The following is a 144,179-nucleotide window of genomic DNA, read 5'->3' on the forward strand; positions in this document are numbered from 1 at the left end:
GTGGTGCAGATTCAAACATGTTTTAATAACCATAGATTTCACTCGGGATGTATCGGCACCAGAAGTCCATTAGTAGAAAATTGAAACTGTTTTATTATCATCCTGCGAGGGGGGATTTCTGGGTGACTTGATGGCTTGATGATGCAGAATGAGGGTTGGCCAGTGAGGAGCAGTGCGTTGTGTTCCTAGTTGTGTTACTGTTCATGTGTGTGTGTGTGTGCTTTACAGCCAGGAGACGCACACAATAAATTATTGTTTACACCCCTGCAAGACATCACAGCTCGGCATTGTGGGTCACAACCTCTGAGTAAACTCTGCCAGCCAGGCTAGAGCTGCTGCAATAGTCAGAAAAGATTCTCTTTTTCCAGCTTGAGAATATATGTGTATAAGCTTTTCTAAGACTCTATTATTATTTTATTAGTGACCCTAGGAGAAAAAAAAACACACAAATGCTGCAGAAGCTTCAAAAGTTTTTGTTGCTACAGCTGAAACATTGGTGCCTCTCATTCACGTTCTTGTGTGTTGATTCAGAATCGAGTGTCACTTGACAAGCGTTGAAAAGTAACTTGACACATGACTGTCTATTATTTAGAGGACACTATAAACTTATCAAGACTGTAATTTTACCAATATGTCTGAATCGGACTTAAACAGTTCACCTAACATTGAACCCTCAACAAATTCAACATCACGTAGAGTTAAAGAATTGGGAATGTGTTTGCTGTTCCCATACTTGGCTGAGGATGCCTCCCCATAAATGCTGGGATGTGTTTAGGTGCATAATCATGGCTAATTGAATGTGGTGCGCCTCTCCGGGCCTGTTGTCAGACCGGGGGCCGCATTTATTACGCCTCGGTGTCCGACTCACTCGCCGACACAGAACAAGCTTGTCCGCGCATTTGCATCCATGTAATCTGCTCATAAAACAATGTGCACACAAGTTCTCGATCAGAGATTATTGTGTGCATGTCTGAGATGCCGCTGAGATCAGTGTGGACTGACAGAGACCGAGGCCCCGGAAATAATCACACGTACGGGCCGTGAATTGTTCAGCAAGCAAGCCGTTCTGCCCCTCGACACCCTCTGTACTTGTACAGTGATGCATTTATTCGCTGCTGATGAGCAATAACTGGCCGCATTTTGAACAATCAATGGGCTTAAGATATATTGTAACATATTCATGTTATATATAATGGGGGAAAACAAACAAACATACTTTAAGGTAGGAATAAATGGTAATATATTGTTAAGCTTAAAAAAGGAAACAAAAATGCCAACAAATGAAAAACTATAGTTAGCATTTAAACCTGAACATTCCCTGTGAGGGATAAGCTGAGGTCGAGTAATTACCTTCAATATGCTGTAAGCAAGGATAAAACGAAGTATAATATTTGTATTTCTATGTCAGGGCTGGGCACGTATAATGCCTAATTAAATAGATAACCCAAATAAATCCACCGGGCCAGAGAGGATTTGAATCAGCTCCTGTTACATAAAACAAACGCTCCAAAGACACAAATCACGAACGTTTTAATCTACGGTTGGCAGCGGAAAAAGCATTTGTTCTGTTCAGAGATAAATCCACACGTTTCCTAATGTAACAACAAAGGGATCTATTGCTTTGGGTTTTTGCGTGGAGGAATCATGAAAACGTCCCCGTCCGCTTCTGTGGGCTGTTCAAATATTTAAACTACGCCTACCTGCAATCCTTCTACGCCTTTATTCTGCCATTAAGACTCACCCCACACAGGTGTTTGATCGCATTCAGTTAAAAGTTGATGAGTCACACAGAAAGAGCAGGCCTCTGCGTAGAAGAGAAAACAGAAAGGAGAGAAAGAAAAGAAAGGAGGGATTTTCTCGTACCCCCACAGAAACCCACCATAACAAGGAGGTGAGCAGATGAGAGAGAGCTGGGGAAGTCGTTCGGTACCAAATGGCAACAAAATCCCCGGAGCACTTGAAGTCCTTGCCCAATTATTACTGTTGCCAAATTACCATAAAATGTGAGTGTATCTGAAATTATGTATCAGGAAATTATTGATTACAACAAACAGACTAACTCTTTTTAGTTGTACAGAACTTCCCACAAACTGAAAACCATTAAATGTTTACAACTGACGTGCACAGGCACTTTAAATGCAAATTGTGCCTTGTTTCACCAGCTCTATGTATTGTTTCTTACTCTGTCTCTGGAGTTCTGCACAAAAAACTATTTATTTGTGGGCTGAATCCTAATTTGATGTTATTTATAATGAGCAGAAACTACCTGTGAAGGGTGTCTCTTTGTGGTAGGAGAAACTTAATTCCTCGCACCTTTTTTTCACAGTTATTATTCAGCCCAAACCTCACCAGACATCTCCCATATCTGGCATATTGTTATATAGTTTTTTTTTTTTTACCCAGGCTTTTGAAGTTTTAGCTAATGAATTCATAACACATTACTGCCATTTGCGTCTGGATTAAAATAAGTCTGTCTGGGTGATCGGTGTTGCTTATTTATAGATGTCAACCAGACAAGCCTGCAGAGATCATCAGAAACACCCAGAGATATTGCTAGACCAGGTCCTCGGTCTGTACATAAGAAGAACATAAGAAAGTGTCCTATCGAGAGGAGGACATTCGCCCCATCGTGCTCGTTTGGTGTCCATTAATAACTAAGTGATCCAAGGATCCTATACAGTCTGTTTTTGAATGTTCCCAAATTGTCTCTTCAGCCACATCGCTGGGGAGTTTGTTCAGATTGTGACGCCTCTCTGTGTGAAGAAGTGTCTCCTGTTTTCTGTCTTGAATGCCTTGAAGCCCAATTTCCATTTGTGTCCCCGGGTGTGTGTGTCCCTGCTGTAATCCGAGTTGAGTGTCCAATTAGCCAAGGATTGGAATTACCCCCCCATCCCCACAAAACAAACACAAAAGCAGATACAAACGGGAGACATCCTTTGTAGTGTCTGAGTACTTCAAATAATCCCTATCAACTCAGCAGGGCATGAACACAAAAACGGTTATTTGAGTCTCTTTTATGCAGGAGAAAGACAGACTATGAAACACTCACAGTGATTTAAATTAAATAATGATTTATTAAAAATAATAAAACACGCTTAACTTAACTCCAACTTGTTTATTCTGACAACTCTGATGCAGAAACTTCTCAAGCGTGACACAAGTTTGTATTGTCTTTTGAGAAATGTGTAAAGCAATCTAATAACCAAGGCAAGGAAATAGCACTTAACAGTGGGTGTACTGGTACTGCTATCAGGAATTATATTGGAAAACAATGATTTTCCATAGAGTATGTCCTTATATACCTATAATTGGTTTAATTATAGGAATATATTAAAGCAGAAGCAATCAGTAAAGACTTGGATGTTGGCAAGATTCCATTGTATTTTTTAAACATTATACAAATAAAATCTATATTGAATCTCTGTAATGTCAAATGATTCCATTAATCAAATTAATCAAGCGTATCATCATCAATCGTATTTTGGTATATGTCTTTTAAATAACACATTTTTGCACAAACACTAGATGTTTTTTAGTGATATATATCATCACCATTTAGTTTTTTTGTTGTTGTTTATGGCGATTCATTTTACACATCGATTCAGACAAAAACGTTCCGCTGTGAAGTTAGAAAACAAACAAACAATAACAAAATCAAAGAAACCAACCAGCCAAGCACAAAACAAAACAAAACAAGACACAGAACCGACAAAACAATCCCTGTCGGGCCAGTGAATTGCATTGAATTTGGCTCATGAACATCAGACGGACTGAATCATTGCCGTCAGCAGCTGTATTTGTGTACATTGAAAACAGAAAGCGATGTTATGAATCTTTTTTATTTAATCTAAACTGATTCAGCTCAAACAACACAGAGAGCTTTGCAGCGAATGCACCATATCGATGATGTTTCAGTTTATAGATTTAGATTTGTTTCTACTTATAGTTCCTCATACTCGTCTGTACTGTTCTGTTAGTATTCTGTTACAATTGTATCGACACTACGCTATACAGTATATAAATTAGTTACAAGCATTTATCCGAAACAACTGTCATTTGTAACCTTTCTAATGCTCTTTGAAAAGTACTGAGAGAAGCTTGCATGTGTCCTCGAGCTGTATTGTCCTCGAGGGGATGTCCCGTGCTTTGCGGAGGTTAGTTTTGGTGACTGCTAGTTTGCCTCCACGGAAAACATCACGGACATTATTATTATTATTTATTTCTTAGCAGACACCCTTATCCAGGGTGACTTACGAAATATAAGGGCAATACAAAGTGACATGCTTCGTAACGCGAATGCTAAATTCAAAGCGGTGAGAACTGATCTGGTGCCCCGCATTTGTGAAGTGCAACTCAAGGACTGATGCTAATGGGATGGTTTACCTGGCAGGTACAGTGAGGTGCTGAATTTGATCGGGAGTGACAGACAGCTGGAGACGTTGGCTGAGGCCATCCCAGTCAGGGCTGATGTCACTGGCTACAGCCTGGCTGTGGGGATTCAGACGGCACTGGTTGACCTTTTTCATGAAGAAAAAGAGGATGTAGGTTTAAAACGGCGATTAATACAAAAAACAAACCAAAGACACATTTTTTCAGTTTTTATTTTTGATACAAATGCAAAAGGCATTAAAAGAATTGCAGAACATGAAAAGTTGTCAATTGTTTTAAAGTCATCACAGGCTGTGGCTTTTAATGTAGGCCAGTAGAATCAAAACCACGTTAAATACAGATAAACTCACAGACATCTGTACCAGTGAAATATAAATACAGAATGAATAGGTAAATACATAAAAAATACATATATGTGACTGATGTAAACCTAATATGTCAGTGATTAGCACAAAAAGCCGGGTCCATGACAATTAGTCCCCATCACTGTGCCTCGAGACGATTGGTCCACGTGTTGTTCAGAAGGCCATGCGTGCAAAACCAGCACATGTAACACTACGACTAAAGCAGGGGTGAAAGTTCAGTACGGGAATTAAAACGGTACTCCTTCAACATGATTGATATGGAAATTATGATAAACAACGACATACCAAGTGAGAAAACCCAAACAACAACACCACATACAATGAATTCGTTTCCGTGGCCATGCACTCGAGACCAGGAATCCTCTCCCGTGTAACTGGGTGCTTCAGTTACGTGCGTGGAATAGATTTGTTCCTCTCACAACTGCCAGGTTCCCTGGAACAAAGTCAATCCCAGGCTGACAATTACAGTAAAAATATTTCAAACGCAAAACATGTTACTGAGCCAAAGCTGTCAGGAAATAGAAATATCTATATATACAGTATATATATATATATATATATATATATATATATATATATATATATATATATATATATATATATATACACTTTATTTATACTTTTTATATATATAAATATATGCTTGAAAGCCACCTTAACACTGTAAAATTGGACGCCTGAATTGGTAATGTGTTCACACTCAGCTTCAAGACAGAAAGTTTCTGATAAAAGAGAGAAATAATATTGAATTTGCAGCAGACAGAGGAGAATGACTTTCCCCAGTGTCCTTTCGAGATAGTTGTCACTTCTAAGCTGTTTATTCCCAGAGGAACAGTGAGCACAATCTGCCCCAAACCCCAGAGAAGTGGCAGGGGAATGATTTATGCACCACAGATCCATACTGTCTTTGCATTCAAAGACGTCTCACTGCAGACTACGAGGGCTGTAAGCTGAATCCAGCGCACGGTTTCCCCGCCTCCGGCAAATGACCATGTCTATGAAAGACGGGGAAAAATACTCCAACTCAAAATATGCGTATTAGGATTCAGATTCCCGTACCTTCACTTCCTGCTTTCAATTCAGTCCGGCTGGTTATCTGCGTCTCAATCTATCTGTTTTGATTTGCAATAGGGCAGAACAAAAGTAGAAATGCAGACAAAGGTACTTTTCCACTCAGTATTCGATGTTGTTTACCTGAGGGCAACGGCTTGCAAGCTAAATTAAAACCTTGCCTGCAAAACCATTAATTTCTTGCCTCAATAATCTTGTGCAAGGCTCCCTCCCCACTTTTCTTTCCTTTTCTTTCCTTTTCCTTTGTTTTCATTGGGCTCTGCTGGTGCCTGGCTTTTGAAACCAACAATAACAATAAAAACATCATCCAGCAACTTCCTGCTTTGGGGAGATTTCAAGGTTCATCTTTGGCTGAAGAAAAAGGAGGAAATAAAAGGACGAGTTTCAATCTGCAACACGAATCCTCTCAGATCTGTCTATTTAAACACCTCTGATGAAAAATATCTGGCATCTGCTGGAAGTCTTGCCTCTTCAGGGGTGAGACTTTACTCAGACAGGGAAGTGAGATCCTGGACCACAGCTGTTCTTGCACTGCTATTTTTAACCAATCCCATCAATGTCATCTCTGCTCCTGCCTTGAATAATAATCATACAAATAATAATTGTATTCTCAGGAACAATTGCAGTCATTCGTGTCTGTTGTCTTTTTATTTTCGCAGAACGTTGCATTCTAATATTGTTTTAAACATCTTTTGCTATCCGTTGTGCTCTCCATTTCATTATAAAGGTCCATCACGGGGTTAATTAGTATTGTCAGAAAGTCATCTTTCACAGTAATGTGAGATCTCTTGGTGTGACAACTCTATTAGCGGCGAACTCTCATTTAGAAAACTACACACAGAGGTGTACTGCACACACCGAGCCTGGGTAATTAATCTGGCCACTGATAGGTGGATTTAAATGAACTTTTCATTGACGGGTCCCTGCTATAAAGAATACAACACTTAATAAAAGAGTAAAGCACATGGAATTAGTGGGTATGGAATCCCTAAGTGATGTCATGTTAAATAGTGTGTGGATTATTTTTAGCACTTAGGGCAAATAACATCTGCTAGGTTGAAGTGTTAAAACATGCTATTCAAGACATTCATTATTATTTTTATTTTTTTGGAAGCACCCCACTGCTATGACATCTGAAAGCCCAAACCCAGCATTTTAAAATTAGGAGCTGATTTATCGCTGGCACTGTTTGTACTTAACTGAAGCATCAGTATCATTTTTTTGAAACTGGAAGAAGTTTTTCTTTATTCTGATAAGGCTCCATACATTATACAGACGTACATAGGCAGAACATTCATGCAAAATGTATTCTGGAAGGTGTCTTGGGATTGCAAATGCAGATATAGTTATAGTGCTGAGCCAGGCATGCACAGAAAGAGCACAGGCGCACGCTAAGATAAAAAGACAGCAGAAGTAGTGATCCAGCCATAAGGGCACCAGTTAAATACATCCCGCATGTTGGTGGATTATCTGTAAGCCACTTTGAAGAAACTCTGTTTGGAGTTTGGAATTCGGAGTTAGGAATTGGAACAGACACACGTGCATCTCTGCTGTCCAAAGTGTGTGCCCAAGAAATATCCCGGGGGCTCTTTTGGAAGCGAAACATTTTAGTAACTGTTTGGATCTATAATCCCAGAGTCCCGCTAATTTGGGGCAGGTCCAAATTGTACTGGAGTCGGCTGCTTGCATTCCTGTGCAGATCCTCCAAACAAGTCTCGAGTGCCATGTGACTCTTTAGTTACCATCTGTGAATGGAAATATGCTCCTAATTATTCACGGAGAGTCCCACCAATGACATTGGTCCCCTTAATTACATCCACTTGAAACACCTCCAGTATTTTCCTGTTGCAACACAACGCCTTGTTTTCTCTTATTGAGATGTGTACACTGCGGTGCCAATGATGTATTCAATCTGAAGTAGGTCCACTTGAGGCCTTAACAACCACCGCAATACCTTTGATACGAGGCATTCATTAAGTCGTGTGGGCTGACCGGGCCCATAAATTCTTCCAGTTACAGAACAGATCAAAATGGCTGACACATGAAGCAACACCCTGGAGAAATACTGTTCTGGGTTCACATTGCATTCAAATTTGTACTCAATTTAAAACAAACAACTAAAAACTGTTTTAATTGTCAATTGATTTGATTGATTTTGTCATGACCAGTTCATGAGAAGCCCCTGTGAACTGGGAAACTGATCGTGCTCCTCCCAGAGGTATTCTAAAGGACTGACCCTGAGTCTAATGTGTTTAAGCTTTCCCTGCTCTCCTTGGACATCTCTGTGACATCACAACTGCGTCAAATGAAGAGTTATTGGGTTGAAATATATACAGTGGGGGAAAAAAGTATTTGATCCCCTGCTGATTTTGTACGTTTGCCCACTGACAAAGAAATGATCAGTCTATAATTTTAATGGTAGGTGTATTCTAACAGTGAGAGACAGAATAACAACAACAAAATCCAGAAAAATGCATTTCAAAAAAGTTATAAATTGATTTTCATGTTATTGAGGGAAATAAGTATTTGTCCCCTTCGACTTAGTACTTGGTGGCAAAACCCTTGTTGGCAATCACAGAGGTCAGACGTTTCTTGTAGTTGGCCACCAGGTTTGCACACATCTCAGGAGGGATTTTGTCCCACTCCTCTTTGCAGATCCTCTCCAAGTAATTAAGATTTCGAGGCTGACGTTTGGCAACTCGAACCTTCAGCTCCCTCCACAGATTTTCTATGGGATTAAGGTCTGGAGACTGGCTAGGCCACTCCAGGACCTTAATGTGCTTCTTCTTGAGCCACTCCTTTGTTGCCTTGGCTGTGTGTTTTGGGTCATTGTCATGCTGGAATACCCATCCATGACCCATTTTCAATGCCCTGGCTGAGGGAAGGAGGTTCTCACCCAAGATTTGACGGTACATGGCCCCGTCCATCGTCCCTTTGATGCGGTGCAGTTGTCCTGTCCCCTTAGCAGAAAAACACCCCCAAAGCATAATGTTTCCACCTCCATGTTTGACGGTGGGGATGGTGTTCTTGGGGTCATTCCTCCTCCTCCAAACACGGTGAGTTGAGTTGATGCCAAAGAGCTCGATTTTGGTCTCATCTGACCACAACACTTTCACCCAGTTCTCCTCTGAATCATTCAGATGTTCATTGGCAAACTTCAGACGGGCCTGTACATGTGCTTTCTTGAGCAGGGGGACCTTGCGGGCGCTGCAGTATTTCAGTCCTTCACGGCGTAGTGTGTTACCAATAGTTTTCTTGGTGACTATGGTCCCAGCTGCCTTGAGATCATTAACAAGATCCTCCCGTGTAGTTCTGGGCTGATTCCTCACCGTTCTCATGATCATTGAAACTCCACGAGGTGAGATCTTGCATGGAGCCCCAGACCGAGGGAGACTGACAGTTATTTTGTGTTTTTTCCATTTGCGAATAATCCTACCAACTGTTGTCACCTTCTCACCAAGCTGCTTGGCGATGGTCTTGTAGCCCATTCCAGCCTTGTGTAGGTCTACAATCTTGTCCCTGACATCCTTGGACAGCTCTTTGGTCTTGGCCATGGTGGAGAGTTTGGAATCTGATTGATTGATTGCTTCTGTGGACAGGTGTCTTTTATACAGGTAACGATCTGAGATTAGGAGCACTCCTAATCTCAACTCGTTACCTGTATAAAAGACACCTGGGATCCAGAAATCTTGCTGATTGATAGGGGATCAAATACTTATTTCCCTCATTAACATGCAAATCAATTTATAACTTGAAATTTACCCTTGAAATGCATTTTTCTGGATTTTGTTGTTGTTATTCTGTCTCTCACTGTTAAAATACACCTACCATTAAAATTATAGACTGATCATTTCTTTGTCAGTGGGCAAATGTACAAAATCAGCAGGGGATCAAATACTTTTTTCCCTCTCTGTATATATATATATATGAACCAGCATTGGCCCACCACATATCAATGGTTATTTCAGGATTGTGTTCCCATCCTGGGTGACTGACTGAATACACAGGAATCCACAGACACTGATCACCCTCCGAATAACGTCTAATAATAAATCTTCTCTGCTTGGTCTGCCTCATCTCCCATACACCATCTACCTAAGCAGCTGTTAATATCTTCAGATTAGTATGAAAGAGAGAGAGAGAGAGAGAGAGGGCAATACATCCACAGCAGCAGGGCTTGTTAAATTGCAGTAACGCTTCTCTCCCTAGGGATCAACAGAAAGTCTCCCAACAACGCAAACACCGGCGCAGCCCCTCGAGAAAGAGCGGTTTCTGCTGTGAAGAATGAAAGGCTTCGTGGAGACGTCTTTTTTGGCGGGGGGAAACTTTCACTTTGTCAGCTGTACGCTTCTGCAGCTGCCGAGGATGCCGTGTTTTGTTTCTTATTACTTGAAAAGCTATTAGTCGACTCGCCCTGCAACCATGTTCATTAAACATTGCTTTAAAACACAGATTTTCTCTCTATCTTCTGTGTTAGCAAACATGTGTCAGGGGATTTACGGTCTTCACAAAAAATTGATAATATTTCTGCGGATTGTTTCCTTTTTGCGTTGTTCCACTGTATTATATATATTTTTTCAAATTAAATCCGTAGTTTCTCTCTCTCAGCTTTGTTTTTCTGATGTATATGCAATTATACACCCCCTCAAGACGGTGTGTCTGCCTCACAATAGTGTAACAGCAGAATGAATGCTAATAAGTGCATCGGGTTCTATTTTTATGGTAATAGATGCTCGAAATTATAATTTGACACGGAGAAATAATACACGTGTTATGAATACATTAGAGAGTGTTTGTTTGCCATGATTTTAAATTAGACTTTTAATTGAAGGGACATTTGTTTGCCCTCGCGCTACAATGTGCATCCAACTCTCCTTGGATACTGTAGTGTGAATTCATGCTTATTTGATTTGAGGCCTGAATTGAAACTGCCAAATTAATTACGGAGAAGGACGCTGAAGAGAATGAAGCCCTGGCTTTTGCGCTCTTTATTCAGTGAATGTTCCTTCTGAAAACCTTTAATCCCTCAGTCCCTGTAGTCCTCTACTATTTTAAGAATACTGTACAACAAGGAGTCCACCTACTGTGAGTAATTGCCTTTTCCAAGATCTCTTTCTTCCAACCTGCAATCTCTGAGGCAATGAAAACATCTCTCCTGAAGTCCAAGTGTCTGAGGTTGAACCAGAGCTGCAGATATACCCGATTCAATTAGCCGCTACTGTTACAGTTTTGTTTTCTATATCCGAGGGCAGGAAAAACAGAAACCACTTCCAGTCCTGTGTATGGATACTGTTTATCTTTAGATGACAGATTGGTCATAGCTCTGCATCGGTAACATCCAAACCCTAGTTGGGTCTTCATAAACGTCCCAAGTTAAAATGCTTTCTCTTTCCTTATTCTTCACATATTAATTCACTGTGCAATATAATGATATCTCTAATCCCGACTCGCCGAAATTTTTCATTTATCATCCTAAGTTGCAGTTTAATTATTCCTTATTCATAATGCACTTATATAAAGTTTTTACAGCCTCACGGTAATTACTTTTTGGGCGCAAGAAAGTTCCTCAAAGTTCCCAGAAGGTCTATTAAAAATGAAACACGGTGGAATGAGCTAATTTTGTCATTTCAATCTGGCAGTGCTTGGTCATCTGCAATGTGAGGATCCGGATCTAACCCATGTTGGTGGTTTACCGCCTGTCTGTGACGGCGTACGAGAAATAAAAAACACACCTGGTTCAAAATCTTTCAAATTCATGGATCGCCGAATTCAGACCCACCTGCTCAGCCAAGCCGACTCTCCTGGGCTGTGGATGTCTGCTCTGCACCATTTGTGCTGTAAGTCAATGAAAAAGGAAGAAAATACAGATATCCACAGAAGCTTGTAGATATAGCTCTCCCTCGCTGGTGGTGTAAGCTGTAAACGTGTATGTAGCTGTATGTTTGAGAGAATGACTAAGCTTTTTTAAACCAGACCTCTAAACACAGGAGGGGGTTCAAAGAAGATTGACTGAAGGATAATGCTGTACACCGTTATTCCAAACAGCTTTTTCCTTAGAAAATGCAATTTCAATGCAATATACAAGTCCTGTGGTGTTGCCTACCTCTCTTCTTGCATGCTCAGTTCAGCCCACATCTTAATTAGAAAGGCCTACAAATAACAACAATTAAGTAAGTAGAAATATAGGGGGTTTAGTTGATCCTCCTGCAGCTTGATTGTGCCCCAATTAATTCTGTTGCCGTACCAGTGTGTATCTATGTGTCCAGTGTTTTGCTGCACAGCTGTGGGACACGTGTCCAGCGTGTCCACAGGGTATTGCTAATGTCTTTGACCTGAACATATAATTTAGGTGGGATTGTGAATCAATAGGTCCAACAAGCTGTGCAATGAATGGGATCTACTGGCTTTTAAAACAGGATACTTCTGGAAATTGTTCTATGGAGTAACAGGTGGAAAAACAACAAGAACAACAAGCCTGAAGCGATTGATGCCATTTCAATCTCTCAGAAATGGCCCCTGGGGTGTTGTGTTGTTATGGTTTTACATCTCTGGTTCTATTTTATGTTATAGTCACGAGAAATAATTTTAGCCTGCATTCCTTTTTCCTTGTTTGAAGCCCTGTCTAGGAATGGCAAACTAGAGGAATGATCAACATCTGTGGAATATGTTTAATCTTACAATATGACTATTACAACACAACTTGTTGCTTATTGTTAATAATCAATTAGAAAGACGTTCATGTGCAAATGTATTTTATTGTTAATGCCTAGTAAACATATAGTTAGTTATACAGTGTTTGGATCCAGCTGTATGGTTTGTGCTGGTTATATTGATCAGCTGGGCAATGCATATGTTTACAAAACAGATTACATTTGCTGTTAGGTAACACAATTGTTATATACCTGTAATAAACATGTAATACATAGTTTAATCTCTTTCAATGTAGCTCTTAGTAGATACCATTAGATAAATAAGCAATAGTACATTGTTTACTATCTTCTAATGAGGAATTGATAAAACAGAAAATAAATGTTTGTACTATTGTATTGTAAAACGGTTATTAAAATTAATTAAAGCAAATAATGGTCCCTAAACATAAAAGGTGACTGTGACTTTAACACATTCTGAAGGGACAGCTTTGTAGTTGAGTCTGAACCCCAAACAATACAGAACCAGGCTTGTTAACCGTGACTATAAAAAATAAAAACAATAAAACACATCACAAAGTGTTCTGTAATGTCAAAGTGTCACTTGCTTTTGTATTTACAGATTCATAATTTATGGCTGTCTTTGAATTAGCTGTAATCTGTTGCTATTACAGCAGCGAATGACATTTGTATTGTCGGCAACTCGCCGCCGCCTGCAGAATGAGAATGAGACGGTGCTGCCTCCACGGATACCTTGGCCTTTCCTTTATGTGAAATCAATCAATCAGTCAATCGGTCCCCCAGACCATTAGCTCGCCTGCCAGCCGGCTTGTCTTGCTGTCTACTTGTCTGCCTCCCCGCCTGTAATTCCTCATGTGCTAAATCAGAGCCGAGCAGTAACTAATATTGTCTTTCTACTCCTCTCTGCCTCCACAGATACCTCAAATTAGCTATGCATCTACAGCCCCCGAGCTGAGCGACAACACCAGGTACGACTTTTTCTCCCGGGTCGTGCCTCCCGATTCGTATCAAGCACAAGCCATGGTGGACATCGTCACGGCCATGGGGTGGAATTACGTGTCGACGCTGGCCTCGGAGGGGAACTACGGGGAGAGCGGAGTGGAGGCGTTCATCCAGATCTCCAGGGAGTCTGGTAAGTAAGCGTTTGTCAGGTTTTGTATGCAGGATGCCTTCCCCAGCTCCGGCCTCAAAGAATACCATATTGTCTCCACGGAATAATTAGCACTTGCTCATCCTAGACGTGCCACCTGCATACAGATCGTGCTTCACGGAGTCTCACTGCCTGACAGAGCCTCATAAAGATGCCACTGCCATTGCCTATTTTACACCGGCTAATATCGCTAAAAGCAGATCTTTCCCCAGCCAATTAAAGGGCATGGTGGGGGGTAACAGAGAGAGCAAGGACACGACAAGCGGGCTGTTCTGTGCCTCAGACAACAACTGTTATTCCTCCGTACAGCTGAGCACCGCGACTTCCTGGATAGAATGAGTGAATGTAAATGCAATTAAATTGTTACTTAAACAATTAAGCATAGTGCATTATGGTTTGTGTAATAAATAAATACATAAATAAACTAATTTCCCAATCCTGAGATGAGATTGCTAAGGCAATAGTAGAGATATTGTTTCACACAAAAGCGTACATCCACATTTCATCATATATGATGCATTGAAAAAATGATTGATTTCTTATTTCTTATATTTATGTAAGGTACTGTAATTGATCACTACTACTACTACTGTAACTAATTCATTTTAAAATAATACCTTCTCTTATAACCCCTGACATTTCACTCCAAAATGATTTGCTGCCTTCAAAAGTAGAGGATTGGTGTTTGACTGGGGGTTGACACTGCTGTAAGATTTGGATGCAAGTAAGTGCTGAGAGATGCTGGATTGATTGTGCTTTAATTTCGCTAAAAATACATGTGTGTTTTGCTATTTAAAATTATTTAAATAATTCAATCACATTTAAATACGATTATATTCTATGCTTGGTTGCAGTTTATCCAATTCCCTCTTTCTAGACTCGTGTTTTTGAATGTCTGACATGAATACATTCTGCAGCAACTCAAAGCAAATGCAGGTTTCCCGACTCTGTTTCCCAGAAGGTTTTGCTTTTTATATTTGCCCCAGCACCCTGACCTAGAAACTACACATAGATACAGAATTGTCCATATGTTCAGACAACCACTTAACCTTACAAGAACATTAATAAGTAATTGTGCTTGTCACTAGCAGCATAAAGATAAGAACTTTCTCAAATGTCATGTTTGAAAGTGTGGTTATGTAACGGCTAATATATGTGTTTCCCCTTAGAATTATTTTTTCTGAACATTTGGAATTGCTTTTAGGATGTTGCTGAAGGCTACACGCACCTATACACCTAGTCTAACCTCCTTTTTATTATTTTAAATCCTTTTAAAACACTTCTATATGCAGTCTTATTCTGCAGATACATTTCCAGGCTGATGACACAGAAAGTGTTATTAAACACCGCTGAGTACGAATCCACAGGGTGCAAATGTCACCCAGAGGTTAGAGCTGAAAAGCATAGAGAAAATTTAAACTAATCCTAATCGGAATATGTTACACTACAGAGGTGAGAAAAAAGAATAATGCAATATATTGTATAGAAAATAATTTGTATACAAACTAAATGTCAGTCTGCATTCCCTGTGATGTACACAGCGAAATAAGTTTGTATACTTCCCCCCCTAGTTTCTCTTAAGTGCCTCGTGATAATTTGTTTACATGCAATTCAAATGAGAGAGGGATGTTAGAGTTAGACTGGAATTATTTTTAATTAAGCCTTTCTAGCACAAGATGAAGAACAGCGTTCGAATACAGAATTAAGTGCAAGCTTGCAATGGCTTCTTTACTGATAGATATAATAATAATAATGCTGCCGTCTGTTCTGCGTAGTTATGTCTTTATCGTGCAGACAGCGCTTTTTCAAAGGAGGCTTGGTAATCACCCCTTACACATCCTGTCTTGTATGGTGCACATTTAGTCATTAAAAAACAAGATTGACACACGGGTTAGTCATATAATTTCGACACAGCGTTCTCCTAGACTCCGTGAAAGTCTGCACTGCTGTCCGTTTACCTGCAACGGTGCCCGTGCATAGCTTTTCTCTTCAAAATAGTTTTGAATGAATGCAGCAATGAATGAATACTTGCCCAGTTGGTATATTGCAAGAACAATCTTTTTTTTGTACCACCTATACTTAAATATCACAGCATAGTTGTTTTTATTCATGCCAAATGAAATTAGCATTCCTTTTAGTCACAATCAATCCAAAACCAAACAAAACGGTTGAGATGTCTCCATTAGAAAGCATGGTAAGATAAAAAGTTTACAGTGCAATGTAAGACACCATGAAAGACTTTACATGCAGTAAAACACGAGCATCACGCCCACAAGTCAGCTGGGCTGTGACCTGCCACTGTGCTTCCCTTTGTTGCTTGTCAACACTGCAAGTCATATGAGATAGTATTCTACATTTGTATTCCCAGGAGACAGCAGATTCTTACAGCTTGTAGCATTTGAGCTGGATGAAAGAACAACAACAGAAGACTTAACAGACGTTAAATTAGCTTAGGAATCGACGCTATACAACACATAGATGAAAAGTCAATAGATACGCTGTTCTACTAAATGGAATTAATAAAAACCTCTGTAGTCAGACTCATTTCTCTTTCCATCTGGTCTTCATTGCCTTCAGAAATAATTTATTAGATACCAGTCATGTCTACCAATTAACTTTTGATTCACATATAATTGCGTATCAGTTTATGAATCAGCTGCCTTAAAAAAAATGCCCGTGAACATAAATTAATTATTAAGGACTCGCCGAGGGAAGCGTTGTACAGTAAACGCTTTTTTTTAATCTCATTGGTCAGTTAAATCTCAAAATACATCATTACCACATATAATTTCAACAGCAGCCCTCCATAATCAGTTACATGGTGTTGGTTTATTCATAAGCGTGTCTGATTTCCACTGCATGTGTTATATAGATGATTGCAAACTAGGAAAATGAGTTCCTCAGTAGGGAAGTGACCAAAGCACGAAGAGGCATATTTCTCATCCTGTTTATTCCTTCATATCCTGTTTTCTTATTTTTTATTTCGGATACAAGGCAGTGCCCTAGTCCTTCAACTAAAAAACATTCATTAATATCTGACGTCACGCTTTATTCCTGAGCTGGCTGAGGGAATGTCTCAGATCTCCGTATTGTGTCGGCTTCCCACCGGCTCCCTCATTCTGCTGGCTCCTCTCAGTACTGCGCACTTAAATGGAGCCCCAGACGATGGGGACAACCGGGCCTGCGCTGTGAGGGAAGAATAACACCCCACCAGCCCCCTTTCAGAGCAGGGAAAAAAGGCAGGAAAAATAAAAAGGCATATGCCCTTTTCAAGAAGATATACAGCCTGAGCTGTGAGGGGAAGGTCGCTCTAAACGTGCTCGAATCACAGGTGGGTTACCGTGCTGCGGAACAGGCCAATCGCGGCACAGATGACTGCCGAAAAAGCACCGACGGGCACGGCCTCCCCGATCCGTGTGCCTGTGAAGTCGGCCGAATCCCAACACACTCATTACATCCACAGTGCCAGCCTCGGGGTAGATTTACTGCAGTGTCTGAGCCTGGGAGAAGCAGTGGCACTTTTCTGCTGACTGTTCTGTAGTGACCTGACAGACGTCTGTTCTTTTTGACCGGGCCACGCATTACTCAGTGGGCATATAATTCTCCCCGAGTCACCCGAGCTTATGCAGAACCAGGGTGACACGATGTCTCTTGCTTCCGGAGGCCCCTTCGTCTCTCCCTCCGTCATGCACTTCCCCGCTCAGCCCAGCCGTGCTTCAGTGAGCTACCTTTTAAAAATCATAATGCTTAATCAAGTTAACGACACCTGAAAGACCGCCAAGGGCTCTGTCAACAGTACTCTGTTTGTCCCTGGAAACCTGTGAGAGAAAAAGAAAATCCTCTACATATTAGAATTCATAAACAAACACTGATTAAAAATGCAGTGCGGACAAAACACCCAGACTGTAGCAATGCCACACATTTAATAATTATATCTGATATTCCTCTCCACCCAAATTATGGGCAAGTTCTCTCTATTGAGTATGAATCACACCCAATGTGTATTACAGGATTTTGCAAGTCACTGACTTTGCATTGCTGAGGATAAGCTGTTATGGATTAAGGACGCGTTTTACATAATAATGCAGAGAATATGGAATTTAATCTTGTTCCAGAACTGCCTGTTTCATTTCTTAAATACTGGTAATTTCTGAATCACTGCTGCGCACAAAATATGGGTTTACACAATTAAAATAACTGCAAATCCGATGATATTAAAGAGCAGATTAAATATCTTGAAGTGTTTATTTTATGGTATCAATATATATTTTTTTCAGAGTTACCTTTTGTTGTACCTTGTGCACTTTATAATAAGCTGTAAAAGAAAAGAAAAATTAATAAAAAACAGTATTATTTGAAGGTTGTGGGAATTCAGCTATGGAGTTCTCTTCTCTGCTCAAAACTCAGCCATTCGTTGACCCTTCTGATAACATTGATCCCCACCCGAGTCATTGATCACGTCTCTGGATTGTGAATGAATGAACCTCAGTCTGACACCCAGCCTGCTATTCTTAGGATGTGTATCAATGTGTGTAACATTTATTGCCTACAATTTTAGGGGAAATGTGACTTATATTTAAAGCTGATGTCTTAAATTTGGCCTTGCTTTACGAAAGTGGTCCAAAAGGTTTGGGATTCAAGATCTGAAGGGAAGAGCTAGTTCTTGAGGAAAATTAAGATCTTGGTTACTAGGATATATTATATCACAAAACCAAAGCAATGTTGTGTACTTATTGATTGTTCTTGTGTAGCTTTGCTCCATCGTTCAGCCCTTTGCAGGTAGGACTGGGTGCCTTCGGGGGCAACATCAGGTGCACAGCTGTTTCATTTGTATAATTATTCCCACCTAACAAGCCCAGCGAGGGAATGTCTATTCAGTCAAAGTGTGGACCATTAAAACACGGTGCTCTTCGTGACAAGTACATGCAATTGCATTTAAGCTACATTATTGATATAGAGCATTTATCTAAGTCTAGCCTCTCAGCCATATTGGTATCAGGGAAACCTGTTAGTCATTCAGAAATACTCATGAAAAATGACACTATACATACGCCATCATTTTAAAGTCAAATGCCCCATTTATGTTTTTTCCACTTAACTGAAAAATAGCACCAGATTTTACTGTGGTAACCATTGTAAAGGAGAGTGTGTTTTAGTCAGGATCCTTTAGCAGGATTTGTGAAGTAACCTGAAAGTTTCCCATGCAAGAGCGTGGGATGAGCCAGTTACATAGCTGGGTAATCAGAAGCTGTTGTTTTTTGTCTTTTTAATGGAATTTGAAAGTTTAGAGAAACTGAGTTATTGTGGCTCGGAGGAGGCAATATATGATATAATCCATAATTATCTCCGTAAGGAAGGGGATCTCAGGAGGTTCAACGAATGACAAGTACATGTCTCCCATAATGCAACACAAGCTACCATCAGCAGAAGCAGAACAACTAGCTAGGCATGGAACAGTGTGCGGAAATGAGGAGAAAAACGCGGAAAGAGACGATAATCCAGCGGTTTGAAAGGCCAAGACTTTGTTAGACATATCTCACCCCCATCCTGACTTCAGTTCAACATTTAATCTCCCCGTAGCCGAGGCGAAAGTAAACATAAATCTCTGAGAAGCTGGCATAATGGGGGAGGAAACAGGATGAGTGTTGTGTAAATAAACAAGCCAAAAAAAATGAAGTAAAGACTAATTATTTGTGGCAACCGCATAGCAGGTGTTCTCTGAGATGGTCTCTTCTGCTGGAATGCAGTCAATTAAAACCATGGAAAGTGAGAAATGCAAAATGTTACTGAACCCAAAGTAGATGCGATTAGATCTCATTTGCAGTAGGTTTTTCCAGTCCGGGTATAACTTAACTATTTACAACCTAAGGTTTTACAAGTAACTATCGCAAACAAGTCATAATTTGTTATTTGTTATGTTTTAGCACATCCCCAAGTGTTGAGGATGGGCCTCTCATTTCTAACCGTTCTTTAAAGCCTTTTCTTTATGGTCAGCAGACTACAGATCACACCTTTAATGCTGTGCTGTATAAAGTTGGGAAGCATTGTGTGAAAAGGGTAAAGGATTTAATGTGAGTGCTGGGGATTATTATTTCTGTGCATCCCACAACAAATACTGTAAGAAAACTGCTGTCTTGGTGAGAAAGTGCTTCTCCTCTTCTCTGACCACAGTCCTACAGTCTGAATCAAAAGAACCTACTGTTAAAAGATCTCAAGGGTCCTTCAATTACGCTATTGTGTCTTTGTGATTCTCACCTTGTTCAGGTAACATGCTATTATTGTGGTTTTGTGTGGTTGGTGGAGCCTTTCTTCTCATGCCTGTAAATGCGACGGCTCTGCCTGATTGTGATATTTAGCCAAGGTCCTGATGCATTTTCCCTGCTAGGATTCCAGTCGAGGCGTTGTTTACGGAGATAAAGGAGAGCGAGCTGCCCTACCTGACAGCGCTGTGAGTGAGTCGCTGAAATCTGCATTAACGTGGAAGAAGGGACCTCTTAAAGCTGGGCGATCAACCAAAACCTGGCAGTCCATTCAGGCAAATAAGACCTTTATCGTGAATAGATGTTTGGAGCTATGCTTTCTTGGTGAGAGGACACCTGCCAAGTCTCACCGTACCAATCCCCCCCCGACTGGATAATCGTGCAGTTTGGGAAAATGGCCACTTGACATCTGTGCCTTTGTATATCGCTTTCATTATCAATTTTGCCTCAGAGTTTCACGGGGGGCAGAAATTTGGCAGCCTCCCTCACACCAATAAACTCTGCCAATACAGAGGTTTGTTGCTTGGCTTCGTGGATATGCTGAAACAAAAGAAAACAAAAGTACCGTAAGGTGTTCCCTATGGTTTCAGTGGTCGAAAGTGAGAGAGATGGTTTTTTTTGCACATTTTATTTACCTCCTTTGCATGAAAGATTGTTTCGGACTAAATTTTTCTCCATGTCAGCTTCCCAAGGCAGGGATATGGATGAAACTGTGGTGACCCGATATCTCATCAATACAAGTCTTGAGCTTGTGCAGCACATTCTCCAACTAGAGAGAGAATTAAAGAGTGAAAAATTACACTAATTACTGAAAGGCATTAAAAACAAACAAAAACAAAATTAAGTCACCAAGAAAGGTTTTGACAGAACTTAAATACCATTTAACACCATTGAAACACCATGTGAGATGTTATTTAGCACCGGTACGGAGTTTGACAGTGTGTTTTATCGCGATTATTATGCACTCTCCCAGTCGAGCCCAGTGGCAAAAGCTCAACAGTGGCAGAAGTGCTGACTTCACAGCTTCTGACATTAAAGAAAAAACAATTAACGTAATCAATGTGTGCAGACTGCAGTGTTAAAATCCAATTTACAATGTTAAATGATCAGACCTCCCCTTTCCATTCATTTCAAGACGAATGCCCAGCTGTTAGTCGCAGACGGTGACGTATGATTGGCATAAATCGTCAATAATAACCAGTAACCATTTCCCCGCGCCTGTAAATCAACCTCCGGTCCTTATCATGTGTTCCCCCGGTGAGACACGCACAATCCCAGCCTCTGCTCTGTCCTGGGTCTGTGACTGTTGATGATATTTGAACCTCGGGCTATTACAGCCAGGGAATGAGCAGGTAATGCGGGTTAAGAGCAATGATTTAATATAAATGCTCCATACCTCATTTATAACCTATGAGAAACCCCATTATTCTAGTTTTCCTGCTATGGCACTAGCTCTAAGGGCATTGGACTTCCTCTGCTACACCTCCTGCAATGTTGCTCAGAGCGTGAATTAACAAAGGGAGAGTAGGTCTCATTTATTCCTTCTTGGAGTTCATCTAACGGCAACAAAAAAGAAAACCTTTTGTGAAGATTAGAGCATTACTTTTTCTCCATTTTCAAAATTAAGCCATTTCCTGCTTTGAAGCCTGGCGCGTAATTTAGTCACACATTTCCAAAGAATATAAACCGTGAATTTCAAAGTGTCATTTTCGCTCGCCTTTCATTTTCGCGGTCAAAACTTGTATTATTTAAAGGCAGGAGCTGAATTTTATTCCTTCGCGGAGACGGGACATTATATTCTTTGCCTTCTCCCGGAGCCGCGAAAATAATTTATTGTGTGTTTTATGGAGGAAAGTTTTAAGTAAAACACAATGAGACGACTTGATTTAAGTAAAAATTTTCGGCGAGAATTTTGATTAATTAACTGCCCGGCCTCTATTAAGATTCATGACAGAACATGTGCGTGGCTCTGTTGCTGAGCAGCATTATTTTTGATTTATACAGAAGGTTAAGATTAAAGAAACTGATCAAATCCCAACATCTCATTTAGGCCCTTATGTTTAAATGGATTGCGAAGCGCAGTAATTAGACATGAATCTTATAAGTGGACTGAATCAATAATTTCTGTTTTCGGCTGCACAATGTAATAGATGGTTCTACCGCTCCTTAAAATATATATACACTCACCTAAAGGATTATTAGGAACACCATACTAATACTGTGTTTGATCCCCTTTCGCCTTCAGAACTGCCTTAATTCTACGTGGCATTGATTCAACAAGGTGCTGAAAGCATTCTTTAGAAATGTTCGCCCATATTGATAGGATAGCATCTTGCAGTTGATGGAGATTTGTGGGATGCACATCCAGGGCACGAAGCTCCCATTCCACCACATCCCAAAGATGCTCTATTGGGTTGAGATCTGGTGACTGTGGGGGCCAGTTTAGTACAGTGAACTCATTGTCATGTTCAAGAAACCAATTTGAAATGATTCGACCTTTGTGACATGGTGCATTATCCTGCTGGAAGTAGCCATCAGAGGATGGGTACATGGTGGTCATAAAGGGATGGACATGGTCAGAAACAATGCTCAGGTAGGCCGTGGCATTTAAACGATGCCCAATTGGCACTAAGGGGCCTAAAGTGTGCCAAGAAAACATCCCCCACACCATTACACCACCACCACCAGCCTGCACAGTGGTAACAAGGCATGATGGATCCATGTTCTCATTCTGTTTACGCCAAATTCTGACTCTACCATCTGAATGTCTCAACAGAAATCGAGACTCATCAGACCAGGCAACATTTTTCCAGTCTTCAACTGTCCAATTTTGGTGAGCTTGTGCAAATTGTAGCCTCTTTTTCCTATTTGTAGTGGAGATGAGTGGTACCCGGTGGGGCCTTCTGCTGTTGTAGCCCATCCGCCTCAAGGTTGTACGTGTTGTGGCTTCACAAATGCTTTGCTGCATACCTCGGATGTAACGAGTGGTTATTTTAGTCAAAGTTGCTCTTCTATCAGCTTGAATCAGTCGGCCCATTCTCCTCTGACCTCTAGCATCAACAAGGCATTTTCGCCCACAGGACTGCTGCATACTGGATGTTTTTCCCTTTTCACACCATTCTTTGTAAACCCTGTGCGTGAAAATCCCAGTAACTGAGCAGATTGTGAAATACTCAGACCTGCCCGTCTGGCACCAACAACCATGCCACGCTCAAAATTGCTTAAATCACCTTTCTTTCCCATTCAGACATTCAGTTTGGAGTTCAGGAGATTGTCTTGACCAGGACCACACCCCTAAATGCATTGAAGCAACTGCCATGTGATTGGTTGATTAGATAATTGCATTAATGAGAAATTGAACAGGTGTTCCTAATAATCCTTTAGGTGAGTGTGTATATATATATATATATATATATATATATATATATATATATATATATATAATGAAAGGGTCTATAAGTCGCACTTGATCCGGATCAGAAATGGCAGTGTAAAGATGCCTATAGACAGACACTGAGACCACGCCACCAAGGGAATAGTTAATAACCATTTACTTCAGCCAACAACAACATCCCCCCATCACCACAGTTTAAGACTTCGCCGTCGCATCACGTAGCCTGCTATTTAAATCTCTGTCTAGACCTGCGAAGACGTGGGGACAATCCCACACACACAATTATATTTATCTATGTCTTCATTTATCTATTTACAACAAGACCTAAAACAAGCTAAGTGACAGTGAGAGGCCTGTGCATTGCCTAATGTGTTCCCCTGATTATTATTTTGACACACAGAGGTAATAAGACCACCTATCACGAGAGCATAAATAGCCCAGTAGGTAGATACATCTTAATGACTTCTCTCACAAAAACAAAGCCCAGAGTTGGTTTATTTGCTTGTTTGTTTTTTCCCCAATCGTGGCTTTTTCTCCTAGCTTTCATAAACAAATGGCCGTTTTAACGATTTTCGAATCAATCTGAAGTCAATGTACACACCTGGGAGAAAGCGTATGAAGACGCGGGGAGAGAGCAGTGGGAGACAGAACGATTAATTACTGGAGACAACGTGATGAATTGTGAGAGTTCCTGTATTAGCAAGTGCATTATAACATCAAATTTTTGATCAGTTTTTCGACTGTATAGACTTGCACTGTGTCCCTTTTATTGCTGTCCACACGGTACAATTTACGTCTTTGTAAATGGCTTTGCTGATTTCTTGATTTCTTTGCTGACGTCTAATGGTTTTGTGCCATATATTGCCTCCGTGCCAGTCCCAAGCTTGTAGACACAACAGTAAAACACACACACAACTAAGTGCTACGTACAGATTTATTCATATATTTTAACTGCTACCTATATTTGTATGTAAACCCTCATTATTTAAGGATGTTGTTTTTTATTCCGGCACTAACAACACCTAGCAGCACCACAGGAAAGATGCGAAGGAAAGTGATAAAGATGTCTGCTGCTAATGGGGACTGACTGAGCTCATGAGCTTAAAAGTAACAAAACACAGGCAGAGAGAATTAATATATTCACACATCTTTCTATCTATCTGGTTTATCTGTGTAATTAATATATATAAGTGCACACTTCCCAGAAAGTCTTTCAGCACATTATCACATCAGCACAGACTTCAGTGAGAAACATCTGGTTATATAGTAAACACCTTATTAATGATTAATTTATTAAATAATATGTGTTGCCAATTAAGCGTTTGACAGCAGCGTTCTTCACGGCAGGAACGTTGATCACACTTTTGACTTCACGGTACCAAACTCAATGACGCACAGTGAGGAGACGAAACGTTGGCCTTACGTTTCTAAGCTCTTGAGAAAATGGGTCAGAATTTATATTGCATCCACATAGACGTAATTTGATACTCGTCTTAATTAAATTTCCTCCGAGGCTCCAATCAGACTTTCGCTTGATAATCGAGTCCATTGTTGACTCGATTCACTCGCATTCCCTTGACTGCAGATACTCTACACAACTTATTTATCCTCACACATAGTCTGCCTCACAAAATATGTTTTTTTCCCCCTAGCAGTTGAACACTATTAATCTCTGAAGCCAAAAGATACCCTCAAAGATCCAAAACGCTGCCCTATTTTATTTATAAACCCTTTCAAGCCCAAGATAGACCATCTGTGGTTTCAGTGTAATTTTCCCCTAATGCATTCCTCTGCAGTACATAATTCATCCATAGTGCCATTTTTACATGGATTCTTAATGGAAGCCCTAAAGGATAAAAAGAGACATCTGAAGTTTGTTTATGTATTTTTATATATAAACATTACATTATGCCCTCGTATTTAGTTATTTATGTGTCTAGTTATTTGCGGTGTCTGTTTCAGCTGTGTTGAACTTCTTAAAGTTGGAAGCAGACCTATTCAATTCAATGAACTACAATGCATGTCCCACACCTCCTCAGTGAAGGAGATTGGAGGCCAGGACTATATCTTAATTACATTTCCTCCACCACGTCTTTAAACTGAGCTAATCGCTGAAACACTTTCTCACAAACTGGTCTAGTTTAGATGGATCTCCTTTAAATAATTCATCACAGGCAGCGCATTTCAAAATACTCCTAAACGGGTAATCTTTGAAGTTTAACAGTGCACCAACAGACTGTTTGTTCAGTCAGACTAATATCCAAATCTGTGTACTCAGTTCCCATTTGAAATAGACTCAAGTGTCCGGTTTGTATTGCCCCTCAGTCCTAGCCTACAATTATGAGGCAATAATTATTACTCATTGTATTGAATGTAGTTCTTTTGGGTTTCTTTGCTAAACAGTCTGAGGTGGAGTAGTAGGCACAAGGCACTTTACAAGAATATATATACATTTTTATGATTAAGCTCAAAGTGAATATAAATGCTTATTAAAACAAGTGTGCTGTCCCATGATTAAAGCAAAACAGTGCTAGCTCGAGTTCAAAGAAAAGAAAGCTAACTTTCACAATCTGTTTCTCCCAGATCTCTGCTTTTAACGGCCGGGCAGAGATTTAATTTCCAGGCAAACCTAGAATATACATTACAATAAACACAAATTAAAAATAACGCAAACTAAATATCCAGATAAACAACAAAAAAGAGAGACATGGGGGATGGGGAAGGCAGAGAATCAAAGATGATCTTTGTAACGGCGTTAGCAAGGAAGCTCATCTGCAACATGCGCTTGAATAAAATTTGTACATGGGCGCAGCTGCTTTCTTTGAAACCAGAAGATTTATATAGTTGCTTACCGAGGCATTTTATTTCATTTTAATAAGCTACAAATGTTACTGTTAGAGCCTAGCCAAGAAACAATACTAATAAAGTGATGATCAACACAGACAACGGTAATATAATAACTCAGACTAATTACATATGAGTATAGCAGAAGAAAACGAACAAGGTGAGACGGGGCTTTTGGGCAAGGATGATTCACCACATGACAAACCCATTGTGTATCTGTCCCGCTCACACGCAGGGCTGAAGGAATGTGTCGCAGCCACACAGCGCTTGTTTCAAGTGTCTGCGAAAACACTTCATTACGGATAGGAAATATCCTTACTGTACCCAAGGATTCTTGTAATTAGAAAATAAAATAACATTGCTTTCAACTTCTGTCTGAAAGTTGAGAACAAGTCCCTCGCTCTACTGTTGTGCACTCAGTAAATCCTGTGCTCTTTAAAATATATTTTTATTTATGAAGTGATAAATTACTCATGTTTTCTTCTAGAATGTGGTTTATTGAATTCATTTGGATGTTTACTGGGTTTGAAAATGCTCAAGCATACAGAGAGAAGATCCAGTCCTTTGTTTTATTTTCCGGTGCACAGAATTACAGACTATTAAAATGCATAATGGCTTTATAAGATTTTGTATTGAGGCATTGGCCGGCCATTACAAGTCTACTGAGTGACCTCAAGTTCGTGTAACATTGTTCCCTGGAGATCCATCTAACTTAATCTGTGGAAGAGTGCGATCATGGTGATAGAGACGGATGGTATTTGTGAATTTCTCTGACACAGAACGCTGCTAAAACTCAATCAAAAGGGTCAGCTGCTTATTCGGTACATTACGAACCCAATCTGACATAATTCCCCGATCCGGGCACTGGTACATTGCAGTGCTAGCTTGTCTCGCTCAGATGGACGTACAGAAGTCTGGATAGCGGTTCTGTTTTGGATTCTAGAACCTTAAGAACCTTTGTTATTGATGCTTGGTGTGCCTCGTGTTCCTGTATACATACATGCAATTCTCCTCCTGCCTTTGCGCCTCAAATTGCCAGACATCTTGAGAAGCAAAACGGTTTTAGTGTCACTCCTTCATTATCTTCTCCTTCACATGTGAAACAAAGACGCACGCAGAGCCCATTAGCATCAAGAGAGGCCAAAACATCGCCTGGCAGGGATCTCAAAGTGCACCATGCGTCATACCGCCGCAGTCCCTCGGAGCCCGGATCGAGAGGAGTTAGAAAGATCCCAGACTGCGATTGGCGGAGTCCGTTATATAACCTGCGAATGTTTGGTGCGAGTTACAAGAAGGCATTGCAAGCATTAGGATATTGCTGCACATGACTCCCAGAAAAAGAGACTGAATTTGCATGAAACTGCAGAAAATGTGATTGCGTGCAAACGTCACGAAAACCAACCCCGAGCGTTTTAAGTAAGACTTCTCCTGAGAACACATCGTGACCAGCAATTCTAATAGCGGGATATCATTCCATATCCATGAAGAATTCAATCTGTAATGGGATTGGCACTGCATCAGTCTAGTTTGCCTGTGGTTCTGTATGCAGAGGTAAACTTCTGACATAGTGCTGCTAAAAGTTAACATTTATATCAGTCCTCTGAAATCTGCAGCTTCATCTTTATAACCTCATTAATGCAGTCTAGAAAAGGAACTCACCTTGCCCCAAAATATTGATTTAATAATCAGATAGGATTACTTTTTATAGTTCGGTACACAGTGACATAAGAGTATCTTATCCTGGTTTGGAAATTTGCGTATTAAGTGGATTTGTACATCAGTTTAAAGCAATTTTCGTTTGAAGGTCTCAAAGGTAAACCACCTCTCAACTCCAAATGCTTCATTCTGTTTTTCACGCAAAAAATTAATTACCGCTCAAGTGAAAAAAGGAAAATGTTTGGACAGACTGTACAGATCTTCTAATGGCTGTAATTTAGAAACAGGTTGACAGGGTTGAATTAGAGTGTCTTTAGTTTCATGACTATATATATGTGTGTGTGACAGTATTTCACTTCTTCATATATGCGGTATATATTTTTGGTGTATTTAGTATTGCTGGCAACATGGGCAGGAGAAAAATGCAATCAGACTGGCTACACATTTTCTGTTATTTTCTGTGACGAACATAATCATTATCACGTGAACGTAAACATCCTAAAGGATAATACGTGTCTTAAACTGCAGAGTAGAAAGAGCTGAGCAGAGACATTGTCCCGCACACTTGATGAGATGTGTTGTTTTTAATCTGTGAGTCAAATATTGCCATTGCTGTTGTGCTGCTGGTTGTCTCTGCTCTTCTCTGCTGAGCAACAGGAAACGCCAGCCAGTCTCCTGATCCAAAAGTTTGCATATGTGTTACAATCTGATCCGCTGGCTGGAAACGCTCCCGTTCAGTCTGTTTGGCACCCAAATTAATGTCTGTTCAAATAAATATGTTTTCTTTTTTCTCCAAGGGAAAGACTAAACAAAACATTGCAGAATGATCGGTTTTTAGCGAGGACGTTTCAGGGAAATGGTGGGAAGCCTGCTTTAAAATGTAGATGGATGTATTTTCCAGTCAGTCCCTTGCTGGACAGATTCCAGCAGAGCCTTTAACCCGCATGTGAAACAGGCGTGACGTTTACCTGGCTCTTCTCTGAGGCACGACCTGTGTTGGCTCCTCTTACTGTGGGTTCCTTCCTGAGAATAATGTGTGTGTGTGTGTGTGTGTGTGTGTTGACGTCTTTTAAAATAGATGATGTTTGGGTGACATATAAAACCTGCTGGATTGTCACAATCACATGTGAGAAACCAGCCAATAACAGAGCAGCATTTGTAAACATTCCTCTACCTCTTATCTCGTGTGTAAATGTCATCCTGTGTCGAGAATGATCAGTATTTAAAAGTTAACAATGGGTTTTCAATATCAGTTCGAACACAATACATTGTTGAAATGGTTTTCTCCCTTAATGATAATCCTGTACTATATACTTTAAAATATATTTCCATATACGATAGAGTCTATATTAGAGCTACACACTGTGGGGTGGCTTACATGTTATCTCTGTGTCGAGGCAGCTGCATTTACTGTGGCAGGGCTCGGCATTAGTTGCATTTCAATGCACTTTTATTTAATGAGGTCTAAGAACCATGCAATATGTGACAATGTGGGCTTTGATTTTAGCATAACCATATGGGCCAGCTCTCTTATTATTAGAGGGGATTTCAAGCAAGTTTGTTATCAGTGACCTACTTACTTATTCAGCATGGGAAATAATTCTGTTCTGACTCACTGTAAAAAAGAAAAAAAAAATGATAACAAGCTGATGAAAGAAGTTGCCTTTCAGCTTTTGGTTGAGCGCTCTTGATTTAAAGACTTTCACGGAGAGGATGTGACTTTATCTTCCACGAGAAGTGTCCGTTCTCACAATCCGCAGTGGGCGATTGCAATAAGAAACAAACTAACAAATCAAGCAAAATCAAACTGCGCCAAATAAACAACAACAAGAAACAAAAGAGAGGGCTTCCTTCTGATGATGATTAAAAACATAAATCAAACATTCGTGTGCAGACGTTCTTGATACAAGATGTCAGCATTCCTCTGTGGCTCCCTGTGTGTTTCAGCATGACCTGTACCATGAAATATGATCTGTACCATGAAATTAAATCTTTCAAGTAGAGTTAGAATACAGCACATCAGAAGTCAACTGCATTTTACCTTTGCTACAGTTATAACAGTCAGGGAGGGGGGGATCCTCCTCAGTACAATAACAATTACTTGTTGCACGCACATGTATTTACACAGCTGGAAGAAGGAACAAAGCGGCAGATTTAACCCATTACAAAACTGTATCAAAATAGAGATCATTGCATATTAATACTCGACTCGATTATTGACTTTCATTGACTTTCAATATCATTGATAGGGAAAGCACTGTTGTTTAATGTTGTATTCATGTATTTAATTATTTGATTTGATTAAGTTTTTGATTCATACCAATGTATTTAGCTTACAGAATTAATTTGTCTTTTTGTCTTAAACAAGACCTTCTGTGAATGTCTCTTTTGAGGGGATTGGGTTTGGTTTACTGGCCGTATGAACATATCCAACACTTTCATTCTCACGTCGTATAATAACACTGTAATAACTGTCTTGCTGGTGCCAGTGGTTCATTATATATTCATTATATTTCCCTACAATCATTTCATTCGCATCTCTGCTGAACGTCGGAAGACTTTTACATGCAGACACTTCAGCTCCAAGGGGCCTCTCATCTTGTCCCGGAGTCTAATCTTCCTACTGACACAATTAAGACCTGCTTAAACTTCATGAAGTATTCATCACCGTCTAACTTCCTCTCCCTCCGTACGCCCACTGCAGCGTTTCCCATGGTGGCTTCACTGAGATTGATAAGAAGTGCTGCAGGATAGGGGATGGCTGTGGCACGTTGCAGGATGTCATAAGAAATGACTCACGCTTAAAGAAGTGAGTGAAACATAAACTCATGGTAATGCAGTGGAATCTCACATATATATTGTGATATGTACATATACAAAATACGCACATTTAGACCATGTTTGGATGCAAGACCTAAACATAAACTTTTTCTGTCTCTTTAAATGCTTTAGGTTCGATGCGATATGTAAATACTGAAAAAATACTGCATTTCACCTTCATTCGTATGTAAATAATATTCAGCTTAGTCAGGGGGGAAGAAATTAGTTTCAAAGTAATAATAACTCTCACTCTGAACAGACTAATGTGTTTGAAGCCCTTTGGGGCTATTTTAGATGCCTGAAAACATCTACAGCCCGACTGCATCTAGTTTTTTAATGATCCGATCTTGCAAAACCTCCCTTTCTGATGGGATGTATGATTGTGCAAGTCTTATTCCTTTACTGTGACAGACTTTTTGAGGTTTTGGGGCTAAGAGGTGGTTTAGAGCTGGGATGATCCTGTGTCTGGGTCCCAAAGCAGGAGCCCGGTGTGTCTCTTCAAACTGCGTCACTGTTAGAAGTTCTGCAGTGGCTAAATTGGTTGAAACCTATAGTCCAGATAAGTATGGGCTGTGCTGGTATAATCCCTGAGATGTTAACCCACTATTAATAGAGTCCAATTGAACAGATAGGACCTGTCCACCACTGATTATTAAGCATATTGGTGTTATTATATCACAATCCATTGTTCTCATATATAAGCCTGTTATAAGTTATTGATGTGTGTTAATATATTGGTTATTATACATTTATAAACTACCATGTGTGTAACCTTAAGCTACAGTGTTATCAATACTACTTTACTACTAGTACTACTAATAATAGAAGAGATGAGGCTCTGTTAGCTAGACTGTGGGACGAATGACGGATGAATTGTGTCTCATGAATTGTGAACGCAGTGTTTGGTAGGGAAAGCGTCCCAGAGGCCCAGAGCGTATCTCTGTGATTGGGGCTATTGTCCCTTCTAGCAAGAGATAATGACAGGAACCTCATGTCTAGCTGAGCTTTCAGAGAAATTGTGCATGTGTGCCAGTGCTGTACAGCAGAGTGAAAGAAAAAAAACATCCTTCAACATTGACTTTCCTCCGCTTAACTACATTGTGGTGTGTAACCAACCCCATTATATTTCTATTATTCCATTAACAACAGTACCTGACTGCACATCTGTTTTACATTAATGTTGCTTTCAATATAATCTCTCTGCCCCGAGGGTCCACTGGAGCAGGGAATCTCAGAGTCAGCAGGAAGATGGCATACAGAGCTAAAAATGGGTACCTGCTTCTTCTGTTTCTTTATTTTATTCCCGTTTCTTTATAGAGTCTTATAGAGCATTCTTCCCTGACAACACCGACAGGAGTGAGTCACGCGATTGCAGGACATCCCTGTGAATCGAATAGTGTGCGTTTCCCAGACTTTGATGGTTCTTATCACTGTCCCCCTCTGCTGTCTCACCTTGCCCAGCCAGGGAGAGAGACATGTAGCACGTGTGCCTTGTCTCAAACACCTCTCCAGCATGCTCAAAATGCAACACCAAACTTTGTGTTGCCAGGTTCAGTCCACCACAGAACAAATCAAGACAAAGTTTGTGCCAAGCCGCCATTTGTTGTTGGTTTGTTGCGTTTCATCTCGGGTAACCTCCCCTGTAAATGGATGACACATCAGCTGTCCTTGTGCAAGTTGCAGACCTAAAAGGGCAGCGATGCAGTAAAAGTAAGATTGAGATGCTTTCATTTATTTTATTATTATTTTTAGAAAGATAATTCAGTACACAGTTTTAGAGTGTCTTTCTCTTTTGGAAACCCATTTGCCACAGTTGCCATTGTTTCTCATTTCAGGACTTTTAACAGGTGATAAAAGTATTGAATTTCTGAATTTTACATTCGTCCTCCTCCTGTCAGGTCGTCTTCATCTCCTGTTTTTGAATTACACAACGATCCTGCATCATTTCCTCTCCACACATACCAATTCTTGCATCTTAGCCTTGAATACAAATGCAGTTGGATATATCTGGGCCTCTTCAAAAGCCGAAACGCTGGTGTATTTCCCTGAAAATGTCACAGATGGAATACAGTCGCACGGTAATTGTTGCCTGTCCAGGGGGTCAGAGCATTTTCCCTTCTGTCACGGTGTTAAAGTTAGTTAGTGAAGAAGAAAAAACCCAAACACAAAATGTAAATCTTTGTCTATTAGAGTGGCGTTGCGATTAACATGACTTCCACTTAGGGTGACCTAGAGGTACATGATTTAAATAGTTTATTCTGTGTGATTATGATTCGCCTTTTTGGCAGTGATGTGAAAATGAAGGTCATGTAATGGGATAGGTTGGGGGGTGTAACAGAAGACAGCTTTATTTGAATAGCTTTTCTGAAAAGACTTTGATGTGAAATTATCAAAGCAATTAAAGTCTGCATGGAGGAGAATATACTTTGTTACCCAGCGATGCTTTCTGCTTAAGAGGCAGGCAGTTAAAATTTTAAGTGCAGTGTAGATATATTCTTGCCAAAGCAACTGATTGTTTCTGGCTTGCATGTCTTAGGTTGGTCTACATGAATACATCCTTGTTGTATTCTAGAATATATTTTTATGATTCCTATTTCAACAATAAGGGAGTTTTCACTAGTTTTCTGGCCAGTCATGAGTAGATTTCAACATATATAAATGTTCAGACTGTACAATGCACTAGTTAGAGCTCATCTGGATACTGTGTGCAGTTCTGGGCTCCACACTTCAAGAAAGATATCGCTGCTCTAGAGGCAGTTCAGAGGAGAGCAACCAGACTTATTCCAGGTCTGAAGGGAATGTCTTTCCAGAGCAGCAGGGACACACGCACCCGGGGACACAAATGGAAATTGGGCTTCAAGGCATTCGAGACAGAAAACAGGGGACACTTGTTCACAAAGAGAGGCGTCACAATCTGAACAAACTCCCCAGCGATGTGGCTGAAGAGACAATTTGGGAACATTAAAAAACAGACTGGATAGGATCCTTGGATCACTTAGTTATTAATGGACACCAAACGAGCACGATGGGGCGAATGGGTTCCTCTCGTTTGGACACTTTCTTATGTTCTTATATCTTTCACAGTCTAGACTTTCCTTCTATGGAGAATCTACTTTAGTAAATGGTATGTACTTTCACGTTCGAGTGACACCTCAGTAATGCGGCCATTCAGTAAGTCTTTCTTTTAGGTTCCCACGACAATTGTACATATTTTATTATCTTTCGTGCCCCCAAGCCTGCTAGTTCTAAATCCAAAGGTTTGTTCCTCTGCATTGGACAATGACAGATCAATGAATGTTGGCGCTCCATAGTAATTTCTCCTTTTGGTCTCTATTTGAATCTATCCATTTTATTTTTGGTAGTTTAAACACCCTCTCTGCTAATTTCCCTTTGCCATTTTCTTCAACTGCAAATCATCCGTTTTAAATTAGGCTTTCTTAAGTAGTACACTGGCGTTTTTAATTTAATTGGCTTGCTTATCCTGGATGTCTTGGATTTATCAGCCTTTGATGCCAGTGGTTTAGTTATTTCTAATTTTAAATTTCTCCCCTACATGTTGGAGAGAGTTATACTCAGACAGGCATGATTGCACATAGGTGGCTAATTGAGTGGTTGTATTCAGATGCGATCACTTGTTTCTCCCGTCCCCTTTACCACTAATTAAGGCCTGCATGCTTTTCTCAAAGGTGAGGTTCAGGATACTGGGTTCTGACATCCCTCAAAACCACTGCATTCCCATGAAAAGACGACATGAACCCCCCCCCCCCCAACAGCGAGTGTACTTTAATTGTGTCTGTCAAATTAAAATATCTCAACTCCAGCAGCCTCCACACTGCTCTGTGGCTCATTGAAATGGAAAAATGTTCAGGCAACCATGTGGACACAGAAAGATTAATCATGAGAAACACCTCAGACCTGTTTACTTGTCTTGTCATATTTTATAATTATTGTTCATCATTTATTTTAACAAACTATACTATGAAGTGTATTCTTCTTTTACAGGAACACATAGTACTGTATGTGTGTTGGGGGGGTTGTTATATTTCTTACGTATGCTGATTATCTCTAGCGCACCTGTGATACCACCGATCAGGTGTGCAGACGTTTATAAATAACTCTTGACACGTGCAACAAATCAAAACTACGAAATCTCTGAGGTTGTGAGATAAAATCAGCTCAGTGCAGATGGATGGATGTTTCCGTTCTGCTTTCTTTGCTGAAACCAAATTAGTAACCTCAGAATACTGCTGTCCTGCATTGATATTATTCAATATCTCCGATGGATGCAGATGGGCTGCTTCAGTATAACACAAACAGAGATCAATGCCGGGTGATATCTCCAAACTTGGTTTTCATAATATTGCGAGTAATGCTGCGGAGTCGATACAGTATTGATATTTCCCTTAGTGTTGTTTCTGTGATCTCACTTAGTCCTGCAAAACTCAATTCATTTGTGTGCTCCTGTTAACAGGATACTGTATGTCACCCTCACTGTTTCAGTCTTCTAGTAAGATCTGCCTCTTCCTAAGACACCCTTCCTTTCGCAGAGAATATTCACAAATAATCACATTTTATTTTGTGAAGTGCCTTTTCGTGGTGAAATTGGCCATAATGTACTTTACAATGAGTAGTGTTACAAACAAAGTATACTTCACTGAAAACAGTACAGAACTTGAATAAAGACTCATTTAAAGGCAGTTTATATATTCATACAGGAAGTTTACAATCGAGAGGAGGCCATTCGACCCATCGTGCTCGTTTGGTGTCCATTAATAACTAAGTGATCCAAGGATCCTATCCAGTCTATTTTTAAATGTTCCCAAACTTTCAGCTTCAGCCACATCGCTGGGCAGTTTGTTCAGATTGTGACACCTCTCTGTGTGAAGAAGTGTCCCCTGTTTTCTGACTTGAATGCCTTGAAGCCCAATTTCCATTTGTGTCCCCGGGTGCGTGTGTCCCTGCAGATCTGGAAAAGCTCCTCTGGTTTGATGTGGTCGATACCTTTCATGATGTTGAAGACTTGAATCAAGTCCCCACGTAGTCTCCTCTGTTCCAGGGTGAAAAGGTTCAGTTCCTCAGTCTCTCAGTAGGACATTCCCTTCAGACCTGGAATAAGTCTGGTTGCTCTCCTCTGAACTGCCTCTAGAGCAGCGATATCTTTCTTGAAGTGTGGAGCCCAGAACTGTCCACAGTATCCAGATGAGCTCTAACTAGTGCATTGTACAGACTGAACATTACTGCCCTTGTTTTAAATTCTACACTTCTACTCTACTCTCTATATATGTAGAATATAAATATACCTAAGGTGCATAATATATAATAAATATAAGGTTTCAGACAAGATACACAAATGGAGATCCTTTGGAAGATTTTTGGAAGATTTGCAATCATAATTCAGAGAACAGAGTCAAAATCTACTAGCATGAAAACTGATCACTATAATACAAGGTTTGGGAAATTACATGAGTCGGGGAAATTATCTTCTGGGCAACAACAACAACAACCTATATATGAATTTCAAATTTGATTTGAATAATTACCATTTGGGCGATTTAATAACTGTCCTCTTTTGTGTGACACATAGTGGGTGATGATTACAGTGAGACACTTCATCACAACACAGCTGGTCGGGTCCGAGCAACGCGTGTGTCACTCATCTGTGTGGGGAGATTCGATTTCAGTGAATGTGCAGGTCGTTAGCAGCGCAGTCTGGCAGAGAGGGGGAGATGGCACTGCTTCAGACTGCCTGTTGCTGGGCCTGGATGGAGATGGTGTGGGAACGAGGAGAGACACCCTTCATTCACAATCGCTGTCGTTACATCCTGATTTCATTCTCTACAAATGGAGTCACCCTTCTATCACCAATTTATAAACACCTGGAAGTATTTAATTGGAAACAATTAAGCAGGTGGTTTGGTGAATTCAATCATTTAGATACCGCTGGAGGAATCCCCTAATAGCTTCAGATTTCAAGAATTCTCATTGGTTGAGTTGCTTAATTGCTTAATCACTCCCATGTGTTCCCAGTATTTAGAAATTGGTGATTTAGGGTGACCTATCAGATTAAGTGGATTGGGTCTCTCCAGGACCAGTGTTGGAGACCCCTGCTATATATGTTACACTATATGTGACATTTCTAAGTAAACACGACAGCAATTTGAGATGATTGTTATTGCAGCTTGTGCACCCCGTATTAGGATTGTCAATTTGCAAAGGGATAATCATTTGAAATCGGCTTCCCAGCACCGCGCCAGTGTGCTTCCACGTATGAAGCATTGAAGTCTCCCCGTTTTAGGACTCTTCTCCTTCTTTAATTACATTTTCTGTCACGTTAAAAAGTCTGCAAATCAAATTACGTTGTTTTGCGGCCAACGCGGCAATCAATTCCAGGGAAGAAGCTGTCTGCTTGTGACGAGAGGACTCGAGACGTTGGTAATTAAATCTTGCTCATGAGATATTCATTCATGCACACCAGACAATTAAATAATTTCCACAAAATACTTAATTGTTCTCACACAATGTTGAATAGTTTGCATTACATCATAAATCATTCCCACAAAATAAATAAATGAATACATAAATCACTTCTCAGGCTGTACAGAGTAAATCGGAATAGTTTTTTGAAGTTTAACAAAGGCTTAGTAATCGCTGAGCATTACAGGTGTTACAACCATGTTTCTATTAACCTACTAAATGCATTAATATCACATTATACAGCTCTGGGAAAAAAATAAGAGACCACTTAACATTGATTTCTGAACTTGGAGTGGTCTCTTAATTCTTTCCAGAGCAGTATATTATAGTATACATTATAAATTAAATAATCACCATGACCCCGTTCTAGAGGAAGCCGTTATTAAAGATGGATGGATGGGGGATATGATTTAATATACAATACATTCGCTATCGTGGAAGATTTGTGATGCTGTGTCTGTCTGTCGTTTGTCACAGTCGGAAGCTCGGTTTGGGATGGTTTCTAAATCTGTCTGATCCAGAGCGCTGCCTTGAGATGCCTGGAGTGACAGATGAATGACAGACACAGGGCTGCCGGCCTTCTGACTCGGACACATCCTTGCACTTTCTGTTAAAAAGCCCTCTCTTCTCTCGCTCGTCCTGATAACATTCATGTGTGGTGTTTTGGAAATGTCTGCACTGCAGCGGCCTGTCCGTGTGATCTTAGTTATGATACAGCTGTGGAGAAGGAGAAAGCTCTTTCGGGGTGTCAGAGGAGCCGAGAGGGCATTTCTCTGTGCTGTACGGGGCTGTGGAGTTGAGAGGGAGTATTTCTCTGAGCCGTTCCGTGCAGTGGAGTTGAGAGGGAGTATTTCTCTGTGCCGTACGGAGCAGTGGAGTTGAGAGGGAGTATTTCTCTGTGCTGTGTAGGGCAGCAGTGAACCGGTGGCTGTCCCAGTCCGCTCTGCTTCCGACTATCCCGTGGGATTTTCAGTCAGCATTCGAGGTGGAAACCCCAAGGACAGGCGCAGAGCAAAGCGTGCGTCCAGCTGTGGGCATCACTATTTCAGGACTGCAAAAGGCAGACCTACTTCAACAGATTCCCTGGGGCATTTCTCTTTTTAGGTGTTCTTGAAACCCAGATGCCTGCTGCGTGTCCATTTCAGGACATAATCGGTTTAAATTGAACGTAGTGCGACTGAGTAGCCCTTCTTAAGGGCATGGTTACAGGTACAGATATTATCTCGATGTCGAGTGTGGATGTTGGATATAAATAAGAGTAAGTATTTTATTTTTATTGGTAATAACATTCCGGAATCTGCATTTACAGGCTGAATATTTGCCATATATATAGACACTATCGCAAATAATGTTGAGTAACACTTTATGGCTGGCTCAGCTGAGAGTACATTAACCTGTGCTCCCCATGTACATTGGAAATTGTGGTTTGATTCTAAAATCAGCTGTTTGATATCACATTTTATATGTCCCACGGTAGATTAAAAAGACAATCATCTGTTGTGATTTAAAGCAGTTTATGGCATGCATATACATAACAGATAGCCCCTGTAACAATCCAGTCTTCTCCACTAAACTTCATGGAAACCGAAAGACCAATGACTAACAATTTGCCATGATTGCAATCTGTAACAATCATTATAGCAAGAACTTTACTGACTAAACCTGAGTTTCTCTCTCTCTCTCTCTCTCTCTCTCTGTCTCTCTGTCTCTCTCTTTCTCTCTCTCTCTCTCTCTCTCTCTCTCTCTCTCTCTGCAAACTTTGATAGAGGTCGCACTGAGGGCGCTAATTTTAAGAGTAAAATACAGTGTATAATTATCCACATTTGTCAGAGTTCTCCCATTAAAATCCTGTTCCAATGCCCCTTTTCATTACTGCAGGTAAGCCTGCACTTTGGTGCCGTGGCAATTATTTTAGCTCCAGTCCTGATAGCTGTTGAAATATTCTCTTCTTTGATAAATGCCTTTTTATTTTCAGTTTGCTATTCTATAGTGTGCTGTTACATTCCTTGGGCTAGGTATAGATACAGAGATCATGTAGTTAACCAGGTGTTTTTTTTTTAACTATGTCCAGAATGTTATATCTTTACACACATCCCTCGCACTGCTATATTCTCACCTCACTGCACACTTGTCCATGAATTACATGTCACAAGCATGTTGCTTCCCCACCATGTCATCTATCTTCCAAAATCACACGCAACACTCACTTTGTTCAAAATCAGGCAAACTGGTTGTCAACTTGATGGGGATACAAATATGATAGAATATACTGTGATACCGTCGGGGAGTTGAATTTGGTTACATGTCGGGTCCAGGAAATAGGTGCTCACACAGGCAGGGATTGGGGGAACATGATGGCCATTTCTCATGTAATAAAACAAAACCAATCAAGATCCGAACTCCTCCTGAGCAAAAGTATACCCACTTGAAACACAACTACTGTAAAAGACACACAACGCGTGTCCCACAATCCAAATCGCAGTTAAAGAAGCAACGTCCAAGTCCATCAATACAGTTCAATTCCCTGGTTTTTCCGCCTCCTTTCTATTGTCATTTTTCACACACCCTGGCACTGCACCTGCTCTGGAAAAAATAAAGAGACCACTCAACATTGATTTCTGAACTTCGAGTGGTCTCTTAATTTTTTCCAGAGCTGTATATATATATATATATATATATATATATATATATATATATATATATATATATATATATATATATATAATTTTCCATTGCATAAGAAAATAATAAGTGTGTTTTGCTGGCATTTACTCCAAGCCTTCCCTTTCCACCATGCCCTCCTTCAGAGCACTCACAAGAGCACATGCATTATAATGTGGTGTGGTAATGTATCCCCATCTTCTTTGCCCATTTCACAACGTAGCAGCATAAGAAAGGTTACAAATGAAAGGAGGCCCAATTTACCCCATCTCATTTAGATTGCTGGCGGCGTAATGATCACAGAGTCACATCCAGCCCTTTCTTAAAGATCCCCAGAGAGCTTCAGCCGCAGTGGCACAACGGGCACTGGATTCAAAACCTCCGGTGCTAGTGATTTTTCAATTGTGTGTGGGTGTCTGTGTGTGAGTGGGGGTAGTTCATTGTCCTGTTCAAACCCTCCACCCACAAGGCTTTTGTATAACACTGATGAATAGAACAATGCCATTCCTCTACAATTGTAGTCTTCTGTCTCTGTCGCCAGTTTGAGCGCTGGCAAATCAACCTGCATCCTTCACCTCCACTGTAGAAGCGACACAACACTCTGAACAAAAGCTTTCCTGGCTGCAACTTTCCCCCGTCATGCCGGTGTGTCGAGGACATCTCTTCACGCCGCGTATAGACACGGGCAACTGCGGAAATTAAACTTCAGAGACTTGAGGGCTGGCTGGGAACTGATTGATGACACTCATCGGGGCTTATTGATAAGGCGAACATCTGCTGCTCCTAACGAGGAAATAAAGAAAAACTGGAGGGGGGGGGGGGGTGGCACATTAAACTCCCCAAGACCTCGTTAGATTCGCAGAAGGACATTCGATATTTCACTTTTAGGAGTTTGGCCCATCGTGAGTAAGTTTGTCATATTTTAAATAAGGTGGTGGAAAAAATAGAGGAAAAAATTACAATCACGTTGAAATTTGGACCAATCAAGTGGCACAATCAAATCACTTTTGTCAGGTTATATTTTAAGAGTGATAACTTCAAATCTATGAGTTGTTATTTCTCCAAAAGTCTTATTTTTTTATTTGTTTTGGAGTTTAACTTTATTTAAATGCCCTCAGTGGTCATTCTACGCTTCTCTACCAGGTCAACAGGAGTTTAAACGGATCCTTTTATCTTTTACCTCCTTTCAGATCTTTGCTTCTCCTTGTTATATTCAAAGGATTCGAGCCACACACTCATAATCGACTGTCCAAATCACCCCTTTACCGCCGGAAAAACCTGCACTCTAACTTAAATCCACTTTGAATTATTTATAGTGTGAGTAAAACAATGTGACGTTGAGGGGAGAGGGAGAGGACATGATGGATTGTTCCCCTAAAACCGCATTTTCCCATTTTTATTAAAATAACTATACAGAAGAAATGAGACATCACAGCAGTACAGTATTCCCAGGACCATTGAGTCTTCTCCTAATGCAAATTAAGATCAGCTAAATTTCAGTTTGAAGTCTTTGTCTGCAGGCCCTTTGCTGATGTTTTTTTGAATCGTCATTTTTTGAGGAATGGGTGTATTTCAAGTTGAAAGTGGTTTCATAATTAACACTAATAAGGAAACTTGCAATCACTTAATAGCCACTAATTGGACTGTTGAAATAGAGGAAATACACAGCATCCCTAATTATCTAATACTAAGTTAATTTCTATGGAAGTTTTGAAAACAATCACAAAAGCATGCCACAATATTGTCAAGTGACTGATTTTGAATTGTGCCTTTTTACTTCTATTGTTGATTAACTTTTTTTTTTTCAGTCTGGAAACTGATATTAATAGCAGAGGCTTTTTTCTCTTCTTCATTAGTTTTAATCATCGTGGTAATGTTTCCTTTGTCTTTTTTTGGAAGGGATAAAAAAAATGATTCCAAGCTTTTTACTACGATGAGTATAGATTGCACTAATTGTTTTAATTAATCCCACATGTTGTAGTGCAGATTTTAAAGTCTCTATTTATCAGAAACAGACAACTATCCAGAAGAAAACTGCTGAAGTATATAAAAACAACTATGAAAAGCTAAAAGGCATCTACAAGAGATCATGTATGAGATCCTCAAATTCGCATCCCAGTAGAGATCGTTAAATCTGAAATGCTGAGCAAATATCTTATAATTAGCATTTTGCAAAATTATGGTATGTATGTCTGTATAGATGCATGTTTGTATTTATTTCTCTAATTATCTGTGTCATCATTTCAGAACAATTAGTTAACAAGAAAAGTATATATTGTTGAGCTTGGCGTACACACCGATGTGGTGTATAATGTATGTTTTAACGAGGTTAATTTCTTGTTTTGTTACTGTGATGAATGTGACGGGAAAGTGGCTGAATGAACAGACTGTATGAATGCTGTTGCTGGAAACAGATGGCAAACATTTCGCTTACGGTCAATATTATGTTAATAACAGCAACCAGTGGAGCAGTATCAATCTGCAGTCTGTTGAGATTTAAATAAAGCAAACAAAACAAAACAGAATCATGTGACACCTTTTCTTTTTTCTTCTTTTTTATTTTACTTAGACTTATTTTCTCACTGCCACTTTAAAGGAAAAAATAATTGAGTCAGGCAGGGTGTCAAACTGTATGTGAAGAGAAATGTACATTTACTATAAAACACAGTTTTGTTCAATCGAATCTTTTCCCATTTTCCTCAAAACACCACTTCCTCTGGACCTGTTAGGATCACACAGAGAAATCGCGGAGGTCTTAAAACCGAACTGTAATCTTAATTAAGCACATTTTAAATACTTGGCCAGGGGGGTCAACGTAATGAGCTGAAATACGTCCAGACACAATCCCAACATGCCAACTGCAGCTTGTTTTAACACGACATTTAAAGAAGATGGATGCAAAGAGTAATTGAAAACAAAAATCACAATAAGCAACTATACTCATTCATAAGCAATCTATATATCAACTGATGATGAATAACATCTTCAATCTAGTTATACACATTTATGAATCAGTTATCTTCCACGAAAGCACAAGTAAATTAATGTATTTAACACATTACAATCAGAGATGAAACATTACAGCCATTGGACAAGAAAACAGAGGCTGCAATGCTTCCTCAGAGCATGTATTCATTATTTATACACCAGTTCGGATGTTGCACATGTATGACAGTTAATGTTAGTGTTCGACATCAGGTTAGAGACTTGGAGCTGGCGTCGGGGCATATAAATGTTATTAGAGGCAGCAGGTGAGATTCACAGGGGTCATTCCTGTCGTATTCATCCATTCATTAGGACTTTGTGGCCCTTATTTTTGAGGATTGCCATTAAATCAATATATTCTAGAAAGCATCTAGGAAAAGGTGTGGAAAGAAGACCCAAAGATGCATGTACAGGAGGAGACTTGTGTCTGTCCATTTCATCAGCGTCTCCAAACGAACTCCGGGTGTGTGGATTACAGCATCAAGCCAATCACTGTCATGAACAGGAGTGGGCAGGAATGCATGCTAGTGATTAACACTGCAGGGGTTTCTATTTCACTTCAAATGCCTTTTCACTGCCGCCAGCTTCGCTGGAAAAGTATATTTTACCAACAACGTTTTCCAACCTAGCAATACTGCCAGCGTGTGTTATTCCAATAATTCCAGTGCGTTGTTCAGGGAGTTGTCTATGGTGTTTCGCAAATCCTCGATCTGGGGGCCATTGTGACTTCCTTATATGTGTCTTCAAGAAAAATGTGCCTCTTTCAAATAAAGAAAACTTGTAATTGAATCTGTGAATTCATTAGGTAGTTTGCCCAGCTCCTTTCTGCGGGAGAAGAAAAAAAAATCAAATTAAGATAAGAAATAATTAAGGAAAACACATCAGATCTCACATCTCGCCAAATTCCTCATGAAGTTATGCTTATATATCCTGGCCTGGCCTTTATTTTCCCCTTTCTCTTGCTGGTGATGTTACTGGTGTATTCCTGAAATGTAAGATGATCTCATGACAGTTCAGAAGAGAAAAAAGAGAGAGAACGATTTTTTCATTTCTCTTTTTACGTGACAAATTGCAGGTGATTATCATCCAGACAGACTCAGATTCACGGCAGATCGCTTGATTCCCAAAACGTACCCAGGGTGTAGAATAAAGGGTACACAATGATATTAAAATGAAAGGCAGATTAAATTTAAAAAGAAAAGAAAAGACAACACAAACAAACGGATAATGGGGTCGACCGTATTCTCGACACGCACTGCAGTGCTGAGGGTGTCAGGGATTCAGAGCTTCAGACAGAACAAGGAAGAGCGTTCACCTCCATGTACGTTCATTTGATCATTATTCCGCGCTTGTCTTTTTTTCTGCTGTGTAGTTCATTGAAATACAAAACAACAAACAAAGCCTTGTGTTACCAGATCCAAAAGAACGGCTTAGCGGGATGGCATTGTGCGTTGGCAATCTTCCTTCTTTGCCTGACGCTCACACAACTGCTTTTCAAACTGTGTCGGTGTTGTAGTTTTCCCTCAGTCGGACATCCACAGCTTGTGTAGAGAACAATCAAATGAACCAACACACACATTAACGAACACACAAGCAAATACGCAAATACATCCTTACAGGGTCACGGTGAGCCACAGCCGTACCCAGCATGCATTGGGGCGTAAGGCAGGGTAAGCCCAGGTCTAAATAAATAAACCATAAACTAAATATTGCAGATGGAAGCCATACCCTATTGATTTATATATTATTCATCGACTCCTCTACTCTGCTACGACGTCCGGTTTCTCATTTGTTCCTCGTGGAGCGGAATCCGCTGAAACGCTGAGAAACGAGGCCGTCGTTTAATAATGCCTGAGGAGGCCTGTGCAGATGTCTGTGTTGTTTAACTATGCTCATGTGCATTGTTTCTATAATCAGTAGCAGTTATAGTGTCGTTCTTTATTAATGTATTTATTTACGGAGACATATTCAACACAATCATGATATAAACTGTCAGGACAGTGTCACCGTCTCACCACAGGGGGCACTGGCCAGAAACCCGGGCAGGGTGGAGAATGAGGACAGAAGGATTGTGTGTGTGTGAAGCTGGTAGCTTAGTGGTAGTGCGTACTGCTGTAGAGGTTTCAGAAATCCAGTAACAAGTTTATTATAGAAAACATAAATCCAGGTGAACCCGGAGCTCTCCTCTCACGTGAAGAGCAGAAAAGAACTAAGTGTGTGATTTGGAGAAGTCTGTTTGTATCTTCAGATGGACAATGGGTTGTAGTCTTATGTATCGGAAGTGATTACATCTCGTTAAAATACAGTTTACCACGTACATAATAATCAACATAGACCTGAGTTTCATGAGTTGATTGGTGATGGTCAGCTGTCTTCAGGCTGCAGATGTTTTTCAAAGACGTTTTAAGTCCTCAACCATATACCTGTGTCCCAAAACACGCAACCTTTATACTGTTTTAGCTGATTGAATATCCTAAAGACAATAGATGTAACACAACTCCAGAAAACAAATAATTAAAGTGGCCCCCCGAAAGAAATACATATGGATGATTTGCTTTATAGAGAAAATTGAATGAACAACATGAAACCATAAACAATGTAAAGAATATAAAGAAAATAATACAAATACATTTTCCCACTACACTGTCAAGAGTAATACATGTTAGGAAATGAATAATAAATACAAAAACAAACCCCTGACATCTGAAGAGCATGCATAAGTGCCCATGTGTGCATGTGTGCATGTGTGTGTGTGTGTGTGTGTGTGTGTGTATGTGTGTTGATCCCGAGCCCGCAGCCAGGCCCTGCTTCAGCTGCTGTCAGACCAGACTGCCCGTTGCTCCCTGGCCGAGCGGGTGCCAGGAGCTCAGTGCTCACGTCTCCTGGCCCGGGCGGGACAGACGGGGCTCGGCCGGGGGCGGCGGTGCGGCTCCATCTGATCGGGTCAGAGTCCAGCGAATCGTGCCCGTCCTCCAGAGCCTGCGGGCCGCCGAGTGCGTCGCCCCTCTGAGCGGCCGGCGTGTGTTAACAGAGGTCGCCAGGCTAAAGGGGTTGTGTGGATCGCACTGAATCTTTGGGGCAGCACTTTTGATTTGTCTATTTAAATCTTCTGCTGGTAGTTGCAGTCTCTATATAAAAACACGTCTATCTCTCTGTCTATCTATCTATCTATCTATCTATCTATCTATCTATCTATCTATCTATCTATCTATCTATGTAGTAGTTTACTAGTTTCTCTCCAGGTTGCTAAGTATAGTAATATTCATGTGGCAGTAATTTATTTTGTCCCAGAGCTGCCTATAATATATCTGCATCCTCCTTTCACACCCAGACTAACACATTCACCTTATGTGTGTATTCATTGTAGAATAAAAATCCTGACAATGGAGAAATACTTATTTAGCTTTGTAACTAGTAATAATAATACAATAATAATAATAATAATAATAATAATAATAATAATAATAATAATAATAATAATAATAATAATAAACTATTCTCTTTCTTGCAGATAATGAACAAATTTAAAAAAACATAGGTACAATAAAGAAACTTTATGCATATGTGCATTAACAGTGTGCCAAGAGAAGCAAGTGTCTGTGATGTCATAGTGGGGGAGGATATCGTGGAGCGCAGGTCTCTGTTCTGAGACTGCAGCTTTAAAAAAGTGACAGGGCTTTGACAAACACAATAATAGGGGGATACTTTGTAGTACACGAGAGTGTTTAACATAGTCTGTGATCTAAATTTATATTTTAAGAGAAAACAATCCAAGAAGGATAGTTGCCCATTGCTTGAAGGAATCCTCTTTTGTGTGTGTGTCTGCGTGAGAGAGAGAGAGAGAGAGAGAGAGAGAGAGAGAGAGAGAGAGACTATGGAACTTGGTCTTGTAGAACGTATAAAGAAATGAAAAGAACATCTTCATATTTCCTTCTAAACAGGAATACCCACATTTATATTTTACATTTTACTATTTTGTTTGGTTGTGTGTTGGTTTTAAAACACAGATTAACAAATTAAATTCCTCTTGTAGAAACATGCCCCCCCGAAAGACAACTTTGTCCTCTTATTGCTCATAAACATCAGAGTAGTGAAGTCATTTTTATCCATCTCCTGAGAGAACATGTCAAATCTGAAGTGCATTCGACTGTGGCAATTAATATACAGCTTGTGTGCCTAAAGCTATGTGTATCTATTGTTTATATTCTTACAAAACGCTTACACTGTAACACTTTACAGGAAGTGGGCAGTTTTTGAGTGTAAGTTCTGAAGGATCGCTTGATGTGTTTACAGTGTACTTCACATTGTTGCAAAAGAGCTAGGTGTGTGCTGTTGTGTGTTTGGATTTTTTCTGGTCCTTGTGGAGTATGTTTAAAAATATAAAATTGATTCAACATGATTACATACATTCCTGTTAACGTACATACATGCATGTTTACTTCAGTGTTCTGGAATTTCTTGTTCTTCCGTTGGCAACATTTTGGAAGGTGTGGTTAAAATTTTACTAAAAGGCAGAGTCACAGATTGCCCTGTTAGAAAAGAGCAACAAGAGCAATAGTGTTTCCTGACACACACACACACACACACACACACACACACATATGTGTACAAGACAGGAATCTATGTTCCTTTTAGTTTAAAGCAAGCTCTTGTCTGTTTGGTTGTGTGGGTTTATTGTTTGGCAGTTTGTCTTTTTTGTGCTCGTTTTTTTTTTAGATAATTGGAAGTATCTCGGCAACTGAACAATTTTCTTCATTGCTGTTGCACTTTGGTAATTTCATCTACTCAAGGTAAACCTGGCAACGCATCTGTGTGAATTAGGCGAAATAGATCACTGAGTATGAAATGCAGTACAAATATGGATATTAAAAACTTCAAGAGCTTTTGTTATGGTAAGTGTTGTAAATATATGCAGAGGGGTGCAGAGGACTCTGTTTATCTTTTTTTAACACCGTTATAAATAACATTTTAGCTTTCAATATAATATTAAAGCAATAGCTAAAGACGTTTCTTTTGTACACATGTTGTGGGTAAGTTTGCGTAGCAGAAATGACAGGTTGTGGGACATATTTATGCATTTAATTGATCAAAATTATGTATTTAACTTTGTTTGTGCCTGTATCATAACGCATAGAACATGTATCTGATAAATCCTTCAATTTTATATTATTAATATATATATTTTCACTTGTGACTAGAGGCTTCTTTCAGGCATTAAATATTGAGAAGAGGGACCTCTTATTGACATATACAATTTCACTCAAACACTCCTCTTTAAATATTCAAAGGGAAAATCCAGGAGTTAAGCATAGCATTCATTTTAACTCATTTCAAGGGTTGTTCTCGAAAATTAGAACACATACAATTAGTGCAGTTCACTGTAATTCCAATGGTGTCAAATTTTTATCGGCAACTGGATAATCAGGTACGCCTGGGTGTAAAACCCTGTCTCACTGTGTGTGTGTGTGTGTGTGTCTCAATAGAAACTACAAACAACTGTTTTTCAATTAAATCCATCTGCAGAGAGGTCAGCTGATTACCAGAGAAAGAAAGAAAGAGAAAAGGTGGTCCAGTGTGACCTTCAAGACGAGTTGAACGCCTTCACCGCCCCGAACACGCACATGACTCCCCTATTCAGTTACTGTAACACTGAAAGAAGCCAAAAGGAATTGATCAAAACTATCGACAACGTCTCCAGACCAGATAGAGGTTAGACAACTCAGACGCGCAGTTTCCCTCCGGGATCATGTTTCCAGACTCTCACTGCCTTCTATCCCAGGTGCGCTCTTCTTCGGCATACATATTTCAGTTAATATTATTATCACTATGAATTTCAAGGGGTTTAAATACAGGCGATTCCACAGTTGCATCATTTTGGGAAAGTCAATCTGTGTGTTGGTACCCAGTTTCACACGGCCGTTGTGGCAGAGCGGGCGGGGTGGGGAAGGAAGGGAGGGAGGGAGGGAGGGAGGGGACTGGGATAATCTTTTCAAGGCCATTTCATTTTGAAATATTCATATTGAGGACAGAGGGTCGGGCTTTGTTTAAGGCATAATTTCACTCGTGGAACATCAAAGACTTGAACTGCCAACCTGAGGCGCGCATTGCAACACAACATTAAACTTTCATTCTGTAAAAATGCATTCCATTTCTTTTACAGAACGCTAATGAGGTTCCAAGCAGGCCAGGCTGGAGCAGCACAGCTGGTTATTACTTGCTGTGCTTAGCCTAAATTCGACTCAATCTCTCCATCTATGTACCTATCTGTATCATATTGGCTTTTGGAGAAGAAGCCGAGGGGGCGTGACTCCTTTTTAACACAGACAAGCGGGACACAGGGCCCAGTAGAGATTGTGTTGATGATGTGAGTAAACTTTGTTGTGCTGTCCGGTCCTGCCATGCCTTGAGACGGATGTGCGGCCCTTTCCAAACCAAGTTGACTCAATGCATTGTATTCCACTGAGTTTTAAGGAGCTCCCACATGTGCTCCTGTCTGTCATATGACAAGGGCCAAGTGCTGGATATTCTACTGTCATCATGTGACCTATATTACGCATTTTTACTTAATCCTGTATCAATCCATACCCTCTCATTTCTGTGTGTGTGTGTGTGTGTGTGTGTGTGTATATATATACAATATATATATATATATATATATATATATATATATATATATATATATATATATATATACATGGTGAGATTAGACAGTATTTCAAGTCTATTAGACCTGTATTACAGCTATCTCCCTGCCCCCGTATGATTCTTCTCCTGTTGTTATTAGTATTTAAATCCTGAACCGAAATGAAATGGGAAAGTGGGGGAGAACGAGAAGAGCAGCTAGATTGTAAGGCATTAAAAATGTAATTAGTCATACGAGGACCTCTGGCTGCCTCATCCAGGCGGGGGCCGCCAGCACATGTTTCATGTCATGCTACTTCACGGAAAGAAATTACACTTGCACCGAGCCATCAGACTGCCCTCCCATTGCATGTTCCTCTGCACCAGCTGCGCTGGATTATATCTGATCATTTACACTCTCTAATAAAGAGAAAGGTAATTGAATAATACAAAAGACATTACTCAAATAAAAAGTGGTTCTTTGTTCAGTATCGGTTAGGTTGGTTCATTAACATGTTTTCTACTCTGCTTGATTTATTCCTCATGCAAAGATAATGAATTGAAATATGAAATGGGGTTTTCTAAAGTGCTCCAATCATCTCTGTACACACTGTGCCTCAGATCTGTTCATCGTTGGCATTCTTAGAACTAGGTTTGTAGTTTGTGTTTTTGACTGTGGTTTATTTCAGTTGACTACCTAGATTCAAGTAGGTGTGTGAAATCTTTAATGTTATGAAATCACGGTGCATTTGAATTAAAGATGAAAATCTACACTTAAAGCACATCTTGATTGTTTCTTCTCAAATCCATTGTGGTGGTGTACAGAGCCAAAATGATGACAATTGTGTCACTATCCAAATATTTATGGACCTAACTGTATATATGTACAATGCTTTCATATAGTTGTAATATATTAAGAATACCTTAAAATACAATATAACAATATACAAATATATTGCAAATGAGTTTTTCCTATGGGTTTATACAGAGTCTTGTGAACATTTATAATTCTGTTCCTTCTTTATGCAATATTTAGTGGGATCTTCCATTAGTTTCTGATTACTATGGGTGTAGTGAGACAGGAACACCGGCCCATGCCTGCCAAGTCCTAGGTTTCTGTTCTCTCTTGTTCCTTGCTGGTGCACTATTGATTTTAGACAGGGTTGCTGGTCTGATCACTCATGTCTTCCACTCCTCCCTTTCTGAAGACCCCCCCCCACAGCTGTAGTCTCGGTGTTCGACCACATCACAGCTCGTTTCAGCTTGATTGTGTTCAACTCTGATATTTCACAGTGCCCTCATCTGTCAATCTGTGGAGTTGAAGGTTGTGGTGACACAGGGCTGGCTATGAGAGGGCAGTGTTTTGTCTCCTCAGAGGCAAGCAACCAGACTTATTCCAGGTCTGAAGGGAATGTCCTACTGAGAGACTGAGGGAACTGAACCTTTTCACGCTGGAACAGAGGAGACTACATGGGGACTAGATCCAAGTCTTCAAAATCATGAAAGGCATCGACCACATCAAACCAGAGGAGCTTTTCCAGATCAGCAGGGACACACGCACCCGGGGACACAAATGGAAATTGGGCTTCAAGGCATTCAAGACGGAAAACAGGAGACACTTCTTCACACAGAGAGGCGTCACAATCTGAACAAACTCCCCAGCGATGTGGCTGAAGAGACAATTTGGGAACATTCAAAAACAGACTGGATAGGATGCTTGATCACTTAGTTATTAATGGACACCAAACAAGCACGATGGGGCGAATGGCTTCCTCTCGTATGTAAACTTTCTTTTTTTTATGTTCTTGTGAAACCTGAGATGATCTTCCAAACTTTGCTCAAAAGCAGGATTCACCATCTGAACTCAAAACGCACACATCCTTCTCATCAGTGAATTAAATATTCATGCCAGCTTTTCAAAATTTAAATATTGCACTGATCATATTTTTCTTACTGCTTAGCAGTGATAACCTCCAGTGGTGAAAGCCGGTGAAAGCTCGGTGGAAAAGCCATTCCACTCAGATTTTCTCTAGTTCTGCTCTTCGGTATGTGGATAATCATATGGCTTCAAAAATATCTTCCTCATCCATTGTTTAATGTTTTGCAAATCTATCTTTTGTTAACACTCTGTTTGTTTGAAACTCCTTAATCACATTTCTAACAGAAACTCTCAGATAATCACTCTGCTTTAAGCACAGTTGAAATATGGTATCTGTATGATGCACAGCTGCTGTATCTCACCTCGGTCTTTAAAACATAATCCCATTTTATGCAGGTCTTTATGCCTCCTCGAGGTGGAATTAATAAATCCTGCACATGCAACCTGGTATCTGACCGGTGGGGATGGTGAAACCTTAATATGTGTGCGGCTCACACTGCAGGGCTGAGAGGAACTTGATTACGAAGATCTAACAAAGAAATTTCACAGGCATCATAATGCTGAGGTAGAATAAGGAAGTGTATTAATAATGAATGCAAACACATTTAAATACCGAAGAGAAAAGGTTGTACAGAGCCATTGCAATATGCTTTACACTTGATATATGTATTGTCTAAAGAATGTTTAAAGAAAGTTTTCTCATCCAAACAGGCCGAATCATGAATAAAATATATTTTCACTCTTTAATAATGTATGACAACTTGTGATACAGAATATTTGTGGTTCTGTGCTGTATGTATTTAATACTTAATCTACTTCTACTGTATCTGCTGCTGCTACTACTACTACTAATAGTAATCACAATAATATTTTTGACTGGGCAGACAGCCAGTTAATTTGCTGTCTCCCGGATGCTCTGATTGGCTGATTGACCAGCATGCTAATGAGCTTGCATTCCCTGTTTTCATTGCTCAGTCAATCAGCCAATGGGAAAGCCCGGGAGACTCCAGCAGCCTTATTTAAGACTCCGTTAAGGCCGACTGCAGGCTTGTTTAGTTTTGGCTTTGGTTGGTGATCCCTGCGTTTCATGGTAGCTTTGTGTGTTTGTGTTAATTACCCCTCTTTCGTTACATGGAAGCAGTTGGGTGTAGTGACTGCCTTAAAGGGCCAGAGTCTCTGTTTACTTGAAAATGTTTTACTTTTGTTGGTTTTCTGCATGATGCATCACTGGGTCCATTCAGACCCACCGGTTGGCCCTTGAGAGACTGAGTGAAATAATAACCAACTCAAATAAATTAATAATGATAGCATTAATAGGAGTAAATGAAGAACATGTGCAAAGTACCCATTAAAAGATCCTAATTGTGGGTGACTAAAAAGCCATGGCTGTTTCAAAATCAATCAACCTCACACTGGTCCAACTTCCTCAGATCAAACTCAGAAAGAGACGGCATTGTGCAGATGTTCATTTTTAAATGAACCATCACCAGAAAGATGGGCTTCGTGAGAAAGATAATAATTTATGTCAGTGTATAATATGAATAATATAATAGGTTCTTCTCAGAATGATTGAGGGTATTATGGCTGCCATTAAATATGTAGGATCAGTCAGTTTAGCTCGGCAGTGCTCAGCTAATTGTATTTATTTAAACTCTTTAAATGATTTTGGTGTCACTTTGACAGAGAGTGACGGAGCCTACTTGGGAAAAGAAAAATGACATTCTCCTTATTCTTCTGCTAAGTGGTGTATTTTTTCTATAGAGAATTATAATAATAATAATAATAATAATAATAATAATAATAATAATAATAATAATAATATCCTCACAGTCACAGTGAGATGGCTGTGCCATTTTATAATCACTGATTTTATTTATTTTTAAATACTGTGTCGTCCCCCGTGGATTAAAATATCTGCCCCCTCGATCTCCGCCGACAGAATTGATCCTGAGCGTCCGTGGCTTTGTCTTGCAGGTGGTGTTTGCATCGCACAGTCTCTGAAGATCCCCAGGGAGCCCAAGCCGGGGGAGTTTAACAAGATAATCCTGCGTCTGCTGGAGACGTCCAGCGCCCGCGCCGTCATCATGTTTGCCAACGAGGACGACATCAGGTGAGTCTGCCGGCCGGTGGCAGCAGCAGCAATGAAGCAGTTAATGCCCATTGCACAACGTGTAAATGATTGGTTGTGTCAGGTGATCAATGCAGTCTGTCTGGATTTCAAATATGAGTTCATCAGGAGTACATTCCCTGAGGGTACAGATTCTATACATCTCCAATTGTTAATTGGGGTTAATTAGATCAACACTATTCCTGCACAGATCATAGATGGAATTATATCAATATACATAGTGTATAATTTGTATTATTATCATTATTGTATTTCATTACATTTTAAGATATTTTAAAGGCAAAACATCCAGTTTTGAGAAGGAGGATTTTGAATAGACGTTCTCTCACGGAGGTACAGAGTTTTGATGCCCCCAGAAAAACTACACCCACATGAAACAAACAAACAGAAAAGTGCTGCTGTTTTGTTATCTGTGCCCGTTTCCCTGATCTGGAAACGCATCAGTGATGGCCAAAGCATTGCTCTGTTTGTTTTTAATAGTTTTTCTGAACAGGGTCAAAGCGCCAAGCAGCAGGGCTCAGCCAACAAAACAGAGCCCAAAAGAACCAATTTGGGATTAAGCACAATGCCTGACATTAACCTTTAACTGAGAACTGACAAATAATAAAATAATTGTGAAAAAATACAAAACTGGGATGTACACAGTGGTAGAAACGTTTGGGAAGCTGCCCTCTCAGAACCCACAGCCAACTTCCTCTCTGAAGTGGTCCGAATCCCTCAGTGCTGTGCTGTAATCAGGTTGTTTGCCGCCAGCTAAATGGCCAGACTGTCTTTTCCACTTGCAGACGGGTGCTGGACGCAGCCAAGAGGATCAATCAGACGGGCCACTTCCTCTGGGTCGGTTCTGATAGCTGGGGCGCCAAAATCGCTCCGGTGGTTCAGCAGGAGAAGGTGGCCGAGGGCGCCGTCACCATCCTGCCCAAAAGAGCTTCTGTCGACGGTAGGAGCTCTTAGTAACCTGCTATGCCTGTAGGGAGATCTCCCGGGCATCCTGATTGGTATTCAAACTGGCAGGCCAGGTTCCGCAGAAAATGCCTGCGTTTTTTTTCATTCCTTCTCCGAGGAGGTTAAAAGATCAGTGTTGAAGGGAATTGGTAACAAACCACATTCATTTATTTACACTGCATTCCCCCGGAGCTCCGAGAGCCGAAGTGAAAACTCGTTACACATTCGCATATGTGAGTCAGAGAGCTGCCATGCTTGTTGTAGCTCATGCATTTAGCTCAGACTCATGCCAAGTGTGTGAACGCGGGGTGTGCAGGATAATGTTTTTAAAAGCTTTTTCTATTGAACAGTTTGGGTAATTGCATACTAAAGTGTCTTTTGTGTGTGTGTGTGTGTTAAGAAAGTGATGAGATAAATGTATAGAAGAAAAATAACCTCAATTAAAAAGGCATTCTTGCACTCAATATGGCAGTTCTTGAAACTGAGCTACACTCCTTTCCCTATGTCCCTCTCTCTCTCTCTGTTTCTCTGTCTCTCTCTCTCTCCTTCTCCAGGATTTGACAGATATTTTAGGAGTCGATCTCTGGCTAATAACAGGAGGAACGTGTGGTTTGCTGAATTCTGGGAAGAAAATTTCGGTTGCAAGTTAGGATCCCATGCCAAGAAAATTGGCAGTCTCAAGAAATGCACAGGTATGATGTTTAACACAAATATTGTGTAGGTGTTCTATTACATTTTGTTCACAGCACACACTTTTTGCCCGACTGGTGATTGCTGCAGATTGAGATGCTCAGCACACCAAGTGGTTGTCCAGAGAAGGACAGAGTTTGTCCAAGTAGTAGGGGATGCATGAGCAGAAGCAGAAACGGTGGAGAGAGAGAGAAGTGAAGCCACGTTCAATGTGGTGCTCAACATAATTCATAGACAGAGACGATTGTGCCACGGTCTGAATGATTTGGGAGCCACTGCTTAGAGTTTCTATATTCTCTGCATATTTTTGTTTCAAGGGAGTTTAAATAAAGACATGGGGTGTATCTTGTTGAATTATGGCTCCTCTGGACAGGGCGTACTTGAAAATGTTGACAGTCAATAGGAAATGGAAAAGGCTGCTTCAGAAGGGGAAATGGATGTGTCTGACAAATCCTCAGGAGCCACACTGAGGTACGATGCCATAGCGGCTCTGATGTACGATGGCTTGTCAGGATGATAAGAGCAAAATCTGTGGAGACTTGGGTCTCCACAGATACAATAAACTGAAAGCATTGCCCAGCAGCCTTGCAAGTCTGCAAAGCCCCCCATCACAATGCTTTTTAGATGCTGGTTTTCTTGTCTGTGCTGGTAGAAGTTGGACTTGTATTAAAATATGTAGCCTTTTTTTGCTGGGTACATTTGTTTGTGTAAATTTTTTTCTGATTATCCAAGCAACTTCGTGAAGCTCACCAATAGTTACCCTGCGTGAACTGAGTTTAAATATGAGGTGATGTATTGACCGAGGGATCCAAAAACCAATTGTACAGCAGCAATTGTTGTCGAGCTCATTAATATGTAGACTTTGATCTTTGGTACCAAATCTACTGATCAGCTTTGATGATACCTTCTGTGTTTAGATTTTTTATGGTGGTGAGATTGTATTAACACACCGTACGTAATTTAAATTGTCTCGTAAATAGCTTAACTGTGTTTATGCCCACATACTTTGACTGGTATTGCATAGTGGTTCAGAGAGTGCACCGCAACATCACGCCTTTAACTAAACTCAAGCAGAGGAAGAGAAAAACAAAATGAATACTGCTCTGAAAAGAATCTGAAAGAAAAACAACAATAATCAAGCTGAAGTAAATAAATTAAATAAACAAACAGATAATAATTACAAAACTGCACCGGAAAGATTTAAAGCTGCAAACAAACTGAGAAAACTACACCAATATGACAAATCTATATATCTGAAGGGAATCCTCAGTCATTTTGAGAAACCAGCCTTGAAGCCGCTCAGCGCCGTCTCATTGATCCGGCCGGAATGGGAGCACCTGAGTGAATGACAGGGATATCCTGTTCCTCCACTGGCCGGCCCGGTCCTCTCACCGCCCAGGGTTGTGGGGGGGCGGGGGATGCCGCAGTCGATGTCCGAATTCCTCCGGAAGGTTTTCAGTCTGTGCCCCGGCGGATGTAACACAGCCAGACCACAACATGGGAATGTGATACTACACACAACAGCTGGGTTTATCTGAGGGGACCGTCAGCGTGGTTTGACATAATGAGAATAATGATTTACCCTTCGCTTCTGTCTCCTCCACAGTTCATATTGTTCCTCTTGTACCAAACTGCACATGACACATGACTGCTGACTATATCTGCGTGTCAAAAAGGAACAAGAAGCTGCAAATGCAGTCCTTATTTCTATACCAGAGCATCAAATACAAAAACAATCACACCAACAACCCAGTACCTGTCACAAACCGAATAGATTTGCGGAGAAAATCTGATTTGCGTCGTGTCTTTGAAAGGGACGACAAAAAGCAGAAAAATCAAGTACAGATACCATTTTGTTTTACTCCTGATATCAGCAATTAAAACCCGCTTTTGATGTCTCAGATCATAAATTGTTTTTCAGCCGTTTAAGTTTCACACAAAGGATCGTTGTCTAGTGAAATTTAATTAACTATGCAATACATTTGTTACCGCTAACATACAAATAAGACCTGCCAGTGAATACAGCTTGACACAACAGATACTTTTAATTGGTTTTCAGCACTTTAGTGAAGTGAATTTGACGGATTATACTAAACAGGTGACTGAGGTCCTCTCACCATTAACAATTTTAAATATTACGAGCTTCTGAAGACTTAATGATTGTGTCTTATTGGGTTCAATAAGTATTTATTTGTGAGAGATATTCAGAACGTGTTTGCTGACTACTGTGCCAGTCATACTTTGCCATTGAAGGACATGCTTTAATTATGATGCTGTTTACAGATATACAAATATGAATTTCAAGGCCAATGTGGTCCAAATTTATCCATTAATATAGCTACAGACGGGTGACAAAACCAACATAAAGTGTCTCAGTAAGGTGTTGGGCACCACGAGCCGCCAGAACAGCTTCAATGCTCTTGACACAGATTGTACGAGTCTCTGGACTCTACTGGAGGGATGAACACCATTCTTCCAAAAGATATTCCCTCATTTGGGGTTTTGATGATGGTGGTGGAGAGCGCTGTCTACCACAATCTCCCATAGGTGTTCAACTGGGTTGAGATCTGGTGACTGCAAAGGCCATAGCATATGATTCACATCATTTTCATACTCATCACACCATTCATTGACCCTCGTGCCCTGTGGATGTGCATTGTCATCCTGGAAGAGATCACTCCCATCAGGAGAGAAATGTGTCACCATAGGATAAAGGTGATCAGAATAACTGTGTAATCGATAAACAATTGTGTATAAGTTAGAGAGCAAGACTACATTGCATAAAGTTTGCTTTCGTATCTTCTGTCTACTCTGTATTTGCACACAGGGTTGAAGTGCAGCTTCAGCAAATCCCCTTGGTCTTCCTCTGCTTTCTGCGTATTGCTCCTGCAATGAAATTCATTAAGTGATAGGGATTTCTAGGGGCACTTCCCCCAAATGCAACACTCAGCTATAAAATCTGCATAATAAATGTGCTCAAAAAAGACATCTATGTCATGGGCAATACTTAAATGGTTTCCTAGGAGGTTAAGAGCACATTAGCATTAATTACTTAGCTGGGATCCTCACTGGTCTGTATCTGAACACAGTTTTGTACATCCTAGACCTTTCGACCCCGCGATGCAACTGCAGGCTTGGCTGTCAACTGTCATGAACTCTGTCGTGGGTGTTTTATGCTACTCCTTTTATGGTACACCTATTTTATTTTAAATCTAAAAATAAAAGTAAGCCACACTACTGTGTCTGCAATGCATCTAAACTGAACGGATGTCCATCACTATAACAAGGCTGCAAAAGGTGAGAGGAAAAACAACAAATGTAACAATGAATGTATTGTGTAAAATGGTGTAGTTAGTATTCTGCTTTTGCAAGTAATGTCACCAAGGCAGACAGTGAACAACCTCCCGGTGAATGTGTCTTTCTCGCACCCGTATTTGTGCGGCAGTCGCCAATCATAAATAAGAGACCTCTGACGCAGGGAGGACGGGAAATATCGTCGGACTCCTACACAAGAGTGTGTAGCTTTGCCCCCACGACCGATGCCTGGCAGCTGAGTCTGAGCAACCTCCTAATGCTGCCTGAGAGAGAGCCGGTCTGGGGGACCTGGGGGCATGTCTGCATGATGTTGATTGACAGTCAAGGCCAGGCAATTTTATTGTTGTTTTGGTTACCCATTGAGAAAATCCATTGTGAGAAGATGTGGAGCCGGGAAGCTCTCCATGTGGGGATGTTCACAGACACGAGGGATTGCCCCGCTTCTGGAGGGCACGCTTTCAGAAATGTCAGACAACCCAACCTCCCCCCGTCTTTATATATATACATATTAGAAAGGCAAATGTCAGTTTTGCATACATTATTTTCTGAATCCCACACGCAGATCATTCAATAAACTCGGCTGCTTCAGTTTTACAGCCTTCTTGGGGGATTTGATGTTAATTTAAGTTTTTATTCAGTCGATTCACACGGCAAACTGAGTGAAGAAACTTTAAATTCCTCTTGCTACTATTGCGAAAGAAGCCACATGAAAGTCTTTGTTTTGCTTTGGAGTCCCTCCTTTTTCTCGACTCTTTGAAGTATTCGTGGGTTTTCATTAGTTCTTCATTTCATTAAAGGGAAGACGCACTGTAGTACAAAGTGTGGTGGGTCCTGTGCGCCCGGGAGAAGAGACTGCATAAAGGACAGCCATTCTGGGAAACGAGGAGCAAACAAAACATGAAAGCAGAGATTGAAGCCTATTCCTTGACCCGCTGCTTTAATTCCAGTCACAAAATCCAGGAACAATCGAAAAGTTTAACACACCTAAAATATGATACGTGAACAATAAACTGTGTCCTGCGGATAAGTGATAAACACTTTTAGTTTCCAAAGCCAGACAAAAAGAGTGCTGTGAATTACTTTGTCACTACATTTCCCTTCATAATGACAAAAGGTAGCTTTTAATTCTCATTTGGTCAATATATATATTTGTAACACCTTCTACAAAGCAGCAAGAGCCCCTGCTGCCCCTGGGGAGCCACTGGGTCTCAGAGTTTACATTCTGATATCTTAATTACATAAATTCATCAATTATGCATTTAATTAGTCTTAATTATCACTGTTCCATTGAGGATTTTAAATAACCCATAAAAGCTGCTGGGTTGTGGCTTTCCACGGCCGAGTGTGACCAAACCGACTCCAGAGAAATACTTGTTGTGTATTTAAATTGATATGCTTTTCCTTCTGACTCACATTTCTGGATTTTAACATGTGAATACTGTAGTCTCAGATGGGTTATTACATCTAAATGTAACATATGATTACGGTAAATGTGAAAGGTGATTTCAGAATCGCCATAGGTGTTCTGGTTTACATAACCAAGTCGTTCTGTACTATTATAATGTATTTTACAGCTACCAGGTGTGTTAGAGAATTGTACGCAGACATTTAACCTAGAGTAATGTCAAATTAAAACCTACAGATCAATCAAAATTATAACACCTCACAGTCTCAGCCAATCAAAACTGCCCACTAGGCTTGTAATGCAGTAACATTAACGTAAAGTAAAAAAAATAACTGGCATGACAGACATATTATTCATATTTACTTCTTATCCAGGGCCAATTTACAGTTTACATAAGAAACATGTCAAAGCATTACAAAGTGCCAACATACATCCTAGTACAATGAGCTGACATGCAGACATACACATAGCTGTGATGGTCAGATCCTGTCAGAATATCACTAGTAATATAATCACAATACAATCAACACGTTCCCTGGGACACTTTGCCAAAGATAACACTGATTGCTGTGGCCGTTAATCCACAGGGAGAGGTTAGTGTGGCTGTCTGTGTGTATTCGCAGTTTTAATCACACCCCTACCTGCACTTTGGTCCATTGAGTTATAACAATTATTATGATCAGATTATTACAATCAATCCCTGAAGTGTCACATTTCCAACTCCAGAGAGGATGAAAGGCAATCAGACCGGTAAATGGCATTCTTTGCCATTAATGGGACTGTAGTGGGAGATCGATGCCGAGGTGCACCTTCCGTTCCGCGCCGATACCGGATGTGTCCTCATCTTTGGGACTCAGCATTAATTCGCTTTGACAAGTCTACGAGGATGAAGTGACTCAACAACAAATGTTTAAACGGATGTCAGAAGCTCGGCCGTGCCGCAGTTCTGCCATGAAATCTTCACCGAGGATCTGATTGTGCAGGACTCCCTACAGAATACCTCCTCGACGTGTATCAATGAAAACATGTGTCAGCGATCGCATCGAGTGGGATGGCAGGAACAGAAATGGCAACATAAAAAGAGTTTGTGGAACATACACAACACGGATAGTTGATAAAATTGCGTACTTGATAAAAATAAAACCCTGGGGGGGACAAGATATCTATGGGTCTTCTCCAACACACAGCCTACGAATGCATGGGTGACTGATACGGTCAGGGCACACAACTGGGGAAACTCCAGCATCCATCTCAAGCCAGGGATTCCTTGTTGATCTAGCCGCCGGGATGATCTACAAAGAGAATTGTGGGTAGCGCCTTGGCAGAATATCACAGCCCAGCATTTTTCAAATAATCTGTATAGTTAAACATTACCTTTGCAAACAAAAATATGGGTAAGAAACAACCCGGCTATGCAACACTGTGAAGTACGTGTCAATTGTACGAGAGCCATTACTGAGTTTGAAAGTCTTTTCAAGCAACTCCTTAATGCAATCTCTCGGAAATTCCACTTCTTGGTTTAGCACAATTCGATCTTCAGAAGAAAGCCACAGAAACCTGATTATTTTCTCCTCAAAAACCCTCCTGTGTTGCTTGCCTTACTGGCTAATTCCTAATCCCATCATTTACATTTGAATTTCTTTTTAAGAGTACAAATCAAGACCATGTAAAGAAGGATGCTCTTAAAGTTCCGGGCAATTAGAATTAATGATTTTAGTTTTTTTGTGTGTCTGGTATCTGGCCTCCTATTTTATAAGATGGTTTCTCAGCTTTATATTCAAAATGTGATTTTAATATATCTGTCAAATTACCGCCGAAATACTGCCATGTGCATTTAAGCTAAGCTTTTCATGCAGTCTTCTAAGAACATTTTAAAAGATGAAATTGCAGAGGAGAAAATGTGTGAAGGAAAGCCTAATAATTTAGGCAATACATTTTGCACTGACAGATATGGAACCATTTAGCCTTAAAAATGTGAAACGCTATCATGTAATGAAAATAAGAGCCCCAACTGAAAGAACTTGATATGTTGAGTTACTGATTTTACATTACATTAGGGCTAGCCTTCACGGTCCCCTTGGCTGGCAGACAGCATGGCTCCCCTCTCACTCTTAAGTGCTGCGAGGAGCTTTTGAATCCTGCAAAATTGCTTGAAAGATGGAGATGTCAACTTATATGACATCCCGTAGACGGATTCTTCGGATTCTCATCACCTTGTTTTTGCCAGGAATCGTTCGGAGACATCGGTTTGAAATTATGCCCCATCTCCCCCAAAATAGGGTCTCCTTTGACAGATGCAATATGCCGGGGAATCTGTCGGAAATGAGGAGCAGAGCGATACTCCTCCTGTCTGCTGAAGCCTTTTCTTGATTCCATCCATAATCTATGTTAACAGGGCAGAGAACGTTTACGGTTTAAAGTATAGTTCTAGAATGATAAAAGAGGTGTGGTAAAATCTGAGAAAAATTAGAAATTCATGTCAAACCTAGTGGCTCTAGGTGTTTGTTGACAGTATCCAGTCTATACTCAACAGACTGTGCCGCTACACAGTTAAGTGTCTTAGTCCATTGAGTGTTTGTGTTTGATGTGGTTTATTAAAACATATGTTGTTTAATAACATGTAGCTGGCGTGGGGGTGTGTCTGTGGGAGACTTACTATCACTGCTTTAGCACTACAGCTCTTCTTCTCTCAGCATTTCTGGAGATCAGCTTGGAGGGATAAAGCTCGGGAGAGTACTAAAAGCAAGCACCATTAGCGATGGTTTGACTGTACCGATAGTACGCTCAGATGAATACCAGAGTGAATGCACAGATTCACAGCGAAATGCTCCTTCATTTATTAATGAATGCATTACAGTTAGAGGTGACAGAAAGTTTACTTTGTATAATAACTAAATAAACAATCAAATACATTTATAAAAGGTACCTGATCACTCTCATGCAGTTTGAATTCTGCATTTAAATAATTATTTGTGGAAGACATTAAAGATACGATACGGGTTTCAGGTGTTGCGGTTGCTTTCAGAGAAGAATCGCGTACCTGGAAGTCCTTCTTCACCTGGAAGAAAACCGCTGCTATTGTACCTTTAATGTGATTTCATGGATTAAGATCTTATTTATTAATTTTTTTGGTGAAGAAAGACGATCTCTCCGCTTATACCTTTTTCTAGAGCTTGGGCAGTATAGTCTAAACCCCCGATAAGATTAGACTAGGGGCCAGATTAAATCAAAACTTTGACCCACCTGCTAATAGAAAACTACAAACCTGTACATCATAGCAGTTACATTTCTGATTAGGAGAAAGTGGCATCTTACTAAAAATGAAGCCACAACTGAATACAGTTCTGTAGCTTTCTATTAGCGGGTGGGTCAAACTTTTGATTTAACCCGGCCACTAGGTCTGAGAAAGCACCGACCGTTAACAGATTCCATGTGCAGTCAAAAAAGCACTTTGGCTTGAAAGGAGCGTAATTATAACCAAACTAATTTGGTACAATTATATCATAGCAGTGACCCAATGAAGAGAATGGAAACATTACAGCAAAGGGTCACTATGAAATGAATGGCGAATGCTTTAGAATAGTGCTGTGGCTGTGAAGTTGCTCTTGAGTGGGAATTTATAGCGTGGAAAGTCACTAAAGTGTAACAAAGTGTGAAGTTCACTTGGCACAAAACAAGTGGCACGGTCAGTACCCTTCTAGGATGTAAACATGCAGTCCAAAAACATATAAAAAGGCTAAGGAAAGGTAAGGCAATGATTGGGGAGCTTTACCGAATCTTCGAGCATCTCTGTTGTGTCTCTCCGGGGCTGGAATTCCTCACCGTCCGCATTAATCTTGTGTGTGTCAGTCTGGGCTGGAACGAGAGACGAGGACTCGCCCGGCCTGCATAGATGTATCCCTGCCATGGTTACAGGAGTGTGAAGGAATACATGTAACGCATTTTTGTCTGGCTCTGGCTGGCTGCTATGGAGTTGTAGCCCTGGGGGGGTTGGTGCTAATTGAGGAGACCTGGGGAGACCGTTCGGCTGGGAAATATGATGGGCCTCGATTCCTGTTAATGAAGTTGGTCGCGACATCTTCAACAAAGCTTCAAGATTTCATAATCATTCTCTACTTTTCTGTTACACTATTTATAACACTTTCTGATTGCGTTTCATCCGTGCCAAACTAAGGCTTATGGCAGATGGAAGGCAGATAGGGAGTTTGTTTAAGTCATACTATCACATATCAAGCAGTTGTGGGGAGAGAGAGAGAGAGAGAGAGAGAGAGAGATAATAAAGAAGAGCACTGGAATCATGACTACAGACTAATTCGTCTTGTTTTCTGTTCACGTACGTGGACAACCAAGCCTCATGTGCTCAAGCAAATAAATATTCTGCCTTTGCTCTGGCTTGTCACGGGTCCTCGGTGGACTAAGCTTTGGTGCCTGTGCTCTTGCTTTCATCCAAGAAACGCCACCAACTACCTCCAGGCCGTTTTCTTTGCATTTCCCCCCCCCCCCCCTCTGCAATCTGGATCCTCTGCAGACCCTTGTCAAAGACTGGATTTAATACTCCTGATTTAGAAGTGTATCTTCCCAGTAGTCTGCTGAACCCTACTTTGTGTATCGCTGATCTGAGGCTAATTTGAATTTGACTTTATTGCGGCACTGTTGCAAAGGAGGAGACGGTTGCTTAAGATGTAGGGCAGTGAGGAGTGAAGTTGTGCTTGCTGTTGTAGGCGGTTCTCGTGCCCCCCCGACCCCCCCACCCACACACACTGCCTTTTTTCATTAACTTTCTTCAGGCTAGCAGAGAAAAGACTGATTTATGACTCTTACTTTCAGGAAGCTGTAGCCAACAAGAGGAATTCTCTAACATATTATAAACACACATTATGTAATAGAGATACAGCAAGTTAAATGTGTATTAATATATGAATACATGTAACCGAGTGTTTAGTGAATACATTGTGATGTTAGGGCTCACGTTCACGGCCAGCTAATGAAGCAATTTGATATCTTGGTATGGAACACATACAGAACTAGTAATGGTTCTAGAAGCGGTGGGACGTCAAACCACTGGAATGTAGAACTGTGCATATACATATAAAACCAAATACAAGGCAATAAATTATGATTATGCATTGACCTAATGCGGAGTTCTCACCCACCTTTGAGACGAGAGAGGCACGCTGCCAGTTAATGGGCTGGTGTGCATCTCTACCGCAGCCGAGACGGGGCTGTGAATTATACAAGGTGGGCAGAGAGATGAGGTCTGCTGGGCCTGTCGATGTAAGAGGCAGCATAAAAGTGCCAGTGATTGCTGTCAACCTTCACCATTTAGACCTTTCAAACAAATCATGCAAGGTGCACTTTGCGCCATAATTACTTTTAGCCAAGTTTAAATTAATGACGGCCACGGGGGAATTGACTCCGGACGTTTGTAAAGGATTAAGGAACACCAACGGCACTTTGAGGGCAGGGAGGCAGGTGTTATTACACTGACCATATCGGGCATCGAGGCGGGGGGGGTGGGTGTAGGAGTACGACCATGCTTCTGTGAATAGAGGGGGCTGGTGCATTCTGGGGGAAAACTATAGTGAGACGTGTTTATTAGAAAGTGCTCCAGATGAAATTTAATTAAACACACAGGAGACCCATTGGATCGGAAGCCTTTTCTATTTGGATTTTGGTTAATAAGCAGTTGACAGCTTTTTTTATTTCCTGCACTGGACAGTTTGTATGAAACGAGGTAATAGGGGCTGCTTTGTGTGCGTTGACTCATCCTGCTCCCCTCCCACATACACATTTTGCTACGCACTAATGTGTATCTTCGCTCGTTCCTCAAATTGTCTCTTTATTGGTACTTGTCTTGACCAGCGCTGTAGGCAGTCTGTCATGATTCCATTCGCAGGATTGGACAGGCTTCAGACATTTGGGTTGATACCATAATGGGAGAGAGCAGACTATTAATGCTAATATATTCAGCACCATCTCAAATGAAGACAGTTTGATGTTTTTATCTTATTATAAAACGTATTAACTCAAGACATTTTTTTCCTTAATTATTTCAGCGGTTAACTCATTTACATCTCAACACAGTGGCCCTTAGCCTCAGCACAAAAAGGACAATAAGTGGTTTCTCAGTACAGGAAGTTAACTGTATTAATAAGCGTTATACTGTGTTTATATTCAATGTGCGTTGAGTACGATGCCACAATGCATGTTAAACCCCATGACTTATGTGACTTTATGTATAATAACAAAGCAGTAAATGAGTTATTATCATGTTATTACATTACTATAACAACACATTACTATATTATTGAATCTGCAGCTTTCTCCAAGTTTAAAAGCATCTGCTTCTTTGTGGAGAGAGTTGTCCAGGTGCGGAAATCCCTATCTATGTTTTTAAGCCTAATTTTTGGGATCATTCAAAAACAGACTGATTGTGATTGCTGGATTTTGAAGATAGTCTGCTTATGATATCTCAATGTCTCTTTAAAAGATGTTTATACTTTGCAGATGTTTGGTATTTGTGATTTGCATTTAATATAAACATAATTCTATCAAAGGGACAACAGGAGAGTGTGAAGTGAAATAATATAAATAATAATAATAACAACAACTGTAAAAAATGAAAGTAATGATTGTACTGATCGTTTTGGTTTCTAGACGCCCATTCTGGAGGTGTAATATTTTTGACATCATGCCAAGCACTCATCTTCGGGAGATAGATGGAGCCTTTTGAATGATACACAGAACACATTATAGAAGGAAATGCGCACATAAGACAAATGGCTGTATTCAATCATTTTGATGAAAAAATGAATAAATAGGCCAAACTCATTTGCATCGGAGGTTTTATGCATCAAGCATTGTGTTTGTTTCTTACATGTTTTTATTCAAATGTTTATGTTAAATTTGCATTTCAATACAAATGGCGTGGAAATCGGGCCGGAAAACGAAGTGAACTGGGCTTGAACCTTTTATTGAACGAAACAAAACAAAAATCAAATCAAGAGAATGCAAGGGTGTTACCCATGGAAAGATAAATGGGTACCCAAACAACTGTAGAGGCGTGTGCATAAGTATAGTGCTGTATTTGTGCAAAACATCTTGCTGTTTGGTGTAACGCTGCTCCTTGCTTTTTAATTCATTACAATAGCACACCAAAGTAATCAGTCTTTTGGAGAACCGAATACATAGCTTATAGGGACAAGTCTTTCAGACCTGGGGCTGGTATGAAGTTAAATTGAATTTCTTTTACAAGACCCTATTAATTCCAGTCTGACACTTCCATTGATTGAAAGCTCGCAAGACTTGTTAATTCACCTTGCTACAGTGCTTTTCTTAAAGTGGTCTAAAGGAGCCCTTTGCGCACAATGAAAGCTCAGCAGAAGCAACTTCTTTAGCAGAGAGGACCGGCCTTGTCATATCCTGCCTCTCTGCGCAGCTATTAGAGAGAGGAGCTCATACACCTGGTGCCAAACACGACTGCAAAATTGCTGAAATGAAATTCACTTGCAGGTTGTTAGATTCTCAGACTCAAACAAGGTCCCTTGTTATCAAGAGAAAGAAAGCATTGAGGTGATGGGGTTCATTCTGAGGTCAGACCACATTCAGGTGACATCCTTAGTTAAAAACAAATATATATCGACATTCTGATTCGTCTTTTCTGACTGACTCCTCTACCCCAGTGTGAACTGGACCAAACACAAGCCCGAATGCCAACATTGCATTGTTTACAAATGAGAGGAGGCCATTCGCCCCAAAAAGAAGTGTCTCCTATTTTCTGTCTTGAGTGCCTTGAAGCCCAATTTCCATTTGTGTCCCCGGGTGCGTGTGTCCCAGCTGATCTGGAAAAGCTCCTCTGGTCTGATGTGGGCGATGCCTTTCATTATTCTGGACTGCTCTGTGCTCTTCTATCAAGTGCATTCTAATGTAATATCTAGCAGAAGGACGGACTAGGAAGTTGGTGCTTTTGATTATTTTTCTAATGTAGAATGAAGAGGGAAGAGCAGTTCTTTTGATCACTTTTCTAGACAAAGACTTTGCGGGCATTTGTGTGATTTTGGGAAACTTCAGCATCAAACTGTAAACAAATAATACAGAAATTAAGCTGGAAAATGATATGGCTTTATCATTTCTGAAAGTGAATATGTTTTTAATTTCCTCATGAATACCCCATTTAACTGCTCGTCGAATGTACACAAGCGGTAGCTATACATTTGTCATGTGGGATCCGTTGCTCAGACGTAATTGAATTTGCTGGCATCAAATATTGTCTGCCAGCACATTTATCTTTTTAAGAGCACTATAATCACATTTTACGACCAATTAAGTTAATGGGGCGCATGCCATGGCCCTCTTAGCGGGTAACCCCTCAGTGCTATAATGTTTATTTTAAAGGAAATTCTGTACAGAGATATTCAAAGCGGAGGCAGCAGGAAGCATGCACCCCTTACCCCCCCGGTAGCACAGCTATCACTGCCAAATAAGGACACCTTGAGTTGCTGCTTGAGGGATTCCTCGTCAATTTATTTTCTGAAAACCCATATATATTTTAATCCAGGGGTCCTGAGGTCTGGAGATCTGAAACCCAACACACATGGTGAAAAACGATGATGCCTTTATTGCAGGAAAATGGAAATGAAACCTTGACTGCCTTTGTGTGGATGTGTGTGGATGTATTGTTTTAGAGAGAGAAAAGAATAACACACACACACACACGCACGCACACAACCAACACATTTTTCTTTCTCTTTTTCTCCCCCCGCAGGGCTGGAAAAGGTTGGACGGGATTCAACCTACGAGCAGGAAGGGAAAGTGCAGTTTGTTATCGATGCTGTGTACGCCATGGCCCATGCGCTGCACAGAATGCATAAGGAACTCTGCGCGGGATATATTGGTCTGTGTCCAAGAATGAGCAACATCGACGGCAAGGAGCTGCTCAGTCATATCAGGGCTGTAAACTTTAACGGTGAGTTTGTTATCGTCAGGGTCATAAAAACTGTGTCCGTCTCGCTACTCATGGCACTTCAAAGTTGGATTCATTACAGTGTAAATACTACATTTTGTAGTATTCCTTTCTAATATTACTGTACTTCTAATTTGTGTTACCAAAGGTAGAAAGTCTACTATCGTCTGAGGGCCGTGGGCAGAGCAGGGAAACCTGACAATGCTCAAGTAATAATATAATTAGAGTTAATGCAGAGTGGTTTTTAACAATGAGACATTTGGAATATATATATATATATATATATGATATGTGTGCACGTCTGATTCCTTTGCTACTATTCGACGTGTAGCAGATCTAATGAATTTTGCACACAACTACAATCTAATTAACTTTTTATCCTGCCGGAGCGCGAGCATGATGGAGCGTTTCTTGCCTGAAAGATGATACCTTTCAGATTCAGAGAGAGAGATGCATAAATGGTACAGTCTTGCATTGTATTATTATTAGTCGGAGGTTTGTATTGAGCTCTTCAGTCGGCACAACACACTTCTCTTCACACAGCGCAGATAAGAAGACTGTTGGCACGGAGCCATTCGAGTCATTTACCCGTACGGAACAAATACATCATTTTAGTCGATGGTATTAATGTGTAATCCTTATACTTTTCAAATGCCAGAATGATCCCCTTTTTGATATTTGGAATTTATGGAATGCATTATAAATAAAATGTGTGTCTCTAATCCATATATTCAATTTATAGGTTTTAAAATATATAGTGAGGTTAATTTCTACAAGATATCATAGACTTATAAAAGAATATATGGATTGCATCAAAAAGGTGCCAGTATTGGTATGTGAAAAATATAAGGATGACACATTTCTACTCTGTATTTACATATATATATATATATATATATATATGTGTGTATATATATATATATATATATATATATATATATATATATATATATATATGCCAGCTACTGTATGAAATCCTCCCCCCATAAAGAAACAAAAAAGCAACAACAACACAGAAAAAACCCTTACAGATGCTTAATTCAGAATTTGAAATCCAATTGTTTGGATCTCTGCTTACTCCAGTTACTGACTTAAGCTTTTTTTTAAACAAACAAACAAACAAACAAACAAACAATCAAACAAACATAACCAAGTGAAGCAGAACATTATTATGCAGCCCCAGTAGGTTGTCTCTTGCTATTCACAGTGCTTTTCATGATAACTTCTGACTGGTTGCAAACATGCAGATAGATATAACTCAGATTTGCAGATTTTCAGTTGCAGGAGTCCACAACCAAAGTAGCTATATCAGGCTAAAATAGTTCACATGCAGGTTCCAAAAACCAGCAGGGAACAGAACAAAAACAATCACACCACCCTCCTACCAAACAAGGAGCTAAACAGGTTCCTTAAGGAGTCTGGACAACCCTGATAGATGTATGTTGTAGAACAGGGGTTCCCAACCCTGGTCCTGGGGACCCCCTACCCTGCGGTCTAATCTAAGAAGATTGTTACTTCAATTAAGGTTCAAGTAGGTAATTGAGAGCTTGGTTGGAACAAAAACCAGCAGGTTAGGGGCTCCTCTGGGGCCAGGGTTGGGAACCACTGATCTAGAGGTAAATACAGTTTATTGTGGTTTGCTGGTTTATGTATTGGTTACACATCTCGTGGATTCAGCTTACACTTCAAATCATATCTCCAGTTTCCCAGACCACAATATAACATGTAATATTACTAGGGAGTAGCTGTCAGCCTTCTCGAAACACACTTTATTGTGTAGCTGTCAGCACAGCAACACCCTGCCTTCCTCGATGTTGTGGAGTGAAGAATGCAAACTCAGCATTCAAACAAAAACAGCATCTACAGCATCGGTTCTTACTCTAAAGTTGCAATGTGTGAATTCCAGTAACGTATAGTTGAGAGCCAAAGCAGGCATCCTATTCATTGATTGAACTGACGCTATGAAACCAGAGGATGTGACCACTTTACTACCTTTCCCATTCTTTCTTTCCTTTCCTTTGGACTAAATTGGCAATATTAATAATTTAGTAATTTCAGCTGCAGAATGGTGACAGTCCATCAGGCTATAATAGAAAATTCATTACAGCAGATTGGTAAAGTTAATTGAAATTCCTGGATTAGCTGCGAGTGTTTAGTTATATCAAAGTTACCATGGCTGTGTTGAAGTTATAGCAGGGGGAGAAATTAGTTTTTCAGCACCACAGCCTTGTCATCAGTCATTATGACTATTGATCCGAAACACGCTGTACGAGACGCCCCACTGCCCTTACGCACTGATGCCTTTTTCATCGTTTCTTTATGTATCGTGGAGTAGAATTTCTCTGTATTAATTTAAAAAAGCAGATCTGTTGAATATTATCATTCTGTGTGTATATTCTAACACAATACTTTAAACTGCCAGACAAGTTGTCAACGCAGAACTCTCCGGCTGTAAGTGATAAAACAATGAACTGACAAAAAACAATAATGCAGAAACAGTTGAGGTAATCTATTACATTTAATTACACCTGAAGTTGTAATTCGTTGTAATAACCATTTGGTGAGAGTCATCATGACAATAAATGCAAGAGGGATAATGAAAATATTACACTGAGTTTGTAGTGAGGTTTAGTATTTACAAAAAACAAGCAACGCCTGTGTCTGCCTTGAGATGCCTGCAGTTTGCAAATCGGTTACATAACTGAGTGATTCACTTAACTCGGGCCCCTTGCTTTTCACCCTAAAGAATCTGATGAGGATGTGGCTAAACTGCATTTGCCATCACCTCTCTCCTTCTAGGTTAGCTTCCCTGGTTAATTTCTTTTTGCTCGGTGTTAGAGAGACCCCCGGATGGCCCCCCGATACCGGCTCATGCTTCACATGCACGTTTCTCCATGGTTTGAATCGTCAGGGGAGCGGTGCGTGGCTCGGGAGAGAGCGATACATTATCTGTCCCTTTCTTCTCCTCTTTCTTCTCAGCTCCACCGGGCTGACTCATGCAGGAACAGCTTTCTCGTCCGCGGTTGTGAAGTCCTCTGTTCACACACATCTGGGGAAGAAAGCTTTCATTTGAAACAGCAGTGTGAAGGAATAGCCTCCTCTGCCCTCTTTTTTGTTATAATACTTACATTGTCATTTTATTATTATTTTGGGGGTCTTGAACCCCTTTGTGAGATCAATAGGATGTTATGACTCATTTGAAAGCACTGAAGGAATTGGGGCCTGCATTTCAGTCAGATCCTTCTAACAGGCCAGGTTTTATTACTAAATGTGTTGGTGGATGAGGTGTCATTGGACAGTCTCATGCTAACTAGTAACCTAAAAATGCATGCACTGTGTTTGAACAAGCCTGTGAGTAATGTAATGGGGTCCACTGTGTGTTTTTTTGCGTGTTCCCTTGTGTTAGTCTTCATGCACAGTCAGGGTCTGCTGCCAAACTTCATGTTTGAGTTGGAAGCACTCACATCTGTTCAAACGGCAACCATCCTGACATCTCTGTGAATCATGAATGTCAGCAAACACTCTATACATCAATAATATAGTATACTTAGCATAACAAATAGTCATTAGTACACGCTAGGAAAGAGGTTCAGCCAGGCAGCGTGATCAAGCAGCTTCGTCTTTGTGGGTTAAGTATCTCTCCTTCTGATCTCAAGTCAAGAATATATCTGATACTATTTATCCTGCTTTGTTTATGTGTGGCGACAGCTGCAGGTCACAGCGATGGAAGAAACAGAGAGAGAGAGAAAGTGAGGGGTATTTAAAGGATGTTTCGACGTATTATACTGTTAAAAGGAGCAATTGACATACAGGACATACAGAATGAATGCCCAATCCTGTTTTAAGAAGACACAATAGATTAATACAGATATAATAAGTGTGTGTGTGTCTCTCACAAATTGGTATATTCTTTAGGTCTTTGTTGGGTCAAGGTTTCCTTTCGAAAGGGACATTTGCATTCTGTTTCTGCCTATCAAGTTTCTAATGAATGTCTCCAAAGCAGCGAATATAAAAAGGACTTGGAGAATAAGTAAAATAGGCAAATTATAAGGCAAATGACAAGGGCTTACAACTGGCTGACACATCAATGCACATCAAGCCACAGGGTAATTGAAAACTGTGCCAGCATTACATTACGAAACACTGATTACATACATTTCTTGTTAAATATAGAATTCACGATTTGATGGAGAACAGGGTGATATTCAGTCCAAGGCATACAAGGAGAAGTAAAATAACAGAATAGATATACAGAGAGAGAGAGAGATTTTGTTTAATTATATTTTTAAATAATGAAAAGAAATTGAACTCTAATTGATGAGGACAGTTTGTTTCAGGTTGGGTCGCTGTGAGGAGTTTGTGTCGGGAACTGGGGAGGCAGGGACACCAGATCCAACACACAGTGCCTGTCTTTTGTTGTTCTCTCTGTGCTGCTGCGAACGCACATCTCTGACAAACCTCGTAAAGCCTGCAGCAGAAAGCCACAGGCACACGAGCCACCATCGAGCAGAGCGCTGGATGCAGGTGAGCGGGTCACGTGGCGTCTCAGCCCTCGTGCCTTGTGTCTGGCTGCTGTGGCTGAGTTGGGAAACAAAGCACCCTCCCGCCTTCCTGAGGGAACGGCGTGATGCCGGAGAACAGAACAAGCCCCTGCCATGACTAAACCTCATGTTCACGCACCAGCTGAACGATCGCAGGCCTTCCCTGCTACCACCTTCGTGTTTTGCCACAGGCGCTGAACAGCATTTTGACAGTCTTTGGCTCGTCTGCTTCTGTTTCCACACACCACATCCTCTTGGAGCTGAAAAATGCTAACATTGTTACACGCCTATGAAACTCTTATCCGCTTTTTTTTCCCCTGCCCGTTTTAGTTGTTTTTATTGTTGATGTTCTCCTCTTCCCAACAGTAGTATTTAAGTGACAATCCTGGCCATCATACCAGCTCGTCCAGTAGGTCTTAGTCTGTTTTTTCTTGATGATGGTTGTGAAAAAGATCAGCCCTTAACTAATCGGTCTGTCCTTACAGTCTTTAAATGGCATTCCCATTTCTCCTCCGGCTCTCTGTATCTATAGGTTGGGATCTGTGTTCCATTAATGAAAACATTATATTAGCAAATATATATTTGCTATAAACAATTAAACTCCAGATGAAACAATGACAACAACATCAAAAGATGTATCTTAATTCTAAGAACGAAATAAAGGATTTTAGTTTTTATTTCGATGGTGTAACAGTAACTTGAGTATGGTCAAAGGGTCGCTGTCCAGAGACCCCTCTGCATTTCACCATTTAAATCATCTTTATTTGGCTTCCCCCTTTTGCAACAGCTTCCAAACAGTATAAAGTCTTTCAAACGCTACCGGGATACCCAAACGTGGTCCCCCGTGAATTTTCAAATGACATAACACTCAGATCTGCTCTTAATTTGACATTGTTCCCAATCAGATGCATGTTAGAAGTATATAATTACATTTGAACCTCATTGTCAATGTATCCCATTCAAATAAAGGCACGCTATTCAAGGTTGGCCAAGAAACGCACCTCTCGAAGTGCGCAAGAGAATCCGTAGCGCGATCCACAATCTCTGCCAGCGTGTGTTTAAGTCTTTCCACAAATTACAAATAAATAGAGAAAATCAAAGAACGCTGAGTAGCTGGAGGGTCCTTCTTCTCAGCGACTCTCTGGTGGAATTTCAAAGCGCCATCAACTAAAAGCCTGAGCTGTGGCTCCTCAGAAAATCAAAAAGATTGGATCTATTTTTAATAAGTGTATTTTTATATAAGGCGAAATAAATGAATGTCACATTACTCATAAGGCACGGCTGCAACAGCGAGCACATGTAACAATAGGGGGCTCGCTCTATTAGGAGGGCTTTTTAATACAATTCCTGGCATCTAAGTTCAAACACCCCTTGGCTGGATCACCCTTGACAGATGTCAGCGAGGCTTACATTTATCGGGATAACTAAGATATATCCGTATGCACTCCCGAGTTAACTACACCGGATCATGGACGCGGTATTACTGATGTTTTTCCTTCTCCGTTGGTGTCATTGCGCAGTATCGTTTTTGATGAACACAGTGTGGAGCGTGCGACTGTCAATCATTAGCTCGGTCAAAATGTTCCTTCAGCGAGATGTAAAAATCTCCGTAATGGCCCCAGTGCTCGGGTTGAATCACGGCGCGTACGCTTCTGCCATTGTGCGAGGCGGTGATTGAAAAGTTCAGTTCACTTGGAGCAAATTGTGTTTCCATTACCACTCCTGAACCACAGAGATCTTCACTAGAGATCAATAGCTTAGGGAAGCATTCAAAAGGCTTTTTTATTTTTTTATTTAGTATACTTTCATTGACTTAATGCACGCCCTCTGACATCCATTAGATTAATTTAATATCCACTGAGAGGTCCTGAACTGCAATCTTCGATTTTAAAGGTTTATTGCTCACCTGATTGTCTGGAACTTTGTTAAAGTTGCCACAATGCCAATTAACACAGTGCAAGTAGAGTTTCTTACACCCAAGAATAAAAAGATACAATGCTAACATGTAGGCTTGCGAGACAGAAACTCAGATTAATTTAACTTGATACTTAAGTCCCCCTCCTTTTTAAATCCACTCTTAGGCATACATTTGCTTCCAGATTGTGGGAGTAATGTTGTCCCCACCGGTTGTTTACTGTAGCCGTTGTTAACCTGCCACACAGAGAGTCCTGGTAATCAAGAAACTCCCCGGACCTGATGCCTAGAAGACATTGATTCCATCTTGTTTGAGAATCTGCGTATTCTATTTACTTATACAGGAAATACTGAAAGCCAGCTAATGGAGAAATGGCAACTAACACTTCTGTTCTTGTTAATGACATTGACTTTTCGTGGAACATCTTAAGTGTGTGAAAAAGCACAGCTATCTCTTCTTCTACATCTTCTTCTTCTGTAAACAGAATATGAATTGAGCACCTCTTACTTTACGTCCTGATCCCCGTCTCCTCTTGCGGAGTTGCCGATCATAACTTCTGTATATTTAGCACAGAGGTTGCTTTGCATGGCAGTATGAGGACTGAATTTAGAATTGCTTACTGAAGTATTTAGACCTTGACAGTACATTGACAGTTCGCTTGTCTTCAAGAAGGCAGTATGCCCTCTTACGCAAATATAGACAACTTTCCTGTTTGTTTGTTTGTTTTGCCAGTGCAAAGATTATATAACAACATTATATAACTGCCGACACAAAAATGTGATTTAGGAGACAGCGTTTGTGTGCACGGGGACACAATAAAGCATATGGCCTACCAATTACAATATACACTCACCTAAAGGATTATTAGGAACACCATACTAATACTGTGTTTGACCCCCTTTCGCCTTCAGAACTGCCTTAATTCTACGTGGCATTGATTCAACAAGGTGCTGAAAGCATTCTTTAGAAATGTTGGCCCATATTGATAGGATAGCATCTTGCAGTTGATGGAGATTTGTGGGATGCACATCCAGGGCACGAAGCTCCCGTTCCACCACATCCCAAAGATGCTCTATTGGGTTGAGATCTGGTGACTGTGGGGGCCAGTTTAGTACAGTGAACTCATTGTCATGTTCAAGAAACCAATTTGAAATGATTCGACCTTTGTGACATGGTGCATTATCCTGCTGGAAGTAGCCATCAGAGGATGGGTACATGGTGGTCATAAAGGGATGGACATGGTCAGAAACAATGCTCAGGTAGGCCGTGGCATTTAAACGATGCCCAATTGGCACTAAGGGGCCTAAAGTGTGCCAAGAAAACATCCCCCACACCATTACACCACCACCACCAGCCTGCACAGTGGTAACAAGGCATGATGGATCCATGTTCTCATTCCGTTTACGCCAAATTCTGACTCTACCATCTGAATGTCTCAACAGAAATCGAGACTCATCAGACCAGGCAACATTTTTCCAGTCTTCAACTGTCCAATTTTGGTGAGCTTGTGCAAATTGTAGCCTCTTTTTCCTATTTGTAGTGGAGATGAGTGGTACCCGGTGGGGTCTTCTGCTGTTGTAGCCCATCCGCCTCAAGGTTGTACGTGTTGTGGCTTCACAAATGCTTTGCTGCATACCTCGGTTGTAACGAGTGGTTATTTCAGTCAAAGTTGCTCTTCTATCAGCTTGAATCAGTCGGCCCATTCTCCTCTGACCTCTAGCATCAACAAGGCATTTTCGCCCACAGGACTGCCGCATACTGGATGTTTTTCCCTTTTCACACCATTCTTTGTAAACCCATGGTGGAGAGTTTGGAATCTGATTGATTGATTGCTTCTGTGGACAGGTGTCTTTTATACAGGTAACTAGCTGAGATTAGGAGCACTCCCTTTAAGAGAGTGCTCCTAATCTCAGCTCGTTACCTGTATAAAAGACACCTGGAAGCCAGAAATGTTGCTGATTGATAGGGGATCAAATACTTATTTCCCTCATTAACATGCAAATCAATTTATAACTTTTTTGAAATGCGTTTTTCTGGATTTTATTGTTGTTATTCTGTCTCTCACTGTTAAAATACACCTACCATTACAATTATAGACTAATCATTTCTTTGTCAGTGGGCAAACGTACAAAATCAGCAGGGGATCAAATACTTTTTCCCCTCACTGTACATTATAGTACACTGTATTGTGTTGCATTTAACTCTTTTGAGGATCAGCCACTGTTCTGCCTGCTGAGCTTATTTGTGTTTGTTTGTTTATTTGTTATTATTATATACACTGCACGGGGTTCAAAACAAAACTACATACACAACGGATAAATAAAACCCTAGCTCCTCTCGAGCCTAAACTAAACACAGGACAAAACAAAACACACAATAAATACACACGAAAAACAGCAACAAAGTCCAATCCGCAATCCGTATAGCCAATAGCCAAGATCAGTACCGTAATCCTCTGTTTTCCCTCGCTCAAACTGTCCTGTTTGGAGATAAACCGCTCTTCCCCCACATTACTTTTAAGAAGCGTTAAGTCACTATTGAGCATGTAAGGAAATTCTTAACTACTGTTATTTTTTCAAATAATATAACAACTCTTTCTCCTTCTTCTAATGTTTAATTGATAGTACATATTTAGCAGTTGGGCTTGATTCAATATTCAATTAACTGATACCAGTAACACTATCAACATTCCTGTAAGGTATCCAGTTTAGGGATATCTAGCTCAGTTTCCTGGTGTTACTGGTGTGGAAGAGGCTTCATGTCAGGTCCACCAATGGGTGTCACAGGGAGAGAAGTGTCAGTCAGACTTGGATTCATATGTGTACTTTTGAAATCTCGTACCCTTAATTGATCCGGAGGAGAGCGTCTAATCACAGCTGTATTCATTACCATCCAGTCAACTCAATAAGATCCACAAGTCCAGGATCATCTTCACCTTCTCAACTGGATGCCTTCACAGGTGCAGGAGTTAGCGAGAAACAGTGCATGTGATTGAACTGGACTGGATTGGATTGTCAGCGGTGACTTTAGAAGCAGGCCTCATCTGGATGAATGGATGTGAATGCAATCCCTAAAATACTCACAACTGCACTTAAACCCAACTTGAACATGCCCAGCCCAGGGCAGGTGGGCTACTTCAGTTGCACTCTGGGTGAGGGGGTGGCAAGGTTGAGCAAAGGACCTCCTATTGTTTGTCAACTTGCTTAGGTCCTTATTTTATGTTTTGAATATCTGGGGAAAGTGTATGTATGGGCTACATAAACAATTCAGCATTAAAATCGAGTGAGAACTAACATCCCAGGTGTATTCATGCCATTTAAGCCCTTTTCCTAACTTTTCTTTGGTATTTTAATATTGTATAAAGTAAATGCGTTTAAGCAGGTATATAGAGAGCGCAGGTTCCTCACTCATCAAGCACATGTGTACATCTCAGTGGTTTCCATCACAGTGAAGATGATTGCTTCTAGGCCAAGGTAAGTTCACCTTCAGAGTCGTAATGTCTGAACATGTGTTCTCTTTCTCTCTCTCTCTCTCTCTCTCTCTCTCTCTCTCTCTCTCTCTCTCTCTCTCTCTCTATATATATATATATATATATATATATATATATATAAAGTCGCAATCAAATATTCTGTCACATTCTGGGGTGTATTTCTATGAGTAGCTGAACTGTGATTGATCTCAAACAACAGGGGTGGCCAACACAGTCCTGGAAGGCCCGGTTCCTGTAGGCTTAACTGATGATTAAGGAACTCCAGCGAAAATCCATATTTCCTTAGGTTATTCAATAGAAACATATTTTGTGCAGTGAGTTTTTCAAATCCAGCTCATTCTATGTACCAGAATTCAGAGATCGAGAAATATGCCGTGACACCACCAGGGCGCTAACTCCATAGCTGCTTTGTTGGGAGTCAATGGGGGAAATTGGAAAAGTCACAGAAATCATTAAAAAGGAACATTTTATGCACATCTGATGACCCCATCACCCTATTTTTGGAGGACACGCGTGCACCTGTTCACACTCCGCTGTAGCCTACACTGCAGTCCCTCGAGTAATGTAAAATAATAGTGACAGTTCTGGGTGATGAAATAAACTTTCTTTGATCACCTCCTTTGTGTTAACTATGCTTTGACTCCTAACCATTCCTCCAGCAAGCTACTGCTTTTGTCACACGGATTTGCTTTTGCAGAATTAAGTAATCGGATTACTTTCTTTAGAAATGAATGGCTTGGGCTCCAAAGAGGCATTATGGTCAAAGCTTGTGCACAGAGTACCTGCTACACCATTCCCCATGAGAGCTGGAGCGAGTTGGTCTCCATTCCCACCTGTGCCATTGTCAGTTATGGCAGTACACAATTGGCCAGTTGCCACCTAGGGAGGGAGAGTGAAACTCAGCTCTCTGAAGTCTGTTGACCCCCATGACTTCTCAGGTGCCTCCAGGTTGGGGGTGCTAAACTGTTCCATCTGCATCAAATCCTCCATCTGAAGTAAGTTCAGGTCAGAGGATGCTTGCTTTGTCTCATCCCTCCAGAATAAGAATGGGTATCAAAGCTGTGATCATTCCTGTGTCCGAATTTGAGTGGAAAAAGAGAGGAAAATGATGGTATATTCTGAATGATAATAATTATAATGAAAAAAACTGGGTATTGCTTTGTAAACATTGTCTATTTGGCTTGAAATTCCACATTGGGTTTTACGCAACAAATTGTTATGGACAACTTTTTCAAGCTTTGTTGAAATAGATGCTTTTTTGACATCCTGAAATATCCAGAGTGTATCTGACTTAAAACAAGAAAGCTAAGAATTCAGATGAATGTTGCATATTCGAGCAAACACGTTATACAATGACGACTGTACAGATCAAGTCTGACAGTGACGTGTATCGTTTGCAAATCAGTTCCTTTGTTGTTCCAGTGTGGATGCCTGTTAGATGAACAATCACTACTGTATCCCTTCAGTATACATATAAATTGTGTTAAATGTTTTTAAAACAAGGCACACATACCTCTATATAAATCAATTAGTATTTATAAATCCATCAAACAATCTGCTGATTAAATAAAGAATTTAAAATAAAGCAAAATAACAGCAAGTAGTGTACTGTACCAGTAAAACACAGACCATCAGAAACAATCACGGATTTGACTCTCCCCGTTTCACTTCGAGTGCGTCATTTAGCGCTCCCGAAAAACTCACACTACACAAAACCTTAGCTGAATTACAATGCTGCCAAAAAAATTTAGGTCAACGGCTTTCTCAAATATACAAGCTAACCACCATACATATTGACTGGAACATTGTAGATTAGAACATAAAAAGAATGTGAAGTTTCACATTTATTTGATTCAGATATACTTGTAAGATAGCATTAAATCTCAGCCTCCACTAATCATTTCCAATCGCTATCAAATTAATTCCCTTTCTCTGTATTGATTCGAGCACAGTAGGTTACTCGAATCATCTTGTACACCCTAATGTATCTTGTTCACGCATGTCTGCACACACTTTATGTAGAAATATAGATAGATGCAGATTGAAAAGCTCTTGTACGTTCGCTGACCGCGATTAATGAATCCTGTGGATGCTCATTCACTGTGATTAGCTGTATATATTCTTTAAATGAGGGTTACATTCATTCATAGCGTGAGTTCAGAATCCATTTGGAGTTTAACCATGGGACCCGCAAAGCCCCAAAGAAAACGTCAAACCTGCTTCAGCAAACGTCTGGTCCTCTGGTGTTGGAGGTCTACCACGTCCAGGGGCAATGATGTCACCACAGCAGCTACTTTTACACACTCTGAACCCTGTTATGATGTGTAGAGACTACAATTGTGTTCACAGGAAGATGAAAACAAGATGAGAACTATAAAAGTCTATGACGAGGCATCGGGTACATATGAATTATATGTATGTGTACAAATAATAAGAGGAAAAACCTTTCTTTAGTGGGCAATTTGCATAGTTCTAGAGCAATTCCTATAAAAACAGAATGCTGGGATAAGAACTAATAAGAGCTCGTTAGGAATTCCGTGAGAAGCTTTGATCACCAATACTGTGATGATAAAACAGCCTTCCAATACATTAAATACATACATACATACATACATACATACATACATACATACATACATACATACATGCATACATAAGCACTCAAATAAATTGGTAAAAAGCATAAATAAAGCAAATCTACAGTGCCGTGTTTTACGCAGGGTGTAATCTTAGTTTGCCAGTAGCCACTACATTGTTTCAAAGATATGTCGGATCCTCTATTTTACTAGCCTGCAATTTATATGATTGACACTGCTTGTCTCTTACAACCACTTTTTTATGCTTTCTTTTTTAAATGCAATTTCTCCCCTTCAGTGCAACTGCAACATTTCAGAGCATTTCTTTATAAATATTCCACAGCGCCTCAGACCTACTTAGATATTTTAGTCCTCTGGAAGAATAGCTCCAAGATTTCTTCTTATTTCTAATTAGCACTTTTGGGCTGCATGAAAGAGATTGAGGTTATGCAGAAGCGCACAGTCTTATTCTAATTTGCAGCTTTCTGCTGTTGCAAATAATATGTAGATGAAAGGGAAACATAATAGGTTTGCACAGTGTCTCATAGGATTCTCTAATTTTATTATTCAAAATACTTTCCTGAGAATGATTCCTGGTGCTTTTGGAAAGAAAATATCTTTGTTTAGGTCCATTGCTGGGTTAAAATGTGTTTTCCTAACCATAATTTAATATATAGTTTATCTGAGACAAATCATTGCAATCCTACATAGTTTTTTATCCACCAGCTCCCTCTGTAGCTTCAGAAATATTCAGATTAAATGGCAGATTCAAAGTAATTAAGAATAACTGGAATAAAGCCTACATTTGGAGAAAATGCTGTGGTAGCAATGAAACTGTTCACCTTGATGATTCACATATATCACTGTACTAGGCATTGAGATGTTCTATGATTAAAAACACTCATGTAATCAATTCAGAAAGATCGCCATTCAATCTTGTCTGCAAATAATGTGAATATGATTATCATCTGACTCAGCCTTTATATTCCTTACATTTGAGGAGCGCTTTGTAATTGTTGTTCATACTCTCTGCTGGATAGATATACCCTCTCTGGCTCTTTCTTGATTAAAATTGAAGCCTTGTGAAGACCTTTTTTAATGATTATTTTCATAGCTTACATTGTGTCAGTTTCATATTTTCATATCTAAGACATGTGTATGTGCAGGTTTGCTATCCTCTTCCTGTACTGAATTGAAACCAAATGGAGGCGTTGTAGTCCAGTTTGGTGTTTCCTTCTTCCTCCAGTAATGGCGGTCTGATGCCCTGTCTTATTGCCGCCGTCTACTGTGCATGACTAACCTTCCCTAATAGTTAAGTAATCGTGTACATTACAAAAACACACAGAAGGTATATATCTCTGTACTTCCCTGTGAGCGCTAATAAATTAATCGTCCGGGTTGATGAAAACTCTCCCACATGCTGCAAGTGACAGGCAGCCGTCACGCTTGGAGGACTTCTTCTAATTGACTCACATTATTATTATTTTTTTTGTTTTTTTTCTCTGCCAAAATGTCAGGCAGGAATTCATACCGGCTCCCCTTTTCTGGCTTCGTTAGAGTCGGTTTACAAAAAGCTAAACATTTAAGCACAAAATCAAGTGAAAATGTTACAGTGTGCAGATTGAGGTCTGTGCTTGTTGACATGTTGAAGTCCAGCACTCGTGTTTGAAGACGAGCCATGAATTGGTTAGAGTCCAGATTGATGTCTTCAAATCGAATATATGTCACAACATTTCCAAAATAAATAAATAAATACATACACACACACACACACAAATAATTAAACAAGCAATGGGAGAAATTAGTCAAAAAGTCCACACAGCTCTGGACTAAGCTTTACCAAGTTATTTCAATTGCCCTCCTGCATATTTACCTCTCCACTTTGTTTTAACGAGGCAGGGAATATTTGTCATGATCTTTGGAAATGGCAAAAGTAATGTCATGATGGGTTTGTGATGTCCGCAAAATGTCGCCAATGATACAGCAGTCAAACACGACAGACAATCCAATTCAAAGAGCTGCTTCGTTGCCAGCAAAATACGTCTGTTTGGAGCAAAACATTTATTCTTCCCAGTTCCCGGAAAACAATATTTGAATGAAATGTTGTACCTGGCGTATAAAAGCATGCTGATGTTCTCCGATTGATTCAAAGGCTTTGTATTGGATAACAGGCACAGCATGGGGTTTGAAACTCGGGCTGCTGCTTAGAAGGCCCCCTCCCCACCCCAAACAAAAATAAATACATAATGAAAATAACAGAAACGTGACGCGCAGTTTGATTCTTTTGTGGATACGCTTCACTTTGCGTTTCGTGAATTTATTCATAAGCTGTTTTAATGTGATTTACTGATGTGCGAGAAGATAAATCACGGCTAAATTGTTTGTTTATGAAAATGGATTTGAATGGGAAATATGTAGGACTGGAAACGGGTTGTTTGCATAGTTGTTCGCACACATGGGCGTACGTGCAAACACAATTTAGGGAGAAGATTTAGGAAGGTTTCAAATGTTAAATTATGGAAAGGAAATTTTGACATTGAGCAAATTAACTCGACTGCCACCTGGTGAAGACATCGCATCGAACAACACGGCGTTCTTCTCACTGGGGAAATCTTGGGGGTTTTGTTTTGTGGACAAGAAGCTTATGCTGTGTGGTTTACTTACCTTGGACTGACATACCCAACCTTTTGCTGATAGTCGAGTTATGTTGTATTACCAGAAGGTGGTACGCAATGTTGCTTAATCACTGCTGTTGTGTCTGTCTTTTTATTTTCAATAGGGAGTGCAGGGACGCCCGTCATATTCAATGAGAACGGAGACGCTCCAGGACGCTATGACATTTTCCAGTATCAGATCACAAACCGGTCGACCACAGAGTACAGGGTGATTGGACACTGGACTGATCAGCTTCATTTAAATGTGAGCAAAAACACTGATTTTCATCCTACCTGTTGTAATGATGTTCTGTTCGAATGTGTGCACGTGACTGGGAGATTAAGCTGATCATGGTAGACCATTGTGTTCCTCTCAGGTCATGAAGACACTTGCCATTTTCTACTGTTGTAGGCAATAAGGAGACAATATTGGGGTCACTACACGAATTATCACCTCAAATGTTGCTAAAAGTGTTTGAGAAATGCAATTCATCACCTCATCTCAGCGACGATCTCAGCGACAAAGTGGCCGTCTCTTCTCCCTTACGTTCAAAGTTCACCTCCCAAGATCTGGTTGGGAGAAAACCTTATATACTCCTAATCCCCACCCCTTCCTCCCGATTCAATTAACACTTAAGCAAGTGTCCAATCGAGAGGAGGCCATTCACCCCATCATGCTTGTTTGGTGTCCATTAGTAACTAAGTGATCCAAGGATCCTATCCAGTCTATTTTTAAATGTCCCCAAATTGTCTCTTCAGCCACATCGCTGGGGAGTTTGTTCAGATTGTGATGCCTCTCTGTGTGAAGAAGTGTCTCCTGTTTTCTGTCTTGAATGCCTTGAAGCCCAATTTCCATTTGTGTCCCTGCTGATCTGGAAAAGCTCCTCTGGTTTGATGTGGTCGATGCCTTTCATGATTTTGAAGACTTGGATCAAGTTCCCACGTAGTCTCCTCTCTTCCAGGGTGAAAAGGTTCAGTTCCCTCAGTCTCTCTGAGTTTGACTTAAAGACAGTGCAGTTTTTTTGAAACCGTGCAACTAAATTAATACATACAGTTGGCCTAGCATACGTGTATGTGCCTGAGAACTTTGTGTACCACAATATTTACAGACAAGTTGACCATATAAGAGTGTTTCTATCTCTCGGTAAGGATCCTACTTTGCGACGCTTTCACTGTCATCCGCTGTAGAAACACACACCCAGAAATACACACACAAAATAATGATACTAAACAAAAAACATACCACCTCCTTTGCTACATCAAGGGACAAAATGAAGAAGGATGGTTATTTTCTTTGCCATCTTTTATGTCTGAATAAGTAAATAAACAAATAACAATAAGCATACATGCTGCAGTACATAATGTTTTGTATGTTTTGTTTGAAGTCGAGTCAACGTAAAGACATTGTCTTCAGACGCCACGTGACAGATTGATCCTCAGAGGCCCAATATTGTTTTAATAGAAAAGACAAACTTGTAATAATGACAATAACAATAGCAAATACTCCAAATACACAGAATCAGAGCGTTATAAAACCAATAAATAACCACACAGGCACCAGTCTGTTTAAAATGTTATATGATGAATCACATTTTTTATGAGCTTCATACTCAGCAGGCACATTATAACACATTTTGGAATGCATTTCCTTTCGCTCTCACATTTATATACACTCGACTACCCAATTTATTCTAATAACCAATCTTGATTCAACAATGAAAATACAGGGGAAGATTCACGGTTGTTTTTTTGACAAATAAATCAAAATGAAAACAAACAGGACACAACAAAAATGATTCATGTTTATTACAATCTGTTAAAAAATAATTTCCATATTTGTGTTCATCTTGGTCATCTTAATGAAAACCTGTGGAAGTGAATGGTGGCTTTGGGAAGTCACCACTTGGTTTGCCACATACAAGAAGGCATCCAGTCACTCTTACTTGCCACGGTGAATGTAAAATACAAGAATTTAAAACATTATCATCCTGCACATGTATGACTAACATGTCACAAGAACAACATCCCAGTTTCATGGTGGCCTCCCTCATAGAAGCTCAGAGCTTGTGAGATAGATAGTTAATCCTCTGTCAGGAAGTAGAATTCAAATTGTATCAAATTAAGTCCTGTTAATGTCTTCCTTTGAGAAGGATGAGATGTTTGTGTCCATGCTCCCCTCTCCACTGTCTATCACCCAGGTTGTCCTTGTAGTGTCTTCATTGTTAACCTCCATTGTGTCCATAATTATGCACTATTAGCCCATGTGAAACCTTCCTGAAATCACACCAGGCAGGGAAACCATTGCCATTCCCAAAATGTCCATTTGAAAAAACACTAGAACTGTCCTGGTGGAAATAGAAGGGACACAAGCCAGTATGATTGGCACAATGCAAACTCCAAACACACTGTTGGAAAGACGAACACTTATAAAAAGCCTAGAATTGATTGCAAAACCATGTAGATTGGTCATGAGACCGCATTCAGCCTTGGAAGCAAAGGCAACCCGAGTGTCGACATGTTGAACATTCAAACACAGGGGTGATAATGTGAAAATCAGATTTGAAAATCTAAAAAGGGAAGATTTAGTAAAGGCACATAATACAATAGTGTACAACATTGTGCAATACACTCAGGAATGCAGTGGAGATTGACCCTAAACACAATGGCCGGGTTAATCAAAATGAGGGAGAAAAGAAAGAGAGGAGAGATGGAAAGTGACAAAGAATGAATGAACAGCAGCTGCTGAAAGTCACGGTCTCGCTTGGGGGTTTGGCCTTAACCCCATGGAAATGTAAAGTATAATATTTTGCAGAGAAATGTGTACCTTTAAACATGGAATTCTTAGCTTTAATAAAATACTATATCATCGCCGGGCTACCGTTTCAATTTCAGTTTTGACCACCATTTTGTTTACATTTGGATATACATCATGTTCATCAGCAGAGACGAAAGGAATAACTGTCAAGTTCTGAGTTCACAAGCCCATATAGGATAACAAAAGTAAAACGAGGGTCCTACAATAGCTCTCTTGTCTCCATCCCCGAAGCATGGACTTATTTCAGATTAAGTGATTTTTACGACCTAGATGCAGTGGTTACACATCATCACGTTAATTGGGGCATGATTGTGAAGCATCTGGTGTTTCTTAAATACGGAGAAACGGGCTCTGTAAATGGAAAATGTATTTGTGCGTTCATTCATTCAGTCATTCATGTGTTTATTCATCGTATAACTTCTTGATCTGTGGTGTAAGGACTAAAAAAGCATAAAGACGCACACACACACACACACAAAACTGCAGGGCAAGAAACATCTCGAGAGAGAAAATGTCTGATAAACTTCAGTTCATGCATTGATTATAAGCTGCCTTCGGGAATGCTTCTGAATGCGAGTACATATTTTCTTTACTTTGACATTCAGCTCTCAGAAGGGATGAGCAATGGGCAAGCCGGCCTGTCGTCACTTTACTTGGGCAGCTTGTGTTTTAAATATGTCTTGCAAACTAAAGAGTGATAAGCAAACCTCCCCCCTCCCCAGAAAACAGAGAAGTATTTTAGATAAACAGCAACTGGTTTCACAGACCTCGATTAGCAGTAGCTTTGGACGACTTTACCGAAAATAGTAGGAATAGTCTTGATCTGCATGTGAGAGCTTGGATTGTATAGCTGTCATTGATATGCTCACATATACAAATATACAGATACATATGTACGTAATAGAATGTAAATAGGATCTTGAACCAATCCATAATTCAGAATGCCCACTCCGAGAGCCCCCTGGGAAAGAGAATTACCATCGAGTGTTTGGAAATTGCGGGTAGGTCAAAGTTTTTAAGTTAACATGGCCCTAGGTATACAATACTGTGGTACGGCACATTTATATATTATCATAATGTTATCATTATGTACTTGGGATGCATCACTGAAATGCCTAATTTAATTTGCATCTGTTTGGTCCCATTCCAGTAATGAAATGGAAGCTCGAATTTGTTTTAAATTAATCATTTCCTGCATTGAGATTTATGCAGCAGCTATCAAAACAAAAAAAGAGAGAGAGAGAAGACAGAATAAATAAGGGAGAATCTCTGGGAAAACTGCTTAAAAGCACTATTTTCCTTTTGAAGACACATCTATGGCATTAAAAGACTAAATGGTTTGTGTTACAGAGGTACCTTTTCTCGCTAATTGCTATAGGTGTGTTCTGCGTGATTACCAGTCACTGTCACTGCGTATGGCTCACTATCTGATTGCACTGGATTTGGTAGAGAAGCAAAGACATGTCAGGACAGTCTGAAGTCTCCATCCCATCTTGCAAGGATGCTCAGTAAGTAATGGAGAAGAATTAAGAACATATGAGACAGTGTACGTGAAATTAAACTGAACCGCAGACATCCTCAAAAGGAATAAATTATCGATCGAAGTAAAAAACAGCAGCCGGAAAGAAGACTCTTTCAGCATAGTGTGAATAATATCCCATGGTGAGTGAGAAGTAGAATTTAGGTCAGGTAAGTAGAAAACAACTCAGATCTATTTAGGAGTCGGCTCCAATTGGTTTGTTTGCATATATCTCTATCTATATACGGTGACTACAGGAAGTATTCACCCCCCCTGTAGAGACTGACTCCCAAAAGACTCCCAGCTGAAATTGCTGCCAAATTGACTCAAGGGGGAGAATACTTCTCTATCCAAGACATTTCTATTGTTTTCTTTCCATCAATTGTTTCACAATAAACCTCTTCACGGTGTCCATAAATGTGAATGTGTTTCATTGGAATAAGGCTGTATTCATTGGCCTGTGCAGTTTGTACTGATAACTCCTGTTAACTACACAAACTGGAATCAATCTGTTTGAGGGCACATACAATCTATATGATTATTATTAATGTATCTATACATTTTGTCTTTACCTTGAACTAATGGTGGTCTGGAATGCAGTGGTAGAAAAGCATCACATATCAGCGCTTAATCCAAGCTTTGAACTTTTGCACTGCAGTGGGAAGGTATCGATTATCCACCTTGGCAAGCATATTTCCCAGACATTTGTTTCACATAACACTGAAGCAATTATGGCTGACAGCCCGTTGTGGGAAGAGGATAAGCTGGAATTGAACACACTTTCAGAGGCAATATCAGAAGTTGGTGAACCTGCAGCCAACACATTGAAATACCTTTACACTTTTGCATCCCAGTTCAACACTTATTTTCTTTGTCATTTGCAGATTTTGATTTTGAAGACAGTGTGTTGAAAGCAGATTACATTTGAAATCTCCCGAGCTTACAATTGATGTCGATTATAGTATACACACACAACTCTTAGTAGTCTTAGTATCACGTATAGTAGCATTATGTAGCATAAAGATTCAATGGCTGAAGTGCCTAACGATGTCCTCTTTTTTATCACAAAACTGATAAAACACAATGATGGCGTTTGTTTTCCCGCCCTCCGCAAACCACAAGTTTGTATTATTAATGAAAAGGTCCTGGGGTTATCTTTGTGCACATAAATTAGGTTGGTTAGCACCCTTGGCTGACTGAACTGCATCACAGTATTAATAACGCATTGATAATGACACCGATCTCATGTCCTCTGTGCTCGTGTCTGTCTATATATATATATATACGCTTCAACCAGGCCACAATCCAAGGAGCAGCAGGTTGGAGTAGTGGCTGCTTTAGAAGATTTCTCCCGTGAAAACACTTCTGAATAATTGGTTACCAGTGTAAATTACTTTGGTTGAAAGCTTTGGTGAAATAAATTAATACAAATAATAATAATATAATAACACGCCACTTGCATGAATAACGCCCTTCCAAGTATTTTATATAATACAGTGCTGGCTGCCTGAAGGGAAGCAAGTACTTCATTTTAATGATACTTAGCTACAAGCATACTGTGTTTTTTAGTTATTTTACTAAGATTAATATTGTCCACGATGGAAGACTAATTCCCCCCTTTGCTCTCCTCAGCTGGATGCCATGCGCTGGACCAGAGGCGACCCCTCCATCCCTCCCTCGGTCTGCAGCGTCCCCTGCAAGCCGGGTGAGAGGAAGAAGATAGTGAAGGGCGTGCCCTGCTGCTGGCACTGCGAGCGCTGCGAGGGCTACCACTACCAGGCCAGTGAGTTCACCTGCGAGCTGTGCGCCTACGAGCAGCGGCCCAACGAGAACCGCACCGGCTGCCAGCCCATCCCCATCATCAAGCTGGAGTGGCACTCGCCCTGGGCCGTGGTACCCGTGTTCATCTCCATGCTGGGCATCATCGCTACAACGTTCGCCATCGTGACGTTCGTGCGCTACAACGACACGCCCATTGTGCGGGCGTCCGGCCGGGAGCTGAGCTACGTGCTGCTGACGGGCATCTTTCTGTGCTACGCCATCACCTTCCTGATGATCGCCACGCCCGACACCGCGGTCTGCTCCTTCCGGCGCATATTCCTGGGCCTGGGCATGTGCTTCAGCTACTCGGCGCTGTTGACCAAGACCAACCGGATCCACCGCATTTTCGAGCAGGGGAAGAAGTCAGTCACGGCGCCCAAGTTCATCAGTCCCGCGTCGCAGCTGGTCATCACCTTCAGCCTCATCTCCCTCCAGCTGCTGGGCGTCTTCGTCTGGTTTGCTGTGGACCCCCCCCACACCATCGTGGACTTCGGGGAGCAGAGAACGCAGGACCCCGAGAACGCCCGAGGGGTTCTCAAATGTGATATTTCAGACCTTTCCCTAATCTGTTCTCTTGGATACAGTATTCTTTTGATGGTCACATGCACTGTTTATGCCATTAAAACACGGGGGGTACCAGAGACCTTCAACGAAGCCAAACCAATTGGATTTACTATGTACACAACCTGCATCATTTGGTTAGCTTTTATACCGATATTCTTCGGCACGGCCCAGTCAGCAGAAAGGGTGAGTAGGCTTTAAAATCATTCTTGATTAAAAACTGTGTGCTTGCTTCGATAATTGTCAAAGACACAGGGACTCCTAACAGGTCTATCTGTCTGCTGCCGTGGCCCACAGAATGTAGCAGACAGGTGGTGGTTTGTCAGGGTTGAGGGTTGCAATGCACCCTGGGAGATGTTCCAGAACACGGGTTTGAAAGGGCACGGTCCCAGTGCAGCTGAAACCAGTTGACCTGAATGCCTTCAGTGTGAACTTATTAGTTTCCAAACACATTTAATGACTCGCCAGGCTGGGGAGACTGGGGTTTCTTACAGCGGCCAGAATTCATTATGAACACGAACCTTGTCAGACTGAGGACCTCTGACTTGCGCCTCACGCTTCATCACACTCGCCATCGTGCAGCGGTTACTCGATCTGCCTTGATTACAGGTACTTGGATTAAGCCAAATCTAGAAAATAAGTGTCTTTGAAATGAATTGGTGAATCTGAAGCCATCTGAAGACGTTTTATTGTTATGCTCTCATTCACAATAACAAAAGCAATGCATGCAATTGCTTTTTCTAGGAGTTAGCTTTGTGTGAAAAGACTAGTCTCAATTTGATTTTGCCAATGACACTGTACTTGACTCTCAGTTATGAAACGTATGCTTCAAATGGTATTAGGCTTTGCGTATTGATCGAGACCACAGGTTCTCCTCAGCTCTTAAGAGCATTTCTTAAATCAGCTTGTATGCCATACCTTTCAGAGAACCAGGCCAAACACACTGGTAATACAGTACTACAATTATTCATCTTGTGAGCTGGCACCCAGGAGGCAGAATCAGAATTAATACATATAAAATATTTATTTCAATAAACACACCACCACATGGACCTGAAACAACAAAACTGTGAGAAATGTACTCCCTCGATAGATAGGTGGACAAGGAACACTCAGGACCCGATTTAATTAATAATAATACCAAACATAGTTTATACAGCACTAATGAAGCACTCTGGAGACAGCCAAGACTGCTCTGAAGTTTTTCTGAAGAACATGCTATCATATAAGAGATTTGATTGCCGGGCAACCCCATACATCAGTATGCTGCCCCAAACCACATTCTTCTATATGACCTTAAAAGAGAGTTGTTTACTGTAAAACCAGCTTCACAGACACTGAACTGAGCCTTGCCTACCTGGAGTAATGCAAAGAGCTTAAATGCACACAATTCACACAATCTAGGAAGAAATGAAATGAAATCTACATAAATCAGCGCTTTTGTTTCAACAAATTAGGATGGTGGTATCGTTATGCTTCCCTTCGGCCTTCTGCTTAATTTAATGCACCTCTAGCCAGCCTGACATGTCCAGAAGTGGAAAATTTCAATTCAGAGCCAAACGTTTCGGTCCTTGAATCTCTGCTTCCACAGGCAGGGTAGCCTCCGAGAGGCTGATCGAACAACGTAAATTAATAGCGGAGAACGAATCAACGGTACGAGTGACTGCGAAAATCTCACTCCCCCCCTTCATTCCTGACCCCGGCTCATTAGCGGAGACATTGTTGCCGTTTTGAAAGCCCTGGAATCATTACTAAGCTGCGTCACAAACAGTTAATGCGGGCTGTGCTTTGTGCCGGGTGTTTCATACGAGCAGCTATTTTAACTAACACTGTCATGGCTCGTCTTTAATGTACACATACTAATAAGGCAAACATCGGTTATTTTAGCTCCGGTGTTTAGAATTGTGTCAATTATTTTAAAGTCTGCTGTGGCGAATTCCTCAGATAAAAATGTTATATTTTGCGTTTCTGTTCAACTTATAGCTCTGTTTATCTGTTCACAGTGAAACTCAAACTAAGCTTACATAGACAGATAAATAGAATATAATAATGGCATTAGCTGTTAATTAAGATGAACACATACAATCTAGTTTATTAAGACCCTAAGCAAGAAGTACATATTTATGATATATAGATACAGCAGGTCTAGAAATGCCTGTTTTTGTATTTGTTTATTGAATACCGTTTCCTTGCGGGTCAGTGGAACAGAAAATCCCAGATCCCTGCATAACAGATTCATAAACATCCTACATATGTGTAAAATTGCCTCCAGTGTTTAAAACTATTGTTTTTAATTATGTGGGGGTGAGAAATATCCCTGCAGCCTCTCAGAGTCTAAGTTTTATCTGCTGTATCACCCACTTGCTTAGGAGGAAACCATGCATTTGTCTGAAGAGAGAAGAATAACAGTTTTGCTTTTAAATCAAATTACTCATAGGTGAACTTCTGAACTTTATCATATTTATAATTATTTTAAATGGTGGGGTACCTATTGTGCTTTTAGAAATATCTGTTTTTATTACACAGTGAAATGTTTCCAATACTGACTGAAGGGTGAGTGTCTCTTTCTAAACAAAGTCAATCTCATGGGATTTATGGGTATTTCCTCTGGACAGCTCCTGTAATTGTATTTAATTCCAATTTTAAACACAATTTATTTGCAGAAATATGTTTAAACCTCAGCCCAGTACTGTAGACTGTGTCAGATTTGAGAACCCTAGGGGTGATGTTACAACCAGTGTCCAATGAATGTCAAGAGCATAGTTTTGCTGGGATTGTTTCCTGCCTCGCACCGCACCCCCCACCCTTTTGCTTTACGGTCTCTCTCATTTTTCAATCTCTCAGCCTTGACAGGTTCGTATTTTACATCACATACCTCAGTGTAGCGCCGCATGGCAAGGGCTGACAATAATTCCCATGAATAGTGCATAAATACATCTCCACATTACATAATTGATGGTAATGCCAGTGAAACGACAAGAGTGCGCAACCCTTTTCCCCAAGCCTGTATCTTGTCAGGGATTAAACTGGGTTTGTTAAGGACAATAGGAGCGCTGAGTATTCTTAAATGTAAAATTGTCACAGTATTATTATCCTGTCACATTTCCTGACAGCTGTGTTCGAGAATGCAGCTGGCATAAGTAGCACAACCCCCTTTCGAAATCCTTATTCAATTACTCCCAGATTGCAGTTTAAGGGTGAACATCATTTGCTGTGTGCCCATTGCCCTATGTTGTTACTGTAATGAAGGTATATTTTTTAAATAGCCTTGATGATATGGTGGTACAGACGTAGCTTTAAGTTTCAATTGCACAGACTTAGTTATTCTATGAGAACATAAGAAAGTGTCCAATCGAGAGGAGGCCATTTGCCCCATCGTGCTGGTTTGGTGTCCATTAATAACTAAGTGATCAAGGATCCTATCCAGTCTGTTTTTGAATGTTCCCAAATTGTCTCTTCAGCCACATCGCTGGGGAGTTTGTTCAGATGTGATGCCTCTCTGTGTGAAGAAGTGTCTCCTGTTTTCTGTCTTGAATGCCTTGAAGCCCAATTTCCATTTGTGTCCCCGGGTGCGTGTGTCCCTGCTGATCTGGAAAAGCTCCTCTGGTTTGATGTGGTCGATGCCTTTCATGATTTTGAAGACTTGAATTAAGTCCCCACATAGTCTTCTTCATGATGACAATGCCATTTTGGTGTTACACAGTCGGCGTTGGATGGGTTAAAGGGGTTGTGCACTTCTCTGTGTCTTCACAATATGAGAGATTTATTCGTTTTAGAAAAAGTGTTTATTGGCAGCACAGTATAACGATGAACTGGTTGATTCTGATCCACTACAATCCAACATGATTAAGATTGATGTCTGATGTGTAGTCAAGGACAGACATGGACATTTTCAGGGTTGGCTATATCCACATTGGGTCCGAGTGTGGCCATGTCCAAACATTTGGCGAATACCCGGATACGATCACTGAATAACGCATTCACTGGTACTCCTCCATTTGAAAACGCTTCTCTCTCACCGTTGTACTTCCTATTAGTATTTATACAGATGTGTTTGATCCACTTAAACTGTGATTGTGCGTTTCCCTCACCATGCTGAGACTGTATTATGCATGATTTCATGATAAATAAATGATCTCCATTTGTGAACATGAATTCTTAAAAAACAAACCTACGCTAATGTATACTTTATGGAACGATTCAGGGTAGAGCATGGAGAACTGGCATCTCTACCTCTTCTACACAGTCAGTTTCAATTATTCATAGAACAAAAAATCCGGGGAGACCTTGAGAAAATATTATTTTGAAAACATGCCTCATTAACTGAAGCATAATACATCCAAGGATCATGTACTGAGCTGTCTTTTCACATAAAGCACGGGGAATGCTCTTCTGAAACGGCTCACTCCTGGGAGGAGATTTCACACCGGCGCTGAAAACGACCATGTCTGTCCTCAACTAAACATTCGTCTTCTTAATCACGATGGCTTGTATTGGATCAGAAACAGCCAGTCCACCAGGACACAGACCTGCAAACAAAACTTCCTCTCAGCTCATAATAACCTCTGACAACACTGGGCCGATAAATCTCTCTCATCTTGTTCATCTACTAACGCTCAAAGAGAAGAGTATTAAATCTTGTTGTGCAACGGAGACCTACAAAGTTTAGGATAAAACAAATCTTTCTCTAGACGTCAATAAAGCTGTTTCTTTCTGCACCGGGTTGAAGGAGTCTTGTATATCTCTGAATAGTAATTTTTGGAAGCTGTAAGTCAGTTTGAATCTTAACCACAATATATGTGGATATTTTACATATATTTATTAATACTATTTTATAGAATAATATACCTCACTCAAAGTTTAAAACAGGTGCATGGAGGCCAACCGCAAAAAAATTTGATTTCACTTTCCTTTTCTTCAAAACAGAAAAATAACAACAATCAAGAACATGCCTGTGACTCGTGCCGCTGTGTCAAAGCGAATGTCTGAGTCCGTCGCTCAATCCTGCAGGACTGGAAATGACAGTTTCAAATTCAGAAAGTCAAATCGGTCTTGGCAGGCTACCCAGCAGTGATGCGCAATGTGCCTGCTTTACTTCAGATTGCTTTTTTTTTTTTAAATACATGTCAATTCAGCTAAACCAGGCGGCTGCCCTTTAACCGAGCCCAGTGCCGCCGTGACAAACTGTGGATGTAGCCTCTTTGTTCCGATGTTGAGTTGCTCATCTGTGTTCACGTCAGGTCTGCGTATCCTGTTGAATATCAGACTAAAGAAATGAATAGGTTTTTAAACTCCGAATTAAGTCAAAAATTGTCTACCTCTGCCTTCTCTTATTTATGTCATATTGACTCTCTCAGTTAAGCACTGCAGTGTCGTAGTGATCATTTATTTAAGCCCAATACCTGTGGGTTTAATGACTTATAAAGTATGCACTGTGCTTGAATGGACTGCAGTTGATCTTTTATTCCATTTGTTCTGGTGTCTTCCTCGATCTCCTCCACTCGGCTCTCATAGAGACGCTGAACCGGATCGATTTTGGCCACTGTGTTCTACTTTTCATTCGTGGCACCCATCCTATATCGAGGAGGCTGAAGACAGATTCCATACACGGAAACTGCCCTGTATTTAAAATGTCTGTGCTGCCCGTCTAACTAACCTAACTAAGACTGTCAAGTTCTCAGTTAGGTGGACACGGTGTCACACACATAATTTCCCCTTTGTCTTGTGAAATTCGTGGCACAGTAGCCCGAGCATGAAGTTGCACCTTTCAGTTCGGTAGGAGCTGCTAATCTTGGGCCCCATGATAACCTTTATCTGCGAGCTTAGAGAGCATGCTGAGCCGTCACAGGATGTGCCGGGCTCCCAACTAAAGGCAGGCCTTAACTATCTAACAGGATTAGGCTTAGAATTATATATATGAGAGGAGACGGGCAATCCTATTTCATCAACGGAGCTCGTGAGAGAAAACGAACAATATGCTGAAAACCTTCTCCTCCTCTTGCTGAAAAACAGACTATCCCGCCTGGCTTTCCGAGTGTTTCCTCAGACATCTTGATAGGCTTACTGTATATGTTGTTGAGCTACACATTGCATTACAATTAGTGACATTAATGAATCAAGTGTAAATGTCACACACAAAGTAATATTTTTTCTAAGAGGATGCTAAGCAATTATAATAATAATAACACGGTTATTACAATGTTATTAACTAGGTCCACTAATGGTTAAATGCATACTATTAATTAAGGACCCTATTGTCACACTTTATAATTGCAAAGATTGAAAGTAAGCATCACATCCCTCCATTCTGCTTCTAAAGGCAGTAAATGTGCTCGTTTTAATTCTCTCCAAACCTGCAGCACAACCCCATCTGAGGAGAGAGAAATACATCTCTCGCCTTGGTGTAATATCTCGCCTTCGTTTAATTATTTATCCTTTTGATAGTGGAAATTACGAGAACTGCTAGATTCCTCCACGTCCTTGCTAATCTGCTGTGGTGAAGGGATAACTGGAAGACAGGACACAAATATAAAAAAATGGTCAAATAGTCAAACAGGTCTTATTAAATAAAAGGCATTAATCCCTGCAGCCCTGCTAGGTTTTGTTCTTCTCCGGAACACAATCTCCTGTGTGTGGATTCCATGTACCCTCGCATTAATGCAAATAAGTTGCATACATTAATATTTTATAAAAGCTTGTCAGGCAGTTTTAGCGTGTTTGAACATGTTCACCAGTCTGTCGGGCGATCCTGTTCGCAATCCGTCATGTTTTTCTGTGCAGTGCTGCCCAGTTAATTCAGTGATGCAACAGATGCATGTCAAAACGTCACCTCCTAATATCTTTCAGAAAACGCTGGCAGCGGAGTTGAACGTCTCTTATTTTGTTTATTAAAACAATAAAAACAGCAGAAGTTACAGGGACTGACAATATTGCAGAGCCTATTCTAAATGCATCCTGCTGTAATTGCAAAGATTGCCGTTTTATTTGTTTGGAAGATGTACTACTGTCTGTGACTTCTGCAAAAAACCTCCTTCCTTCTCTTTTGCCTTTTCTGTTACAACAATTGATTTTGTTTCCATCCTTGACTGCGACATAGCATTTTAATGCCAACGGTTTTATTGTTAACATCTAATTATAAATTAGTCGAAAGCTTTTAAAACTCTGCATTTGTTTTCCAAATTGAATTCTGGAACATCAAGCTTCATTAAATGCCCACCTTTATTTGCAACAGATATAAATTACTACTCCTGTCTTTCTCTAATTATAGTTAGTTTTTTTGTATAATTGTATCGATCAATCAATCATTTTTTGAATAGTATAACGCCTTTCGCAGGTTAGCCACAGAGCGTTTAACAGATTGAAAACAGATTTAAATTTTTATAGCGAACTGTATGCAAGTAAAGAATGTTGGTAAACACAAATTTGTGTTTATTAGCAATTTAAAATCATCTAATGTTTTGGCATTTCTTAATGTTTTGGACAGATAATGCCTCTAGCTGTTGCAGTGTCAGATAAGAGGAAAGAAAAAAAAAAAAAAGAAAAAAAAAAAAATATATATATATATATATATATAATCTATCTCTGATACAGATACACATTGCCTATCAACACAATGGAGGTGGATTGCCTATTTTGCCTTCTGCTGCATGTACATTTTGAATTCACATTTTATTTAAATCCCATAAAATATATATTTGCTCAAATGATAGCTGCCCCCAAGACGAAGACACTAATGTTATGAGTTAGAGTTGCCTGTTAAAATTTCCCAGAGGCCTTTGCAAAATAACATTAAAATCAGTTGACAAACAGTACTTTAAATGTATCGTGCCAGTGCAGTGGCAATTAACATCAGGTATACAAAATACAGGCTCTGCCCGATGGCGTGCGTACATGACTGACACGCAGTTGAATATGGAGCAGAAACAATCAACACACAGTCACGGCAGATTAGGTTCTGGAGTGACAAACTTTATGCAGATTAAATTAAATGGCGGATTATAAGAGAATACAATAAAACAACAGTTAAATTGACATGTTTATGTCATGATCGTTAAACATTAAATAGTTCCTCAGATAATAAAATTGGCTGTATGATATTTACCACGCGTAGTATGTGATTATTTTTCAAATCTGTGCTTCTCTACCCTGGTGCTGGAGGATACCCATGTCTTCTGGTTTTAGTTCCTTCATTGATCCCTTAAAGGAACTAATAGTTGCCTTATTTCAATCAATCCATTTTGATTTGGTACTGAAGCCTCCTCCAGCTAGCTACAAAGCGCTTGACCAATTGAGTCAATTAATACAAGATCCTTATCGGTTGATTCCAGTGAGCTTTACTGTCCCTCTGTTCTTCCCGACCTTATGATCTGATATAAACTGTGTGTTTGACAAGAAGCTTATTTCTTTCTTTTCCTGTAATTGATGGGACTGTCATAAAGTGGTTCTGATCAGTTTCATCATCTCAGATGTTCAGACGACTAACCCTTGTCCTGGTAGGTTTACAATTACAATCCGTCTTTAATACCGAAGCATGATAACGCTGCTGTTGGTTTTTATTAACTGCATTTACTTGCCACCTCGAGCATTTAATGAATAGATCCAAGAATTAAGTGATAAACCCTTTGCAACCAATCCAAACTCGCCACATATCGTGGATGTGACGCCGCTGCATCCATAACTAAAGACATAGGATTATAATCTGGGAGCCCAGAACGAATCGGCGTGTGTGCAAGGGGGCAGGAGAGAGTGGGAGGCAATGAGTCATATTCAATTAGTATATTCTCCCAGTTCCCAGTTAAAAAGGATTAAAATAGGTCAGCACAGAAACATGTTCCGGGCTAATCCCTACCCTCCTGTGAACCTTTCCTCAAGCATGAAGTGGAAATCGATTCCTTTTTAAAGTATTTGTGAAATAAGCAGTACACTTTAGTTTAGGTATCCTTTATAAACAACTATAAACAATATATTAACATGTTATTAATTGTGTTATTAACTGTCATTGAAGCATCTCAACCTTCAGTTTGAAGCTTGGAGATGGACTGTGAGAAATTTCTAGGACACTCTCCAGGTCTGTTCTTCAGTGATCTCAGCATTGTTTCAAAGCTCGTCAGACCTGATTGGATTGGCCATTAGCCAGAACTCTGTTAGAATCCTGCATCTATCATTCATCCAGGAAACTTGGTCTCGCCTTTACAGTGTCTTCTCATTGCATTTGCTTAGTCGTCCAAAACACCACACCATCTCCCCAGCCTCCTACAGGGAGAATGAAACATAATTGAAGCTGTATTTTTATATGGCATGCAATTCTTGGGCATATTTTAATAATGGAACCGGAATGATTATCAAATATATTAGATTTAACCTGACACGTTTATACGACAGGGTCTCCGGTAATAGTTAGCTGAGTGGCAGTGCCTTGTTCTTGTTAGGGTCTCCAGTAATGAAATTACTTCTGATCCACACGCTTACTGTAGCAGTTGCGAAGCGCAGATGAAACCATTACTATTCAGGAAGCCGTTCTCAATAACACATCCAATATAACTGGATTTCTTTCAGCCTATCTAATATATTTACTCCTGTAGATGCAGCTGTTGCGATGGATTTATCAGTTCCATTGGCAATCTACCTCTCCAGCACTTAACACCATATAATCTTCTGTCCATTACCCTTGTAGCGGTCTGTATTTATTCTGCTTCAGTGATAACTTAGTTGTAAAGGGTTGCAATTGGTAGGAACGATGACGAAAGAGCTAACCGTCATTGCAAAATAAACATATATAAATAAATGATGCACTGCTTCGGAAAATGCAGATACTTTGCTTCTCTTGATACTATAAAGACTGCTGTTGTTGGCTGCAGTAATTCGTACTAGATCTGCAGTAAACAGTTCAAAGTCTTATCTGAATGTGATAACACTGTTGAAATGCAGATATAAAACAAGGATTTTCCTTTTTTGGCAGGAAGTCGTGAACCATTGAGCAGAATATACTTTTAAAACTCTCTGGGAACTGGAGAGACTGATGTTATGTATTCGGTTGTTGTGTACAGAAGCCTAAGTCTCTGAAATACTGCCTAGTTGACATTTTTTATTTTGTGTCTTGGAGTAAGTCACATTAAAACCATTAGGGCATTCAAATTGTAAAGCTTATAACACCACCAACTTGGCAATTTACATTCGTTTCATAATTGTGTGTAGAAACAAAACATACCCATGGCATGCTCTGTAAATTTAACAAACACTATCAAGGTTTTGTGAATTGCAAACTATCGAAGGACATTAATGGGAGGAGAACAATGAAGCACATTTCAAGTCACAGTAAAACTTTACGCTCTAAATAAATAAGAGATTGATAGTTTACTTCAGCAGAGTTTTCGATCTCGTCTGCATGAAGTCATCAGATACTTTCAGACGCTTTCACAGACCCGGAATAGCACTAGTCTTGGGTCACCCGACTCACAATATCATGGGGTAGGCCAGGACTCGTACCCAGCCATTTAGGTACTGAAGAATATGATTAATCCTAATCTCAGAGCGGTGCATAAGGTTCTCAAGGACACAGGGTTATGCCTTCCGTCTTTTCCCTGACCGGCGGTCGAATTTGCGGTCGAGTGAGGAAACTGGATGAAAATTGAATTGGGACTGAGAGTTCCTGCTCTGTTTGCAGCATGACAGTAAGAAAAATCAAATGCCGAATTGGGACCCTTGATCCAACTGGAGTGAGTTTGGGCGACCGCAAAGCGAAGCTGAGCTGCACAAACTACACAAAATTACATCTCTTATAAAATAAGACATCTTTCGCATTATTATACATCACACAAGTAAGGATTAGAGGCACACAAATCTGAACAGTGCAAAACATTTATTTTCATTTAAATTTAAATAAAGCTATTTACTCTCTCTCCGTCTACAAATGTTTTGGTCCTGGATCTGCTGCAACTGACCTACAGCAGCCGATTTGTGTTGTTCTTATGCTGGTTAAACATAACAAAACTATTTAAAACAAATGCACATCTTGTGTAAGTTGCACCACTAGCATTTAAGTGTCCTGAAATGTTATTAGAATTTGAAGAATTTTTGAATACTGATAGATCTCATTGGCTGGTTTCTCATATTTGATTTATATGGTTTTCTTACTGAGGTACAGATAAGACAGTAGTCGTCACGTGAGGTAATTGTGCTGGTTCTCATCCCCAGTGTGTTTGCATTTTTATTTGAAGCACTTACCCAGATGTAATATCAATACGTTTTACTGTCAGAGAAAAGTATAGTTAGCATGCGGTGGTGATCTATGAAATTGCTGGTGATCTTCTTGCTGATTGACTCATTTGGTTTTCAGGTCAAATACAGGTTTCCATCTGTCATATACCAGAACAAGCAGTTAGTGCCTCCGTATATTTGCAAAGAAAACCAATATCCTTTGCTCAAATTCAAATAAACCCTACATATTTCACCCAGAGTAATTCCTTATGAGAAAAAAATGATATATTGGATGTAAAGTCTAAACCTTTTTACTTACATGTCTCCTCCTTCCAGAGACAGAGCAGGCATTGTGTTCGACAAAGTGTGTTTGTTTAGACTGCAGTGTAATTGATTTGTATTGCTCTCTTGTCTCTTTCAGATGTACATCCAGACCACAACCCTCACAATTTCGATGAGTTTAAGTGCGTCCGTGTCTCTGGGTATGCTCTACATGCCTAAAGTTTACATTATCATCTTCCACCCGGAGCAGAACGTGCAGAAACGCAAGCGCAGCTTCAAGGCTGTGGTCACCGCCGCCACGATGTCCAGCAAACTGACGCAAAAGGGAAGCGACCGGCCAAACGGAGAAGTGAAAACGGAGCTCTGTGAGAGTATGGAAACTAACAGTGAGTATTTCAGGCCTTCAAGAACTATAGCTGGACAGAAATGTGTTGTTTTATATCAATTTCTAGGACACTTTAGTTTAAAACCCTGTACGGGGGCTAGGATACAATACCAAATTAATACAATGTATCGTGTGTATAGTGGGAATAACTTTCAAATCCAGTCACTTCTGTGGTTTCCATTATGGATCACCAGAGTATATGGATTCAGCCAAATACTAAAGCTAGACGTTTGAGGGTCTCTGGTGAGGCAATTCTAAAGTCTGTGTTTATGTCTGTAGTGCTGTCCCTGTTCTTGCACTTTCCTCCACTGTTCGGGGAGACATTTTTTTAATAAGCTGGGGTTCGTGGAAAAATCTAAGTTTGAAGGACAAAGTTAATAATTTTGTTAGCAGCATATCACAAAAGGTACCATTTTGAGAACCAAAAGTCCCTGGAATTGCACACTTAGTGTACCGAAGATTGGTCAGAGTATATTACTTGAAGGGCTGAGCAGTCATTACTATAATGTGAAACCTTATGTTCCCCCTGGAAAAATAAAAGATGGCCTTGCCTCAATAGTGACATGCATTCTGTCATAGCAAGCTCCTTGGGTAGAGATTTTAGGACCCATTGTGTAGACAAGTACAGCCAGTAAACCGAAAGTAACTCGTTAATTTGGTTCTGCTGGATAAATCCAACACTTGGTGGCTAGTGTGCTGCAGGACTTGTTTCGAAATGTGTCTGAAAGCCGGAAATGTGCAGTAATGAGTCGGTGGCGTGTGCTTTGAGACATGTGTACGCACACGCAGGAATATTAAAGAGCAGCGATGACCTCCACATTTCTTTTTGTTTTGCTGCGTTTTTTATGAGCACAGTGTGAATTAATTGATTGTTCTCTCTATTTAGATGTGATCAGAATGGTAATGGATTAATATGCATTGAAAACCCAAGTGAGAACAACAAGCGGCATTAACCCTGTTACTTGCTCTCCTTGTGGGGTACTTATTGTCCCTTTTATAAAGACTATCAATATGGCCATTCAAATTAGCCCCTATTAATCACTTTGTGTATTTAGTAATTATAATATTACTTCAGGTATTAAAAATCTGAAAACTAAGAATTAGGATTTTTGTTTTACACGTATTGAATTCCTTCCAGAGTACTTACACTTCTTACAAGGAAGGATGTATTTTAACATAAGAGAGAACATAATAATAATGGAAAAACTTTACAATAAGTCTCCCTAGTTACAGTGTATTTCATAGTAGGTACTCAGTTACTTTAGTTACTCAGAAGTACAGTTTAATTAAGCATTATTACAATGTACTTAATGTGTAAAAAGTGGGTCACACCTTGTATAGCTCCAAAGTTAGCCTCCCGATGGGCATCCTTACCAGAAAATTGTGTACTTACATATACCATTAATCATTATTACACATTAAATACATTGTAATATTGCATAATTACACTGTTCTTATGAGTAACTAAAAATGTAGTTACTGAGTCCCTACTATGTAAATACATTGTAACTGGGAAACTTATTGTAAAGTGTTACCATAATAATAACAAACTAATTTGAGTTCAATATAAGGAGAACCATTGCTATGGAAGCAGCAAGAAGGATACAAAGCGCATGCTGTTGTAAAGCTAAGAAGTGACAGTTTAGCAAAACGAATTTAGGATAGAGTCCCAAATAAAGTTTGTTTTGCAATATCATACTCTTTGTGTTCATGTTGCTCCTTCCATAGCAGATGCTGATTTTCATCCATGGAAACATTGCTCTTCAGTCAAGCTCACGTTTTAGTTCCAGTAAAGTCAAACAGTACGTTTCCTTTTCAGTTAATGGCAGCAAACTTCCTGGGTCATTGCAACTGAATGTCAGATGCACTTTGGATGATCCCTGTCTTCAAGTGTAAACTTTACTATTTATTTTCCACGGCACTGCCTGCCGTGTCTGAAAGCCTCTGAAGGTTATGTTGGTCATTTCAGTTCAAGTAACTTTCTTCAATGTCTTTAGTTCCACTGTGGGAGGTGGTAGGTAGTATTAATGATGTCAGAAATGGTGTCAGGAGGCTCAGTTTGCAGAAGCCGCGGTGCGGCACAGTGCGGCAGTATGACTTGCAGCTTTGTACCAATTAAAACTCTGAAGGAAATGTATAATAACAGCTTATTCCCCCTCCCCAATAGCTTCATCAACCAAGACAACATATGTCAGCTACAGTAACCATGCAAATTGAAAGCAACTCACCATGGATTTCCCCGAGGTGCACATTTCCAAATAAAGGATTCCTCGTGTACGGAGATGACCGGATCCTTCTACCAGCACCGAAAGCATGAGACATTCATACTATTTTGCTGACACTGAAGGTGAGGAAGACGTATTCCAGATCACAAGGGTTTGGACTTTGTTTGCTTGTATGCATTCAGTTCTATCATCCCAGCCATGAAGAACAAAGAGGCTTGAAAGCCAGAACAACAACAACAACAAAAAGAACATTTAGCTTTGGGCAGAAAAAAAAAACAAATAAAGGAAAAAAAGAAAAAATTATAAAGAGAAAAGAAAACAATGCCATCAAAGTCAACCATATTCGTTGTTATTATACTTGTAAGTATTTTTTTGTGGTTGTGAAAATTTTTCATTCTTGTCCCACTTTGTCCAGCCTGCATCATGAGATAAGTCCATCTCTTGTAATGGCTAACTGGTTTGAAGCCCTGAGTTGTGAACCTATAAGTGCAATGGTTGAAGCATGCCAATTTTTATACTAAATAATTTATTTATAATAAAGGAATGTTTTGCAAATGTTTAGCATTGTTTGGTGTGGATTTAAACAAAATAATCTTAATAAAAAATACAATAAAAGATTGTTACCTTGATAAAATCTAATATAAAAGATGTTTACATTAGACAATACAATCTATCATATATGCATTCGTGGTTTTCGGGAATTTTAAAGCTATACAGTTACAAGTTACTGGAGCAATATTGTAACTAGTAATCCTCAGCCATTAACGTTGAAAATCCATAACTAGTTACAGTTTCAAACAGTTGTGACCTATTACTATCCTTACAGACAATCATCAATAAATTATTAGGTTAGGGTATGTTTAACACTTACCATATATAGCTTAAATTGTTTGGGTTTCAGCCAAATATAAGTAAGCACAACCTTACTATGGTGAATGTGAAAACAATACAGTAATGCTGATCTTTATTGTCCTACCTTCCATATGAAACGATACCAACTCATTAGATCGGGGGAAAAAACATGGAAAATAAAAATATCTTGTCATGTATTTTGTCAATCAATGTCAGTCCATCAAAAATCAAATTAAAGCAAGTTTTGTATATGTACATTTCCTAAAGAATGTTTTAAAATAAAGTATTTTCTTTTCTAGTATTATCTGAGTTTAAACCACATGAAACACACGCAGAACACCAGATGGGACGACGCTTCAGTACAGACCAAACAAAAAACATTTGCATAAAAATAATAAATCCTGGTCAGACTATGATCAATGCTATTGTCAACATAGAGGGAGGGGGAAAAATCCCATACTTCCTGTCATCAGGCATTTGCATTCCTTTAAAATATTAACGTCAATAGTATCTGAAAGAACTAAATTGAATCAATTTAGCATTGGTCTTTACTTTTCCTTACTAATCTAGCCCAGCATCTCCCCATACTCCGGCCACCAAATTATTAATACAGAAAACCAATAACATGCAATGTTACACTATTTATTTATTCCGTATCATTCATTTTAAATGTATTTTATTACTACACAAATTCCAATGAATCAAATCAAATTAAAGTGACCACAATGGTATGAAATTCAGTTCTGGTCTCTGCACTGGAAGAGGGATAGTTCTACTCTAGGCACAACAGAGAGCAACACGGCTAATTTGGGGTCTGAAAGGAATATCATACGTGAACAGACTAAAACAACCAACCAAATCTCTTCAGCCCAAAGAGCGAGAAGACTCGATTCAGGCACCACAATCCTGAAAGGTACGGCGAACTCCAGCGGACATCTACAGGATCAAAAACGACAGAAGCCCATGCAGACACAAGTGGGAAGAGTAGGAGCTGTAAACAGGAGACGCTTCTGCACATAGACAGCTGTGGGGGTCTGGGAGACAGTCCCCGGCCGTACCGTTAAAGCTGACTGGCTCTTCGGGATGCTTTAACAAACAAAACAGCTTGACGAAACTGTTGGATCATAATGCTCCCGAGCAGAGCAAGGCAAACACAAATGAACCCCATGGGCAGAAACAGAACAATCCCTGTTGGTAAAGACACATCACTCACAACAGTGACACACACATGTTTAAGAAAAGGTGAATCTGCTGTGACATATTAAACATAAATAAATAAGCACAATATTATGAGAAACAGTCCTTTCCAAAGCGTTCCCAGCAACTTCCATTTTCAAAACTCCCTTTTGCCTTTGTCTCAGCTTTATCTGTAAAAGAACTATATATGTTTAATTGTGTACAACTGTGTGTATATGTGAAGTTTCTCTACTATTATCGATGTTGACAGTTTTTAAAGTTATTATTAGCCTTTAATTATGGCCAGGAGTCACATTTTAAATGAACTGTGAACATTTAAATAAGAATGTTAGAATATAACAGGATAGTTACACATATTGGGGCGTCTGTACATATATCACAGGCAAGGAAACAGATATTATGCCATGCTGATAAATCCGAAACTGGATGTGCACCTTGAACCCACAATCTACTGTTGCTACAATACCAAGCATGATGGATTGGTTGTCCTCCTTACATTTGTAATATTTATGTTCTTATTAATACATATGTCTCCAATCGCACAAATGATATTTACCTCTGAAACAAAGGACATAATTCATAAATGTATTTTTTATCATCCCCAGAATCATAACGAAAAGTATCCCACAAACTGGGAAAAGCAGGACATTAATTGAACTGAAAACTGTGCTGCCCATTCATGTGCTGCCTCACAGTATTGTGTTACAACCATTGTGCAACTCTAATGAGATTCTGTCAAGATTTGGCATATGCTCTATGGCCCAGTTGTGGCCAGGGAGTGTAACAGCTGCTTCGGTCTCACTGTGTGCCACAGGTGACACACATTTTCGGTGAAGAATAGTATTACTGTTAACACACAATTCTTGTGGGACCGGCAAAGAGTTCTGACACCTGAAACTAGTGCACCATTATTTAGATTAACTACATCCGAGCAAACTGGGTAGTGGGGCTGTGTGTTGGGTGAGGCACTGTATAAAACAAATATAAATATATACATACACAGTTTTACATGGTTAGAGGCAGAGCTTTACATGTTCAGAATTCTTGGTAGGGTGGTAAACCACATACCAGGGCAGCATCCAGATTGTCTTTATGTCCGTCAGGCATTTTATTTTATTAATAGGTTGTGTTACTTCCATCACATATATAATATGACAGAAAACAAAAATGAAAGGTTTCTAGAGTCCACACTTCAGTCCTTGATGACTTACTGCCAGGTTACTTAAGTGACCTTAGCCTGAAGCATCACTTGACAGTTCACTTTCCCTGGCCCGAGAATCTGTGTAGACAATGTGCTCAGCTAGTCTACGTGCTTTACATTGTCTTCTGTCTCAATCCTGCCCAGAAAATGCAAAGAAAACAGTGATGGTAAGTTTTCTGTGTGTTTTATGGTCCTAGCAACATTAACAAGGTCAGGGAAAGTGGGTGGAGCCCCAGCAGACGGACAGTGACAGAATTCGGTTAAAAGTCATGCATCGGCTACTGGCTGTTAAGACACTCTCATTATCACCGAATACTAATATGTGGGTTGAACGTAACAAATTAGACACAAAATCCCATTCTACGAATACAACATTTTTGTTTCAGGGTCAAATAGTGAAATTGTGAATAAATAAATAAAAAAATGTACAGAGGAAATAGGATTAGACAGCTGTTAATAAACTGTATAAACTGTATTCATTTAAAAAAATGCAGACAATATTTCAGTCATCTTCTTATCTGTCCTTTCCTGTAATTCATTTTTTCTACTTTTCTTTTCTTCATTGTATTGCTATGATTATGCCCATGAATGTCACCACGCTTCCTAAAGCCCAAAGCGCGAGGCACGCCTAGATCATGCTAATGCTGGGCTTGCTGCTCTCACCTTCAGATGCGACATCCAAGCTCGCTCATAATGTGTGAAATGATTATGGTCGTATTTAACAACATGCTCTCAATGACTGTGATATATCGGCTCGCTGTAGTCATTGTGGTTTGTTTTTTGTGATTCCCAGCTACACCTAGTGGATACAAATCAGCCCCGTTGCCTATCAGCTATATTCCATAAATAAGTCATAGGAGTCCAGGAAACAAAAAGGGATTATATTTAATGCTAAGGGGATTTCTGAATTTGTGTGATATTACCCTCCTATTATTTTTTTATTTGTGAGTGTGTGTGAATGGCATAAATATTTTCATGACACAGATAATGTTCTTAGTTCTCCCCATCCATATTTTTGCAAAGAATGACGGCACAGATGATTACTTGACTTATTTTATCAGGATGTTCCCGATTTCCGTGTAGCTTCTGTAGATATCACACATTTCGAAAACTCGCATTTGAAGGATTTCTGGATTAGTCACACCTAAACTCATGGGGATAAATGATTTTATTTAATTTTTTCCTTCAAGGATGATCATCTCTCCAAAAGACATTCACCATAGATCAGAAAATTAATCATTTGCTGCAGCACTTGAGAACTTGGAAGCAAGATTTGGCCAGCAACCCAACTCACATTGACCACAAAAGGGGGAGTTTATATATTTGTTTGAGAGTGCGTATAGGGTGATGCTGCTGTCATTCAAATTGTAGACTATCATTTGTTGAGCTCGACTCACTTACTAAGAGCTGACTACTTAGAACATAACTAAGTTTGAGAAAAGAGAAAACAATTTTCCAAGGACAGCAGGCAAAGATCTGAAGAGTGATCTAGAACTTCATCTCACAAGAGAACATTACACAACTTCCTGAACAAGCTTGTAATCGATCAAAATATACCAACTGGGATGCCTCTGATGTATCAAAAAATGATATAATCTAATCACGAATACGGTTTTCCATAGAGACAAAGACCCAAAAGGCCCATCCATCAGCAATTGGTTTCTAAAGACGCATATCTTTCGTGAACGAATATACATCTTCATGCAATGCTGCAGAGATTTTGTCTGGGCTGTATTGCTCTGCAATGTTAAACACATTTCATTTCTATCCCCTAGGGTGGTAATAGAATAGAAATGGTAATTTGATTAAAGTTAATAAATAGAAGCAAATGTGATCCAACAGCACAAAATGAGACCAAGATCTTAACAATGCCTGGAGATATCAGTGAATTACTAATGCGCTGGTGACTGATCTCTCTCTCGGATAAAGGGTGTCTAATCAAACATGAGCAGAGAGGTTAAAAAAGAGAACTAAACAAGCGAGCAGACACAGGCCTGGCCCATCTCGATCCTGAAAGGCATGTGAATGAGCAAAACCTATTCCGATGCACAGTCATGAACAGGTAAATATTGTAACACCACCAGCAGCATGATGAAGACAAGAGCAGCCTTTTGGACTGTAACTGTAATCTTTCGGACTATAACTGTAACTGTATACTTCCGGACTGTAACTAACCTTCTGGAATGTAACTGTAACTGTAAACTTCCGGACTGTAACTGCAAACTTGTAGAATGTAAGTGTAACTGTAAACTTGCAGACTGTAACTGTAACTGTAATCTTCTGGGCTGTAACGGTAAACTTACGGAATGTAAGTGTAAGTGTAAACTTTCAGACTGTAACTGTAAACTTCCGCACTGTAACTGTAAACTTCCAGACTTTTGACTCCTGTCCACCCTTGTTGTGCTGGCTGGCATCTGTCCCCTCGGTCTGCATCTCAGTTCCTGCCATACAATCCTTTTAATGATAGATGTGAGTTCATTTCATGCTAGAGCGATAGAGACCAGGAAGATTTTTACAATATGTTGGTACCCAAAAGCAGCTTTTCTAGGCATAAACGGTATGCAGTGTTATAAGACATTTTATTTTCCTTTTAAAAACTTGAAAATGGTGTAATTTTCTTCCCCTGGCTCCGAAACCCTTGGCCCTGTTCAGAGCGATGCCTTGAAGGCCTTATTCAATGCCAAACTCTGCGCTCAACACTAATCAACACTCATCAATAATGGATTGTCTACTAGGTGCACGTGGTGCAACCTGAACACTGCTTTTTGAGGACATCGTGGGCCAGAGAGTGTGTGAAACAGACCACTTACCTCTCTTATAGTCTAATTAACAGGACAGGGCCCGTTTGAGTTTCTGCACTCAGTTATCATTGTCTATTCACTCTCTACAACGGGTGACTCGACTGCTGCAAAATGAGATTTCTTTTCAGTTTCGCTGAATAAAACTCGGATGCTTTGTGGCGAGAAGCCAATTACAAGCTGTAGATCATGTAGAGGAAGCAATTACGCTCATTTTCTTTAGTGCAGGGAATTTTGATAAGGTTGACACTTGGCAGCCCGTGCTGTGATAACAGTTAATTTGAAAGGGAATGGGACACGGAGGTGTGGAATAGAGACGTCCCTGTTTTGAAGCGACAGAATGCTGCCTCGGCTTCGAGCGTTGGTCATACCAGATAGGTGGATGTTGATTGTGCATTGGCATTTATAGGAACCACGGGGAAATGCCCTTCCTGGGTCAAATGAGTTTCATGGACCTTGCCAGAAACCCCATGTGCGTCATGGAGTCTCCACGATCCACATATCAAACCGCTGGATGTGGGATGGCAAAAAGACCAAGACATCCAACAAACACACGATTATCAACGTTCAGAATCCGTCCCCTTTCCCTTCACGCGGCGGACAACCTGAGACTTTGTCCTGTTAGAGATGAATACGGCACACGAATCCCGGTGCACCAAACCACACAGAACTGGATTTATCCACCGCGAACGGCGTCGATCAGATCTGCCGCCTGTGCACTGGTCCCATTCCGGCAAAGCTTCTTTAGTACTTTAGTGCTGGTGGTCTTTGCTGGAGATTCAATCAAGTTAAGGCAGATGAAGCTTTAAGGAGTGTTCCCATTCACTTTCATATTTGATCTCTAATCTGTATTCCCCCACAGGCGGCCGGGCTGTGTGGGGCTGTCATCTACATTTCAATGGAATTATTTTCAGTCATATCTGAACACAATGCGTTACACACACAGACTTTTCAGAGGCTATATATTATTAGACGCCGGCTATAACTGCCCACACAGAATGAGTTGCAATTGTTTTACAGATGCTCTTTTTTAGATCTGCATCAAAATATGGTTTGCCAACATGTTCCCTGCATTAACATCAGCCAATATAAAATATATATGTATTAAAGCCACTGCTATTGAGCTGATTACAACAACTTAATGAAACTGTGGAAAGAAAATTCTGTTTTAAACTTGCTGACCAATATCTCTCAAAATGCTTGATATTGAAACACCGGTCTTATCAATGGGATAATCATCTGGTAGCTGTCATTATAAACCCCCTGTTTTCTGACATGCCAGGCCTTGATTGATTTTAGTACAATGCAAGTTTATTTTTTGACCTTCTGGCGATATTCAGAACTATCGATTTGTTGCTGGCTTGCAATGGCTCCATGGAGTAATGTTCTTTCAGGCTTGAGACTGAAGTAAAAAGAAACTATGGGGGGAAAAAGAGAGAGAGAGGCCAAGATGGAACACATTACATTTCCCCTAGGTGCCGGTGAATCAATCCGTCAGAGAGAGAGTGAGGCTGTCGAGTCAGGCCGCATCACCTGGTGCGAATGGCTCTGCTTAAAAAAAGGTCACCGTGCTTTGTGTTTAATCCTCCCCAGTTTCACTGAGACTATTTCCTCGAGTGCTGTGGTACTGCGGACTATCTCCTCTCAGGGGGACATCTGAGTGCCCCCAAATAAAACTTTCATACAGAGTCCCCACTCAAATGGCATTAAAAAAGCCCAGCTGACCCCCTGTTCCTGGACACGGAGTTGTCATATCATCTACCGACAACAGAAACTCAATACAATGAACTTGCAGGATTTGTAGAAGGGGAAAAAAAAAACCTGATGCTACAACCGCTGTCTCAACTAGAGCTATTCTCACTATGAATGCTGCTAACAAGACATGAATACACAAACAAATCTGATGTAAAAGCTCCCGTATAAGATAGATGGGTCAGTAGATAGATATTAAGCCATACGTTAAAATCCAATATCTGAATGTGAGTGATTTTAAAATGTTACGACTCTGTGTGATGCTGAGCACATTTCAAAACCAGACACTTTAAAATAACTGACCTATTATTTTAATAACTTTTGATTTCGCAAATGGAATGCTCTTCACATGTCTGATGTGCATTTATATATATATATATATATATATATATATATATATATATATATATAAAGCTGCCAATGCCTGGATAGTTTATGTAATGACAGAAAAGGGATGTAGTTACGATATTCAGAACCATTTACAAAATACCAAAAGTGCATTTCACTTGGCAGGAGTTATTGGTCACGTCGTGCTGAACCTGTCAGTGTGTTACAGATCACATCGACATTAAACAGCAGCAAAGTACCTAGAGCAAAGTTTAAGTAAAGAAGGAACTTCAGGTCTCTAGCTTTGGGGATACTACAGCACACAATAATCAGGGTCTCTTTGTGACTGGAATTGACTGGTGACAAAATATTTTGGAAATGTAAGTAAACATGCAAATTACTTTCAATATGATCAAATACCTGAGTTTCAAATGTGTTTTTACCCAGTGAAAGATTAGTTTCAGGTACGGAGTGGAACTGGTGATGCTGCATATTTTAAAACTCATATAAACTCTTTTAATCCATACCAATACGCCAATTTGACTGTTGATATTATAGGCAATGTACCTACACAAATATTTAACAGTGCAACCTGATTCGAGTCTTGTTTGAATAAGAACATCTTTTGCCTCGGAGTGACAACTTAGTTAGCATTCTTCACAGAGTTGACAGGATCTGTTTGCTGACAACTGTCACATTAATTTTAGACTTTCCATGTCATTGCCTGGTGTCTTTTAATAGCTCATAATTATTTATGTAAGTCTGCTTTTGCCCCCATATTTTGTTTCCAAGCCGTGATTTTACGCACGATTGTAACAGTGAACAGTGAAAGGCTAGTTGTGTATCTATTGGAATGGTACATCTTTTTCTGAAGAAGGGTAATTAAATGTTCCCTCGTCAAGTGCAAAATGTGAAATATTACTGTGATTTCTATAAATAAACTAGCCAGCAATGTCACAGCAGAAGAGATGGAGATGGAGAAAGATGCAAAAGCCTCTCTGTGTCAACAGCCAAAGTTCACCTAAAGCAATTTAATGCTGTGCCACTGGTTTTATTTTAAATCGGCACCCACATGAACAGTGATGTCCTGAAAATATTGCATTGCAGAACTGTGAGAAGGAAAATGGTGTAATTTTGAAATATAACGAGTTATATTACAGGTATTTTCTTCCCCCAGCTAAGGTGAATTGGATATTTAAACAAATAGCTGGCACACGATTGCAGATCGTTTTCAGAGCTGATGGTGGTGCCAGAAATGTGTTGCAGGAGGGAGGGGGGGCAGATGCATTTCATCAGGGGGTAAAGTTATCGGTGAAACTCATGATGCTACACTGGGAAATTGACTACTGATTTTAAATTTCTATGATGAGGTAGTTCAGGTGGTAATCAATGGCTCTCATTGTGTGTATATGAGGCGATTGTAGCAAATGTTTAGGAATACTCTGTGGACAGTGTTTATTTGGTGGCATGTTTTAATTCTCGATCAGTTGCGCTTGTCCTTCCCCCTACTTTTAATAAATGACTAAAGCGATCTCAGAAGCAGCTATAAAGCAAATGATTTCCACAACAACAACAAAACATAAATAAGAGGTGATTTGTGTAACTAACCTTGTAGCAGTCTTATCACATATGTTGTGATGGGTGGTCAATAGTGCATAACCACCCTGAATTTATGGTTGATATTTATCTTCTTTAAGATATCTAAGTGCTCAACTCCCAACTTGTCACACTAGTGATGGAGTGGTTTGGGATATTGGAGGTGACAGGCCGAGAGATGATGAATGTTGGTCTCATGTCTGAGTAGAATTGCAAATGTTGGAAACAAGATGCCTAATTGTGAAAGAAAGGCATCATTTCAATCCAAAGGTCATCAAAGCGTAGAAGGTGACCTGGTGATTAAGAACATAAGAAAGTTTACAAATGAAAGGAGGCCATTCAACCCATTGTGCTCGTTTGGTGTCCATTAATAACTAAGTGATTCAAGGATCCTATCCAGTCTGTTTTTAAATGTTCCCAAATTACCACTTCAGCCACATCGCTGGGGAGTTTGTTCAGATTGTGACGCCTCTCTGTGTGAAGAAGTGTCTCCTGTTTTCTGTCTTGAATGCCTTGAAGCCCAATTTCCATTTGTGTCCCCGGGTGCGTGTGTCCCTGCTGATCTGGAAAAGCTCCTCTGGTTTGATGTGGTCGATGCCTTTCATGATTTTGAAGACTTGAATTAAGTCCCCACGTAGTCTCCTCTGTTCCAGGGTGAAAAGGTTCAGTTCCTCAGTCTCTCAGTAGGACATTCACTTCAGACCTGGAATAAGTCTGGTTGCTCTCCTCTGAACTGCCTCTAGAGCAGCAATATCTTTCTTGAAGTGTGGAGCCCAGAACTGTCCACAGTATCCAGATGAGCTCTAACTAGTGCATTGTACAGTCTGAACATCACTGCCCTTGTTCTCAATTCTACACTTTTGACAATATACCCTAGCATTCTGTTTGCCATTTTTATTGCTTCCCCACATTGTTGGGATGTGGACAATGATATTCGGACAGCCCTCCATCCCACGAAGACATTAAACTGCACACCTACTACAACCTAGTGCCATATATATAAAAAGAGTATGATTATATTTATAGTGAATATTCTCTTATTTCTCCTGCTGGACACGTGATGTTTGCATACAGTCTCTCGTATGATTTTACCCGACGGCTCAACATGTCCTTGACAGTCGATGTGGAAGTTCAGTGAAGCAGAAGCGTTTTGCCTTGGAAATTTCATCTTTTGAGCACACAGGTCACTAAACAGTTGACTAATGCTATTTTCTTCCAGCTATGTCACAACTGTGTCATCTTGAATGAGTAATATTTTCTTTTCTTTTTTTTGGTGCCTCAGGTACACTTCTTGTGGCGAAATACTGAAGGAAAATTATTTACGGGAAAAGTACCAGGGGTGGGGTGGGTGGCGGTGCATAACTTTTTTTGTATGTGTTAGTCCTTGTAGTATATGTACTGGATTTTCCTAAAGTGGCACGCATTCGAGCAGAGAAGAGCCGTTGTTCGAAATCCCCATGAGAGGCTGTAGTCATCAACTAGGGATTTCATTATTTGGGGATTTTTCTTGCACCAGTTACTCTGGCTGTGAGGGTTTGATTAAAATCATGAAACAACCTCAGAGTTGGAGGAACTCTTAATATTTAACAGCGCTGACTTTTAAAGACCTTCCTTTCATTGTGCTTTACGTTTTTCTTCAGGACTTTATTAACCTACATTTGGAAACGGAGACACTCTTTGAAGAGCACTGTTGAAAGGTACTCTTTGATGCGGTTGCGCGTCTACGTGAAGCTATGCAGTGAACACTGAATTAATCATTAGTTCTTAGCTTGCCCGACCAAAAAAATCATACATTTCCTCAGTTGAATATATATATTTTTTTAAAGAATGGTTTTAGAGTTTCTGCAATTTCTCAGATGCATCGAGAAACATCGAAATAATGTTTCTGTAGATATTTAAACAAACAAAAGTGTAGGACATCAGTGGAAATTATAAAATGGCAATGGCCCGGATGTAGAAAGACAAAGACGACCATATAAAAGACAGGAAGATGAAATAAGATGTGCTTATTATATGAGCGTCAGATTAATTTGCCTTTCCCCCCATTGCATTATTATTATCTGTTCTCCAACAAGGAAGGTCAATTAGGAAGACAATAAGATTACTGTGCACACAGTCGCTGGCCCCAGGGGTTAACGACTGTACCCTCACAGCAATCCCCATGGTTACTGATGTCTGCATTGAAGATGCTTAAGCAGTAATCAGATCCGGCCATTTAAGGACAGCTTAAGTATCCACGCTATTCAATCACAATGGTAATTCCACTGGCTGGCTTTGATTTTTATATTGTACCAATTATCTTTCTTTCTTCAGGTGCAGACACCATATAATTCACCTGACCCTTGGGGTAGCTCTCACATTTTCTGGAGGAAGTTTTTTCAGTCTTTCTAATTTCCCCTGAACTTGTTCCCAGTACTCCATCACCGTGGCTTCCTCTGAAATCACAAGATTTTCATTTGAACAGTGTTATTTTCACCTGAATTACCTTATCACGGTGATGAATCTAAATATTCATGTTTTACGTTTTACAAACCGAACAAATATTGCTAATAAATTGCGGCATGTATACATTTCGGTGAGGAGTGCTTGTTAAATGCCTGCATTTTAAAGACATAAGATAACAACTCCCCTGCAAATGTTACAAAAGATCCCAGTGTTGATGTATTAACTTGATTGCAATGTATCAACATTTCCAATTGTTCACGTACGTAATAGAAAAAGAAAGATTCAGTTCAGAGAATTGAAGTACCACATCTTATTCTGTTCGATTTCATTCTGGTTGAGGAGAATGATAACAGACTATTTAGGGTGGCCGTTTAATTCAACCCAAGCTGTAAATCCTGCCTCGTCTCAATATGTGCCGGTGATACTACTTATTGACATTCTGGAGATGAATGTCGGGTCATTAAACGTTGGCAGTGCTGTTTGAGATAGCAGTCACCTTCATGCCAAGACATGTTACAGCGAGACAAGATTCAATAGTCTTGTCAAATATAATTGTGACGAGTTTAATTGTCAAATACATTCCGAGAGCCTCCGGGGTTTGCTGTGTATTTAGAAAATTTGATAGATTGTTGTTCAAAATATATTTTGTCAGACGTATGTGTCTCTTAGTGCCAAAGCATCATTAACAAAACACACAAACACACACATATATATATATATATATGTTGGTCTCACCTTGCACTGCATCCATTGTTTCCAGGATAGCCTCCAGCTTCACTTCACAACTTCCACATTGTAGGAGTAAATAAGGAGGTCTTAAATAATTGATTTCAGGTTCTTTTATTCAGAAGCTGTTTTATTAGTAGTTTATGTTGTTTGGAAAACGCTACATTAAGACAGTTTGTTGAATACACTATTTTGTCCTTAATTGTGTCACTAGTATGATGCGCTAGTAGTCTCCTGTAGAGGGGCAGTGTTTTTTTATGTGCCTTGGGGGGACTATGGGGGCAACATTGTATGGGGGAGAAGTCTTGGGGGATACTTATTTAAACTGGTGGGGATTTAGGACTTTGCAACTCTTCCACTGGTGAATTGCAATGTTCTCTGGGAAGCTGAAAAACTGTCACTGTCCCAGGATTGGTTGACGGCAAAGTTGTGGGAGGGTCTTGGAGACAGTAGTAGAAGTGAACTACTGTACAACTAAAATAAGCCATTCGTATTATCAAAGCTTACCACAGAAGACTGTGAGTGTTGCAATTTAGTGTGCTTATATTGAGGATATATGCCCTTTTCTTACCACAGGAGTAAGTTTGCCATAGTTTATATTTCAGGGCAACTCTGTAAAATGTAGTAATCCAAAGGGTTCAAAAGAGAAACAAATTGTCTTCTTCACACTTATTTAGTTGAGTGGGTTAGTTTTTATCTAGGCACCTGATGCTATATGCCATATACATTAATACAGACATATGAATTATTTAATTTTCATATCGTACATAGTGGTCTGATTTAAAATCTATTTAAGTGTAAAATGTATCTCCTCTAATTTGGTTTTCACCCATTGAAGAGCACTTGATCAAAACACAAAGAAAATAAAAATAATCTCTCACTAAAAGGTGTTGTAACAATCTGTGCTTATTTAGAAAATGTTTGAATAAAGTGATCTAATATTTCAGATAGAAGAGATATGATTGTAAGTGGTTATTTCACTCTGAAGTTATGCAGTAACCTGTCTCCTTCCCGTTATACCAATTTCAGGTAATTATGTTTGACAAACGCCTGAACTGCTTGAAAGACATTATGAATAGTTCTTTTTTTATTTCATTCAATCTTTTCAATGTTGCAGACGGGGTTAGTGCTACAGGCATTAAACACAGGGAGGCAGCTGTCAATTGGAGTCCTTCAAAGGGCACGCTAGGAGGAAGTGGGGGATAAACGCAAACAATAGATCCAGCTATGGTTCAGTGCATTCCTGTTTGGTTGGTGTGATTGACGCTCGCAAATTACATTCATAATTTAGCAATTATGTAATGCTATCATGTTTAATTCAATTAGGCACAATTTCCGATGAAGGAAATACGTTTCTTTTGACTCACTTGAAAGGGGTCCCTCCTTTTATGGAGTGAATCAGATGGCTTTTTTCCACCAATGTATCTATTTATTTGTACATCTCTGCATGTGGAAGGTTCTGGCAATTAATGGCTTTTTTTCTTAACTTGTCTATTCCCTGCCATTATGATTCCCTCACCTCTTTTCTCCTAAGGACTTCCAGGGGGAAAGGTCAACCTGTTAAACTATTAACAGAAAACAGTGCCACCTATAGTCTGATGTAGTCTGTGTATGACTTTGACTCACCAACACGACACAAACAAAGCCCATTTGTTTTCACATTCAACGGTGGCGGCCCATTTATTTCACTCTTTTGTTTCCCCACCTTATCTACAGGCTGTTCAGGATTTGAGAACCCCGTCCAAGATCACACCAGCTCTCAGGAGGATGTTACTGTGTCTGTAATGGTCAAGAAGGAGCGATGAGTCACTGTTCTTTGCAGGGGACAACGTTTCCAGGACACGTGCTTAAGAGAGCCAGTGTCACGGCCTTTTGTGCTGCCTGTTATATTTCTGTTCTGTGTGCAGTAGCCAGTGCATGTTCCCCCCTTTGCACACCTAGCTTGTGCCTTTGCATGCGACATAACACTGTACACAAGGTTGAGCCAGTTCTTTTGATTTTGAATACGGCCGCTGCTAAATAAATCAACCTCGAGCTTTGTCTCCCACTGAACCACGTGACCAGCTACCACAAAACTACAAAACTATGAGGCCTGAAATCTCCTCTCCTCGGCTCTTCCCCCGGGACGTCCCGCACGGCGCACGCCCCCTCACTGCTCTGCAACAGCTCACCGCATCCGCATTCCCACCGGCCCGCTCTGCTCTCACCGGGACGATGTAATATCCGACCACCTCCTTTTTTTATAATTGCTGTTTTTAACACACACTAAGGCATGCTTTGAAATTAGCAACCCTTTGCGAATACCCTGCGCATATTAAACACCTCATTAGCAATTTTCGGCAGACTCATCTGCATACCCTTCAATGTATTAACATTATTCGTGACATGCGAAGGACTCCATTGTGAAAGTTGTAACATGGGCTGCGATCCACATGCAATGCTGCACTCCGCTGGTGGTTCAGCCCTTGAGTCAGGAGGGTGGGAATCAAAGCATAATAAGACTTGGTAATAATGTTTATTCTGCACAATTTACATTACAGTGATTGTTAACGAGCCTCTAACGGGCCATGCTGTGTGGGCATATTATTATTTGTATTATTAATAGGAAAGCACGCATGTCTATGTATGCTGCATATTACATATGTTCAATATAAGCTTACACATCATTTGACTTGTATACGATTTTAATTTTCACAACATGTGTTTGCATTTTCCACAAATTGTGGCAGGTGACATTTTTTCAGCGACTCGTTATTGAGAAGGCTCTGTGATATCATAATTTATAATGTTCCTATGTGTATAATTAAAATATAATGCAATTTTTAGGCTGCCATCCAAATTCATGACCAACAATTCCATGTTTGCGATGGGGAGGATCGGCGGGTGACTAATGGACTTAAACAGTTTACTCATGTTTGCTGGTGTGTAGAATCCACATCGCGGCACAACGGAAGCGACAAGACGCGGAGTTCAGTTTAATTCTGGCAAGCGTGTGTGAATGAGGTTTAACTTGATTAAGCTGGCATTTATTTTGTGTGTAAAATTAAATTTTTAACAGATCCCTGAGTATTTCATCTAATTAAAGCCAAAGTGATCGGAGGGTACTGTTTAAAGTGATCAGACAGCCGGAGAGGTGGTTATGTTTATTTTTGGGTTGGGTTGGGTTCATGAGTCAAACTGAAGAGATGTGAATTTAAACAGGGAAAATACCCTTTTCTTCCTCCTTAATTGTAGTGAAGAAGGAGTATATTGAACAAAGGTTTGAGTGCAAGTGAAAACAGTTTGTATAGTGTGTGGTTGGCTTACTTAAACACAAAGCAATTAGAAATACTCTGGGGAAGAAAACCCCCCACAGCCAATCAAACATTTACCAACTATAAGTATCTACATTAAGGACAGGAATGACTTGTTGCCGACAGAAGATTTAGAGACGCTTCATTGTAATCTATCGCACACACAGCCTTGAAATTTGTTCAGAACCTGTGTTCAGTGGTGATAAAAGTTAACAGTACATTTCTGCCTCGCTGTAAACGGTGGCATTTATTTGCGGAAGCACACAAATGGGAAACACACAGAAACGCACAGACACCTTCATTTATTAAGGAGCCGCAAGATTAAGCAGCCGCGCTCTTGATTTACGGAGTGGCCCCATAAATCTGCGCTTTCCCACTCTGTCTGTCTAGACTTATTTTCTATTTATTTATCTTAACCTGTTGCAGTACCACTTACTAGCTCGCTCTGTCTCTCCCTCCCCCCCCCCCTCTCTCTCTCTCTCTCTCTCTCGCGTTGCTGCTCGGGCTTTGAAATACAGTCCCCGTACAGAATCTCTCTGATAGCCGAGAAGAGTATAGACTGGCGGGGGGGCAGCTGACAGGGAGGAGGGCCAGTGTCTGGAAATGAACTGCCTTACTGGAGGATTTAATGTTCTTCTGGAAAAAGCGGCTCCTGTAGGATTAGTTGGGGATGGCGGTTGTATTCCAAGGGAATAGGGTGCTATACACTTCTGCTTGATTCCTAGTGAGGTTTACAGTGATTGTAAAGACCTACATGAATAACCATTGCACACCATTGTAATGTGACTAATCATTAACTCCCCAAGCGCCTTATTAGTCTTCACAAGGCTATAAAAGACGATCTGCTGAGCTCGCTGAAGGACCCACAGGCAGGTGAAAGATCAGCATCGTTGACAAGACAGGTCTGGAGAGGGACCACAGCTTCTTTATACTAAATTTGACCACAACATTGACCCCTGACTTCACGTTCCCACCTACCTTACAATGTAAATGATATTCTTCCTGATGGCTGCCAGGTCTAGCATTAGTCATGCCGATGTGAAATCAGCAATCCAGACAATTAATAGAGGATGCCATAACAAGATAACCTGAGCATGAACAACAGGGAGGGAGCTGATTAGAATTGTAATCAGTCTCTGGCTAATTAAAGTGAAATGCTTTGGCTGCACTGGATCGGTAAATATGAAAACAAGGTAAGTAAATATTATTCTAGAAATTAACTTGTTGTGAACGACACGGCGGCGTGTTGCTTCGAGGCTTTCTCCTGAATCATTCTCCCAAAACAATTGCCACAGACAATAGGTCACAGTTTTCATAAATCATGAAGATCAGAGGTGGAACTCTATTTTAAAATTAAACCATAAATATACATAGCAACACCAGTTTGTGAGGTTGCTTATACAGTGCGAGGCCAAATGCTGGACACTTTTTCAACATGTTTCATTGCAAGCATCTGAGTGGAAGGAGTCTGTAAGAAACAGTAGTGAACAAAAAGCTTAAAGCAGACATCGTTGTTGGGAATTGGGCTACAGTACTGCAGAAGTATCCTGTCTCTTCCTATTGAATGGCATCTGCATCTCCACCTCACTGGAGGAGTGCCTGGACAAGAGATGCCATTTGCCTGCTGAGCTCAGCTCCCCCTGGGGTCCCCGAGCCCACAGATTGTGTAAACCGTCGCTTGCGGTGAACTGTGGCACCGGAGCCGCACCGAGGACGTCTCTCCACATCTCGGTTAACCCCTGTTTGTGCTCCTTCTGCTTTGAGCCAACTGAGTCACAACTGTGTCAGTGAGACCAGACCAGTAATTAATAAAGAAATGGGGCCGGGGGGGATTCATGAAGCAGAAATAATCTCCAATGCAAAATACGAAATCCCTTCCTTTGCATATTTTCTTAACCTGAATGCTACGCCATCCATCACTGGGATGTCGGATGGATCTCAAATTGGTGTGCTGTATTGTGTCACAATATCAGTCACCTTTTTGTAAAAAGCACGTGGAGATAGGGCCGGTCTTTCATTCGATCCAGCCACTCTCTGCTACACCAAACTGTTTGGCTGTGTTAACAGGTAGAATGTTTTAATGAACACCTTTAAGAGAATCACTGCAGTTTAAAAAGACAAATTCAATTGAGGCTATTTTTTGCATCTAAAGGAGTCCATATGGCAGCCAAGTAAAATTATATCTGGTTCTGTTAGGTGCTGTCTGAAGAAAATTGAGTTCATAATGTGCGGTTACGTGCAAAAGAGAGCTTACGGATATAACTGTAATTGTAACATTAAGGTTGTTGTTTTTTTCCTGATAATAATGGAGCACTCTGAAATTAAGAACTTATGGAGGCAGCAGATGTGACACCAACACCTAATTCACCTGAGGTATCCCATCGAGGGAGAGGTGGGATGTGACATATTGTGCCCTATATGCTGCTGTATCGCTCAGTAACCCTTGGGTTGTAGGTCTTGCCATCCATATGAAAGCAGTCTGGCGTTCCTGCAAGTTGGCAAGGCCCGCCAATCGCTGCATATGGCTCGGCATCTTCCCGTGAATGGCTGGAAGTGCCCCGGACTGCTGCTAATTGTGTGACAAGCCTGAAATGGCTGCACTTATTATGTAACTGTCAAAACACATTCACAAACCGGAGGAAGTAAATGAAACAGATGTCATGAAAGCATTCTTTCTTTTTTTTGTCATTCACCGTTTAATGGATATTTTATATAACAAATGCTGATTGTAAGGGTGAGTTTTCCCTGAGGCTCTCTTTCCTGACTTATCTATTTTCATTTTTAATTTAAAATCTGCATCAATGTTTAGTCCTTTATATATAAATATACTTCTGTGTATTCTGTTATACCAAGCTGAACAGAGTCACTGCGGCAGGGACAAATGCATTCAATGCCCACATTAAATGAGAAGTTCGGCCCGGCGGGCAATTGCAAAATCCGTAACCTAGTGCTCGATGGCGGTCTTTGGCTTTTACCCGATGCTACCAGCATAATACAGGGTTAGCCAGCTCCAGTCCTCGGGGGCTGTTATGTCTTTTTGTTTTCACATTTTATTTCCATAATTGAACTAGTCATTTGCTTTACAGAACCAGTTTAACCCTTTGTATCAGCCCCGAGTCCTAAAGCACTGACGGAGCGCACTGTAAACCTTGCCGCACCAGAGGGGAAAACACTGAAACCGGGCTGAACTGAAAGCATGATGAAACTGCAACTTAGGGTGAAGTTTTGATGCAGTCCAGGCCTGTTCTTCCTTCAAACAGTCCAGATCTGTAAATTGCAGTATTGGGGGGGGGTTGCATGGAAGTTGGACAACCCTGCATGAGCACTGCTTGTGATGAAATCCCATATACAAGACTCACATGACATATTATATCATTGTGGTAGTCATGGTTGTAATAGTAACTGTGTTCTCTGACAATTGGCGATATGTACATAGTCTTGCGGTAGTTGCACTTGTACAGAATGATGGGCAATTGATGTTTAGTAGTTAAAAGCGAAAAAAAAAACACACAACAGGAAAACCCTGGTGTAAATTGTCCTCTAGAGCCGAGAGAAGAAAGGGGATAAGAGTTCCAGGCTCTCTGCCACCTTAGCATAATGCTTATAAAGTGCGGCTCCCCTCCCAAAAGGCCTCGAGCCTGATTTACTGCTGATGTAGCAGATCGGGATCGTTTATGCACATGTTCATTTAGCCGCATTAGTCGTGGGGTAGGGAAACTCCTTAATTCGCCTGCCGCTATTACTCATTAATTTAATGATCCTCCGAGATGTGGCACTGTATAACTTAATTAGCTGCCCCGATGCAACTGGTGAGGAAGCGTCTGCTCTCGGGTCTCTCGTGAAAATAATATTAATTAATAATAAGTATAAAGTTACTTATCCCTCCATTCTTTCAGAAGTTTGTCAGTTTTAGAATCTGGGGCCAGCAGATTTTCAAAGGTAGAATATACTGTTTCACTAGCGTTCAACTGAAATGACCAATGTGGGTTCATTTTAAACATTTTCACAGTGAACTGCAACTGGATTTATTCTGTAATGCAACATATTGATAGAAAACTAATAATTGGATAAGATACTAAGCTTTTTTAACAAAAGAGTGATTGTTATTTCAACTTAATACCAGCCAGCGAGAGGTTTCCTGCTCTACTAGTCTTCACACTGCAATGCACCAGACCCACAAATTAGAGTCCTCTGTGAGAAATTGCAGGCCAGTGTACAAATGCATCGTAAAATAATTGATTATATCAATAAACAAAAATGCAAAACTAATACAATTTTAAAAAGGAAACGAATGGCGAAAGACAAATAAAAAGACTAAAGACAAAAAATCACAGCCCTGCCAAAACATATCAATACACTATTATGCAGAACCATTTTATGTACTGGTATCTTCTAGATTAAGGAAGAACACCAGCCATTGTAGTGTAAAAATCAGGTTATTCATGCTGAACAGTGAAGTGAATTATAATTAAAAACTTATCTTTCCTCCAGGTATCAGGATGCCAGAACGGAAAGGAATGCAAAGGACACAAAAGCCCACATTTCTGTAATTCACAGCAAACACGAGCTGTTTTAGCGTAAGCACTGCTGCTTGGCAAGGCCTCGAATTACATTGCAGCCCAGTGAAGCAGTGAAAGTTAAAGTGATAGGATTTCTTTCTGCATAGATGGTGTTATTGGGGACTGAGCATTCAATCTCAAGTTGCACTGCAATAAACAAGCTATTTGTATGGCTTTATTTTCATTGCCTTTGTAAATCACTAGGGATCTGTTTCTCCAAGAGAAAAAAATAAGTCCGTTCTTTAAAGATTATTGGATAATTATTTGCTTATTTATTTATATGTAATACTGTGACTCATAAGTGTATTCACTGTTGTTTTCATTGATTATTTATAGCTGGACACAATAAAACACAATACAAATAACTGCAATACTCACATTTCTCCTCTGAGCAGAAGCCTGACACCCAATGCATCATGGGATGCTTTTGATTGTTAATCACTTTCACTATTTTTAGACCTTGTGAACTACATGTTAATAGGGGATAATTTGTTCCAAAATAAATAATAATAAATAAACAACTAACCGTATTTATCATTTTATTTATTTTGCATTTAACTTTTCCACAGATTTTCGCAACTGACTTTGCTTGCTTTGGGAAGCGCCAAGGCTTTATACACTTAAAGCCAAATACTTTTTCTATATAAACTACATAGATGATCATATGGTGCATGATTTTAGTTAACAGATGTGTTTGTGAGATGCATGGTGTGCGGACAGGCTTAGCTGAAGCAATCAGTCTAGTTCAGGTTTGCAATATATGGGTGTAAAAGTACAGTCGAGCAAAGTTTCAGAACCTATCGATAGACTTCAGTCAGTGAAATTCATAAATAAGTTATCTGGTTACATTATATCAGTGAGATACACGTCTGACTTTTTACTCTCACAAAATACAGAGAAATAACTGTTCAGGGAGGAAACACGGTGTTGAAAAGTGTCCCAATTGTACAGCATTCATTCAACTTGACTTATAAGAGATTTTAACTGTTTTCGATTCCTAAATATGACCATTATCCCAATATCCCAAGTTAGTGTATCACCAACTTGCTGGCTGTCCTGCCCCCTGCAGAATGTGATTGACACTATGGTGAAAAGACTGCCAAAACTAAACCAAATAAATACAAATGATGAAAAAATAAATAAAATAATACGTACTTTAATTTATTTTTAATTTAAGTAATTAAACCAAAAAAACAAACAAACAACCTTAGCAACATGACAGGTTTCCATCCTGCACTGTAGCCTACGTTGGTATAATCTGCTGAATTAAACAGACGGTCTCTGATCAGCCAGCACTCGTGCTCCCTTCAAGTTTAAAGCGCCGACGTCACGCCTGGCATCTCTGTCGCAGTGCATTGAAAGCTGTTCAAACAGCAGATGAAATGGCCTGTTGTTAAACACAGACTGAGCAAGTGAAGAAACTGCATCACATCACTGCCAGGGAGCTGAGCATGTGCTGTTTTCTCTGACGACTGGCAAAAGCCACTTACTGTCAATCCATAATGAAAGTTCTATGAGAACAAGAGAACAAGCCTGCCCTGTGCCCAGGTCTCCCCACAACACATTTACAAACCTGCAATAGATTTTATTCAATTTTCACTTACAGTCCACTTTTATAAAATAAACAAAGCTTGATATTTATGATTTTTTCAATTATACTAAAGAATACGGTGTCCGTCTACAAGGGCTTCATGAATTTAACATTACATTGTATACATAAAGAATAGACCCTGAAAAAAATGCCTTGTATGCATTGCTGGGAAGATAAGAAATCATATAAGAAAGCTGCCTAAAGCAAAACTGAATATACCAAAGCACTAACAAACCATGTGTCTCCAGCAAACCTTTACTTAAGTTTTCACCTTTTGCTTTTTAACGATATCTTAAATCTTAAGCCGTTTATTTTCTCATCAAAGTGAAGGAATAGGGCAAACCTATTTTAAAATGCGAACATTAACCCAATAACTAAAAACGGTGTGCCTTTCTAACGAATAACTGGCTTGAATGAATGACCATTTAACATTGTTTAACTGTAAAAAGTTGAAACACAAAGGCCTGACTATATGTTGTTGTACAGAGACAGTTTTCAACCTGAACTTGAGCAAATCACAATGCACAGTATGGCTTTCAAACTATACTTTCTTCTGTGCAATTAGTCGGGGGAGGCCCGGTTACTCAACCCTTAAGAAAGTTTTACACACAACCCGGGCAATGTGGTGTTAATTTGCATACCATCACTGTTTTTGGGACCCGGTTACAGACTGTGTGATGTCACGCAATCTGCAGTAAGCTCTGGCCAATGTCTGAGCGAGAGACGCAGTCCGAGCAGCCCAGAGGACAATGCACAACACGGGCGGGAAAGAGACAAGATTATACCAGTTACAGTGAAGCAAACAGATATACGCTTAATGAGAGAGCCAGCGCTCTGCGGTTATTTACACCTCTTTTAAAGCTCCATGTGAGAGCGGCATAATTATCCCATTGATTGATTTCACAGGAAATTGTTAAAAATCCATAAACAACACTGCAGGGTAGAGATTGCACATGAATAAGAGTGCAGCGCCGCGTCATCCCTGGCACAGTAAATAAAGCACCAAACAATACCATATTGACATTTCATCATTAATACAAAACACGATTTCAAAAACCAAACACAAATCCCACAGCCACCGTGTAAATGAGTCTCCATTATTTATTGTTCTTTTAACACAGAGGGATGGAAGCTTCCCCTTGAACTTCGAATACTGCCCTTGAAAGAGTTTCTAATGGCTAAACAGTTACATTAGTTGGTGTTACATTTTCGATCAATTTTAAACGTTATTTTTCCCTTATATATTCTTCCCAGCTTTCATCTCATACATATATCTCGGGTGGGTGAAAGTTAGAAGGCTAATGCTCAGGCGAAAGGATTTCCTGCAGTCTTTTCTCCCACGTACAGATCAATATTGGAGAAGGTTGAAGTACTGAGCGCTGGAGGACTGAGCCACACCCTGCTGATATCTGCTCTGCAACGAGGCGCAGAATTCCCCAGGCAGCTCTCCCCTCCCCATTCTCTGGGTTGGTTATTTTCCACTCCCGAGTCAAGATCAAACTGCGGACACTCGTCTCACCTGGTGGGTCAGGTGACGCACTGGTTTAGTGTGCCGTGCCTCTTGGGAAACTTGAAAAATACGCCACCCAAAATCATGCAGACAACCATGCTAAGCATTGCGTCGTTGTCACAGTTTGCACCTCTCTCTCTCTCTCTCTCTCTCTCTCTCACACACACACACACACTCACACACACGTGTATATATAGCTGGTTAAAGAAATATGATTGATAAAGTTGCCTTGGAGAACACAGGGCCTTCAAAAACTCCGGCTGAACTGTGGAGAATGAAAATAATGTAAAAGATGTCCTAGAAAAAAGAAAACAGTACAAAAATGATTTTAAAAAAGCACTCAATTGAGAAACATAGAAGGAGAGATATATAATGTCGTTTCAGGCAATAAAACATAAAGAAATTCTATAATTAGAAATGTGTATAATACTGTAAGAAAATAATTCTTGAAGCAGGACACATTTTAAAGGAAGACACAGAACTGAAACCATGATGTCATTTCCAGTCTTAGAGAATAAAAAGTTCCCACAATTCATCCGCTGATCTTATTTGAAGGTAATCGTACAGATCAAACATTGTCCATGATGTCAAGGCTGGCATAGACTCTTTGACAGTGTTCAGTTAGAACATAAGAAAGTGTCCAATCGAGAGGAGGCCATTCGCCCCATCGTGCTCGTTTGGTGTCCATTAATAACTAAGTGATCCAAGGATCCTATCCAGTCTGTTTTTGAATGTTCCCAAATTGTCTCTTCAGCCACAACGCTGGGGAGTTTGTTCAGATTGTGACGCCTCTCTGTGTGAAGAAGTGTCTCCTGTTTTCTGTCTTGAATGCCTTGAAGCCCAATTTCCATTTGTGTCCCCGGGTGCGTGTGTCCCTGCTGATCTGGAAAAGCTCCTCTGGTTTGATGTGGTCGATGCCTTTCATGATTTTGAAGACTTGGATCAAGTCCCCACGTAGTCTCCTCTGTTCCAGGGTGAAAAGGTTCAGTTCCTCAGTCTCTCAGTAGGACAGTCCCTTCAGACCTGGAATAAGTCTGGTTGCTCTCCTCTGAACTGCCTCTAGAGCAGCGATATCTTTCTTGAAGTGTGGAGCCCAGAACTGTACACAGTATCCAGATGAGCTCTAACTATTGCATTTTACAGTCTGAACATCACTGCCCTTGTTCTTTTGACAATATACCCTAACATCCTGTTTGCCTTTTTTATTGCTTCCCCACATTGTTTGGATGGAGAAAGTGAGGAGTCCACATAGACTCCTAGGTCTTTCTCATGCGTTACTTCATCTAGTTCTATTCCTCCCATAGTGTAATTATAGTGGACATTTTTGTTACCTGTAATACCTTCCACTTGTCCACATTGAATTTCATCTGCCAGGTGTTGGCCCACAACTGAATATTATCTAAGTCCCTTTGAATACCCTGGGCTGCCGAGATTGTATCTGCTGAGCCACCTATTTCAGTATCATCTGCAAATAACTATCCCAGAGTCCAGATCATTAATATATATTAGAAAAAGCAAAGGCCCTAGTACTGATCCCTGTGGATCTCCACTAACAACCTCACTCCAGTTAAAGGCGACTCCTCTAATCAACACCCTCTGTTTCCTATACATCAGCCAGTTCATAATCCATCTACTTACATTACCCTGAATGCCTACAGCTTCCAATTTGAGGATCAGTCTTTGGTGTGGAACCTTATCAAAAGCTTTCTGAAAATCTAAGTATATCATATCATATGTTTTCACATGATCTACAGCTGCAGTTATAATAAATTAGTAAGACATGATCTGCCTCATCTAAACCCATGTTTACTATCTCCAAGAATATGGTTTCCATTAAGATGCTCCTCTATTTTCAGTGATGCAGGTGAGGCTGACTGGTCTGTAATTTCCTGGCTCAGTTTTAACTCCTTTCTTGTGGATTGGTTTGACATTTGCCGTCTTCCAGTCAGTTGGCACATCCCCTGTTCTAAGTGTCATTTGGAATATTTGAGTTAGCGGTCTATAAATAATTTCCCTCATTTCTTTAAGTACTGTTGGAAATATCCCATCTGGCCCAGGTGATTTGTTTGTTTTTAATTCTGCTAGTCCCTTTAGTACCTCTTCCTCATTTATCCTGTCTCTCATAGGATTAGACTGGACTGGTTATTAACCTGTGGCATGTTAAAATCAAAATATTTTAGAGTTTAGAGCAATGCGTCTCATCCTTTGGCTTCGACTGCAGATACGATGCAGATGTTTTCTCTCTGCTCTCCATAAGGCAGGAAACCCCGGCAGCTTTAAAAACACTCATGTCAGATCTGACCCCCAAACCACCTCAGACTCCGGTTAGGCTCGCGTCAGTCATCCAGTCTGGGCACTCTGGTCTAGAAGTCCTGCCGGCTGGGAGTCAGGATGCCTGGGATTGTCATCGTGCACGGAGGTATCTGTGATGTGTCTCCAGCAGCTGACAGGACACTTCAGTCAGTGGGAGCTCTTGGTAATTTGCCACTTTTAAGTTCCCTTCAATCAAGCAAGGGGTTCCTAGGCTGCCAAAGATGCCAAATAAGGTCAAGCACGCGTGTAGGTCTCTGCGTTTTTGTCTCCATATGAAAATGAGCCCCTATTTTTGGCCAATATGTTGTAAAAAAACACTTCAGGAAAAAAACTCAGCTGGACTGCAGTATTGTAGAGTGTGTCAAACTGTGCGCTCTTAAGACTGCATTTTAAAAAGTACGCAAACACAAAACCCCACTGTCTTCATATTGATTTAGGCCTGTGTGTAGCGATGACAATCAAGGCTTTCGGGTTTATTACTTTCCTGAGAAGAGTTTTACACCTTTGTCCAAGTAATGAATGTTGTTGCCCTTGTTGTTGCCCTGTTATGTCAACTCAGCGTACGTAATTGGCCATCAGTGTCTTCTTGCTCTTACAGGTGTTGAATGTTTCCCCCCAGAAATAGGACCCCAGTGAGCTGCTGTAGATACGTCTGCTCCTAACCTGCTACACAAACAAATGTTTTTTCTGTTAAACAATGGCATCAGTTCAGTTATTCTTCGGAAAATAATGCTGTGCTGATAGGATTATTAGTTGGGTGATATTAGTGATGTCACTTTAATTCAAATTACCTGATTTGCACCACAATATAAGCACCGTTCGAAGTGGTAAACCTTTCAACTGTGTACTTGTAAATGATTTACATCACATTACTTGAACATAACAGAATCATTTATCTTCCACTTGAGTTTCAATGTATACTTGACGTTTTGCCAAGTTACTGCTGACGGATGAATATAATTTTTTAAAAGATGAATGTTCAATGTTTTTCTGCTTATGTCTCTTATGTTATGCACCCTTTAGGACAAGATATTTAAAACACAAAACAAAACGTGTCTTCTTTTTAACTAAAGTGACGCCATTCACCCTGGCAACAATGGGGTGCTTCAATACTTTTTACTAGATTTTTAACTACAGCATAGGCTGTAGTTTACTATAGTGAACACCAGCTGCCCACCGATTACTGACACACAGACACCGCACCCTGAAGCATGCTGTCCGACAAGCAGTGTTACAGTGTAGCCTCCGCCCCCACCCCTAGCAGGACTCCACCGCACTTATTCCCCATGAAGGGAAACTTGTTTGTGGATTTGACCTCAGCCGCGGCTTCAGACACCGTGGCTGACACAGAGGAGAAGGTTTGGCCGCGGCCCCACGGAGCAAACTAACCTCCGCCTCGACGTTGATGACTCTGGCCGTGAGACAAAGTGGATCTGCGTGCAAGAGCGATGCGGAGGCCCTGACCTCGGCCTTCGCCTTGGACTGCATCAGCCGAGCACGACAGCAACCACAAAATGACAGGCTGATCTATGACAGGAACACAATCGCACCGAAATGCTTTGTATTTGTAAAGCTGGAATCCGGAGATATTTTGCATGACGCTGTAATACTGTATTTGCTTGTTTGTTTATCCTTTAACATTTTAACAACAGCACGTTTTGTTGGCACCTAGTTAATAATTTTATGACTTGACACTTCAAACTCTTTTTGGAGGGGGATTGTGTTCTTCAATGTGATTTTAGTTTTTGTTAAATATATATTTATACAACTTGATTAAGTCTTTTTGGAGCTACCACAGAAGAAAGAGCCTGGAACAAAGGAAGATAGAATTCTAGGCTATGTGGCATATGTTATTATTTTCCCATTCCTCCGCTGTCTCAATTGGGAGTTCAATAAAAGCTACAGTATGCATAAGAATAAACCACCCCTCCCATTAATCACTGACTGGTAGTAAGTTTTTGCCAGACAAGATCCTGTATTAAGTGTCAAAGCAGGAAAAGAGCCACAGAAACCCGGTAGTGACATTTAACAATCGCAGACTTGATGGAAGTTTTGTCAAGCAGAATGCATCCGGGGGAAAAAGCGAAACGTGATTGCATGTTTAGATCAGTGGCTTTCAGACACCTGAAGCAGAAAAGAACTCGAAGCTGGGAGTGTTTGAGAAGTGTGATTTTATGTTCCTTGTTTCCCTGCCATTCCAGTTTGTTTACAATAATTGACAGGTCAATTGAAACACCAAGATAAACAATTTATTTTATTTTCTGGTTTTGCTGTTACTCTTTTGTCAATGCTCGGCTCCTACAGTAGAAGTGACTCTGTGGTGACTCCAGACTGATGTAAAACGGTGCTCTTTGCTGGGAAAACACAGCGTCACAGCGTATACTGAATTGAAAGCACTGATGTTATGTTCCGAACTGTGTAGCAGGGAATAGAAGAAAACCATTTGTTACGCTTTTGGGGGAAAAAAACATTCAATCAACTGGACTTCTGACTCTACCAAACACTTAAAGAAATACATAACAAAAACATGTTAGTTTTTGACAGCTTACAAGTGAATGGCAAACAGTTTGTCAGTAACAAAATGCAATGTAAAACTACCATGCAGGTTTTTTTGTGTTTGTTTCAAAGACCCCTACTGGTAAAGTTAATACATACATATTGACAGTAAGAACATCTATGTAGTTGTTTCTCCATGCAGATATCTTATTAGTTATCAACTGCTAAAGAATCCCCACCGTAAAAGCTTTACTTCTGTAAATGTTGTTACCGTCTCACTATATAGTGCAGCCAGGCTTTAGACAGAGTGTTTTGAAAAGAGGCTGAAAATATGATTCACAGTTTGAACTTCAAGATCCATCCAAACCATTAGGGGGAAAGCACTTTACTGATCAAGCAGGTCTGTTAAAGTGACAGGCTCTTCTTATGCCTCTTCTTAAAAAAAACACACAGAGCTCACCTAACACAAGGGGGAAAAGGTAAAGCCACTGCGACTCACACACACCGACCTCCGAGGAATGATTCATGTGGACGGGCACGCTCTGTTGTTCGGACCCGGATCAGTCAGACAGAGAGCTGTAACGTTCCCACGACGCGATGATGTTGTCGCCAAAATCTTCGGCGGTGGTTCCAGCAGAAGGAAAACATATTAAACAATATATTTTGCCGGATAATGACATGCATTCAGGTCAGGTTCTTTATTTGATCAAAAAGCGCCCATGGTTTACTTGCACAACGTTGAAAACATATTAGTTAATGTACTTCTTCATTTACTTTACTTATCGAACGTCGCCATCCATCAACACTGTTGCCTATCTGAACAGTCACACTATTTGTGGTCAGTATTGTCCTAGTAACTGTGTATATTTGCTAATCCCACATAAAGCTAATTGGTATTGAGATTGCATACCCTTATGGTATGCGGCAGCCCGAGATTTCTTTTTAATTGCAACTGTTATAGGGTAGACAATACAGAGATCTCAAAAACCTGTTCATTGTGATCTTCTCTGTGTGTCACACTTAGCTCTGCATCTTGAATCAATACAAGGCAGTGAACAGACAATTGTAGAAGAGTTTTATTGCTTGGTTGCTATCAGATGATTTATTTATGTCAGTTAAGCCTGCATCTCCGTATCATTTAATTTCCTGTCGTCTGTTGGGTCGGGTTAGCTCTTAGGTGAAATGCGATACGTTAGTGTCGGGGAAGCTTTCTGTCGTTTAATGGCCCTCTCTCTGGGTACTCTGGGTAACTCCTAGAACACAGCCAGGCTATAATCAAATTGATAAATCTTTTTGCTTGGATGATTGACTTTCTGTACCCAAGGAAATATTCCGAGATTGTTCCAGATATTAAGCGGCCTTCAAGAACGGCTCGGAGACGTGAAGGCTCTTGAGTATTCATCGAAAATGTCCACATTCAATTTAGTCTCTGTGTTCAATTAAATGGCTAATGGAATTCTATGTTTTAGAGCATTCAATTTGCCCTGAATTTTACCATATCTCCAGAGGGGCATTCAGAGATTAATTCTTGTAATGAATAAGTACATAAATAAATACATTGCAGAGTCCTGCCTGAAGACTTCCCATCGCACATCAACGCTCAAAGATTTATGTTTTATAAAACATCACAGGTTTGCACCTAAAAGTGCCAGAGAACTGAAGAGCAAACTCAACCAGTACATTTATTTTTAGTCATGTGTTGTGTGTGTGTTTTATAAATCACGGAGAGTTTCCCTTTAATGTTGATTGCAGGATAACAGTAGCAATGGCAGCAAAAGGGATCGCACGCAGCAACAGTTTTGATGTGTTTTTTTACACTAACAACCTTTAAGTCATCAAAACCAAATGAGAATCTCAGCTTTCATCAAAGGCACCCAGAGATGCAGAAGACAGTATAAGGTTGCCTTTGGGTTAGTTGGAAATTAAATGAGAAGCACACAGCTGTGGAAATACCTGTAACTCCCTGGATTAATGTCTCCTTCTTGGCTTCACAGCAAGCGGATAAGTGGCCACTCAGGTAAAACCATGAGTGACACCAGTGGATATGTTAAAATTATGAAAATAATACCATCCCCACCCAGACCTATGAGCTGCTCTTCTTACTTGTTGTGTCCTACACCTAAAATAAATCAATTCTGTTTCTCTAACTCCCATTTAAATAATCCAGTATTTCCTGGAAAAAGGAAAGCACATTACATTTTTTTTTACAATAGAAATGTTATTAGTTGGAACACATATCGTGTCATTTTTACTATATTTATTTATGTTTTCGATACTTTTTACAGGTGCTTGTGAAGCATTCTTCAGAACCGCTTGGTAAAAAATGCAGTGTTGGCATCCATTTTATAATCAGATTGCAGGTGGAGATTATTTTCGGTATGAAAAGTTTAATTTCACACATCCCATTAAAATGATGTAAAGCCTGTATTTGTATTTGGGATTTATAAGCAGAAATAATTCACTTACAGGGTCTAATGCACTGTACTGGCTGTATCGTCCTTGTTTTTCAGTACGACCGATATAATGAAACACAGTATGTAATGAAATATTGATCATATATATATATATACAGTATATATATTGTGAAGGGGAAATTTAAATTGAAGTACATTTCCAAGTATACATCCACTGTGTTACATCATTAATCACAGAAGGTCTAGCTTGGGCAAGTTATTTTATTTTTGTATCTATTTCATACAAGATCTCCTAATTACTCTTTAATTACTATCATCCCACTTTAGGGTTCTGCCATTCAGAGATCTCTTTATTTGCCTCCGTGTTAACAAGTCCTCAGATCGGACCACACGCATGCACTACCCCATAGAATCGACTCAAGATACCAATAAATCAATACCTGACACACAACGGCACGCAAATAAATGTTTCCAAGGTCATTATCAGGTCATCGCCACATATTCGCAGTACTGTATCTATGTGTGTTATTGAGTGAAGGCTATCAAGTATAAAGTGTGCTTTCACAGACTCCTAACCCTCGGAGAACTCTTTCACACTAGGGAACATTTCTGTCCTTCCCCCGTGGTTCACTGCATCCCTGCGTCAAACGTTTAGTGACAACTCCTGATATTTGGCTTGTTTTCCATTTTATTTTTAACAACGTGACAGTGTATGCGCCACAGATAAACCATACAGTAAGAGAAGAAAAGAGAAAACAGGAGTCTAGGGTATTGTGACTATTGAGACAAGTCCAAATGGAGTGTGTGTCGCTTTGCAGGAACGGTGCGATCTAATGTTTTCCTCTGGATTGGCTTCAGGACTTTCCCAAACCACCTTTGCCATTGCCAGAGGCCCAGCAGCGCAGTCACACAAACTGCTCTCTCGTCAACTCCAAGGAGAACGAAACAGAATAAGCTATTAATTTGGCTGCTGCTGCGCTCAAAAGACAACATGCCAGTGGTCTTCAGAGGTTTCCTGTTTCTGTTTTCAAGTACTCCAGGGTCAGCTGGAGCACGGCCTTGATCTGCTACTCAGAATCGTGTCGTCCCTGTTAACTTTATTGAGAGAGAAAAAGGGACGCTGTGTGTTTGTAGGTAGATGCTACTCAGCTTTTTTCTTTTCCATCTTTTTCTTGTTGACACCCAGCCAACCCGTGTTGAATCGATAGACAAAATACAGATCTGAGAAAACGTTCAGATAGAATAAAACATAAGAAACAAATGCAGTTTCGACCTCTCATCACTTTCTTAGTCGCAATTTGTCTACTGCTACACAGCACAGCTCACTAAACTAGACATTTTTCTATGAATATAATAAATAAGCAATAGCTCAATCGGCTGCTTGTTGTTATTGTTTTATTTTCAACAATACACAGACATTTGTATAGATCATAATTTGCCGGGAGTCGAAGCTAAGGATCCAAAATAAATATGAAATCAATAAAATCTATTTGTAATGATGCGCAATTCAAAAAACAAAGAGAGTGGAAGGCAGCACAGTATTTACTGAAGACATGTTAATTATTTTTACTTTCCCTGACTCCTAGAGAGAGAGAGAGAGAGAGAGAGGACAGTATTGGAGAAATTTAAATCAACTACGCCTTCACTGAAGTTGAAAAGAAAGCCAGTTAGATGTGTCATTCTCATAGGGAAAAAAACACTTAATTAACATTCCTTCAAAAAATAATTATATATATATATATATATATATATATATATATATACACTCACCTAAAGGATTATTAGGAACACCTGTTCAATTTCTCATTAATGCAGTTATCTAACCAACCAATCACATGGCAGTTGCTTCAATGCATTTAGAGGTGTGGTCCTCCTGAACTCCAAACTGAATGTCTGAATGGGAAAGAAAGGTGATTTAAGCAATTTTGAGCGTGGCATGGTTGTTGGTGCCAGACGGGCCGGTCTGAGTATTTCACAATCTGCTCAGTTACTGGGATTTTCACGCACAACCATTTCTAGGGTTTACAAAGAATGGTGTGAAAAGGGAAAAACATCCAGTATGCGGCAGTCCTGTGGGCGAAAATGCCTTGTTGATGCTAGAGGTCAGAGGAGAATGGGCCGACTGATTCAAGCTGATAGAAGAGCAACTTTGACTGAAATAACCACTCGTTACATCCGAGGTATGCAGGAAAGCATTTGTGAAGCCACAACACGTACAACCTTGAGGCGGATGGGCTACAACAGCAGAAGACCCCACCGGGTACCACTCATCTCCACTACAAATAGGAAAAAGAGGCTACAATTTGCACAAGCTCACCAAAATTGGACAGTTGAAGACTGGAAAAATGTTGCCTGGTCTGATGAGACTCGATTTCTGTTGAGACATTCAGATGGTAGAGTCAGAATTTGGCGTAAACAGAATGAGAACATGGATCCATCATGCCTTGTTACCACTGTGCAGGCTGGTGGTGGTGGTGTAATGGTGTGGGGGATGTTTTCTTGGCACACTTTAGGCCCCTTAGTGCCAATTGGGCATCGTTTAAATGCCACGGCCTACCTGAGCATTGTTTCTGACCATGTCCATCCCTTTATGACCACCATGTACCCATCCTCTGATGGCTACTTCCAGCAGGATAATGCACCATGTCACAAAGGTCGAATCATTTCAAATTGGTTTCTTGAACATGACAATGAGTTCACTGTACTAAACTGGCCCCCACAGTCACCAGATCTCAACCCAATAGAGCATCTTTGGGATGTGGTGGAACGGGAGCTTCGTGCCCTGGATGTGCATCCCACAAATCTCCATCAACTGCAAGATGCTATCCTATCAATATGGGCCAACATTTCTAAAGAATGCTTTCAGCACCTTGTTGAATCAATGCCACGTAGAATTAAGGCAGTTCTGAAGGCGAAAGGAGGTCAAACACAGTATTAGTATGGTTTTCCTAATAATCCTTTAGGTTAGTGTATATATATATATATATATATATATATATATTATTATTAATATGATTTATTTTTGGCAGACACCCTTATCCAGGATGACTTACAAAACAAAGAGCATTATAAAGAAGGAGGAGTGCCGTGTGCCCGTTAAGAGCAGGGATCACGGGGCATTAAGAAAGAACAACAGAGGAAATTTATACAAAATAAATTAAGCGAGGCCTTGTGTCATATCACATTATAGCATCAGCATCTCCACAGACTGACATTTACAGCTTATCAGACGTGTACAAGTGGCTGCGCCAGGCAGCGAGGGGAGCACAGTCCTCTGGGGCCGGCGCTGATTGTCACCTGACTAATTGAAATTCCTCTACACCACCGACTGCTGTTAGGCTGAGCAGAGACAAGCTTCCCTGTAAGGTTTCCCTGTCACTCTCGCAGGCCCAGTATAAACCCGTTACATCTGAAGGCAATGGAACAGACCCCGCATTAACCAGGAACAAGGCCCTGGGGATATGTACAGTAACAAGTATTATATAAATGTACTATATAGGTCCATTCGGAATCTACTTTTTTAATTTTATCCAGGGGAGGTCTATATGTTCCTGCTAATGGATATTTGAGCTGTAATGTGCATGTAAAAATCATTGTAATTACAAGACTTATCCTGGTGTTTAAATAATTCTTCATTTTGAATAACTAGAATATTTAATGTTTTACAATATCCTCATTTATTCTGCGTCCTACTTTGTGCTGCATTTGATTCTGACTTCTGTCAGTAAGATGATCTTTATGAAGAGGAAACTGACTTTTTGTCTTGTGTATTTGTGGCATATGAATATATAGGCCTTCTGTATGTTTATGTCTGGATGCTTTCAGGAGGATACAGCACCTATCAAATAAGTAAAAAGTGGGGAAATTAGCAAATGACTTTGACAACAAAGGGAACATATCAATAAGAGCTGGAAACAAAACACACACTTATACACACACACACACACACACGCATACACACACAAAGCATATTGTCAAACGGATAAACCGGAGGTGAATTTGGTACAGAACTTCATCCTTTGTAAAATATGTATTGCCACAGTTTGATAATACGGAGAAAAGGGAATTTCCTCACTCTCCCTTGGTTAGCGAACATTAATTCTTGAATAGGACTGAACACATCCCTCCCACCTCATTCTCACATGTACCTCCCTGCCCATGAGTAATAAAACAGCATCATGTTTTTGCGTCACTTTCCCACACGCTTCTAAGACACGCATGTTCGGATGACACCTCTAGACCGCCCTGTTCTTGTGTCACTCCTTAATGTTATTCACTCTGATGTGTCATTGGATTTGATACTGATGTTGTTACCCTTGTGCACACAGAACAGTGAATGTTAGTGTTTATTAACCAATGTTTGGTTATTAAGACTACTATAACTAATAAGAAGAAGATTGACAATGAGAATATATTTCTCACTGTCTTATTTTCACCAGGCACTATTCTATACGGTGACAGAATGCGATTTTACATGATTGCGCTTCATTAGCTCACGGTTATAAATAGCGCATGCCGGATCTCCTAGGAGGGTCTAGGTAAGGCGACAGATGTGAGCCGGAAATTCCCACAAAGAATAATGAAGTCATTTGTTTCGGTCCTTAGGTGCTGGCTCTCCAGGGTCACACAGGCAGGAATTTTCCATCCCGGTTTATGGTACGATTCCTGTCCTGAATCTGGTTTCTGAAGAGAACGGCTGGGTCAGTTCTTCTGATGGACCGGTGATTGACAAGGGGGCGTTGACAGCACACATGTGTCTGGGGCCTGGTGGCCGGCGCGCCTCATTAGCCCAGGACACGGTCACTTAAATAGAAAGGTGCTACATTTTACATCCAGTGTAAGGTTGTGGGTTTATATAGGTGTAAAATCAGACACATTTAACTGAATATGAGCAGCATTTTATGTATTCTTTTATCAGGAAGCTAGTTCTAATCAGAAACATAAAAATACTACATTTTATATATGATTTTACAATAGCCTTTCATAAGAAGCATCCCAATCCCAACCTGCCATTGATGTTGTCCAGATTCTCCACAAACAGCACACTAAAAGTATATGAATCCCCCAGGGGTCTCTGGTGCCATGATGGTTATGATCACAAACGTTAATTCTCATATGCACATGTTGTTCTCTCTCTTCACGGATGCACATTCCTTTGTCTCTGAGTTTGATACAGTGCGGTTTTACGGACATTTGTCATCGCAGAAGAACTCTTCTTATTTATCATGTAGCTAATGTGGGCCGTCCATCATGCTAACCTGTAGACACTACATCTGTTGAGAGGACAGCTTTAGAAATGATCGCCTGGCATTTAATCAGTAGATACATCCCGGTAAAAAACGCGAAATGAAAAACCCAGCCCGGAAACGTGCTCCCATGAATAAGCATGTGGAAATTCTCCATCTCTGAGGGGTATGTAAAATTCATGACTCTCAAGATGCAAAAGGGAGATGTAAGCCGTTGCAGTAAAAATAAATTAGATTTATTTTCTTTAGTTTATTTTTTCGCTCGAGCGGTTATTAAAAAAAAAAAAAACGATCTTAAATAAAGGTGTGAAATGAGCGAACACTGGTAACCCTGTGCTGTGACGTGAGAATGAATGTGTTGTATAAAATCGCCATTAAAACAATTTTGCTTGAAGAAGGTTGGAGTTCCATCATCTGGCCGTTTGGGGACGGCTTTAGTGCTCCCTGTACGAGCCGTTTATATAAATGGAGAGTTGCTAAGAGGCACTGGAGGCTGAAGACCTGAAAGTAGAACGTAATGGATCACAGGAAGCTACTGCATTTATTCACTACTGGTGTTACAGCACGGGGTCATCATCTGGGACAATCCTACACAAAGAAGTTTTTTTTTCCCTTTCCCAGCTCTGATAAAGATAGGAACAATCCGGTACTTATATAGTAGTAGATGCAGAAAGTCCATTAACCAAAGGGCTGTCATGTCTCCTTGTTTTGTTTTCACTACCCAAACGGCTGGCCTCTCCACGTCTCCAGCACCAGCCGGACATCCTGTGTGACGGCAACACTGACTCTGACAAACCTCCCCGTCCTCCAAGCAGCAAACAAGCACTCAGTGAAGCTTATTGCCATGACAGGAGCGCATTTCAAAGGTTGGCAGCCCTGATTATCATTATCTGAAACTGTTAGAGTAACATTTTCTTTTTGCATTCATTATTAGAACTGGGACTGCGAGTGCCTGGAGTTAGAAATCCAAAGTGTATTGCGAATTTGTGAAAGTTCACTCGGAAAGACCACAGCGTGCTTTGAAATGTTAAGTTTATCTAATTCCGAAGCAACAATTCGTGGCTCTTTGATAGCATTTCCATTTTAATAGATAACTTCATCTCGGGCGTAATCTGATTATAATATCAGAACTGCCTCAAATAATAAATTGCCATTTAAGCCTACTAGTGCAGACTGAAGAGCCTCACATCTTGACAGATATCAAGGCTGAACAAATCCTGCAGACGCAGACCCTCAGGATTGGCGCAGGTCTGTCGGTTTTGAAGGCACTTGCTTGCAATCACTCTGCAGCATTGTTTCCAGGCAGCAAGTTCCCCTGCAGTGGATGTACAACACATATCAATATATATGCTGCTTTTCTCATATTCTCTGTGCCTAGTTTATCTCATAATACTCCTCTGTGTCATACTCTGAACTGAACCGCCTGTATTCAATTGAGAAACCTCAGTCTTTGCCCACTGTCTTCATCAGCAAACTGCCCCTTGCTACCCCAAGTCTCTTGTCTCTCTCTTTATCAATTTTTCCTTCTCCTTTCCTCTTCCTTATCCTTTCCTTTTCTACAGGTCTGTTAGTCATGCTTTTCCTCAAGTGTCCAATTCTTTCTGCTCTCTTTGCCCCATGGCTGTGGAATGAGTGGCCAAAGAGTATTTGAACTGCATCGTGTCTTACCACCTTGTGACGCCTCGTTAAGATGCACATATACAGTTAGGTCAATAAATATTTGGACAGTGAAACAATTGTCATCATTGTGGCTCTGTACGCCACCACAATGGATTTGAAAAGAAACAATCAAGATGTGCTTTGAGTGTAGACTTTCATCTTTAATTTAATGTTCTGCAATGGCCAAGTCAATCACCTGACCTGAATCCAATTGAGCAGCATTTCACTTGCTGAAGGCAAAACTGAAGGCAAAACGCCCCAATAACAAGCAGGAACTGAAGTCAGCTGCGGTGCAGGCCTGGCAGAGCATCACCAGGGAAGAAACCCAGCATCTGCTGCTGTCTATGGGCTCCAGACTTCAGGCAGTCATTGACTGCAAAGGATTTGCAACCAAGTATTGAAACTCACAATTTAATTCATGATTATGTTAGTTTGTCCAAATACTTTCGAGCCCCTACATTTTGGGGGACCACATATAAAAATTGGTTTAATTCCTACACCATTCACCCAATTTGGATGTAACTACCCTCAAATTAAACATCTTTATTGTTTCCTTTCAAATCCATTGTGGTGGTGTACAGAGCCAAAATGATGACAATTTTGTCACTGTCCAAATATTTATGGACATATATATATATAATGTAAATATAGAGAAAGAACATTTGTGCACTCAATACTTCATGAGGTGCCGGCCCATCCACGCCAATAGCATTTCATAGAAAGGATTTCTGTAGTTGCACTTGCATGATAGAAGTATTGAATGAGACGATTATGTTTTAATCAAAACAAAGTTTCATTTTATTTGGTGCCAGGAGAGTCGAAACGCGTCGTTTGTCAGAAATAAAATGAAACTTTGTTTTGATTAAAACATAATCGTCTTGTCCATTACATCCATAATGATGTAAACAGACATACTGAGTGTATGTATTTCAGCAGTGAGACGAGCTGCATTAGATGTTGTTCTCTGAAGACTAACAGTTTTTCCAAGGTCACTCAAGCAAGGAACCCACTCATCACAACAGGAGATCCGTGTGTGGGCTTTTGTTTACGGCGGTGAGCATCTTGTAAAAATTAAGCCACAAAAAAGGTGACACACAACAACTCCTTGGACAATATGAAAGTAATAACGCCTCAGTCGTTGCTCTAGAAAATTTCCCACACAGAGGTCCAATCCATAAATCTCGTGATTCTTGATAGTGAAACTCACGAATAGGAAAAACGTCCAGAGAGAAACTCGAGGCTCTTCATTGGCAGGTCTTTCCTGGGCCCTCACGCAAATCAAGTACCTTAAAGGTGAGTGTATATTGCTATTGATTTCCCCATGTGTAGCACAAGCAAAACATGTGCTCGAGATTATTAATCCTGTAAATTGAAGAATCCGAGAGACCTCTGGGCATTTAATTGATTAAGTGGAGATGGTGTAGTGTTAACCGCAGGAAGGCGAGCAAACAAATAAATAAAAGATGCAATCTGATATCTGATATCGGATATCTGTGTTTAAATTAGACAGTGGGTTGCTTACTGCATGTTTAGGATCAGTTC

The 144,179-nt window shown here is 40.2% G+C and overlaps 1 protein-coding gene across 1 annotated transcript; it reads left to right on the forward strand.

Annotated features, from left to right (window-relative positions):
* The first annotated feature begins 13,425 nt into the window (after positions 1–13,425).
* Positions 13,426–105,219, forward strand: LOC136771745 (metabotropic glutamate receptor 8). The gene is made up of 9 exons (XM_066724237.1): positions 13,426–13,625; positions 53,212–53,347; positions 54,151–54,305; positions 54,865–55,002; positions 68,485–68,685; positions 83,984–84,123; positions 89,825–90,760; positions 102,192–102,438; positions 104,605–105,219. The coding sequence occupies exons 1-9, from the start codon at positions 13,514–13,516 to the stop codon at positions 104,652–104,654; spliced, it is 2,115 nt and encodes a 704-aa protein (XP_066580334.1). The 5' UTR covers positions 13,426–13,513; the 3' UTR covers positions 104,655–105,219.
* The last annotated feature ends 38,960 nt before the right edge of the window (positions 105,220–144,179 follow it).

This window comes from Amia ocellicauda, chromosome 15 (genome assembly GCF_036373705.1).
Source record: "Amia ocellicauda isolate fAmiCal2 chromosome 15, fAmiCal2.hap1, whole genome shotgun sequence".
NCBI lineage: Eukaryota > Metazoa > Chordata > Actinopteri > Amiiformes > Amiidae > Amia > Amia ocellicauda.

Coding starts and splice junctions, on each gene's coding strand:
- LOC136771745 (XM_066724237.1), top strand. CDS start 13,514: ATGGTGGACATCGTCACGGCCATGGGGTGGAATTACGTGTCGACGCTG. Junction 13,626..53,211: donor CCAGATCTCCAGGGAGTCTG/GTAAGTAAGCGT, acceptor TTTGTCTTGCAG/GTGGTGTTTGCATCGCACAG. Junction 102,439..104,604: donor TGAGAGTATGGAAACTAACA/GTGAGTATTTCA, acceptor CCTCCCCAATAG/CTTCATCAACCAAGACAACA.